Source organism: Hydractinia symbiolongicarpus, chromosome 7, assembly GCF_029227915.1.
Source record: "Hydractinia symbiolongicarpus strain clone_291-10 chromosome 7, HSymV2.1, whole genome shotgun sequence".
NCBI classification, from domain to species: Eukaryota; Metazoa; Cnidaria; class Hydrozoa; order Anthoathecata; family Hydractiniidae; genus Hydractinia; species Hydractinia symbiolongicarpus.
This window is the reverse complement of record NC_079881.1, coordinates 17,621,246-17,746,539: the sequence shown is the minus strand read 5'-3', so window position 1 is coordinate 17,746,539 and position 125,294 is coordinate 17,621,246. Positions and strand designations below refer to the sequence as shown.

The window sequence follows — 125,294 nt, the reverse complement described above, 5'->3', positions numbered from 1 at the left end:
ACTGTACTAAGCGGTTAGCCCAGTGTTAACTACAAACTGTTTTTTGTAAAAGGTTGTTATGCCTATGCGCATGTGCAACACGGTTTACCTGTACTAAAGGGTTAGCCCACTGACAATTAATTTTTAAACTTTCTCGGTAATCATCCCTGTACGCTTGTGCAACACCGTTTAAATGTACTATGTGCTCAGTCCGGTGTCACGATTAATTTTTTAACTTTAAAAAAATCTTATTTCGCAAAATAAAAAAATATATCTTTATTTATTTCGGCTATTGTTGCGGGGAATTTTTTTTTTTTTAAATATGTTACAGTTGCAACACTATAATGGTGTATGCGCACAGTCGCAACAAGTGTATGAGCTTCACTTGATTAACGACATACCGCATACCTGTACTAAAGCGCTTCACCTTATCGTGTGCCACGGTTTACAGTTGTTATTAAGCGCTCCACAGAGTGTTCAACGCCCGTTCACACCTTTAGTTGTGGCTTAACCCGGCAGTTCGACGCCGGGTTTCCCGGCTAGTCTCTATAATAAGCCGCGGAAGCCGCGTCCCATAACAGAATCACGAAATTTTTATATTGCGCACCAATAGCAAATGCGATATATTTTTGGCCACTTTGTTGCGACAGGTGAATTTAAAGGACGGGCTAACGACTAGTCTATATTATAATACCCGTATGCGTCTGTCTGTCACGCAAAATGGTACCGCAAGTAGCAAGATGTAGGCAATGCGATATAAAAAAAACGGGTGAACCCTTTTCATACTTTTAAAGGAAAAGCGAACTGCGCACGACACGACTGCTGAATAATAATTAATGATAACTATGTTGATTTTGAAGACCAGACAGACCGACTGGCCTGGTCTGCTCTATAATAAATCATTTTTCATGTTACAGCCATGGCTACAAAAAAGGTCATTTTCCTTTGATGTTGCCGAAAAATGCATGTCTAATATGTTAAATTTTCTGACGTTACGACGCGATGAAAAAACACTACTTTAACGTCAATATATTAAATTAATGAAACCATTATAGTGCACCTGAAACTTTGTAATATGTTGTTTAAGGAAAAGAGTGGAGCATAATTCCTTTATTTTGGAGGAAAGAGCATATTTTGAAAGCATGTTACAGTTTAAATCTCCCAAGATAAAAACTTCTTTTTCTTTTGGGAGCTTGTTAAAACACTGTTTAAAATGAGTACACAGGTTTTCGGTACTCTGCAAATCACTACCTCCAGGTGGCCTGTAAACTCCACACACGTAAATAGGTTTAGTTTTTTTCAGGCACACTTTCACCCATAGTGATTCAACATTTTCGAAGTAAAGGTGTTTCAAAAGGTGGCTATCCAAGTTTTCATTAACAAAAATTAGAACACCCCCACCTCGTCTATTCCGATCATTCCTATAACAAACATAGCCATCAATTTTAACGTCATTGTCAGTGATGGTGTCATCAATTTTGGTTTCACAGATGGAGAATACATCAAGTTTTGTTTGATGTAGCAGAAGTTTAACATAGTCTAGTTTGGATGACAGACCATTAATGTTGAGATGGGCCATTTTTAAGCCCTTCCCATTTCTGATTGCCTCAAAATCAAAGTTTTCATCAATAGTAATATTGATGTTGTCCGAAATTTTGTCACCAAATGACTCCTCATTAGCAAAGGGCAAATTACGAGAAAGACAGGGACTGCAAACGAAAAACAGTTTATCTTCAGGAGTCTTCATAAATTGTTGATATTTTTTATCAGAAATACGCTCACATTTTTTATGAGCCCATAATCCACACTTGTCACAAGAAAGTGCTTTGTGTGTTTTTGCCACAAATTTTAAGCATGAAGAACAGGGATACTTAACAGGACCTGGGTTGAGGCAGATGTCCCCTGACAAGAGGATTAAAAAATAGAAATACTTGTGCCTGCTTGGCTTAAGTTTTGATAAAGCCATTAATTTTAATTGGAGAGTGAGCTGGCTTTCAGAAACTCTATTCCAGGCATCAAGGGAAGAGATAGAAAAGAAACTCCTATCTAGTCGACTCATTTCGTTGTTGTTGGGTGAGCTACTTTTGAACGAAGGTTTTGTATTGCTCAAAAATACAACGAACACAAAAATCAGTTTTAGCGTAAATGTGGGGTTTCCTACCTGAGTAAAGTTATTTTTAAGTCGTAGAGAGATCATTCCAGGGGCGGATCCAAACCCCGTCAATTGGGTCAAAGGACGAGGTTTAAAAATAACAAGTATAGTTTATCTAATTTTCAAATATTTAGTACTAACCAGTAATATTTGGGGCGTGTAATAATGTATTCATTTGAGCGCTCATCAATATAAAAATTAATAATATTGCCGCCGCTGTTGCTGCCGTGATGGCGGATAGAAAAATATGGACCCCGCCCTGCAGGTTTTTGCCGGAGCAATGAGGTTATTCTTAACTCTTATTGGTCTAGAGTGCCGGGTTTGCAGGAGAAGAACACCGGCAGGATTTGATTGGTCATTACAGAAGTTTTCTTAAGTTGTGATTGGCTAAAAATCAATACCCTGCAAAAGCAAAAATGCTCACGCTAGTCTTCAACTTCATATCTTCCTCAACATCATTGCTCAACATGGCGTTTAGTTCAGTGAGAGAAGATGTTTTGAAATTATTTCAAGACGAAGATTTGCAGAAATTGATTGAAATATTTAGTATTTATTCTGAGAAATGGATAAATTCAAATAAAAATGTGTTTTTAAACACAGAACAGCTTTATGCTGTACTTTCTTGTGGAGAAATTGGTGTGAATGAAGATGCTTTGAATTATCTTCCTGCATCAGTTTCTTCCAAGAATTGTGTTGCATTGAGGTAAGATTTTATTTTCTGTAATTTCCATTTCTGATTTTTGCTGACCATTTGTTACCATAGTAATTAAGTGTACATCACTATGTCATCACCATGAACTACTTATGGCTAGCTAGCTAGCTACATGTATTCGTGGTTTTTGTTTTGATTATTACTCTTGGAGAGCTAGCAACCGTATCTATGGTAGATAGATAGATAGATAGATGTGCATATTTTACATGGCTAGCCTCACAAATATCGAGGGATATACCCTGTATATTATTTCCAGGAGGGGCCATGGCGTAGATGGAGAGTCGAGTATTTAATGCTCATTTTGAGCTACGCAGACCCAATTAGAGCCCGCGCTCTACTAGACAACTCCCGGCAACATCCACCGGCCCACACAGTGTGCCATCTTCCCAATTTCCCTCACATGGCTTGGGTTAACCCGGGGCTATGGTAACATTCACTCGCCCATGTTGAATCACCGTCAAGAGGAATCAAACCCCGGTCTCCCGCACAGAGTACGAGAGCTATAACCACTAATCTACGGCGCCACATAACCACTAATCTATGTTAACATATTTCGTGTTCCATTTCCATTTTTTTAGTCCATAGTTCATTTTCATTTAATTGACAACTGTCAAGAAATAGTAGAACATAGTTGCAGGGACTATGGGGTTACTCAGTTGTCATTTTATCCTGCATTCATTTTTATTCATATCAAACCATTTTATTGCAATATTCATTATCATTTAATTGGCAACTGTCAAGAAATAGTAGAACATAGTTGCAGGGACTATGGGGTTACTCAGTTGTCATTTTATCCTGCATTCATTTTAATTTATATAAAACCATTTCATTCCAATATTCATTATCATTTAATTGAAAACTGTCAAGAAATAGTAGAACATAGTTGCAGTTGTCAAGTTATCCTGTATTTTTTAAATATAAATATGCCACTGACAACTAAATTTTTCTCTATTTTTTCCTCATCATTGTATCTTGTTATCTTAATTCTTTACTTCTTTTTTATTTGGCTTTCCATGTCTGGATGACATTTTTTGTTATCCTAGGCATGCTGATGAGCTCTGATATTGAGCGAAACGGCCTATTAACATCTATAAATTATATGAGATAATCTTGTTTCTTTAGTTCATAGGCTTCATATATAACAATAGAAACTCAGCAAGAAAGAGAAGCAACCAAACAACATTGTTGAAAAGATGACACGGTAACGATTTTCGTTTTATGCTGTATGAATGACAAATAGCCTTTTTATTTTCAAAATAATTTACAATTTAGATACGGGAATGTTGTTTTCAGACAATCTAGGATCCTATAATGTTTAAAAATTTTCTTGCCCCACAGGCCCAACCATGGTGGGCCTTCGCGTGTCACTAATATAAGTACATTTTATGACGGGGTACATCAGAAATCCTAGATCCGCCCCTGCATTCTACGGTTATGTGCTCTTCCAAAACTATGTTTAAAGGATCTGAGGCAAGCCCATTTCCTTACGATGTTACACAGAAGGAGCAGCAGGAACCCACAACACAGCAAAGCTACCATATTAGATGATAGATGGATAAAAAACTGACTGGGATAAAAACAATTTATTAACAAAAACAATAATTTAAAAAACTTACAAAACAACAAATTAAAGAAATGAAAAGATATAAATGAAGTAAAGAAGGCAGTACAGTATATAATAAATCAAAAAGGACTTAGCTGTCAAAGCAGGAGCTCTTCAAGCTTTAGTCTTCTTTTTTCTTTCTTCGACTTAGCGCGCCAAGACCGGAGCGTTTTAGATACGTCCGACCTCAACGAGAGCTAAGCACGGAATGAGAGCTAAGCACGGAATAAGTTATGAGAAATACACCTTTCCCGAGACCATGAGTCATACTTTTTTTAAACTCGTAAAATATGAATACCATATTTGAATTCAGCATAGTTTGTTTAATTTATGTGCAAAAGTTTAACTTGATGCGCTAACAGAAAGTGCTATTTTGAGGAGATATATATCACAGTTAAAGTCTTCTTAATGCTCAAGTTACTATGTCCCGCCTCATTTTCAAAAGGAGGTTGGACATGCCACAAATCTTTAAATTAGAATAGCAGGTTGTTTACTTGCTGCATTGTTTCGAAATTTTCTTTGTTTATCACATTTTTGATAAGGAATTCAAATCTGTTGTCCGTTTTTCATAAAACTCAACAGAAAAAGTTGCGGTACATCAAAAGAATAAGTCTCGGGAAAGGTGTGTTAAAAATAGAATATATCAAAGTAAAATTTAAGAACGGTCCTACTCTGTTTGATCGAATTGTCAGACCGGGACTTACACACCATGTGTGCTCGGGACTTATATCATTGTGCTGCCGGAACACATAGCACACCAGAGAAAATTAAAAATAAAGCATATGCTCATAATTGTAAAAAAAATGTTTTGACTGTCGGGAGGGTAAAAAGTCCATTTTTTACCTGTCTGATGAAAACGTATCAAGTTACATACCATTACTTACGTCGTATGGGTTTAGTAAGAGATATATAGGTCAGAGATAAAGCATATGCTCATAATTGGAAAAAAAATGTTTTGACTGTTAGTGGTGAGGGTAAAAAGTCCATTTTTTACCTGTCTGATGAAAACGTATCAAGTTACATACCATTACTTACGTCGTATGGGTTTAGTAAGAGATCAGGGGTCAGGGAGGGTTAAAGCTTGACGAAGGTTATGATCCGTATGTACCATTTACTGATGACTCGAATAAACAGGGATATTATACACCATTTCGTGGGGCTACTTACGAGGTACTTATCCATCACAACGCTCTTCCTGGTCATGATGTTGCGATATTACATCAAGAGTTAATGAAGAGATGGCTTATTTGTGATCAGGAGGCATCATGACCATAGGCGTATATTTCTATTTTGTTGTATTACAGCTTATTCATCGTTTCTGTGAATATTTCATGTCTGTAGCTCCAGATGATACTCATTTCCTGTCGGGTTTCTATTTCTTTGAACAGACAATCCTCATACGCATCACATGTTAGTCGGTCTTTGACAGTTTTTTTATCCCCATTGCCTTTTTATTTTCATTTTCATCCACCTCAAATGCATATAACTTTGATCTTAAACCTATAAACCTTTTCATGAATTTTCCACCACACTTATTCTTAAACTTTCCTAACACCTTCTTGTTTGTGCTATCATGGTTAGGATGGTCTTTGTCGCAATTGGAGAGGTCGTGAAGATGATTGTATTCCTTGTTATCTTGATATACGTCTTCCGTTTGTATTTTACAGCATAGGGAATCGGTGTCCATGAATAACAGTTTTGCTTTATCGTTGTATTTATTCTTCATCACGTTGTAGTGAAGTTGCTCATTAAGATTGGGATATGTCAAGAATACAGAACGCGACATCTATCGGTTGATTAAAGTTTAATTTGGTTTGGAGTAGGTGGAGGGCAACTAGGTTATCGCTGAATATTGTCCGTTTGATGTAGTTGTGTTTTGAACATAGTTTTAATGTTTTATCGTTGTTGTTTGATATGACTTTTTTTGTCCGGTTTCTGATGTTTTCCATTGTTTTGCTGAATATCGAGTTATTCATTATTTTGTAGTGGAGTATGTAGTTTGTTTTGAATCGTCGGTTCGGTATTAGTTTCTCTACATTATTTACTTTTAGTCCTTGTGAGGCAAATGGATAATCGTTGTGGTCATCGTATAATTCTTGTGAGTATTCTAAATCTACCTCAAGCATATACCCCTTGTTCCTGCGGTTTATGTTTTCTAATTCCTATTCGCTCATCAATATAAATTATTTGCATCTAGGTACATTAGGTGTTTTGAGAGATTCTTGGCGTCGTAGTTTCGAGGTATTTATTGTTTGCTTTTCAGCACCTATCATAGAGACACCACCACGTATTGAATTCTCGAAAAACATCAACGCATCAATATTTGTTAGTAATGATAGTTCAATAGATGTTGATTTTAGAAGGCATTCCATGATAAGCCGGGTACCGTGATCCAGCCTGCCACTACCGTGTAGTGCCAGGCTGGATCTAATTTTTAGTTTTTCATGCATAATTTTCGGAAGTTTTCCTGCTAATAATAATACATCTGATTTTAAAGATAGGTTATGATATTCGCCCATGTTATTGATGTTGAACGTTCTCATAATTTCTTGCATGTTGATAGCTCACTTCGGTTATGTCTTTTTCGTATAATTTACTGTAGAATTCTTTTAACTGTTAGTTTTAACTATTATTTTAGAATACTATCTAGATATATGTGAATTTTCATTTTTTTTTTTTTTTTAATTTATTATACAAGTTCTATTTTAGCATTGCAGGTTAGTTACAATTAATATTTGAGAATAGGATACTTACTGGTTTTGTTATTTCATAATTCTTTGTTTTCAAGGTTTACTTCAAATTTTAGAATCTTCCAGGCAATTGACGAAAATTTTTAAGCCACAGGTCTTCTTGTTGGCTTATATTTTGTTACTTATCCTAATTTTTATTTGACTCTATTTCTCGGATATTTCGCTAAATTATTTTTTATTTTTCACATTAGTGTAACTATGTACAAATAGAATCTCTTTAATAATAGCCGTCGTCTGTCTGTGTGTCTGCAAAAGCCGTGTCCCGTGGCGGAAACACGAATTTTTTTAAAATGCGCACCAATACCAAATGCGATATATTTTTGTCGACTTTGTTTTCACCGCTAGCGCGTAGTATACTGATCACGACGCCTGATTCTTTAAAACAACAATCCACGATTTTCGCGACCAGAAAGAATCCAAGATTTTCGTTTATAAAAAACAATTCAATATATTTTCGCGGCTGAATGAACGAAGGCCATTTTGATTTTGAAAATGGTCATGTGCAATGTGTGGTCAGTTTGTGGGAGGTTTGTAGGCCTGTATGACTTTTTTTATCTTCTAAAATTATCCTACCCAACATTTATTTTTATGTTGATACTGTAGCCATTTGGCTATCTCCTATCTTTGGCTACAAAGTGAAAATATAAAATTCAGTTTGGCTACAACAATATTCTGAAGCAATAATTTTTATGCTAAATGCAGTTAGCTAGGTAGTTTAACCTTTTTTTTATTTTCCTAAGAACTTTTTCTGCAAATAAGATGGCTGAGTAATCGCTTTAGCTGGAGGAGGTTTTCATTTAAACCGAAGTTGCGATAAAGTTTTTTTGGAAAAGGGTATTACGCCTGTTCAACTCTGTTTAACTGTACTAAGCGGTTAGCCCAGTGTTAACTACAAACTGTTTTTTGTAAAAGGTTGTTATGCCTATGCGCATGTGCAACACGGTTTACCTGTACTAAAGGGTTAGCCCACTGACAATTAATTTTTAAACTTTCTCGGTAATCATCCCTGTACGCTTGTGCAACACCGTTTAAATGTACTATGTGCTCAGTCCGGTGTCACGATTAATTTTTTAACTTTAAAAAAATCTTATTTCGCAAAATAAAAAAATATATCTTTATTTATTTCGGCTATTGTTGCGGGGAATTTTTTTTTTTTTAAATATGTTACAGTTGCAACACTATAATGGTGTATGCGCACAGTCGCAACAAGTGTATGAGCTTCACTTGATTAACGACATACCGCATACCTGTACTAAAGCGCTTCACCTTATCGTGTGCCACGGTTTACAGTTGTTATTAAGCGCTCCACAGAGTGTTCAACGCCCGTTCACACCTTTAGTTGTGGCTTAACCCGGCAGTTCGACGCCGGGTTTCCCGGCTAGTCTCTATAATAAGCCGCGGAAGCCGCGTCCCATAACAGAATCACGAAATTTTTATATTGCGCACCAATAGCAAATGCGATATATTTTTGGCCACTTTGTTGCGACAGGTGAATTTAAAGGACGGGCTAACGACTAGTCTATATTATAATACCCGTATGCGTCTGTCTGTCACGCAAAATGGTACCGCAAGTAGCAAGATGTAGGCAATGCGATATAAAAAAAACGGGTGAACCCTTTTCATACTTTTAAAGGAAAAGCGAACTGCGCACGACACGACTGCTGAATAATAATTAATGATAACTATGTTGATTTTGAAGACCAGACAGACCGACTGGCCTGGTCTGCTCTATAATAAATCATTTTTCATGTTACAGCCATGGCTACAAAAAAGGTCATTTTCCTTTGATGTTGCCGAAAAATGCATGTCTAATATGTTAAATTTTCTGACGTTACGACGCGATGAAAAAACACTACTTTAACGTCAATATATTAAATTAATGAAACCATTATAGTGCACCTGAAACTTTGATGTCAAATAACTTGGAAACGAGGTGGTGACGCCAATGATTTTTCACCGCGTGGGTAACTAGGGACCACCTGAGACCAATTTGGGTAAGTTTCCTAAACCTTGGTCCCTAAATCCGTTTTGGGATGGACGGGTTGATGACTTCATCCAAAATTCTTTAAACCTCAATATTTCTGCAACCGTTTGTCAAAGGTACATCATCTTATACATTTTCTTGATCAGTGTTTCAAGATCTATACGATGAAGGCAACAGGCGTACACATTTCTAAAAAAAATTTTTTGTGTTCTGACAGGTCTCTGCTGATGTCAGCAAAATTTAAATGACGGTTGTTTTTCTTTGTTATCCTGCCTAAGGGGATTTTTCCACGGGCCTTATCGACTACTCTATATAATATTATGCCAGTTCTGCCTGTCTGTGACTTTTGCAAATAGGATTGTTATCTTCACTACTTTCTTTCATAAAGTCTGGAAAACATTGCCAATAAAATGGTTCTGCAATTTACCAACCTTTAACAGTAAATAATATTAACATCAAAGGCAAGTATATTAACATAAGCGAAGCCATATTTAGGGTTTTGACGGTTCTTTGCTGACGTCAGCAAAATTATTAATCCCTGATATCTCCTTAGGCGTTCGTCGAGAACATATGATTCTGTACGTTATTTTGACCAGCGTTTCAACCTCCACACATTACAGACAAAGAATAAACAAATTTTGCAATGTTTTTTTATCTGCACTGCACTGCTGACGTCAGCAAAACATCTAAAACAACTTTTTTTTTATTGACCTTTTGCCTAAGTGGATTTATCCACGGGCTTTATACACTAGTTATTTATAATTCAGTATTTTTACACATTTATCCTTATTGTGATGGTCACGGGTATATACGCCCAAAGTAAGGAAGCAAGAAAAGCTTGCAGATCAAACATGTGACATTTTTTTATATACTACTAATTTACTAACCAAAATTAGGAGTATAATGAAATAAAGAAAATAAAGATTCGTAAATAAAGATAAAGCCATAACATTGTGCGTTCGATTTGTTGTGGTGGTCTGTATATTTATTCAAATTTGGCGCCATCTCATCATAACGAACTGAATCGTTTAAAGATCGTAGTATGTTGTGAAAAAAGACTAAAAACATGAAAATAATATTATTGTTAATCATTACAGATATTCCTTCAAGGAAGTTCAAAAAAGTTTAAACGGAGGTTATAAAATGCTGTTACTACAATAGTACGTAAAATATTCTTGGTTATGTTGGCTTAAAAGAACTTTTTTTTATGTTTACAGCCATGGAAATTCTGTAAAATTGTTGTTAGGAAGTTGATTAGGTAGTTGATTATTTGTAATGCGTGTACCCAAAGGGCCATTCAATTTTTCGTTGATAAAACTTGGTTCTTGCACAGAAAATGTCATGTCCTTATCTATTTAACAGTTAAGTTTAACACTTTAGTGTTTCCGATTTTGAATTTCCATTCAGGTGAAATCGAATTTTGGAATTTTGGATTTCTTTCAATTTTTCAATTTTGGATTTTTATTTTAATTTTTCGATTTTGGATTTTTTCAAATTTGAATTTTGGATATTTCAGGAAGTTTCAATTCCTGACTATTATGTTTTTCAATTTTGGGAGTTTTATTTTTTTCAATTTCACACGTTACGCAGGTCACCTGTTTAGATTTCTGACAATTTTTTGTCTAGTCACAACTAAGGAGGGTTGGCGCGGATGTTAGTTCATTCATTTATTTTCACTCTTTCGGACAATTGTCTAGAGAAAAGTTCAGACAAATAAATTTTTCTTGTTTACCCACCACAAAGGAGGGTGTGGCGCATGTTAGTTCATTCGCTAATGCACAGAGAACAGTCCGTAACCTTATTCGCAATTATGTCTTTTTTTACTCGTTCCTCTACTATCGATGGAATATTTATCGCCGCTTTTGAACGATAAAAAAACACACAAAGAAATCAGCGATATTTTTAAGTCCATGTACCCTGGAGTAAGAGGGTTAAGCGAAAGATAAGTGAAGAGATTTTGCAGTAAACATTAAATGACTTCGCGGAAGTGACAAGAAGAGATAAACAGATTGACAGCATCAGCAGTAAGAGAGGTATACAAATGTTTTTATCTTATTTTATTTAAATTTGATAAACATATAAGAGATAAATATGATTTTCAACTTTTCAATGTTGGACCCACGTAAGAACGAAAAATGGAAGGGGCTAAATTACTTTACATGAAGTGGTACCCTAAATCAACGATTGCCAGTGATAGTGTGTTTGGAGTCGATCCACTTCTCAATTCACCAAGCCTTTTATTAGCCTAGTTTGTTGTGTTAGGCCCAGTGTTTGGTTAGAAAAGGTTCAGACAGTGTCTGGTGAAAAAGATAACAATATAACAAAATGAAAATCCAAAAAAATAAAAAATGTCGAATTAAAGAATACAGAAAGTTGAAAAATATATTAAACATTGAAAATAGCCATCCAAAAATTGAAGAAATCCAAAATTAAAAAAACGAAATTAAAAAAATTCGAAATTGAAAAATTGAAAAATCCAAAATTGAAAAATTCCAAAATTTGATTTCAAACGATTGGAAATCCAAAATTGGAAATCTAAAGTGAGTTAAGTGTTGAATAGATGAAGATATTGACATTTTCTGTGCCAAAAACCAAGTTTTACCAACGAAAAATTGAATGGCCCTTTGGGTACACGCATTATTTGTTATTATAGTAGTTATCTTAGATGATTTAGAAATCTGTAATCTCTTGCTTAAAATTTAATTTCTGGCTGCCATATAATAATACCTTGTTCGCCTCTCCTTTTAAACGCACATTACGATCCTAGAAGTCCTTAAAGTTTTTAAAGTTTTTCGTTTGTAGCTATTTCCGAAGTGTTAAAAATTTATGAAAAATATCAAGTTTTGAACATAAAGAAACTATTTCGTTATAAATGCCTACTCAAGGGATAAAACAATGCAAATTAAATATCACTGTAATCGCAATTACTAAAATTAACAGCTGCGGGTGATTTGGAAAAAAAGATTCTTTATTCATTCTTTTTATTACCCTTAATTACGACACATATTTTCATCGTGGTTCAATATAATGACGTTCTCAACGCTTTTTTTTCATTCCTTTCATTCCAGTTTTACAGTCTTCTGTTTTTACGTGTGTAACCCTTATTACGTGAAGTATTCAAACGATGCAAAGCTATCATATGCATAACAACACAGCTGAAGTTCAAATTTATCTAGCTGTAACTGAAAGACTCTTATTCACAGTTTTCTATGGAATTATCTTGGTTGGAGGAAGCGTTACAAACCTGTTACTTGTTAAAATAATCCTCGCGCAAAATAGACTACGAAGTGTTCCCTCAAACCAATGTATAGTAGCTTTATCAATGATACATATAGGTGTTTGCCTTACCAATGCTCCCTATCAGATATTTCAATTCAATGTACCAGGAGATAGTGTGAAACAGAGCGACGTGGTGGTTTGTAAATGTCTTATGCTGTCATCAAGCTCTACTATATTTATGGTCACGTCAAGCTTGTCCGTATTAAGTTTAGATCGTTTTATCGCAATTTCCAGGCCTTTTTTTTACAAACGGTTTGCTACAGCAAAGATTATATCTTACATGAATATGTTTTTGGTCATTGAAGCTATCCTGGCTTCACTATCTACATTGACTCTGAAAAACTCGCTGGTTCATTATCCTAACAGGCCTGGAATATTTTGTGGCATTGAAGGCGAAAATTTGAGTCTCATTTATATCTCATACCTATCTATTTTCCACGCTTTCGTTCCAGCTTGTATTATAAGTTTTTGTAACTTTCAAGTTTTTAAAATAGCACGGGCAGTTTACTGCGCGACAAGAAACATCCCGAGGCATTCATTTTCAAGTCGATCAGTTAAGCCAAATACTAATGTTGGAGTTGTAAAAAATTTACAATGCAGCTCAAATAACTTGTCCTTCACTGGCATTGATGCAACAGGAGATAAAACATTGATCAAAAAAGTTGATGTTCTCGCTAATAAATCTACTTCATTGGATCAGAAAACTTTCAAATCAGAAAAAGTACCAAATGCACAAGACAACTTCAAAGAAATCCATGTTTCCAAAAATAATACAGAAAAAATACCACAATGTAGGATTACCGTGCTCACTAGGCGAAATTCTCTGACAAAGCATTTGTCGCAAGACAAAAACGCAATTAAAATTAAAACAACCTCTACAAAATCTCTTAAAATAGAGCAAAATATAACTGTTTCAACAATATTTACAGTGGCAATAAATGTCTTTCCATGGTTTGGTTTCTGGTTGCCAAGATTAATCAGTCGTGTGGGGGATCATGAAATTATAACTGACAATGTATACATTTACTCTACTTTTCCGTTAGTATTGACGGCACTTTTTAGTCCACTTGTTGTCTTTGCAACTAGGTCGGAATTTCGGAAACACTTCCGGGTGTCATCCACAAGAAAACACCAAGATACAGATGCTTTTACCTAATAAACTGTGAATAAATTCATTAACTTGAACAGAATCAAATATATGAAAAAGTCCTAAAAAAAAGTAGAAATATAAAACGAATGTAATTATTTATTTCCACATTTATCATTAAAAACGAAATGTTAAAGATATCCAACTTTTCATTTTTAATTAAAAATTTTTAGCTGAATAACCTGTGCGGCGTTTCGAGCGTTGCGAAATGGATTTCTTAAAGGTTGAATCATTGGCTAAGATACTTTGAAGAATTTCCAGGTCACGAATATCGCTGAAACATGGCAAAAATGGAAAAATTCTCGGCAAAACAACTCAAAGCTTTCGTTATATATATATAAATAAAACGCAAATTTATTTTTTAACTGCTTAATTCCAACTAGATGTTGGACCAGTAAATTGGCAAGGTCTGGAGAAATATCGCAGCCGATGACAACTAAAACAAACACTCTAGTCCATGTTTTAACTGTTTCTACCTAGCACTTAGCTCACTGTGGTATAACTGCTTGAGCTCTGCAGTTACACTGAACGCTCTGTTAGCTCTTTATTTAAATATTTAGTTCAATAAGTCATTTTTTACAGTGGGACCAATCCAAGCCGTTAGCGCGCTGAAGAAATAGGGACAGTTTCAAAAACTACATTTCATTGACTTTCTAACGTTGTCAGTCCGTTTAAGTTACAACCATTGCGTGACATATTGATGATTCAATGTTATATGTTAAATCCAGTTTCTGAAAAAGGTTTTTATTTTTGTGGCGTTCAGAGGCACATATGATATGCAGAAAGGCAAGGGAATAATGTGAAGGACAGAAAAATATTTAAATATCGGTCGTGACAGCATGCCTTTGATATTTATCGGCTGGCTCATAATTTAATTGAAAATTAATTAATTATCAAAAGTTAAAAAGTCAGTGAGTAAGTAAATAAAGAGTAACTAAAAAAGTTTATAATATAGATGAAAAACTTGTATAATTAGAATCAATGATTAAGTCTTTCTCCATGGATATTTAATAATGTTCAATGTGATAAGGTAAAACTTTAGAAATAAACTATTTGTCTGCCATCTGTCTGTTCGTGCGTCAAAAGCGACTTGTTGACCACGCACAAAATACAAGCCTACCTTGCAAGGACGAGTGACCCGTCGCTGGCTTGCTAGCGCAAGGATTTGCTAAAATAGGACAAATGAGAAGCAGTTTTTTAGGTAAATGGCCAATTAGAAACTAAAGCACTTTACATTCCTTTGCATACGACCCCACTCAGTCTAACATTTTGGCAAGAATATTAAAGAACTCAGTGCTTTTTCAAAAGGACGTAAAATCTGTTTCACATTTTTATTTCATTTTTATTTGTTTATTATTTGAGGGTGTTGAAACTCAAATACGCCATTTTGTTATTCTTTAACCAATCTGGGAAACATAGAATTCTCTGTTAAAATCATTCAGTGTTCTTTATTAGAGTAATGAAGTACTCTTCAATAATATTGTTATTATCTTGTCGATTGTATAAAGCACAATTTGTGCCCACATCCATGTGAATTTGTGAATAGTAACCACAAGGATGTTTCTTTTTAAAATTTATACTATTTACTTGCATACTGTAATCTCTTTTAGTTTTAGGACATTTTATTTCAAGTAGTCCAACCATGATTAGTATTTTCATTCGATTTATCAAATAATAAACAGTCTTGACTACCTGTCAACCAGACAACCAATCTTGTTTCTCCGACATGAATGTTTCCATTTAGTGAAAATAATACTTCATAATGTTGATGTACTGATCTCTAGTAACTGGCTCATAAATTCGGCCATGTCTGACAGCATTTTTAGTATATCCAGGTATCTCTTTTTTAACAAGCGTGTTTGCAAGTGTGTATATCCAGGTATCTCTTTTTCACAGGTAGGATTAAGAAGCGTATTTGCACGTGTGTTTCTTTTTCTAGAAAGCACCTTATAGGCACTCTTTTCTCTGCTATTATACCAAATCGCACATTTATGCTGCTTAACATTACCGATTTTCTAACGTCCTCTGAACTGTGATAGTTAAAGTTTGTCCTTTCATTTTCTGCAACAGCAGCATACCTTTTTTTAAGAAAGTCAAGCAGTAAGTTAAAAAGATTGATATTGTGTTAATTGTGATAGAATATTTAATATCATGTTAGTTGCACACCAAACTGGGTTGAGGTGTAAATACAGAAGAGAACGAATCTGGGACATACCATAAGGAGTATTTGTTCTCTCCCATCATCTTGAACTGGTGCACAAGTAACAAACGGTATCCCTTCATCCCTATTACTAAATCTTGCTGTAAGTGTTGTACATCATTCCAATCTAAATCACTGTGCATAACCTTTAATGGATCATGAAGGGTAGAACTAATTTGCTTAGAATTTGGTTTTTATCGCACTTGTTCCTATTACTGGAGCTATTTGCATAACTTCACCTGGTTTTCTCCACTAGCGTTTGCTTGTGTAAGCAATTTCCTTAAATTTATGTAAAGAATATTCAGCTAATTCAAGCAGCATGGCCATTACATAACTGCAAAAGCCGCCTCATGCCAGCTGGACAAGAACACATCCCATCCTTGACTTTTCCTTTTTGCCTCACAAAGACTAACAAGGACATAATTTTTTTGTTTCTTCACGCTTCCCTTGCATTGAGCTTTTACAGATAACCTTTTGTTGTCCCACTTTGAGTAAATAGATTCTGAAGAGATGTATCTCTCATTATTAAACTTTCTTCCTCTATAAAACGTTTTTTGATAGCTTGGTTTGCCGTCTTACCGCCGGAAAATCTATGTTCTTTGATATTTTTTTGTGGTACACGAGGTAGTTTTTCCAGAGATTTTGGCGCAATACGATGCATCCTTTATAGCTCCTTTTCCCCACCTAAAGATTCTACAAAACGCACGGTTTGAACACGGTTGATGCTATGTTATATTTCGCGATAAAAAACTTTTGCAAACCTCGCGGAAAAAACTTTCGTGAGCGAGTTTAATTTCATTTTCGCGTAAATAAAATTTCGCGGTGAAAAAAGGAGGAAAAAGAACTCAAATTTTGAGACATTTTTAGATTTTTACAAAAAGTCTTAAAACCATTAAGGTGGTTTACCAAGAGAAAATGTTTTTACCTGCTTTCAGACGACAAATTCATCTTAGAATACGGTGGTAAGTAGCGCTAATTATAAATTTCGGTTTATTTTATGCAATCCGGCAGTTTTCGCAATCAAGCACACAAAAAACTTAATAACAACGCCCATAGCGACCTTTTTTATCATTTTCAGGGCGGGGGATTTTCCGCACCTTGTTCCATGTTTAACGCTTAAAAATCGCTAGATGCCACTGCTGAGCCTCTCAAGATAATAAATTAGAGTTTTAAATGTAAAACGTATTGTTACACAAGCAGTCAGAAAGCTGCATTAACAGTGTACCCACCAAAGTGAACTCGTCAGAGTATACTTGTCATCAATTAGACTTAAATATTTGGTGCTTTTCAGGTCGAAATAGTGCCGCCGTACACCTTTTGTCGATCCACAAGTCAAGAATGTCCATAAAATAATCTTTAAACAAGTTCTTTTGTTGTTTAATCTCGGAATCCACGCGAAACAAGAATTCTCAAGCTCAAGCTCGATTTTCAAATCGAAGATTTGTCTTTCAGTTATTTTGTCGAGGTATTGCCAGTTTCGCCCTGGTTTCGATTTTTTTCGTTCTAGAAATACCGCATCAGTTCTCAGGAAGACGAGACAGCCTTACGAAAAGACGTTTCACTCAATCCATACACGTGACCCTTGAGGAACATACGCGGCCAAAAAGGAGCTTGAAATATAGCGCATTTTATTTAGTTATTTGGTTAGGCGTCGAGCAGCAAAATGTTATATTTTGCCTGTATTTTTCCTTGCAACGGGTAAGCAAGGCAACCAATCAAATAAAATTTTGACTTAATTTTGTCATTCTGTCGCGTACTATGATATCCCCATCAAGTAACTGTAGAAAAGACAATCCTCTGCGATATAGTATTTTTCTTGGTAAACCACGTTAAACAAGTCACACATCAGAACATCTTCCAACTCATTGTCATTTTCACCATGATTCAGACTTTCGGAAGAGAAAGGGCGCTTATCAATTTTGTCATGTTACATGTTGCAAGAAATGGTTGGGATTAAAGGAAGTGTTTATTCTACAGATACAAAAAACCTTTAGCGGAACGAGCATTATTTGTGATCTCACCAGGGGAATAACTTTCAGTATGCCGGCTTAGTTCCATTCGGAATATGCAATATATAATATAACTTCGTACAGCGATGCGTTAACTTCGTATAGTGGGGAAAAAAATAAACCTTTTAAACGTATTCTGCCGACTTTATGCAAAACAGGAAAATGGTTAGATAAGATCCAGCGTTTTATTCCTTACTAGCTTAAAAAAATTAGAAATTTAAATATTTTTGAATCGAAAAAGACTTGTTAACTAGGTCAAGTTTTTCTTAAAATTTAAACTCAATAAGATCAGGCAACGGGAAGTCAACACATATCGTCTAGACAGAAGTGTAGAAAATATATCTAACTTACGCAGAGAGAGTTAAAAAGAGTCCCTTGTGTTGTAGTATAATTATAGCATAAGTATAACAAAAAATGCGACTATTAAATTTATGTTTGAATAGCTATAATAATGCAGTTTCATATCTAAAACTTGCTGTAAATCTTTATAAACGACTTTTTATTGCACTCCTATCTAACATTGTTTGTTCTTCAAAGTGGATTTGGAAAATCTTTCGCCTTTTTTTTTTCTCATGTATGAAATTTTTGACACCCATGTACAACACTATCCTTTTCAGGAATAACCACTGGCACGAAGCAAAGTCTTGTGAAAGTCTCTCTGCGTTTTCAGTGTACCATGTTTACGCTTGCAGCATTCTGGTCTTCCTAATAAGGGTAAATAAAAAAATATTTCCCTGCGTCTGTGTCACCGGAAAAAAGTACTCCCCTAAAAAAGTACTCGCCAGTACTTATTTCAGCAAAAAAAGTTCTCCCCACGATATATTTCCTAGGTAAAAAGTACTCCAGGGCGTATCTTTTTTCTAGGAAATAAGGACTCCTTTGGGAGAAAAGTACCCCTGGGAGTATTATTTTCCCGGAAAATAAGTGCTCCTTTGGGAAAAAGACACTCCTTCGATATCCTATTATTTTTGAAAAATATTTGAACTCCTTGGGGTTAGAAGGTGAATCAGGGAAGTATTCTTTATGTATACGATCAAATGATTTTACCTTATAGATCAGAATTTCTTTAACCCCCTTTCAAATATTTTTTAAAAATCATTTAAACAATACCCATCTAACAGTTACGTTACCATCCCATGTTAACATAATGAGCCGAAAACGTATTACAAATAAATTCAAACCTTTTCACTTACAGATTTATTGGATTTTAATAAGAATCGCATTTGGAAATATATCGTCAAATATGATTAATACAAACATTTAAAAATTTTGAAAATTTTTGAAAATGAAGATGAAATTTGAATATTAAAAAATGAGCTTTTTTCCTATTGAATTTGAAAATGTCATTTTCATGTTGATGAAGCTTTGAACAACGCCGAATTCGAGAAAGCAATTTATTTTTTATTTTTTTTCAATTTAACTTTCATCAGATCATCAAAAACTCAACATTAAAATCTATCAAAAACCGCAAAGTAAATCGTATAAAGCTATAAATATAAAGTACACATAAAGCTTTATAAAATTACAAAGTAGGCAAGGTAACAAAAATTACCGGGTAAGCAATAAAACGAAATGAAAAGAAACAAAATAAGAAAGATAAACGATTCGATATACATAGGATTTCGAGATACTACATACTACGTGCTTATATAATAAACTAAATTTTTCCATGTTAAAGTCTAAAAATAATTTTTTTTTCTTTTGGTAAATAAACCATCAACAAACAAATGTTGGTCTATTAGAACACAAGGAAAGACAAAAGTGAGAGTGTAAAATTAACAAATATCAAGATAACAACAACTTTGCTAAATCATATTTCAGACACCTTGGGGAAGGGTCTCAGTTTTTGTTCTTCCAAACACGATATGAGAAGTGCTCGCATTTTGTCCCAGACAGATACGGCATTAGAGGGTAACTTCCCATCTAGAAGTTCAGCTGCGAATGCTATCGCAAAAATTCTACACAATTTTAGCTATCTTTTCCAGAGGTGTTAGAGTATCGTTTAAGCTGTCACAAACTTGAACTTGACCGTTGGAACAAAAACTTAAGATCCACTGATTACGGCCATTATGTTGGAGCTGGACGTGCTCTTCATATACAGCTTCCTATGGTTCTACGTTTTTCTTTTGGGAATTAAGGACCGTTTGAAAGGTTTGAGGTGTTCCAATGTCTTTGCAGATCAGTTTTTGGGCCGCATCCATTAATCTATCGTTCGACCATTCATCCTTTGAAAGTAAAATATCCTTATCTTCTTGCTTCAAGATGTACAAGCGATTGCGAAGCCACTCATCTTGGTTTGGTTCGATTTCGGGCTCCTGCATTGTGTTTGCAGTCAACTTATATTTTGCAGGTTCTTTTGTGGTCGTTGCGGGGCCTTCATCTACAAACTCTTGACTTTGGCATGAAGTAGTTTAATCAGGGAAACATTGTACTTTTTTTTAAAGATTACTCCTTTTGTATAGGTAAGCTCACACAAGCCACGTTTCGAGATTGATTTGAGCGTATATGGACCAAGTCATTTGTTATTAAATTTCCCACTTTTTCTGTCCTGTCGCTTTAAGTTTTGAAGAAGTACCTTTGAACCAATGAGCACAGTCGATTCTGATTTGCTGTGACGTTTGTTGTAGTCTTTCTGCTGTTTTTGTTGGGCCCTCTTGATGTTTTAACTTGCTAAATCGTGCGTTGCTTCATGTAACTTCGAGCTCGAGGCTGTTACTTCTCTAAACCTTTCAAAGTCATAAGGATCATCAGCGTCACCACCTTCGATAGGTTCTTTAATTAGGTCATACTTTACATCAATCAAAGTAGGATGAGGGTTACACATCAAGTAAAAGTGTGAAAACTTGGTAGAAAAGTGAATGATGCGCGGTGTAGGAAGAGAACACCATCAATAACGTCTGGCCATTTCGCTGGATTTCTTTTAAAACTTTAACCAACGAATCTTAACTTGCCCGATTCTGCCGTTCACACAACCCATTCGACTGTGGGTGGTACGCAGAAGTCATCCTTTGATCTGTTCCTGTCAGTTCAATTAAGCGTTTGAAACTTGATTGACGAACTCTCTACCTTGGTCGTTAACCTGTGTCTTAAACCTGTGACGACAAATCATTTCGTACAAGAACCTTGCAACAATTGGCGCACTTTTATCTCTTACTGGTTTGGCTTCGGACCATTTTAAAAGGTAGTCTATTGAACATATCAAGTGTTTGTAACCATTCACCTCAGGCAAATTGCGCAAATCAACTCAAACTTGTTGCATCAGATTTGCTTCGATCGGGATGTTTTGAAGTTCTGGAGATATTTTCTTGATAAGCTTTCCATGCTGTTGGGAATTTTGATATGTTTTAATATAGTTCTTAACATCGTCGACCATACCATGCCAATGAAATCTGTGAGATACTTTTTGGTAGGTCGAGTCACGTCCCCTATGGCCACTCAATACAATTGATTCAACTGCTTCGTTGAGTCCCTCGTAAACATCGTGGATAATGGCTTGTTTTCGGTCGTTTTCAAAGATCATCCTTCGTGTATTTTTGAAGGTCAAATGACCATCGACGATTGTGAAATATTTGCAAGATTTTCTGAAATTACGTTTTCTCCCTTTCTTTTTCGCTTCACTGGGATACTTCCCATTTCTTATATAATTTTCAACATCATTTAAATCGACGTGCTTGTTTCTCGCCATGTTGATCAATATACCACGAGTTCAAGAGGAACTTATAATAATAACAAAATCATTTGAATTTCGTCAAAAAATTCTATTGATGCATGGAGAGTCTTCTTCTGCGGAGTACCTTTTTCCTAGGAAATATGTACTCCCCTAGATAAACTTAGGGAAGTACTTATTTCCCAGAAAGAGTACTTATTTCCCAGGAACTAAATACTCCCCAGTACTTATTTCCTGGGAAATAAGTACTGGAGTATTTACTTCCAGGGGGAAATAAGTACTGGGGGGTACTTATTAACTGCTACACCGGGTCCCGGGCCCCTGGTCCGACCCTCCAGCGTCTCAAAACCCGTGTCCCAGATGGGACGACCTCCTCCACATGCTTCTCGGAAATAGGAAATAGTTCAACATGCCATGGCGGATAAAAAAAAGCGTGCAGGTAACGGTTGTGATTTCACTTTCTACGTAAAGTTTTTGAGTGTTTGTTGAACGCATTCTAGTTTACTTTTGATTGCAAGTCTTATTCTGTCTGTATGTAGCTAAATATACTTTAGTTAGCTACATATATATGTATATGTATATGTATAATATTTGATGCAAGCAACATGCAGTAATAATCACCACTGCTGACTCTAGTCTAGCAGCCAGGGATAACTGCAAATTAGGTTGTGGTAGTCGAAATAGTCTATTGAGTAGATTTATCTTTCCAAATTAGGCTATTGACATGGTTTTTGCTGCTCATTGCTATTTTGCAACGATTTTGTAAGCTTAAATTAACTGTTGCAAGAACAATATTGGCTAACTTTCGTTCAAAGCAATATACACAAAAATTTATGTGAATAAAGATGGCAGGACTAGACATGGTTGTCAAGATAATTGTTAAAGAACATAATTGCCTGAAAATAGTCAATGGAAAATCTCCTAACTAAGTTATATATTATCCTAATATGTGTGATAATCTACGACCTTGAAAATAATATATATATTGGGGTATGGGGTAAAAGCATGATTTGGTAATGCTCTGCAACTTTGACATGGGGTGTAGGCTGAGTAACCAACGTCAAAAATGCACAAGCTGCACTTTCCGAAATGTCTGCATTTTAGCACAAGATACTTTAAGTAACACTTTAAAATTTTGGATCTAACCAAATACCCCATGAGCCTAAATCTGTTTTGATTGACAAGTTTGCAGTGTGTGTTATTAAGACAGCCTTTTTTCCCAATATATTTTGTCCTGGGTTGTAGTTTGCAGTTGTCCCTGACTTATATAATGATTATATGATTTTAATGATTTATTTCAATGATTAATCCAAAACATTTTTCATATTGATTTTTTTCACATGTAATTAAAAGACCATGAGAATACTTCCAGTTCGCACTGTGTCTGAAAAAGACTTTAGCTTAAATTTTAATGTCTAAAGAATAATTTAAAAGCAAGAAAAATTATATATAGTTTTATAACTAAAACTATATATAATATATAAATACATTTCTAATCAGTCCTCTTTTTGACGTTATAGATACATTTCTAATCAGTTCTCTTTTTCACATTATATCATCGTACATTTTTCTTCTTTATAACAAACATAAATTTTTTATACTCGCTCGACAACAAAAACAATTAGATTTTAATTTATATACTATCCCCTTGGGTAAATTAAGAATATTTTTTCATTTAAAATCGATGCATTTCATAGAGTGATAGTTTTATATATAAAGTATTACAATCTTAAAACGTATACTTCCTGTTTTTTTTTATTTTACATTTTACTGAAAAGATTCTTAATTTTTTTTAAATTGAATAAAAGGGGTTACCATATCGTAATAGAATAAATTTTCACAATTTGCCAATTTCATCATTCATAAAATCAGTTTTTCAATTTTCATGATGATTGTTTGAACTTTTGTTTTTACTGTTTTGGTGACCCATGTATATTTTTGGTACTAAATAGACTACAAAAATGTGGATTTTTTTATTTAGATTTAAAATATACATTTTACACAAAATACTCATGCATGTCCCATGTCTGCCAAACAAGAAACCATAAATGAGCTTACTGCTATTTTTCCACAACACAAAAACGCAACCATTAAATACATATGTGACGATGTTATTGAAAATGTAGGAGTAGAGAACTACGTGCTCGTGTTACCATCTTGTATAGAACGACTTTTAGAACTTCCTGATGATTTTGTGCTACCTAATGCTTTCAGGGATCCACAAGATAATCAGTTTTATCCAGGTTTAGCAAGCAATGTACCTAATGGGACTGGGTATGAAAATAAGGTTTTACCAAATAGTAAAGGTGATAAAAGTTTGTTGCAAGATCAAATTGTGAACCTTGACAAGATAATACCTCTCAGGAGGGAATCTTCCCTTCTTGATTCCGAAGATGAAAAAGCACCTGATCCAGATGGTGATACATCCAGTGAAGAGATAGCTAAGGACTTGGAAACATACCGTAACAGGAAAGTACCAACTTATAGAGAACCTATAAAAGATGCATCTGATTCATCAAGTAATTCTCTTGGTGCTGAATTATTTCCAGATGATGATGAATTGTTTACCAGTCAGGAGGTTACCGTATTAGAGGAACAATCAACTAAGGCGGAACTGGTCAAACATCCTGTTTATGACAAGGATGATATTTTATTTATTGGTGCATCTGGCAGTAAAAACACTGGTTGTCTTTCAACACCAATTCTAAATGAAAATAGAAAACGTAAACAAGAATACTCATACAGTGAACCTCCGCCATCCAAAAAGCCTTTAAATAGTAAGCAGAGTTTTTGTGAGGAAAAAAATAACTTAAGTGGTGTGTTTACATTCTTGGATAATGTTGATAAACCAGAGACTAAAATAAAAATACAGGACAAAGAATCAAATTCTGCAGCATCTAATAGAGCTGAAAAATCAAATACTTTATTTAGTAAAAGCCCTAAAGTCAATAATAGCACTGTAGGTCACAGTGAGGAGTGTCTACCAGCAGAAAATAATAAAACGCCACATCCAAATAAAATAAAAACAAGCTCTTCTTCAACTTCTCTACCAAGCTGCAATTCTCAAACACCAACTTCCAGTACTTTTACAGTTGCTAAACCTGAGCAGAAAGATTTTTCCATGCTGACTAGAGATATGCCTGGATATTTTGAAAATGCTAGAAACCAAATAGTAAGTATAATTACTTGTTACGCGCTGTGAATTCCGAATGGTTTAATGATATATATACTCTGTCTGTCTGTGAGCCAGTTTAAAAACTAGGGCTTTGTAATCAAAAATTATAACCACATCCTAATTATAGTATCCACAGGCTAATGATTTTTTTTATTTTTACTACCATACATTTTTTGATCACATGACACCGTAAATTATTTTTAGGCCTATTTTTGGTTACCTTAAATTCTAACATCCATATTCTTTATTTCATAGAAATCAATTATCGAAGATGTTGACATTAAATATTTAGAGAAATTAATAAAAGATCAACCAGGAACACTAAATCTTACTGAACTTGTTAACAGGTTCTCGTCAATAGTTTTTGTATAAATATGTTTTATATCACTTTGGAAATCTAAAACCCTGATTAAAAAGAGTTTTCCTGTTCTCGGTTTAGATTTGTGTAGCGGTAAAAATGTAATGTTACCTCCTTTTTAGTTTGGTGGTTTACCTGTTAGACTTCAAAGATTATACAAAAGCAGAAAAACTAAGACCAAGCCCAGGTCAAAGTGGACAGGTATTGGAGAAATATTTCATCTCTTGCAATGGAAAACTGTTTATTCTGAAATGTTTAAAATGCTCTGGAATTTTATCAAGGAATAATGACAACCCCCTTGTTTTTAATTATGGATATAAAATCTGTCCAAAAAAGAAACCATAGGACTAACTGCCAGTCAAGATTGTTTTGTTCCTATTCCATCATGATGAGCAAACTTATGCTCAAATTTAGAATTTCAATATTTTATAATTATTTGTAACATCAGTTTTATATCTTCTTAGAGTTCATCTTCATATAGTTGGGATTATCGCCACCAAGTTGTTATGGTTCTGCAGAATAACTTCCCACAGGTTTGCATATTTTCCTGCTTTTTACCATTCCATGGTAAAGCGCAATTTCCATCAGAGAAATCTTTCTGCGAGTTCTCCGTGCAGCCATGTTTACCGCTCAGACAGTACCCGCTTAACAAATCTGATCAGTCAAAAATGGCGGCTGTGAAACGGCTTCTACTTTTGAGAGAAAAAATTGTTTTGTTAATGATTTTCAGAAAAAGGACTTTTAAACGTGCACAGAAAAAGAAATGGTGCTGGGTTCGCACAGTTTTTAATAACCGGCAAGAGAAAAGTGTTTTTTATTGCTGATTAAAGATATGTATTTGTTCGACAGTAAATATTTTTTAAAAAACTTTCGCATGTAGTGTCAAAAATTTGAGCTGTTGCTCTCTTGGGTTGGTCTGTTTATTTCAAAGTCATAAAAGTTTTGCCCAACCACAACTGCTGCCGTTATCTTGTTACTGGGGATTCTTAATTCACTATAGCATCAAGTTATCGTGTTAGTCCAACAACAGTGTGCAGGATAATTAAGGAAACAACAAACGTTATCTGTAATGTTCTGTGTGATAAAGGCTACATGAGTGCACCTAGTTCACCAAATGAATTGTTGCAAATTCAAACAAATTTATGGAACTATGAAACTTTCCCCACTGCCTTGGAGCCATAGATAACAAGCATGTGGTCCATCCAAGCTCCAAATGCAAGTGGATCCTTGTTTTTTTAACTGTAAAAAGTCGTTCAGTATTGTTTTACTAGCTATGTGTAATGCCAAATATGAATTTATTCTTGTGGATATTGGAGAAGCTGGGCGCAAAAGTGACAGTGGCATTTATAACAACAATCCACTTGGGCAAGCAATAGATTTTCAGAGGAGGGTCTTATTCCTGGCTACAATAGTGACATCAATTTTCTTTTTTGAAAAATTATTTAGACTAATTTTTCTTTATTTCCTACATATATATAATTTATATGTGAATGAAAACTATATAGCAATCTTTATTTTGTGTCTCGTACATAAAAGTCTTTTATATAAAAGCCGTTATAGAACATTATTAACCAATAGCTATTTTCAGCTGGTTTATACAGGAAATCCGCTGCGCTGATTGGCTAAAAAGCCTTCACTATGGGCTTTATAAAACATGGTAACTAAAAACGTAAACACACAACTTCGGCAGAGAATTGGTGACATAGCTAGCAACATACAAGCTCAAAAATCAACTTAAATCCAAAATCTCGCATCACTTCGCCAGAAAAACAGCAAGGAATGTTGATAAATTTAAATCCACTGCATTTTTAATATCAGCATTCATCGCAGCATTAAGCTACAATGAAAATGGCATCGAATTTGTGTGTTAGACTCTTCTTGTGACAAAAAATAAACTTTGGTTCAGAATACTTTGAAAAAATTATATATATGGATATCCGAATGTTCCTTTTTTGTACATTTTTTTTGAAAAATTGATACAATGAAATTCAAATTAAACGTTTTTTTTCTTTAACAAAACCTGTTTTTTACAACCATTTTTACAAGTAAATATTTTGAAAATAATGCTGGTTTCTAAAAACCCAAACAAAGCAACTACCAGTTAATAAATGAAATATAAAGTGTTTGGTCTATCTCTTGGTATAGATAGACAGAACATTCTTGTGAAATATAATTCTTAAATATGTGAACTTTAGAAACAAGATTTCATAAAAATTAAATTGTGTCTAAAAAATCTCTTGCGAAAATTAGTTCTGTCAAAAATTTATTCTCCTAACGTAGATTTTAAATCTCAAACATACATTATTTTTAATTCTACCAACCCAATTATCAATCAAATTATCGTAGTTCACACAACAAGGAACAGTATTATAAGGTGTAGCCAGAGTTAAGTACATTGACATTAACACGTGTGCAGTAAATAAAATAGGGGAGAAGATATGCAGCGCCCAAAACTTAATTTGAGAAAAACCGAATTATAAAAGTTATATGTCACATTTCAGAAGGTCTTTTAAGTAATAGTCACGTTTAACACTGACAATGACTTTAATGATATCTCTTCTTATCTTTTAGGTGTCAACAAAGGTAATTCGAAATATGTTGGCAAACAACAAAAATTGTTATAAAGCATCTTTCTGCAAGTTAGACAGTGCTTTAAAAAAAATCCAATCTGGAGAAGCAAGTATGTGTTTGTTTTTCACGATATAGAAATTACATCCATTTAGAATTCAAAAGTTTTTTACAATTTTTTTTGTTTTGCATCTAGCCTTAAAGCTTACCTTCCACTTAAAAAAAGTAATTGAAAATCAACTCAAAGTATTTACTTGTCCCAAAAGTAATATTAATAATAATATTACTTGATTTGTTTGCAAGATTTTTAAAGATGCAAAATATTAGCTAGAGAAGAAGCTTCTTGTCAGTCGCATTGTTTTGTGTTGATTGTGTTGATTGTATAAAAGTCCCTTGGCATTACAAGCCTGGGGTGTGGCTTGTAATGTCCACTACTGGATGATGATTTCACTGACTTTAGCCACAGTATAATACAGAGCAGTTTTCCATATTTATTATTATATTTATTATGTTTTGTTTGGTACTAAAGATGAGTTTGAATCAGGTATTGGAAATGAGTTATAACTTGTTTTGCTTCTTCCTTCATAAGACGGTTTCAACAAAATGAATTTCTTATTAGTAAACCGTGTTATTGCTCTTTCCCAACTTTGTTTCCAGGGTCTTTTTTGCTATTTTAATGTCCTAGAAAGTAGAGTGGCCCTTTCCGACTTCTGTTATAAGTGTAAAAACCGCACAGGAAAGCCTGTAGAAACCTGTTGCACATAGAGTTTCTGTTGTTAGATTCTGTAAGCGTCTTTGATTTAGACTGTCTTAAACGCTTACAGACTTTGATCATTGTAACAACCACGGGGAACTAAGACATCTACTGGTCAAACTTATAGCATGGGGTTTGGGTGCAACCTAGCACCTTGACTTGCAAATAAAAATTCATGCAACCAGGATCTAAGAGTCAATAGTGTTCTTTAAAATGAGGATGAAACACGTAAATGCCGATATGAAAATAAAAAAGTAAAACATGTTTCATCCATCTTGTCCCTAGAGCTTCTTTTTTCCTTTCTAATACCAGAAATAAAAAGAAAAAATAGAGCCCTGGTGAATAGATGGGGGGAGGGGGCTTTTTTTGCCATCCAGTAGACGACGTCAAACTTAGTTTATTCCTAAAAAAAATTTACTACAAAATGATAGTTGTAAACAAAAGAAAATTTGACTTTATAATTTGCTTTATTATTTTGAGTTTTATTCCGTAAATCCAGGACAAGTATCAAAATTTAAGATAAACACGATAAGAGGAACTCTTTTAAAGTAGGAGGTAAGCTGTAAGGCTAAATGTAAGCACAAGTTAGTAAAGAGATGCAAATTTTAAGAAATACAACCCCACTATTTGTTGAAAGTAAAAGAATCATATACAGAAAGTGAAGTATTTGCTGCATCTTGTGCAATAAGTTTGTGTTGTATTTTTCTAGAAGTAGGGCAAACTGTTATTGGTTCATTTATGAAAGGACGAAGGAAAAGTATTGTTTTACCATCCGAGCTTGATACGCAGCTACAGCAAGATATTGAGAGCTTGAAAAAAGAGAAACACTCTGAAGTTGAAGTGAGTCCCCCTCTTCTATTTTTTTTACCCGAAATTTTCTGTTGTGATGTATGATATTTATTTGCTCGCCTGCTTTTTTAACACATGGATATTTGTGTCAGTACAATTGTCAAAAATTGTTTAAACTAAAACATTTTATGAAGGTTTTTAGGAAAAAATTGATTACATAAATTATAGGTAGTTTCCAAATATTTAATTTTTTTTCAATTGTTTAAAGTTTTTTTCATTCTTCTTCTTATTATTATTATTAGGATTGTTGACCCAGGATAGCCTCTTCAGTTCCTATTTTTACTGTTATTAAAGGAGGTCCTAGTGTATTTAAAGCTCCCAGCTACGAAAGCCGTGCAAGAGGAGCCATCGTTGAAGTAGAAAACTTCCTAAGATAATAGTTGTATGCTCATGCTGAACGCTAAGCAGAATGGATAGATTTACACTTTTTTTACTCCCTGGCAAGATTCGGCTAAGGTTTGAACTCAAGACCTCTTGCATTTGAAAAGAAAGCTCTACCAAGGTTATTTATCTGTGAAATGTAAGACAGTTTTGAAACTGCCTTTGTGTGAAGTTAAATACCCCCTAAAATATCTAAACTTTGTGGTTAAAGCTAGCCAAGAAACTCCAGTCCTGCTTGCTGTGTTTTGATTTGCTATTAACAAAAAAATGTTTCTTTCATCATAGAAAGATAATTACAAAGCAGCTGTTGCTTTAAATATGGAACAATATGAAGAGGTAAAAAACCTTGGGTTAAATGTAACTATTCTTATTGCATTTTGCACTTTCAATTGTTTCGCCCGTCAAAATATCTTTCTTTGATATACTTATCCTGTATTACAATTATTGCTTATTATTGCTTTTCTGAACAAACGATTTGTAGCATTCTGCACAGTAAAAATCAATTAAACGGAAAAAAATATATTAATAACACGTATTTGACAGATGTAGCCTTTCAGGAAGATCCATAAAAATTGAGCCACAGACAGAAAGTTGGATCTCATAATGTAGATAAATAAATCAGTGTTGGTTGCAACAGGCAAAACTGATTTTTCATGTGATCTTACACAATGTGTTGCAGTAACATATTTTCTTTTTTGTTAAAGGAGGGTCAGGCTATTGAATGTGGATGTTGCTATGGTGATGCAGCATTCGAAGACATGATTCAATGTCTTGAGGTTTGTTTATACTTTCCTCTCTGTTACAAGTTTGCAGTGGTCTCTGTATTTTGTTTTATCATGGTTAAATATATTATATTTTTTTGCCAAATGACTTCTATGACGTCTGAGATTATTAGGAAAACACAGCAAAGCAGATATGCTTGGTAAAACAAAATTGATGTTTTTGTAGGGTCATCTCTTCTGTGTGGATTGCTTACAGCGCTATTCCAAGGAAGCAACATTTGGTGAAGGGAATATTCATCTGTCTTGTATGACGGATGGATGTGACAGTACCTTTCCTTTTAGTAAGTGTGAAAATTTGTTTTAGTAAGTGTAAACAATGCCTTTTTGATTTAGTGTCTGAAATTTTTTGTTTTTTTGAATTGGGTGCGTATGACAAATTCTTTCTTTTAAGTGAACGTAGCTAATATATTTCATTACTACAAAATTTGCCCAGTAATAATATGGAATGATAAAAAACACAGCGCATGGTTTAGTAGCGTATATGGCAGTTATGGTATTTGTATCATAATCTAGGTATTTTGCACCTTATCAGCTAAGATGTTTTGACTTTCCATTACAGTACAGAACAAAGCCACTAATTAACATCATTTTCACTATATATCACAAATACGTTACATCTCAACGTAACTTTTTATACTGAGATTAAAGTACGCTGTAGAGAACAGAAGTATTTTTAAATATAAGCATGTTATCTGGACCAAGAAAGTTGTTCCTTCCCCCATTGATACTCATGCTGTTAAACATGATATATATAATAATAATATAAAAAGAAGATGTGTTATCGAATTTTAAGTTGGTAACACACAACTTAGAAGAAAGTTTCTCAACATTTTGCCTGTATTAAGATGTGGAATAAGCCGAAAATGAATTTTGAATCCAGGTTTTTATCTTTCTACATGGACAATGTAACCTTTTCACTACAGGTCAAATGAAGAAAGCATTACCTGAAAGTATCATGCAGAGATATTACGAGCGAGTAAAAGATGAAGATTTGAAGCTAGCAAACATTGACAATCTAGTTAGGTAAGATTTTTGTTCAGGTTTGGTTTTCATTATTTTGTGGTGGCAGAGAAGCTCTGCAGTGAATTAAAATTCTTTAAAATGCAAAATGGAAGTTCAAAACAAACAGGTTAACTTCAAATCTCTTTGATTTAAAATAAAGGAATTCATAGGAAGTGTTACAATTGCTCCCAAAGCCTATCGAACTCTCCTAATGTAGAGATATTTGCCATCTGACAGATATAAATGCTATATGATGACTCCCCCCATCCTGCTTGTGTAAAATCCCTCTTTGACTTTCAAATAAACGGCCTCGCTGCCTCTGAAATAAACGTCATCTCTGCCTCTTCAATAAAAGCCCTGCCTTTTGATTGAATGCCCTCTCCACGTTCGGAGCCTTCCAGCCTCCCCCTTTTTTAAACACAAGTTCCCTCTGGCTTTCGAAATGAATGCATTCCTCAATTTTAATTGTTAAAATTAAATCTGCTATAGGTGTTGTGAGTGGTGCCGATGTTAAAAAATCTTCTTTCTTTTTTAAGATGTCCTGGATGTGAATTTGCAGCAGAAATGGCAGATGGTGATAAAGTGTTTCGTTGTCAAAATCCATCCTGTTTGAAGGTAATAGATTTGGTTTATGGATATTCCTCTTGCTAATTTTTTATTGCTCTGTGTTTTGTTGAAAACGTTCATGCACACAGTTTTTAAGCATTTAAAGTCTGATAAACTTGCGGCATCGCTGGAAATTATTTGCCTGGAAACCACCTTTATTTTGGGGTTGATGCTTCTGTAAATGAACAACAGTTGAATGCAGTGAAAGATTTAGAGCAAAAATGTTTGGACTTCATTTACACGTTGGTATTGGTGTCATCAATTAATTAGTGCCGTGGGAATTTAAAAGGCTGAAGTTAATTCTTTTAATACCAATACAATTATCAAATTCTGCAAAGGTGTGTATAGTAATGGCAGTATTTTTAACATTCATAGGAGACATGTCGATATTGCCAAGAAGAATGGAATGAACATTTTGGACTGCCTTGTAAAGAAGTGGAGAAGAAAACTGTGAAAAACCTTCGTACAACATAGTAAGGGATGCTTGGTGATAAACAAGTCTGTTTTATGCTCCTATCGTGTGGTTTTCGTACCGATTAATTTCTTTAAATTTACATTTTGTGAAGAGTACCTTTTGAGTGTTAAAAATTGACATGCTATTCGAAATGTGTTGACTTCATTAAAAGAGAGATAAGTATGATACATACTATCAGTTGTGACAGTTGAATACGAGGTGTTTAGCATCCGGAAAATCCTGTGAAATTTGAAAAAATACACTCTATACAATCTCAAAAAATAAGCCTTTAAGAGGGATTCCTGCACTAACAGATCTTGTAAATATAAATGCTGGTAAAAAGACCTTTAAAAAGTTATTTGTTCTTTCTCATGTTGTTCTGTGCATAGTGTTTTTTTCGTTTCTTTAGTGAAGAGAAGATGACGGAAGCAAAAGTGCGTGCATGTTGGCAGTGCAAAACAATATTCTTGAAATCAAGTGGATGTAACAAGGTGGTTATTTTATTATTAGCTTTGGTTGCTTCAAGAGAATTTGAGGTGATAGATATTGTTGAAATTATGTGGTAGAGCTCAAAAAACTGGTTGCTTCAAGAGAATTTGAGGTGATAGATATTGTTGAAATTATGTGGTAGAGCTCAAAAAACTGGTTGCTTCATGTAAAGGTTACTGAAACATTGAAACATAACAAAAAATACCAAAAAAAAATTAAAAATGGTGCTAATTTGCCTGTACAAGTCCATTTTAATTTTGTTGAATGCACAGAATTTGGGAGTTGCGTGTTGGTCTGTATAATATTTTGTAAGTATAATCTTAAAACCTTTTGAAACTTGTTTTCTATAACGAACAAGCAGATCCGAAGTTTCAAAGATGTCTAAAAAAATTTAAAGGTGCCTGGTACCCATACCAGGCACCTTTAAATTTTTTTAGACATCTTTAACTAAAAGCAGTTAGAACTTTTTAGTGTTTTCTGTTCTCTTCATTGACCCTTGTTGTCAAGGTTTTACCTATATCATTTGACAGGGCAAAAGTTATGACATAATTTTAGGGAGAATAATTTAATCAAAATAATTTAACATGAATTTCTTGAAAACGACTTGTAAAACAAGTTTTTCAGCTGTACAACATTATTTATCGACATTTATGTATCACCTCATATTTCTTCTAATTTAGTTTTAATCGAAAGATTAACTACTTTTTTTCAGTTTTTCCACAAAATTGTTCGTCTGTGATAAAACTGGTAGGCTTATTCTTTCTAGATGACATGTCGATGCGGAGCAAAAATGTGTTACATCTGCCGACAAGCAAAAGTATGGTTTTCGTTTTTTTACAAACATTTTGATGCAATTTTCCCTGATGTTCGTTGACGAAGTTAGATGTCATCTTTCATGCAAACGCAAACATGCTCACTAAACACAGACAAATTTTGTTTTCTCGAACTAAGCGATTTCAAAACAAAGTAATCTAGTTTTTGACATAAGTATATAGTTTTCGCTTTGTCTGCGTATTTGATTCTTTCTTGGTTTTTTTAGATTGACTCTTGATTTTATTTTAGATTGACTATGGACATTTTTGTCAACATTTTCGTGAACCAGGACATGGGTGTGAGTATGATAGATCTTGTCAACATGTCTCTAGTCCGTTGAAAGTGTCTGACACAATTCGGTGAATTCGCAATCTACGTGTCAAAAAAATTATATTTTTTAGGTACAAAATGTACAAAATGTAGTCTATGGACAGATCCAACGGTGAGTTTGTGTTTGGTTTTTATAATTTTCATCACTTTAACCATGTTACAAACATTGCTTGTTCGACGTTTCTTTTTATCTTCATAAACATTGCAAACTCTGTTGCTGTAGCATATCGTTTGAGAAGTGTTTTTGTTTCCATTACTTTATTGTAATTGCATAGTTATCTTGTATTCTTTTGCTATATTCTTCAAAGCCTGTCTTTTCAATGTAACCACAGATGTTTCTTTTTTGACGGTATCAAATATTGTATGTATTGAATTTCAAAGCACGTTTTTTCTGCGTATAATGATAGGAGGATGATGATCGAGCTGTGGCTGAAATACAAAAAGAAGCAGAAGAAGAAAGGAAGAGGTTGGGTAAGTTTTTTGTTTTTATCGCGGCGCAAGATACACATCAAGTTTACCAGATGCCTATTGGTTACCCGGCGCGGACATTTAAATTTGTATGTCAAATCGCTATTCTGATTGGCTCAGAATTATTTGTTTTCGCTAAGCGAATCTTTTTTCCGAGCAGACAATTTTAGCAGATTGTGAATCACATTTAAAAATTCCCAGTAAAAATCCAATTACTTGTATATGTTCCTAGCAAGGATGGAAATGCTGTATAAAGCGAAATTATTACGTATATTCTTGAACTGTACGTAAAATGCGTGTATCGCGTATTAATTCAAGGTTGTAGAAAAATCTACTTTTTTATTGAGGATGTCCTGAGAATTAGCAAGAGATTTTGATACGGTTCTACAAAAAAATAGTGTATGTTTGCCCTGAGCCAGTATTGTCCTATAAAATTGCTGATACAAAACCAGGGTATCCACTAGCAGAATTGTCACGAGTTGTCGAGATTATTTTTTTTATTTTTTTTTTACAATCTGCTCTATCAATAAACTTTGAAAGATAATTTCCATTTAAGGACAATATAAGGTTCTAATAACTATAAGGTTGGCCTAACACAGCTGGAAAATTAATGTAAGGAATTTTAGTCAAAATTTGTAAGATCAAGTTTGTGCAAAACCTAAAGTATGCCTTCTGAAATCACCCTAAAGTTTTCTTTTTCTTATTCTAACGAAAAATTTGTCGTGGGATTTTAATTTGAATCCAGTGGGTCTTGACTGTTTTTTCTTGTTCAGATGTTGATGTTAGCGGTTTATCAGCACCAATTGGTCCAAAAATCGAGGCAAAGGAAAAGAAGCAAAATAAAGACAATAAACCACCTGGTGAAGCAGAAAACGGTGTAGAAAATAGACGTCTTCAGGAGGAGCAAGAACGTGTGTTGCAGTTGCATGAACAGCAAAGAAGGCATGCATACCAGTTAGTCCAACTCAATATTCAACGACAACGACAGGCGCGGCGTATTAACTGGGAACGTGAAAGGGCGGAAAGACGACGGCAACAACAACAACAGGAGAGGGCGGAACGCCTACCCCAAATAAATGAAAGGGTCAGACAGCCACGCGAGAGGATGCATAACCAACCACAATATCCGGAATTGCAGCATGATCAGCCACAAAATCCGGACCGGATGGAAAGACGCCAGCCTCAATGGGCGCAACTTCTGCAACAAGAACTTGAAGGAATGGCGCAGCAACAACGTGAATGGGCGGAACATCGAGCTGGTTTTCCGTAGCAGCAACAACAACAACACACACAGGATGGTACACTTGGAGTTATCTCAAATGTAGGCCAATTTCTTTCATCAAAATCGTAGTTAACAAAGCATGTTGAATGCGCTGACCTTACCAAATTATGTAGTGCTCTGAAGTAATGGAACTAATACATTTCTAAAAATTGAATACTGAAACATAATCATTAGGACAGTAGTATGTAGTAGTTGCGTGGTCGCAATAAGAGTCTGTGACGTCATCTTCATTTTCTCTCTTAAAGAGCAAACAAGGGAAGTTGATCTTCAGGCAAATCCAACGCAATAACAAAACGGAACGGATTGGACAATTGTGTTGGTCGCCGCTCTTTTGATGTGTTCACCGTAACCTTGGCATCTGCCGTAGTTATCGCTCTTTTACTGTGTTTACCGTAGCTGCTCTTTCGCCGCGTTCGTCGTGCCGTTAATTTTTGCGGTTGTCGTTTTTGCTACATCTGTTCGACTTATATCATGTTTAAGATCAATTTCCCTTGTTAGAGATGAGGGTGATGATGACAGTGATGATGACAGTGATGATGACAGCAACGATGATTCGTCTGAGGAAACTGACGGCGAAGATTATAATTACTGGGAACGAAGAAGGTGGCCTGGTGTTTACTGTTTACACAGTGGCTTATCTTCCGATTCTTCTTCCTCGGATGATGATTGTGAGTGAAAGTAAATGTACTCCGCAGTAGTAACGAAAACTCGGACATTTTTTAATATTCAGCCTTGTTGTTATTAATGAAAGAGGACTGGTGAGGATGTTGTTTGAGTTTTTTAAAAAAAACAACAGCTGTGCAATTCTTGTTAGTCGTTGACATTAGGCACCAGTAAGTACATGTTTAAAACCCGCATCGTGTCCAGATGGTTTTGTGCTAAAAAAAACTCATACCGGTACAAATCTCGTACCAGTATGAGACACAGTTCGTGTTTACATGATTTCGGCCGGAATAAAACTTGTACTGGTATGAGAACGTCATGAAAAAACTATTTACCTAATATAAAATTATTCTGCATGTATGAAAAGCTATTCACATGTATAAAACGCTGCCGCGCATGTGTACAAAGTCCTGACGCATGTAAACCCGACAAACATTGCGTCATTGCGGTACGAAATGAAATGCCGGTATAAGTTTGTTTCGGATATCATGTAAACTCCACCCAAAAACCAGGAAAATGCTTTTATTTTATACGAATGCTCAGTCTAAAACTGTTTGCTTTAACAAATTTTAAGTTAGTTTACAATACATCACAAATCTACCTCTGTTTTTACAAAAATAATATATTAATAGAATGCATTTGGAATTACGTTAAATTTGATGGGCTGCGTGTTGGAAGTGGACAACATTGAATAATTTCTATAAAAAGATTAAGAAAATATTCGGAAATTTCTGCGTTTCAAGAAGAAAGAAAATATAATTTAAAAACATATTAGCCATTTAGTATTGTTTTTAGCCAATTTTCAGCCTTATTGTTCTCATAAAACATTCCGTCCTTTTCTTAAACTATTTTATTCTTCCTAAGATGTAACTTTCTGTCCTTATCTAATTTCAATCTTTATATTTTATTAGGACGAATCAAACCCGCTGTGAGACCTCGATGAATACTTTATACCAAGCAAACGTGGAATATGAAGCAACGAAACTTTATTTTTGTTACTGTTTTCATGCCAAAAACAATCACAGGTTTGCTTGTTGTTGTTACGTGAGAGTGGTTCTTGATGAAGTCATCCTGTTGTGTTGTTTAAAGCCTGCTTTACACTTGCCATTTACAATAGTTGTATATCTATAACATTTTTTTAAATGTTCAATTATATTAAATGAAACGCCAGATGCCATGAAGTTATTTATTTTGGGGGTTTCTGTAATGTTTTGTATCGTAAAAACCAGTCTTTATATTTTTTTGAACATTGTTGATAATAGAACTGTATATTTTGTAAACTGTTGGAAAAGAAAATTATCGCTTTATCTCGTCTTTATTAGTGTACTTAGGGGATTAAATTTTGTAAATTTTGCGTTGTCTTTTTCGCGTAAGTTAGTTACCGCGAAGACTATGGAGTTGCATTCTAATCACGGAATTACCGTAAAATGATTCTCGCGAAATTTGTTACTTTCTTCTTTTTTTAAAAACGGCTATCATTCGATTTACCTTTAACTATAAATATGTAAAAAATCAACTTTAGCGGTCTTCATTTATATGTTCTCTATAAACCCCTGTAAATTGAAAGAAATTTAATTTCGCAAAATATCAGGATATGCCAGGATATCTTTCTTCAAAAGATTTTTTACTACAATTAGTTCTCGCGTAGATTAATTCATGTAGGTATTGAACAGGTTATAAAACCGTCACATAATTTCTACTTGATTTTATGTACATAAATTTACGGCTTGCTGGTCTTTCAATACTCTTGCTATCAATCAGATCACTAAAATTTAACCCCACCTGACTCGCACTTTAAAGGTACTGTCCGGTAAAAAATTAAAACTTGATATTAGTTACATCTCGGCACCAAAGTAAAGAAAAAAGTATTTAAATACAACCAAAATTGTTTTTCATAAGTTTAAACTGAATTTGTTTACTTGAGCATGCCATTCTCAATCGCCATCTTTACTGAACTTCGAACGCGGAAAAGGACTGGGTAAAAACATTAAGATGCGCAATTTATATGCAATGACGTATTCTTTGGGTTACCCCCGTGTATAGACTGGCGCGTTAAGAAAGACAAATAAAGAAAAGTTAATGATATTCCCAACAGAATTTTTTTACGTTTATCAATCATGTTCACAAGCAGAAATATAAACATAATTGGATTTCAGTTTGAGCCAGAATGGCCCAATAACAAACAACAAATTCCCTCTTATAATGACGATGAACCTGACGCACCAGAATCTCCCGCTACTTCTCGCACACAGATAGATATCAGTGAGTGGTGCTTATGTGAAAAGTGCGAGAGGATGCCTTCAGCTGTTGAGTGTTTGTGCTGTAACGAGGTGGACACTATAAAATACTTGCAGCTACGGTACCTATATAATTTGACCTCGCATTTTTCTACTGGCTGTATTATAAATGAGCGCCTGGGTACAAGGTTTCTATTGTGTTTTAGATAAGAAATGTATAACAGAGCATACTAAACAGAGCGCGAAGAATTCAATACGGTTGTGATTTTAAAGAACGTTAGTCGCTTTCCACGATCAGGAAAGCCGAAGACTTAAAAAAAGGACGAAGTTTCTAACAAGTAAGTCGCTAGCACCCTTGAAATTTCTGTTGTCATAGTATTTCCAATCTTATTTGAGGATGATATTTTTTAGATCTTATCGATATGCGGCATACCGCCAATTCTGTTGGTTTATTCATAACCACTTGGGAAAAGGCGTTCGTCGAGTTATACCGTCTTGTGTCGTGTCTAAGATACGTAGAGAATATCCAAGTACGAATGGGGTGCATACTGGCTTCAAAGAAGGTAAAGAAATACCTGAAATTGATTTTTCTCGGACAAATGAAGTTGACGACGAGAATATTTGATTGTAAATTAAAAACAACAAACTTTTTCAGGAGAAGCGTACGATCGCACGCGCACGCCGTGGCATACGCGTAAATCGTTTCGGGCGTGCAAATAATCGCACGCCTAAAAAGTAAGTATTGAGTTTTAAAAATCAACCTATAAAATCCTATTTTATAGCGTGCGATGACAGCCCTCTGTTATTTTCTATGTTTAGTACTGTGGTTCGTGATTCTGTGTTTTATACTGTGTGTCACGTGTTTGTATATAAACCTGTATTTTTGTATCTAGAGTTAGTTTATATCGAGCATATAATACGAAAGACATTACTTGTATTCTCTGTGTGAAGCTCCATAATAAGTGGCGACGAAGGATTGGCGACGAAGGATAAAGATATGGTAAAAGCTCTTAGCAATATTCCTTGTGTGGAACCCTTTATAATTGAAGAAACTTCAGTGAATTTGGATAAGAAATGGATTGTATGGAAGGATGATCTGGAATTATTATTAACTGCCAGTGGTATTACTCAAGAAGCACTGTCTGTAGTTTTGTGTATTGAAAAAATATCATCATTATTTATATGGTATGAAATTAAAATTAACAGTTGATCACAAACCACTTCAGTTTATATTTAAACCGCAAGCAAAGTTAAGCTCACGAATATCGCGTTGGCAGCTAAAGTTAGAGGCATACGATTTTGATATCAACTATGTTCGGGGAGAGTAAAACATTGCCGATTTTCTGTCACGACAACGAAATGTCTAACCATTGGACGAAGTTTGCGCAAGCCAGTATATCAACTTTATTACGAAACTCAGCACACCAATGTCAATTAGTCAAAATGAAATCAGAAATGAAACATCTAAGGATTGTGAACTTCAGTTAATCTCACATGCAATTAAAACTGGAAATTGGGACAACCTTAAAGAATACAAAATTATACAACAAAAATTTTGTGAAGTCGATGGAATTATTCTTCGTGAAAATAGAATTGTATTACCAAAATCACTTCGACAAACAGCTATCAACATTGCGCACCAAGGACACTTAGGTGTTCAAAAAGCCAAGAATTTACTTCGCAGCAAACTTTATTGGAAAAGCATGGACAGTCATATAACAGAAGCATTATCGAAATGTAGGGCCTGTCACTCTGTAGGACCTAACCATGCACCAACACCACTAATACATTCACCATTACCAAACCATCCATGGGAGGAACTAGCTATCGATTTATTTGGTCCATTACTATCTGGAGACAAACTGTTAGTAGTAATCGACCTGTATTCAAGATATCCTATCGTGGAAGTTGTGAGAAACACTACTACTTCAAATATCATGAACAAATTAGAGAATATATTTTCGTTATTTGGATATCCAGAGAAAGTTCGTATGGATAATGGACCCCCTTTTAGTGGAAATGATTTCAAAAAGTATTTGAAATTATACAATATCAAAGCCAAACATATTGCACCCATTATCCACAAGAAAATGGTGTAGTAGAAAGATTCATCAAGAAAACCATCCGAACAGCATCTTACGACAACAAAAACTGGGTAAAAGAATTAAACAGAATGTTATTAAATTACAGAACAGCAACACACATGGTAACTGGTCAAACGCCTTCCAGTTTACTGTTCAACAGATCCATACAGATCCATAAATAATAATCTACCATTCATCGATCAGCCAAAACATCCATGAGATTCAGAAGTGAGAAATCGTCAAGAAGCTATCAATCGAAAAACGAAAAAATGGTTCAATCAGAAAAAGAAAGCAACCGAATGTGACGTAGCTATCGACGATTACGTTATCCTGAGGAGAGAGAAAAATACTGATAAAACAAAGCCGAAGTATTACAAAACGATTTTTAAAGTTATTGACATCAATCATAACATGGTCACAGTGATAAGTGAAAGAGGAAATAAATATACAAGAAATTTTACGTATGTGAAAAAAGTACAATCACCTGAAACAAAAAAACCAGTCGAATTACCGCTCACAAATGGCAAACTTGAAAGAATCTTCTTTCTTTCAAGTTTGCCATTACGGAACAGACAGAAAATTTATGGACACAACTGAAAATGAGATAACAGTTAAACATTTTTACATGATTTCGTGTGGACATTATATTACTGGACGAGTCGATTTATGTTTTAATGTAGCACTCGGGAGATGTTATGTTCTATGTTTAGTACTGTGGTTCGTGAGTCTGTGTTTTATACTGTGTGTCACGTGTTTGTATATAAACCTGTATTTTTGTATCTAGAGTTAGTTTATGTCGAGAATATAATACGAAAGACATTACTTGTATTCTCTGTGTGAAGCTCCATAATACCCTCGAAATAATTTTTGGAGTCTCGTCAGATAAAATGCCTGCCACATTTCCAGTTTTTTCGGACATATCCTTAGCTCGTTTAGAACTTTCGTCGGACAAAACGTTGATAGATTTCCGTCTTGGTCGGACACTTTTAGATCTCAGAATTATCGAAAAGTGCTGATCCTTTTCATCCACGAGCAAGCCAATTCATAGCCAACCTGACCATCCTAGCTAATTCACCGACTCCTGACTTAGTTAAAAGAACTACGTAGACATGAATCTCTTTTGCCTGGCCCCTTCGTCGTTGGTAACCAGGTCTTACACAAGAAATCCAGCTATGCGCTTCTTAACTTATGCAGAGGTGAACTCCGACGGAGCACGGATGAGTCAAGTCTGCAAAACTGCACTTACAGACGGAACAGACATTTTATCATGGATTTAATTGTATATAATTTCTTCATTTGACAAAACAATTGGAAACCATAGCAGGTCCAAATTTACTGGGGTTTTTTCTTCATGCCCCAAGTGTTATTTAAACAATTTTAATGCACGTGCAGTATAATCTTTTTCTGGGGGAATTTATTGGGCATTTATTCGAAGCATTACGGTACAATAGTATAAATATGAATAACCTCGAATCAAGTATTTCTTTTTGTTCGCTAATTGAGGAAGCTTTGGTAATAGAATAGGGGTACTGGGAACGAGGTTTATAATTGCCGAGGAAGTATAAAGGTACAAAAAACACAATTTATTTAACGCGTTTGTATTTTCTATAATTTCTTCTTTCGCTGGTCGGTTTACTGGAGTACGATATATGTACGATATGACAACAACAGTTGATAGTTTGGTATATTACAAATAATGATTCAGATTCGTCAAGGAATTTAACTTGTAATGCCGCGTCAGATTTTTTCATTTCATCATCGCAAGATGCTGTCTGCCTTTGAGCATTGGCCACTCCAACGGATGTCTGCGTAGATATACTTTTCCGTAAATAATCTTACCTGCGTCTGGTCTCAGTATCGGCACAAATAATAAAGCAGCTTTAAAATAATCTACTTTAATTTGTGTAGAGACAGACATTCTGTTTGTGTGGACAAGGAAATAAGTTCTATCTTAGAAAGTAATTTGCATGCTTTGAAATTAAATATTGTTCAGAGTAAAACAATCATTTTCTACTTACAATGTTTTGATTCGCCGAGAACCCAACGCTTACGTCACAACAAAAATATTATTTTAGCCTCCCTTTCATGTAGAATGGCTTCAGTATAAATTTGCTTTCGAGAACGTGCGATATGAAAAATTTATAAACATAAAGGAAATATTATTCGAGTTGTAAAACTTTAGAAATATAATTACTTATATTTTCGCAAAAAAAAAATAGAAAAATGCAATTCAGTTCAGGCTACTTTTTTTATTATATTTTACTGGACAGTACCCTTTAAAAAGCAAAAAAATAAACATTGCATAATGAAAAAACTTCGCATTATGAACTTAAATTTCTTGAACACTTGCAAAAACGTCTCATTCTATGAATTCTTTGCAGTAGGTAAAACAATTGCTAAAACGGGAACTTGTAAACTTCCCCTCCTTCCCCCATTACGCTTTTACTTGTGAGTTAATACGCCTCTTCCGAATTAGCCTTCTTCGATGTATCACTGCTATTTCTTTTTAAAAAAACCATTGAATTCTAAACCGAAGCTTGATAAATTGTAAACAACCCAATCAAACACCAAAAACTAGGTACCTGCATTAAACAGTCGCGCAAATAAATTCAATAGTCACGCAGGTAAATTTACCCGTCACGCAGGTGGATTTAACAGTCACGCAGGTGAATCCAATAGTCACCCAAGAAAATTTAACAACTTCAACAGTCTCGCAGGTGTGTTCCATAGTCACCCAGAAATCCCTAACACACGCCTCACAGTTTAAAACCCTTCCGAAAAATCCAAAGACTTGTTAATTTATCTCCCTGAGGAAAAAATATTTCTGATTACAAATTATAACCATTCCAAAATATATATATATATAGATATATTTACAATTATTATATACATGACGTCAGTAATATAAACATGACGCCATATGTCATCAAAAATTGTAAAATAGCTAATTTCAACGAAGTGTACAAAATAGTGATCAAGTGTCACTGAATGACTAAGGTTGTTCATATAAAAAATTGTGTCAGGTTTAGGAGCGTATCAAGTCTATGCTTACACGGTGATAAATATTTCTTTTCGTTAAGTGCCTCATTACTGGCTGAAAGTTACGGTCAAACCCTTCATATTGCCGAGCTTCCTAAGAATAGCCTCGTTTTTAAAATAATTATTTTCTTCAAATCTAAATGAAATCCAACCAGAATATTATATTGCTATATTAAAATTGTCATGATAATTTAATATTCTATCTGGATATTCTTATTAGAAGAGCAAAGAACCATTCTTAAATTTTAGATGACATCATAATTATTATAATTTATAAAATTCAGGAAAGGTGCATTGCTTAAGTTTCGACCCAAATCTCAACCTTAGCACTGTTAAAAAACTATTTACACAGAGTATCACAGAAAAAAACAAATATTTGTATATGATATATTGAGATTATACATTGGAAAGATGGTTACTTATTATTGAATTTTGGTTATATTTTCGCGAAAACTTAATCACAAAAAAATGACCTCTAGTAGTTTTTAAAGGTATATTTTTATTTGAAAAAAGGGTGCATTTCATACTGAAAATGTTGGACGGGGGTAGCACTAGCACTTGATATCATACAACACGACACGAAAACAGAATTTAATCCCAGGACTTATCTCCGCATAAACTTGGCAGCCAGACTCGATTTTAACTTGGTGTATAAAACCCGGATTGGTTTTTCGTTAATCCGAATAACTCTAATTCTCGATTCCTCTTTGCGATAATCATCAATGCCCGAATAACATTCCGGTTTTGACTTACAATTTTTTCCACCGTATTCAGAGCATATACCCAGCGTACCATGTGAGGATCATATATTAGGCGTTGCACCATGTTCCAATTATTTTTCAAACGTACCATGTTTAAATCATATACCAAGTTCATGTAGTCGTAACGCGATTGGTTTTTGTGAAGCATACATAGATAGAAAACTATCGGTACTGCCCGCTGCTAGATACGGCTGAATAGAAACATTAAATACTTATACACTTGCACCTTTAAATTTATTTGATGATCAATACATTGTTTCAAACTCGATTAAAGTTTAAACCCTAAATATAGGATGGTATTTCCAAGTTAAAATCGCAGTTAAAATACGTAGTTTAACGAGAAGTTTTAACGTTCATGGAGATTCCATCATAACGGTTGTCTCTTCCTCCCCTCCGACTGTAACTATGTTACATTACCGCCAGAGATACGTATAGAATTGCCCTAACTTGCTTGCCTGCCACACAAACAGGTTAGCGGTCAGTAAATGGCACCAAATGGGCAGACAACACTGCATTTAAATTGCGCCGGAGAGGGGACTCGAACCTTAAACCTTATCACCAAGTCGAATGCGCTACCACTAAACCATCTCCGCTTACAATGGAAACACAATGCTTCTAATTGTATACCAAAATATACAATGTTTGTCCAGACTTTCTTTGACGATGAATTCATGTCTGTTGGACGCACCCAGTACTCACCACTTATCTGGTACGGATGGAACGCAATTTTATATAGATGCACGAGATGCGCTTTTATATGGAAGAAATATATCCAAAAATAATCCAGACTTTCTCGGACAATGGATTCATGTCTGTTGAAAGCACTCGATAGAACACTTACCCAGAAAGGATGGAACGCAAGACAACTCAATGGTCCGATTCTTTGCCCGATAAACCCGTCGTGGTATCGGATGTTGCTAAGCACTTCTCCCTCCAGATTTAATACCTTTATGTTCTGATTGGCTGATCCACTAAATAATACACAGACTTAAACTATGCACATTATACATTTTTGAAGACATAGATTATCTGCACAATCTTTCTAATTCAGATGTGCTAAAGTCGATACTTTTCGGCGACGTGATTCTTATTTACATGGTTGCTTTTTGAACGCGTCGGCTTTCGCGCTGGAAATTTCCGATTGCCGACGTGAATTAGAAAAACTAAGAAAGAACTTAGGCGGAGTTTCCAACCATAAATACATACGAGGAAGTACCTAATGTAACCGTGTTAAAGCACAAAAATTAGTGTTTACCATGCTATTAAATCTGCTTGCTGGTGGACATCAAGTGACGTGAGACTAGAAACTGTATTGTTGATAGTTTTCACTGACGATGTTGTTCTTGGTTCCCAGAACTTAATGTCGCCACCCACGCTACGAAATAAAACGAGTGAAGGCTTAAAAACAAAGACAACAACAACAACAAACAAACAATAAAGACTGATGATAGTCAGACCAGATCAGATTTTTAATCCAATGTAGCAAAGACAGCAGCAAATTATTTGCAGAAAGGATTCTTGCAAAGGTATTTTTGCGGATTTTATTTCGTGGAGTTGGTCCAAAATTGGTCATTCGCAAAACCTTCCATTTCTGTATCTGATAAAATTTCTGCCGAAAAATTATCTAATTTACTTGTTAACCACAGCAGGGTGTAATCAAGCGTTGTCAGTAGCCGTTAAACAACTATTTTCTTAAACGAAGTTTATTAGAGAAGCTAATTATATCCACTACAAAATATGGGACTTATAGCCCATTTTACGTAAGTTGTGAAGAAATAACATTTCAATAATATCTAAGACCACCAAAATGAAATTCCTATTTGGGATTTAGCGGCCCATATTTAACATTTTTAATACTCCCTGGCCAGGTAAACTATAATGGGAAGTCAGTGAGGTTAATCCCTTTTGTTGGATACCTTATACTTTATTTACAACGCAATTAAATTTCTTTAAACTAACAGCAGATGCTCAACTAGACAGAACACAAAGAAAGACAGTCATTTCTAAACTCAAAATACAACCCAGCCAATATTGATAGTGTCAAGTGCTCACCTTCCACTGATGATGTTTCCATCGTTCTTGTTGCTTAGCAACACATTTACCACCCAGCCTTCATGTTCACGCAGCGTCATCACGCGGCTAAGAGCAAAACAGAAACATAATCCAAAAACTGTTTTGTGAAACACAAACTTTTATTTGTTACTTAGTACGGGTACTTTCTACTCAGAACTAGGAAACACGTCAATCAGACCTTTCCCCAAGAAGCACGACAAGAGAAACTCATACCAATCACTGGGAGGCAATCTTCGATCGTATATTCTAACAGAACCATCACCCAAACCGGCGACGAGTAATGATTGATTGACAGTATCACACGTCATACTGGTCACGCAACTGTCGGCTCCCGTTGGAATATCCTACGTAACATAAGAATAGATTGATGTTCTGTAAACCTTCTAATTCCACGTTCCGCAATTGTTATCGAGAAGGAAGTACTTTGGTTAAAACAAGCGAGTTATTTTATATTTAATTGAGAAGTGAAAAACGAACTGTCACTACACCCGTATAGCGTGTCTATGCATTGTGAAACACAGAAATATTTGAGCAGAAAAAAGTTGCCAAAAAGTCTATGCTTATAGAGGAGCATCTGGCGAGTTCCAAAGACTCATCAAAATTCATGAGAATTAGGGATTTTGGAGGAGCTATGGCAACCCTTTTTATCGTGCATTTTTACACAAATAAAAAAAGAAACCCTGTGTTACGCGCGATTTTCATGGACGGTTGTAAGATAAATCACAAAGAAACAAATTATTTCAACCTGCACTTTCATTTCCCTATGCGCATCCCAAACTCGAATAATCCGGACGTCACCAGACGCTAGCAGCATTCCTGATTGTTGCTCCCAGTCCGTAACGAGGCCCGACCCAGTCCCTAAAAGTAAAATATAACAGGTTAGTCACCGACGAATAAATTTAACCGACGAATTAGTATTTTTTTTGGCAGTATTTTCTATTTATAGTTTAAAGACACCTTCGCATCTTAAGCATCTTTAGCATTAAGTCAACTGCAGCAAAATAAGAATATAAAACGTAAATTTATTTTTCACCGATAAGGTATAAGCCATTTTCAAGATTCTTAGGGAATTTCCAGGACCAGCGCACTCCTGTGTTATTGGAAATCAACAATTCTTACCGAAATAATTCACCTGACTAAAATTTTTTTACAAATATAGCACGTACTCTCGAGACTCCAATAGTGCCCCATTCTCACATCACTCTGGCTGAGATATTAAAATAAGGCAAAGCTATCTAAATCTTTTGGGCGGCAACTTCTCACCGAACCAAAACCAAAAATATATGTTTCATCTCCAAACACAAGAGTTGTCTACCACAATTAAAGAAGTACAGGCAAATGTTTCATCTAGCAGAACCACTCACCTCTGTACAAAGGAATCATGCTTGATAGCGCGGACCATGCAGTCACAAGACTTATCCGTCCATCATCGTCATCACAATAATTTCTCCACACACGAACAGCACCGTCATCTGCAGAAGAAAAAACAATAAAAGTTCAGATCTAACATATCTCATTTTACGCGTACATACATAAAAAACAAAGGAGCGTAAAACCAACAGGCAGCCTAGCGAGTCAGAAAAAAACCATCAAAAATTGAGGTAAACGGTGATTAAAAAAATACCAATTGGCTTTCCAAGGCTTTTCTTGTTCTAAAATGTAACTTGTGTTTCGTAAGACAAACTGAATCTATCCTAGTCTAGCAAACAGTTAAATTTAGCTACTCAAAGTAGATAGTTAACAAGCAAAACATAAGCAAAAGATCCTGTAAATTACAGAATTCAGCAAATTGATCCTGTTTGTGAATAAAACGTGTAGTCAAACAAACACATTTTCCTCTTAAACTTTTGACTGCAGACGAATGTTAAACAGCTGCTGCTTGCTGAATTTTTTGTTCCTCCCCCTTTTTTGCGCGTTCAACCAGATCTTTGAGTGAACATTGATAACAGAATTTAAGTTGCTTACCAGAACCTGTCAGGAGGAGCGACAAATCGTGGGAATTTAGTAAATCCATCGAGGTGATGCGCGATGTCTTAGGGTTACCATTATTAAAATGGTTGACTTTAGAGCCAAGCTCATAATTCCATATGGACACACCGGTTTTATCAGAAACGGCTAAATGCGGGAGATATGGGTGGAATTTAATGACCCCTGGTGGATTGGCGTTTTTATTAATGAATATCTCGTCGTCTAATCGAGTGGGTGCTAAAAAAATGAATACAAAAATTATTGATTTTAACATCACGTTATTTTGAGGGGGGGGGGGGGGGGGGGGGGATGACGCTATTTTGAGGAAAGCGCGAAAATGACGGCATTTAAAAAGGGCGTAAATATGAGGACGGTGTATAAAAGAAAAAATAATTTTTGCCATTTAAAAAACGAAAATAAAAAATAAGAAAATGAGTATACGTGTTTGTTGGAGTTGCTTCAATGATAATTGCCGGACTTTGCAATTTCGCAAGAAGCGCCATTCTCTCTCAATCCTCTGTGGACTGTTCGGGTCCAGATCATCAGAAGGTTTCATAAGAGACTGTGCGAAGTACCCGCAACACCAATAGTAGAAAGCAGTTTTGACTAAAATTGGTTTCATAATGGGACTGTCGTCATCAGAATCGCTACCATCATCCTCGTCGTGCGACGGAAGCACATCTGGTCCTGAAAATTGACAAATACACGTCAGAAAAGATGTACATTTGTTCTACGGAACATGCACGTGAAACAATTTCTCCTTGCAAGAACATCAGCTACTAACATTAACATAGCTAGGGAACCACAACATAGAAAAAATAACTGTTTAGGTAAGGCAGTGCCTTTGTGAAATTAATGTTCTACGTGATATTATTGTTATATTTATTTATTTTAAGTTATTTGAGCTTCACCTAATGATATTTTCTGCCGCGACGGCAAATGAAGTGTTTAAAGGCGTGCCACTCTTTTTTAAAAGTCTCGTTCAAGGAGATTTCAGGATTTGATTAGAATTTTCTGACTTTTTTTCTGCCAGTGAGATTTGAGAACATTTTTATTCCCAAAAAAATTGAGAATATTTGAGGAGTTTTAAAATGTATGTTCATGAGTGAAGAACAAATTATTTTTGTACTCATGTAACATTTCTATGCACTTGGAAGATAAAAATACGTTTAGAAGAAAGTTATTAAAAAGTCAACTTTTGGAGAAGTTTTAAGTAGACATTTCAAAATTGATGAGGATTTACGAATTTTGAGGCGTGGCAGTGCTAGATTAGATTATTAATTTGAATAAGAAAGGCAAGATATTACCATGGCAAGATAAATCAACAAAATCAGTAACCTTTATCAAATATTTTTCTCTTGGTGGAAAATTCGATAGAGTGAGGTTTATACATGGCAGCGTTACTAACACTCAACCGGGCGAGCCGACTTGCATCCGGAGTGGTTGGTACAGATCTCACCGGGCGAAGAGAAACAGTAGAACTAAAAAAATATATTAAAAAAACAGAGCTTTAAAAAAATTCTCAAAAACATAGTTAATCGCGTCTATCGCGCGATACTAATATTCACGCGAGAATTTGCGAAATTTGGTGCCTTCAAGGAAAAAGTTCGTTATTGCACGGAATTTAATACCTAAATTAGGTGCATGTTCTAGTTTAAATGCGGGATGTTTAAACTTGTGTAAGTTAATACTCGCTAAATATGTTCAAATTGATTTCGCGGGAACAACACGCGCAAAAATTACATGTTACTTGCTTTTTTTTGTCACACGGACTGATTTAATGTTAAGAAATCACGAAATACTTTTGGATAAATTAGCAAATGCGATATACTTTTAATGATTTCCATGGATTTCTCAAAGGCTAACGACTAGTGAGTTATATTAATATGGCATATATTTTCCGAATCTGATCTTCTAGTCCTTGTTTTTCAAATCATTTCAAGCCCTAGAGCGGAGAAAGTGAAAACAAAAAAATCAGATAAAGAAAAGAGTAGCCAAAATTTATGAGTTGATGGGGGTGGTGTCGCTATTGACGTGAAAATCAAAATTTTCAAATGTTTTCTAATAGAATATTTTTCTTGATTGAAGGTGTGTAGCTAACCCAACCGATATACCTTTTCATGGTCAATGGACTTTCATCTGAAGTGTTGGGTGAAGCAGGTAGGGATGAAGCTGAACTCAATCGTGGTTGCACTGAAATTGCTGCCTATAAATAAAACGTTGCTGACAGGTAATAACAGGTGCTGACAGGTACTTGTAAATAAATACTTGGACTTAGAAGTTGCCTAATGTACAAAAATAAATTTAAAATGCTCAAACAAAAAAAATAATAACAATAAAACTGGGTTTAACATGTGAAGAAAATAAGAACACTGCAATCTGAAGTCAAATTACCTTGTTTCATGGGAAAAGATTGTATGTGATTATAATGGTAACCTTGTAGTTTTTTCACTACAATCAAATCTTATGTTTTAGTTCACTTTTATTTCACAGTTTACAAAATATTTTTTGACTAGATTTTCGTGTTGGATTAGCTTAAAATAAATCGCCTACTTTCACAGTAATGGTGTTGACAACTTTCTTCGCCATGTCGGCTACTTCATTGTAAGGATCTATTGATAAATTCAACATGGCCTAAAAAAAGAAGTCGACAGTTAAATAACACAAATGAGCACAGAACACACATGCTAAAAGAATACAATTTTACGTCTGCACGCATCCACGTTTTGAAGCTTCACCACCACAAAGACATCGTTAAAGTCGATATTTCAAGCCAAGTTTAGGCTCTTTCAGATTAAAAGAGCCCAAGAAATTGTATTGTAATTAAATTAAACTCATAGACACATAGAACTATTTTATGCATATTGCCCGGCAGCGAGCGAGATTCAAACAACGGTACCCAGAACTGTGAACTACAGACGAACCAACCACACTACGTGTTTACACTACCTGTGTGCTCCCGCTATTTACAAATAAAACACACTTTCAGTGATGTTTTATGCGTGGTAATTATTCTTACTGATTTGTTTACTTTTAACGATCACGAAAAAAATATATCAGCAAAACAACAATTACTGAATAAACGAATACCTTCCAGACTCTTGTATAGACTGTTTCCCTGAGAGACGATGTCGTGGATGACAATGAGACCGACCGTTGTTGACTACGCATCCACATACTGTCCGTACTGTCAATTGAACTAGCACTATCGCTACGTTTGAAGGATTGCTTGGCTATAATAAACAGAAAGTAATGTCACAGGTGTAAAAAGATTACTAGATGTAAATCACATGAAAGATTTGAAAGTATGGAAGAATTGAAAGTCCAATCATTATTCTTTAATATAAAGTGATGGTATATATAAGAAAAGAATACGTGTCTTCACAGGGAAATAAAAGCGTCATGCCACATCTTGGGTACTGTAAAACAATAAATTAAGATAAAATTCAACCCAGTCTTACAAGATTGACTAAGTTGAGAGATTTGCGCATGAGATGCATGTCGTTTTAATGTGCTACTATCTGTGCTCGTCATAAATGCTGCTTCATTTCCTTGTGCAACTAAAATCCATCCTTTCCTTGTTTCAGGATCCCGAGGACTGGAACCAAACACTTCTCGTTGACGGTCTTCTTCCAAAAATTGAACAGCCACTGCACTGAACGCATGCTCAAATTGGACAATTAAACCATAAAAAGCAATAACCAATTCCTATATGAAAAGAGGTTTAATTTCATACAAAATATATCTGTTACGTCATTAGTCTGGTAGCTACAGGTGGTCAACTTGGACTGTCAGGGTATAATTTTTCCCCTCCACACCAGCATCGCATGGTTTAACAACATTGGACTTTTCTAACTAGAAAGTTATTGTAGTTGAGTGTTGTACAGCTTAAAAAATAATAAATAATAATAAAAAAGTAATTGTGTTACTGAAGCAGAATTGAGGGTTTCGAAAGAGCTTTTTACATGTCAAATTTACCTAGTGTTTCTAATGTTATAAACGACCTAAATTTGCCATTCATTATTTTTTCTAGAATTTTTAAAAACAAATGCAATCACTTACAAGGTTTGCTATTCTCGTTGTTTTTTGAAAACCTTTAAAAAACTGCTGATTGAAACCTTAGAAGTTTTTCCCAGGTTGTGATTTACTGTGTCTCAGAACAATTATGTTAATTCTATCACGCTTAAATACAAATCAAACAGAGCTAAAATGAGTATGTTTTAAACTTAACGATTCTGAATTTCAGCCAAATAATCGTAATGTGTTGACATAGCATCATCATTATCATCATTTTCGGCTTAACGTCCGTTTTCCATGCTAGCATGGGTTGGACGGGGTATATTAATGACCCTCTTCCAATCTGATCTAGACTGTGTTAGATCTAAAATGTGTTGACATAGCAAATCGGATTAAATAAAGTAGACAAAATAGCAATAGTTTTTTGAAATGAGAAAGTTAACTATTTTACGATTTGTGGTTAAGACCTGTAGGGCAGTTTAATTAAACAACCTTGATGACAAAACAGCATTGCTACCTTCCTAACAAGTGGACTACCATCATTTCCCACAGTGGAAGCTAATGTGGTGGCAACACCGTGGTCAATCATATTCGCATGGTCTGATCGGTCCCCAGTGTTTGCAATTAATTTGCCTAATGCAAATACAGCAGCTGCACGAACCTGATAAAAATTAAAATTTTGTTTATAGTCTTTGGAGAAACTCTGAAGTTCAAAATAGAAGCCTTCTTTTCTTATGTTTTTGGACATAAGAGAAAAATTTTGGCTGAAGCTACGATCTAAATTTTAATGCAAAGAATCAAAAAACATTTGACAATAGTAAGAAGATAACAGAACAGTTAATGTTCTAAAAAACGTGATCTTAAAAAGCTGGCTGTTCATTTTATTAGATCCTAACTTCAACAGAAAGTAAAAACATGCCTCAGGTAGAGGGTCAGTCAATAATTTAGATAATTTATCAGGAGCACTGTCACGGATACCACACCATCGTGCAGAATCACAGTTTGTCCAAATCAAACCAAGACAGAGAGCTAGCCATTGTCTTAAAAGTGGATGTGGATCCGCTAACTGTTCCAGACAGATGGAGATCATGTTCCCTTTTAAACATGCTTCCTAAAACAGAGATTGTTTGTTCTGAATAAGTATTTTTGTTGATATAACAGAGAATAGAAGCAGTTTAAATTTACAAACGCATAGTGAAATAAAAAGATCGAAACAATACTTCAAACTTTTCTGACAGACAAAAATCTAGAATTCTGACGAGCATAAAGCTAGAATTGCTATTTTATCACAACTTTAATGATCCATAAAGAAGAATAAAAACCTTTCCAGCAGGATAATCATGAATAATTCGAGCAAGCACAAAACTACCAGTTGTTCGATGCTCAGCCTAAAAAACATTATGCAAAAATTAAAATCAATATAATGGCCAGAAAAATATAAAGTTTCCAGAAGTTATAAATTATAAGTTTTATTTTTAAAATACTTACAGGCATATAAGGATCAGCCAAGACTGACAAAAAGTATTTATGACCATTATCTTTCACAAGATCAGTTTGACAGCTCTACAAAAACAACAGAAAACATATAGCAGTCTTGTTCTTCACCGCAACGTATCAGGGCAGCACTATAACTATTACGCAGTCCAACATTAGAAAAACTTACACTGTCGACGGCTAATATTTTAGCCCAGATAAAAACCATAAGAGGACGTAGTTCTCTTGCCGTACTTTGTAGTAATCTTAGAACATATGGAAATATTCCAACAGATAAAGCCTAGAAGGTGTAATAAAAATCGTATCATTAGTATCTTATATGACTGCTGTCTTGGCGCAATAATAAACAGTAAGATATTTACTAAATTGACAGCCCATGGTCCCAGATCTAAAAATCTGCCAAGCAAATCTAAAGCTCGTAGTCTGTGTACTTGACTTAACAACACCTAGAAAATAATAAGAGCACAGGACATAACTATGTAAAGATAACAGTTTAAGCAGCTAGACAAGTTGATCTGCTACCTGCAATACAATTGGAAGTTGCTCTGGCGGATTTCGTTCAGCAGTACCCATCGCTAACCAAACTTGAAATGAAGTTAGTTGCTCTGAGAAGAAAGAACTGTTTTTGTATTTCGATTCATCTTTGATAATGACGGGAAGTTGTGAAAGACATTGATCAACAGCTAAATCCCATGCCTGCCTAAAAAATTCAAAATGTTATAACAACTTAATTATGATGTAGAAATGATGCCTATTAAAAAAGGAAAAATTACATGAGTTAACATGTTCAGTTAAACATTGTTCAAATACATATTTTCTTGGTTATAAAGCTCTGATGAGAATTAAAAAAGAAAGTAAGCTGTAAAATTATTTTTTTGTGTGAAAATTTTTAATAGACTATTGACAACTCCTTCAAGGCTACTGCCAATAAAATACTTTTCATGAGGTAAGATTAATTATTTCTTCAGGAAAAAAGAAATATTATTAAAAGCCTTATAAAATCACACTATGCTTTTTTAATAAAGAAAATAAACAAACAACTTGAACTATTAAGGTGTATCTATAGGTTTTTATACCTGCAATAAAAATACATATAAAAATTAATAAAAAATTTTGACTAGCATTCACTACTAAATTTTAGTAGTGAATATTAAACAACAACAAAAAACTCAGGACTGGACACATACCACATTGGATTATGATAGGTTGATGGCAACTTAGGGCAAGTCACAGGTGTGCAGTTGTACGAACGCATAACTCTTTCAGCAAGCAAAATATTTCGAAATAAACTAGCAACCAGCAAATCTTGTCGAAACAACTTTTGAAACAAGTCTAAATAAAAAAAACCTATTGTTTTAATGTTTTCTATTTTTTGTAGGTCAAAAAGTTTGCATACATATCTTAGAGCATACCTTAAAATCAAAACAAATGATTTAGGGCATGTTTAAAATCATGAAATCTCCATCGTGCAACCCACAAAATCAAAATCATGTTGGCCAAAGTTTAGCAGAAAATAAAAATTGTTAAAAATCACTGACATCAATATCGCCAGAGTTTACTACAGAAGCTTGATTCTTGTTGATTTCAATGAGCCAGTCAGAATATTTTACATTGACAATGAAAAATACACGTGCCCACATCTTCAATCATCAGTAATCTAAGCAATCCGAAATCGCCTAATAGAATAGCCTTTTTAGAGAACGTTTTTATTTTTAAAAATTTTGGCATGATTAAAATGTTGCATACCTCTGGGTAATGTGTTCCATGCTATTGTGTCAGTTACAGCAGTAAAAATCCAATTTAATTCTCCAAGAGGAGTTCTTCTATCATTTAATTGGCCTGGAATTCTAAAAAAAAGGTGGTAAAATACAGCAACTTTTATAGCAACCAAAAGAATTACATTTAGCTTTTAATCTTAATTTTAAGCAAACTTCAAAAAGATCACAACAAATAAGTGAATCGAGAACAAGTTTAAACCATGGAAGTTTTTTCTCAGGATAATATTTGTGTACATAGTGCATAATATACTTTAGGGAAAAAAGGTGCATATTCAAGCGCGGCTCTTTGATATTTTTGAATTTTGTATTTTGTATTATACTTTTTCAATAAGGCAGTTTAAGAACTGTGAAAAGTTCATGTGCAGATTAGGCATTCAAGTTAGGCAAAAATTTGTCATTTAACTTCTTAATGATAATAAAGTTCTTCTGCACGCTGTTCTTAAAAAAATTATTTTATTTAAAAGTGAAAATTTACCATTTACTATGATTCAGCATTTAAGCCGTTTTATACAGATTATAATGTTAAAATTTGCCATTTTTTTGTGATAACCTCTTATGCCTACCATTTTATATAATGTGCAGTTATGTCCTTAAGCCTTTTGCAGTCTTTCAACCAGAAAAATAATAAATGTGTAATGACCTTTGAATTAAAGAAAAAAGGAAAAAGCTTACTTTTCAATAAGATCTAATGAAATACCAGGCACAAGATTACCATGGCGTTGACTAACAAACCTAAACGAAGAAAAATTCAAACATCAAAAATTAAAATTAAAATCATAATTTTCTTACAGTAATCTCACTAATTCAAAAAGTACTATCTTAATTTATGATTTGCTTTAAAAGCTCAAGGAATAAAAGTAGATGGTTGTTACCAAAAATATACCACACTTACCATCTCAGAGCTACTTTCATCGGTGTCGTCAAACATGCTGTGAACAAGTCTGCAGGCAAATCCGGCAACATCGGCAGTAATTCATTAGCACCACAAGCCGCTAGTTGGATGCAGTTACGTACAGGTGGAATGGCAGGCATTGGTGAACCTTGAGCTAATGCTCTCTAAAAATATATATATAAGAGTTCATGTAGAAATTATTCGTTATTTTTCAAAAATTTGCGGAGAGCACAGGAGTAGAACAGAAAGTTCTCTATATAGTGTTGTTAGCGTGTTATAATTTATTTATTGAAATACATCTATATAAACACATATATACTAGCCAAGAGCCCGGAGTCAAAACACATACCTCATAATCCTGTTCCCTCTGCTGTGAGAACTGTTTAAAACAATCTAATATTAACCCTGAAATAAATAATTACATAATAAAAATACAGAATAAAAAAGTTGTCTTAACACTAACTAAACTATAAAGGATTTGTAATTACTTCTTAATGACAAAAAAGAAAGTCCTTTTAAAACAAACCTGCATTGGAACAGTCATAAACATATATTGAAGGGCTTCCCATCCACGTTTGCAAGTCATATATCGACAAAGGAATATATTGAGTGTATTGCTAAATAAACATTAACAATGCTTTACATTACACCTCAATTCTCAAATTGAAACGGTACTCAACCAAATTAACTACCCTCATTTTTTTTTTATTTAGCAATACTACTTAATTATCATTTTGTTAAATCAACAGTCACAATAATTGTAAAGTAATTTTTACTGCAAAAAAGACAAAACCCTTAAAGGCTTCAATCATGAATATAAATTTTACAAAAGAACTTTGCTTATTTTTGTGTAAGAGTTTCAGGGGGAGGGGTTAATTTTTTATAGGCTTGTCCAAATTAAATCAAACTTGGCACACTTATAGAACATCATGAAAGGAACAAAATGGTAGCCATAAACTGCTGTGACGTCATTAGAAACTTAAAATTTGTCAAAATTCCACTACCTGCTGAAAACTCAATTATTCTGGAGAAACTTTTCACATTCTGTTTAAAGTTCTTGAGAGCGAATTAAAATTTATTTAACATAAAAATTGCTAAAAATCTAAAAAAATTAAGCCAGTTAATAAAATAAGGTTAATAAAATAAAAAAATAATCTGTATCATTCGGTTAGATAGTCTTAACAACAGGTTTGTTAAGCATGATATAGCTTTTAACTTTATAGTAACTAAACAGGGTTAATAGCAGTTATCCAAATAAAAATTTCCTGCCTTTTCCCCGAACAATTAGCATGAACATTAATACTGAAGCTTCATAAACAATAAGACCCAAGAAAATCGTTCCAAAATATTTGTTAGTATACAACCATTAAACAAAATTTTAAAAATAGCTATCTGCTAAAACATGCAATATAAATATTTTTGTTACTATTAATTCTGATAAAATGTTATTCTTGGTATATGTATTATTTCTATACTTTTGACAACAGCTAATATTTATTTGGAGACTGGCAAAAAAATTTTGTATTGTAATATTATAACGTACCTTGTTAAAGACCCAAATTTCACCATTTAAAGTTGGTCTAGGTACACCGTGACCATTGTAATGAAATAAAACTCGCTCTTCCTAAACAACACAAATAGTCGTACAAGGAGGATGAAATCTATAAAGATTTGTCCCTTGAAAGGTAGAATAAGGTGAGAAAAAACAAACCTTTGCATTTCTCCGCAAAGATGTGCAAAGCTTTTTTACATCATCCACAGTAGGATCAAGACTGTGTCTGTATCGAGCCTAAAAAGAAAATCATGGATCATGAAAATAGCAGCTTACGAGAAACAAGGGATTTCTTTGAGAGTTATCCTAACTGTACATCATTGTTAAAAAACTAAAAATATACCCTGGGTTGCCACCTTTCATATTGTTGCTGGAGATTATTTCCAATTTGATCTAAAGCCTTCTGTGGATTAAGTGATAGAGGATCTACATGTATTAAAAAAATAGCTTAAAAGAAAACATTTCAATTTGCTAGTAATTTTTATGTGGTAGTGACCTTGAAAAAACAAAATGTGTCAATCAACAATCATACCTATCAATAAGGGGAGAGCAATTGCTCTTGCTCATGCAAAGGCTCGCCTAATTCTGAGAAATGAGAAACTAGCTGAGCCATTAATTCCTCCCCCAATTCCAAAAAAAGTTTTTCTTGCTGAGTAATATCAATTCATCTCACACAGAGATCAATTTTCTCTTTCTTATTATTAACAGTAAAAAAGACCAAAATATATAAAAAAGATAAAATAAAATAAATAAAATATACTTTGTGATAAAATATGCGTTTATAATCTTATTCTATTTATTCAGATTGATCGGCCAGTTTAAATTATTGTAACCTTGGCTGAGCGAATTATTGCTCTGATGTTATTTTCTTAAGGTCTGAACAGTATTCTAACAGACCTGAAAAAATTAAGTGCACGATCGGCTTTGGGCACCAATTGTATACGCGTCATCAAAGATGGGGCTGGAAAAGTCGTGCACGTTAAATTTGTAAGAATCATTAAATTTGTATGTCTGAAATTTTCACTTATAGAGAAAAATTCTTTTTTTAACCTTTTTCTTGCATGTCATAACCTTTTAACAATTTTAAATTGATTAAACATTGAAACTTAGCAAAAACATTATTTTTCACATGTTGACTAGATTGCTGAATAATACTTTTTACTCACATGATGTAGATTTTCAAAATTGAATTGATCACGTCAAACTTGAATAAATATTTTTGAAAATAGAGTATTATAGTGAAATATTTTTTGATAGGTAAAAGGATTGTCACTTTTCTGTCAGTTTATGCTCCACAGTGTGGACTCAGTGAGGAAGATAAAGATAAGATTTGTGATGAGTTAATAGCAGTCACATCAAAGTTTGGAGACACTGAACTTGTCATGGTGGGCGGCGACTTTAATGGTCATGTTGGGAAGTCATCTGAAGGTTATAGAGGTGTGCATGGAGGCTATGGATTTGGGAGCAGAAATAAGGAAAGGGATAGATTGCTTGAGTTTGGAATAGCAACGGACATGGTGGTTTGCAACACACCATTCAGTAAGAGACAGAACATATCAGTCAGGTGGCTGTAAGACACAGATAGATAACTTCCTGGTTAGAAGGTCAGACAAGAAAGTGGTGAAGGACGTGAAAGTTATATTGGGGGAATGTTTTCCAGCATAGGTTGCTGGTTTGTAATATTATCTGAAGAGTGTTAAAGAAGCCAAGGGAAAGTACAGGCCCCGTCGTAAAGTCTGGAAGCTGAAGGAAGATTTTGTAGCAAGACGATTTAGAGCAAAAGTTAAGCAGTTAGCACACAATGGTCAATGTGACAGTGACAATGTTGAGAGTACTTGGACTACTTTGAAGAATTGTTTTCTAGAAGCTTCTGATGATACCTGTGGGTTGACGAAAGGACCAGCTAGACATAGACAAATCTGGTGGTGGAATAATGAGGTTGACCAGTGTATAAAGGAAAAGAGGAAACTTTGGAAAGAGTGGAAGTCAGGTGGTAGTGAAAATATTTACTTAGAAGCTAAGTGTCGCGCTCGTACAGCAGTGTATAAGGCAAAATCAGAAGCAGAGAGAAGCAGATTTGCAAATGTGTTAAGAAGGGAAGACCAGCGCAATGAGGTATTCAAGATAGCAAAGCAAATGAAGAAGACTAATCAAGATGTTGTAGAAGGGCCAGCTAATACAGCATGGGTAGTGGAGGCTATTAGGAAATTGAAGATTGGCAAGGCTGCAGGAGTATCAGGTTGCAGAGATGGTAAAAGCATCTGGATATATTGGAGTTGAGCTTATTACAAAAATTGCTAATCAGATTATAAAGGATGGTGCTATTCCAAGTGAGTGGCAGTCGAGCGTAATAATGAATTGTTTCAAGGGCAAAGGTGATGCATTAGAAAGAGGTAACTATAGAGATTTGAAGTTGGTTGATCAAGTAATGAAGTTATTGAAAGAGTGATTGATAAGTTACTTAGAGAAAGAATTGATATAGATAAGATGCAATTTAATTTTGTTCCAGGACGTGGCACTACAGATGTAACATTTTTACTCAGACTGCTTCAGGAAAAGTATTTAGGAAAAAGAAAGAATTTCTATTTTGCCTTTGTAGATTTAGAGAAAGCTTTTAATAGAGTGCCACATAAAGTTATTTGGTGGGCTATGAGAAAATTAGGTGTGGATGAGTGGCTAGTTATGATGGTACAGTCTATGTACAGCAATGCTAGAAGTCGTGTCAGGATTAACGATTCACTTAATGATGAATTTAGTGTAAATGTTGGTGTACATCAGGGTTCTGTACTTAGTCCTTTGTTGTTTGTTCTAGTCTTAGACGCACTGTCGATGGAGTTCAGAACAGGTTGTCCATATGAGTTATTGTATGCAGATGATTTGGTTCTCATAGCAGAGTCGATGGAAGAATTAGTTGAAAAGTTTGAGAAGTGGAAGAAAAGTATTGGTGGAAGGTTAAGACCTGACATTCAGTTTGTATGCAAGCGTTGCAAAAGTGAGATTATAAAGAATGAAATATTTCCAGCTTTAATGACGTACAACAGTGGCTCGTTAGAGATAGCTGAGAACTTCTGTTACTTATGTGAAATGTTGGGCAGTGAAGGGGGTGTTGGAAAAAGTGTTACTTGCAGGATATGTTCTGCTTGGAAAAAGTTCAGAGAGTTACTTCCTTTGTTGACTAGCAGAGTCTTGTCAATTGAGGTAAAAGGTAGGTTGTATGAGGCCTGTGTAAGAAGTGTTATGTTGTATGGGCAGTGAAGCAGGAAGATCTTGACCGTTTAGAAAGGAATGATATGAGAATGGTTAGGTGGGTGTGTAACGCCAGTTTGAGAGACAGAAAAAGTTCAGATGAGCTAAGAAGCAGGCGAAGTATCCGTAGAATTAAAGATGTTATCATGATAAGAAGATTGAATTGGCTGGGGCATTTGGAAAGAATGGAGGGGATAATTGGGTAAGAAAGTGTGGAGACTTTATAGTTCCTGGGGCAAAGCCCAGAGGAGGACCAAGAAAGACTTGAACACCATCATGGTTATACGAACAAATCTAGCTCTTTTGCGAAAGATCTTGAATAATTGTGACAGTCGTATCATAGCGGATAGCATTGTTAAATACTACGAACAAAAAAAATGGGGATGAAGATTACAACCAGACAAGGAAAGATGATGTGGATGTTCATTACAACATGCTCTTCACCAAGAAGCCAACTCGTGATGATCTGAGTATTGACGAAGAGAGCAGTTTTAGTGATGTAGAATACTCAGTTCGTAGAAAGAAAAAAAAAATTCTTCTTGTTTAAAGTTAGTTGAAAGTATTTGATATTGTTTTGAGGTTCTGTTTGCGATTGTCATTCCACCCAAGCACATAAAGTTTGACTAACGTTTCCGATACCTACATGCTTTCTTGATCCTTTGTCAAGTTCTTTGGTCTCTGTTATCTTTACGACACAATGGAATGAAAAACGCTTTTTATTAGACCAAGATGGTATGATTGTTATCATATGTTATTTAAGTTGACAGAACAAGCAAAAAAGTCTGCTGTTGTTTTTCTTTTGTTATTACCCTAATTGCACTCGCTGAGACAGAGTATGAAGTAATTAGAATAAGGTTTTTCAAGTACATTGGTTCATTATCATTATTTGAAAATCACAAAAATAACTTTGTTAATAAAAATAAGCCCACTTGAAATGTTATTTTTTCGAACCAAACCCACATACTTAAACTGTGTGATTATCACATCCTTCGATAAAAATAACAATAAAAAGTACTACTTATACTTGTACTATATCAATTTTTAAAGCAAAAAAATATTAATTTTTCTCAGGCAACGCGTCAATTCAAGTACTGTTCTGACTGACTCTGATATCAAGTTTCCTAGGCCCTGTACTACAACTTAGTTCCCAGCACCAACAAGGTCAATGTCCACACAGAATAAATTTCTATTCTGTTGCAACATAACAAATCACTTGGTCTTCGAGATGTTGATAATTCACAGAATTGCAATGCTCCAGAACGATAGAAAAAATGTTTTGTGCATATAATACATAAAAATAGGTCTTCGTGAACAAGTTTATACGTACACAATCATGGCACCCGATTTCACACATTTTCTTGTTGGTGTATCCGATTCAGATCTTACACCCGATTTATCGTGTACAATAAAAACAAATCATTTGAGGCCTGTCTAACAATATTAAGTCTGCTTTTTGCTATATACAATTTTACTAATTCAATGAAGACTTAGGCTAATTAGGTTTCATGTGACAGGGGTGGATTCACACATTTATTCTCTGTGTTGCCTGTGATTGCAGAAGAAAAGCAGTTTGGCAGAAAAACTGGCTTTGACTTTACAAAAATAATAGCATTAACTTGATGCCTATGCTTTCAGGTACATCTGTTTACTATTAATTCTATTGCTCTTTAAGATACACAATTGCTTTCTATTGCTGTGCTAGCAAGTGTGAACATGAAACTGTTTCACTTTCCACAAATTTGAAAAAGCCTTGAGTCAAATTCAAAAGAGCTTTATGTTGTGTTGGGTTTCTTTTTTATTTAAGACATATTTTAACATCACAATAAATCGAATAGCTAGTCAGTTGGTTACTTTTTGTAGCTGGTAAAGGTGAAACGTATATAACAATTTGTTATAACAATTATGTTATGACATAATTAGCACTTATTACAACCCTATCCAGGTGGACACAAAAAAGTGTAACAATGTAGTTAACAATATCTGTTCTTGAATGATTTTGTTTTGTTAAAAATTTCAAGTATTTATAGTAATTATCGCATAACAGCTAAAAGGTATCTTAAAGTTATTAATATTAAGTTATATTTATGTTATTAAATGTTTTGAATAGATTAAATATGAAAAGTTTTTATTAGTACTATATACTGTTTTGCATCACTGAATTATAAGACTTTTTTACTCAATCTAGTTTCCAAATATTTATAGGCTCAAAAGATATTATATTCACCCAGAACTTGCAAAAAAATTTTCTGGATGTGGATGAAAGAAGAAGTTTTGCTGGCTAGCTAATTTTAGCCTTAATTCTTCTGAAAACATTATTTGGCTTTCATTTAAGAATTTTTTTATTGTTTTTTTCAAATAACATGTAAGAAATAGACTTGTAAGGTCCTGTCTGCTACATTTTGGAGTGCCGAAGTAGGTAAATAAGCTAAAGCTTCTGGAACTTTGCCCCAGACCCAAATTCGGGGGCTTACAGCACCCCCAAAGACTCCCATGTGATTCCCATGTGCTTCGCAAATCCGCCTAAGGAGAAAAAAATCCTGTATCTGCCCCTGTGTGATTCATATAATTTTTGCAAGTAATTGGCATGCAGCTTACAAAGAACAAGCTACAAAAAACCCAGGTCTGATATCAATAAAGTTCAATGTAAACCGTTAATAAAAAGCCGATTACAAAATTTATTGACACTCTTACCTATCCAACATTCCATCCGCGCACATGGATTTGTTTTGATTACATCAGGTGGATCCACACCAACGTTCAAACACAGCACTAATGCTACACTTACTGTTTTCATCTAAGAATAAAAAAGAAATGATATAGAACTATGCATTTAATACTGGCTTGTGTCTTTTGTCTAAGGTCCTTGGATCTCTGTAAATTATTTCCTAAACCTACATGGCTCAGAAGTTTTACTAACTTGTGAACACACATTAAAAATTATGTCTTGTTCTGTTAAATTTCATCTGAAATCCAGGCCTATCAATAAGAAATAACACCCAAGTAATAAATCGCTCCCCCAACGTTACAATAATTTAAACTGTGCGAGAAATCTGAATAAATAGAATAAGTTTATAAACACATATTTTATTAGGGATCGTCTCAAAATGTTCGTATGTTTTTTTCGTATAATTATACGAACGCTACGAAGTACTTCGTTTTGTTAAACGAATGTCATATGAAGTGCTTTGTTTAAAATAAAAAATGTAAACGAAGATTATACGAACTTTTTTAATATATGATACGAACTTAAACGATGCTTTTTTATCATACAAAATGAAATGATACAAACTTTGAACGAAATAAATTGCTATACGATCTTGAAACGAACTTCAAAAGTGCCGGCATAATTGCGCATAATTATTTCAATACGAAACCAGAAACAAGAAGCCCTGGGGGCTCTAAGAATTTCCGCGCGCTACCAAAATATTTGATGAAAACCTGCTAATTCCTTGTGTTATTGTGCCAAACATTCGAAGGGGTTTGGTGCATGAACCTCTGAAGATAAAGCACACCAGTGACATTATATCTTACAACAAACGCAAACAAAACGAAACGTGTCATAATAAACTCACATTTTAAAAGAAATTGCTAACAAAAAATACAGCCTATCATTCATGGTTGAAAGTCTTGCGATTGAAACGTTTATGGTCTTAAACGGCATTAGTTGACAAAAAATCAAAATTTTGATGTGACCATCATTTTCAGCATACTTTTTTTATTAACTGTGTCAATTTTTGTTGAAAATAAAGCAGTTTTAATTTTTGGATAAATTTTGGCTTGAAATGACATTTAGGCAAGAAGAAATCAAAATTTTCATGTCACCATCATGTTCAGCATACTTTAATTGTTTACTGTGCCAAATTTTGTTAAAAATAAAGTAGTTTTAATTTTTGGACCAATTTTGGCCTAAAATGATATTTAGGTGACAAAAATCAAAATTATTATGTCACCATTATGTTCAGCATACTTTTTTGTTAACTGTGCCAAATTTTGTCGAAAACAAATACAAATTTTGGCCTGAAGCGTCAATACTAGACTTCCCAGTAGTTAAGGAGCTTGGGTACGAAGTTTACATCTGTAACGGACCAACGTGAAATCCCAGGGTCGATTTTTTCTCAAAAAATGCTCCGAAATAAAAAAACGACGGTTTTAAAGAATTTCCTACGCCTTCGGGCGCGGAAATTCAACAAAAGAATTAAACGAATTTTTTTTAAAATACGAAAAGAAATGATACAAACTTTACAAAAAACCAGAAATAAAAATCTAACCGCAATCTTTTCATTTTCTACAATCCCGTTTTTATAATTTTTAAACGATCTACAGCTATCTTTTCGTTTTCTACGATCCCGTTTTATGATTTCTAAACGATATACCGCGATCTTTTTTTTTTCTACGGTCCTGTTTTCATGATTTTTAAACGATGTACAGCGATCTTTTCGTTTTCTACGATCCTGTTTTCATGATTTTTAAACGATCTACGGCGATCTCTTAGCTTCTATGATGCCGTTTTTATGATTTTTAAAGGATATACAGTGATCTTTTCGTTTTCTACGATCCCGTTTTAATGATTTTTAAACGATCTACGGCAATCTTTTGTTTTCTACGATGCCGTTTTTATGATTTCGAAACGATATACGATGATCTTTTCGTTTTCCATGATCCTGTTTTCATGATTTTTAAACGATGTACGGTGATCTTTTCGTTTTCTACGATCCCCCTTTCATGATTTTTAAACGATCTACGGCAATCTTTTCGTTTTCTACGATGCCGTTTTTATGATTTTTAAACAATCTACGGCGATCTTTTCCTTTTCTACGATCCTGTTTTCATGATTTTTAAACGATCTACGGTGATCTTTTCGCTTTCTACGATGCTGTGGAGACTATCCCTAAAGATCTTAGATAATAAATCCAATTAAAATAAACGAAGTTCATATAATGAAACGAACTTTATAATTGTTGAAAAAAATTCAATATAAAGACTATAGATAATAGTCCAATTATAATAAACGAGCTTCGTATTAGCAAATTATTATACGAACTTCTTTAAAAATGATACGAACTACACACAAAGTTTATTTTAAATAATACGAACTTTATACGAACTTGTAATTTTGATGATACGGAAAAGTTCGTATTAAAAATAAAATGATACGAAAGATTTAATAAATTGAGACAGTCCCTTACAAAGTCTTTTTTATCTATTTTATTTTTATATATTTTGGTTCTTTTTTACTGTAAATAATAAGAAAGAGAACATAGATTTCTATTTGAGATGAATGATATTGCGTAGCCAGAAAAACCATTTTTGGAAGTGGAAGAGCAATTAATGGCTCAGCTACTTTCTTATTTCTCAGAATTGAGCAATTGCTCTCCCCTTATTGATAGGCCTAAAATCTACATAATGCAGTTTTCTAAAAGAGCTTCTTAAACAATTACTTTTTTAGACAAACAATAAATCATTTTTCAACTTAGGATTCATTTAACTTTGCTGACATGGGTTACAAAACTGCAGCTGGGATCTACAACAGCCAAAGGAAGTTGAATGTATATCAACCTTTACCATCAATGTCTATTTGGAGAACACATGGAGAGTAAGATAGAACATAAGCAGAGTCCAACTTACACTGGCAACTGACACTATATTTTGCAAATACCATCTTCTTAAACTATGGATTTTAACTTATCCACTTTTTGTGACTACTTTGTTACTTGACCTCTCAGTTACGAATACTAATGCTTTGGCTTGTTTGGTACAGCAATACGAAAACAACTTTACTTCTTAAAAAAATATTTTACTTTTACTTGGTGGCAGCTGTAATCCGCGGTTAACAACTACAAAAAGGCCATGTTGATGACATCTTACCCTATACGTAATTCTTTATCTGGGTAAGGAGTGAGTGGATTAGCTAGGATGTTAATAGACTTTCATTTCTTCACAATAGAACCAAAATGATTATTTCTGGGGTGCTTGAACACTGGTTGGCAAGAATTTGATAGTAGCAACCTTAAAATCATCATGCTTAAAAATGGTACTTTAAGCGCTGGTATTGTAGTCTTTTGGAGAAAAATAAAACAAGTGAAAGATCAAAAAATCTTTCATAATAATGATATATTATTTAAAGCAATGATTTTCATGATCCATCAATACCAGGCCTCACTAGGAATGGTGTGCATAGCTAGTGGTTCCAAAAAAAATTTAATTCATTGTTAACAAATAAAACTAGACTGAACCTATCATTAATCCAAAATATTTTCCAACACATTGGTCACATCTACAATATTGATTTCTTTTACTAATCTCTAGACTGTGCAATGCGTAAAAAATGTATAATTTTCTAATGAAAAGAAATCTTTTAAAATTACTCTTGTGGGTGGTAAAATAAAATTAAAAAAAGTATGCAGAAAGTTTAATTTTTTTATCAACAGAATTCATACAGAAGTAAGTTTTACATTATGATTTTTGTTCTTGAATGTATTTTTTTAAAAATTTAGTGAACGAAACTGCCTTTTAATTTACATATTTTTAAACACAAACAGTTAGCTTGTGTTTACGAAGATTATTTAAAATAAAATCAATATAAAAGTTATTTTCATTTGAACATCATTTTGGTCATCACGGACAAAGAAATTAAGACTAGCACAGAGACTCGGTTTAAAATTGTCTCCAGTGTGAGACAAGTTTAAACCGAGCTTGTCTTCAGTATGAAAAAAACAATGACACAGAAGTAGCAAAAAATGCAACTGCGTGCCACTGCAGGCCATAACATTTCTTGATGTGTGAACAACCCCCCTGGAACATTCAATAGCCCACAGTGTGTCATCTCTCCAATTTTCTTTACATGGACGGGGTTAACCCGGGGCTACAGTACCACTCAAATGTAACTTTAAATGTATGCAAATTTTACAACCTCTATATACATACATAAAGAACCTTCACATTTTTAGGCTTTGTACACTGTGTTTTCTTTTTACATACAACTGCGTGTGAAACAGGAAAAACTTGTTATATACACATTTAATTCTATTTTCTTTTATTGATCCCACAACAATATAATAATTAAATAAAACAACAAGTCTTAAGCCAATTAAGTTTGTGTGTGTGAGACATGAACTCTATTATTTTCGACATGCAAAGAAAGCTCATGTATTTAACAAAATGTTAACAATGGCAAGGAAAGTTCTGAAATTAAGGTGATTATTATTGTGTGCATGTAAAGTTACATGTAAGCAGTACTGCATAGTACGAGAGTTAGAACCACTAAGCTGCGACCTCATAAGTGTAAGTTTTAAAATATTTTGCTTTAAAAAATTTAAGCGATGTAGTTGACACCTAAATAGGGATCGTCTTTGAGATTGTTTCAAAAAAAATCATTTCATATCGTTTTATTTTTATATTAGAATAGCATGTGGTACGAATTTGAAACGATTAAAAAGTTGATAAATGCTGGTAAAATCAGTAAAAAATTAGGTTAGAATAACATTCAACACAAAAAGAAAAATTGAGCTCCAGAATCGTGTTTTAGGGGCTGGCTCTACAAACTGGCTCACTTGCCGGGCTGGCTTTTAGCTTGTGTTTATATGAAAAAAAAAAACTACTTCAGTTAGGCGGGCTGTGAACAATGAAAACATTAAATAATGTAGAACTAAAGAAATACTTTTCATAAAAGATTTTAAATAGTTGAACATAATAAATCATCTCGCAGAGCCCGTTTTGTTATTGTTTATATTAGAAAATGTTCATCCCGCCTACCGGGAATTTGCCTCTGAAAAACGAGATCTTGCCTACCGAGCCACCCCCTTTTGACCATATAAACAGATGAGCAAAAATATGAGGAAAATGAGGAACAAGCGAGATCTCAGTATATGAGTCAGCCCACCAACTGGGCTCAAAAACAGCCCCTTAGAGGGAGTAAGGAAATTGTTATTGAGAGGAAAAAAAATAAAGCACCTAAGTGAAGTAAGGTCATAAGTATCAAGTTTTTTATATTAAATGTGTGTTATGTATTTTGGTAAAAAAATGTGGCGAATATCTATATGTTCCGTTCAGTAGCGTTTTTGTGAATTTATAATTTAAACTATTCTTTCGGAGAAATAACTAAAAAAAATAATCAAAAAAAATTAAAACAATATAAGTTGAAGAAAATTCAAGCATTTAAATTCGCCCAAAAAAACCCGCATAAGCCCAAACAATGCACAAAAAAAAAAGACACACTAATATGATTCAGAAAAACTATGAAAATTAAAATAAACTTACTATGTGGTAGCAAAGTTCTTAAAAGAACTGTTTTGATGGTTTTTGATAAAGTTTACTTTATAAAAAACTTATATATAAACTTTATTAACTCCATTCTCTTCAAGCGCCTCCTTCCCAACTATCGTTTGCATGGTTTGTTACAAGGAATTGCATTTTGGTAATGTTCCAAGCTAGTTCGGGCGGTTTCGGGGGTCAACCGCCAATTTTATTTGAAAAGTTGTCCAAACTCGCCCGTATATATGCAGGCTTTTGCGACTTATCAGCACCCTCTTACTGTGACATCATATTTAAAAGTTTTCCCTGAATGAAAAAGCACCTCCTAGGTGCAACATTGTGCTAAGTGCAAAGAGATGTGTCACAATACAGAAAGAGAAATGCTAAAATTCAGAAGAGAACTGATACAACTGTTCTGCCCAATCTTAGGACGCTGCTCAATCTTTGGACATAAAATTGCCCAGTCTTAAGACTGGCCGGCCAGTCTTAAGACTGGGCAGGGCGTCAAAAGATTGGGCAAAAGACCATGTTAGGCCCATCTTTGGCGCCGTTTAGGTTTTAAGGAAGGGATGCACCACATGAGCTCTGTTTTTTGCGACTCCCAACAAACATTCTTAGGCACAACATCATATTTTGGCTACTGTTGAATTGACCCGGCCTGTTTTTGGACACATCAGAGTGAAAATCGTAGCTAGCTAGCTAGGTAGCTGGTAGAGCATGTGTTATACATTTAGCATTTATATACAGCTTGTAGTAATGGCTAAATTTTAAAAATAAAATGTTTATATTTATGAAGTATCAGAAAAATCGTATTCAACCATATTATTAGTTAGCTAGATGTAATATCATAGTCTATAGAAGAAAAACTTTATAGACTATGCTAAAATGGTTGAGTAGTTTCAATTTTTTATACATAAAATACATGGTATATATAAATTTTTGGCTTTTGATTTTCCAAGAAAAGTTTCAATTTAAAGTTCCTATTAAGAGGTAAATTCTAAAAATTTTATTGTTCTGTTTGTCTTCCACAATTGTTCTAAGATTGGGCATGTACGTCCATAGATTGGGCAGTCCAGTCTTAAGACTGGCCACCCATTTGTCACTGTTGGAAGATTGGCCTGGCCAGTCTTAAGACGGGGCGCGTTCCAAGATTGGGCAGAACAGAACCATAGATAGAAAAGAAGTGGTTTTAAATTAGAAGAGAAGTTGAGCCATAGGAGGGGCCATCATAGTAACCAGAGTTAGAGAAGTATACATTATAACTAATAATAAAAAATAGCTTACTCTTTCCTTCATTCTCCATGCTTGTGGCAGAGAATTTGATCCATCAATTTTTTCTTTGTGTCGTTTTTTCATGAAACATAAGGGCAATTGCCAATCAAGCAGTTCATCTTCTTCTTCTGTCCCATCATCGTTGCCATCAAACGCTTCTTCGTCAGACATTTTGGCGATTCTTAACTATAAACTAAAAATTAGAGGTTTATCTTTACTGTATGTTTATAAAATGAAACATTGTTGTTGTTATTTTCACATTCCGATCATTGATCACATCGCTACCATTTTTATTTTCCATGCTCTTGTACTTTTTCCGTATTGTGAAGGACTATCACGTGAGTCCTGAGCAATGGTTGTGACAGCATTATCTCCGATTGAAATCGTAACTTGCCTGTGTAATATTTTGCAGACGATGTGATTTTGCGGACGATGTATAAAATTGTGTGAAAGAGTACAAAATACAATATGTAATGGGTGGTTCTTTAAATTGATTTTCATATTAATAAATAAAAAAAGTTTAAACACTCAATTTGCTGTTATTTTGAAAATTTGCACGGTTTGCATGTTATTTTAGAAATCACCAGGCTAAAAAACCTTCGACACCAATCCCCTTAAAAAATCGTAAACAAATATGGTAGCTCAAGTGCACAGCACAGACCTCTCTCTCTTTCCTGCTCTTAATTTTCCTTCACCGAAGAGTGCTAAGCAAAGTTGGCTATTTGTGTTGCTATCCTATTTTAGCCTTTTTGTTAACTAAGGAATTTGAGCTAAACTTTGGAATACTATGGCAAAATGTGAATTAGCTAGCTAGCTAGGTTATGAATAGAGTGACTTTATTTAGAATACCCACTTCCATGCAATATGTAAGACATCCTAAATAGATATGCATATTTTGCATGGGTAGCCTCAAAAATATCGAGGGATAGACCCTGTCTATTATCTCCAGGAGGGGCCTTGGCTTTGATGGGGAGTCATGGAGTATTTAATGCTCTCCTGAGCTACGCAAACTCAATTCGGCGATTCGGTTCAGCTTTGTTGCTGTAGTGATGATTGACATTTGGCTTAATTGACGAATCAAATTTGTGCTACATCAGCCATTTTTAAATTTTCTCTGGGTGAAAACAAACCTAGTTCGTAGGGAGAAGAATGGTAAAAAATGTTAAAATGGAAGAACAATTAGCTAACGAAAGGTAATCACAATAAAAATCTGTCTGCAAATGATGCTTAGCTATCTTGATTCTGTTTTAAAAAATTATATTTGCTCAAACTTTCTAACATTGTTCTTAAAACTTCAAAATCTGCCTAGCTCTGCACTCTCTTCTCCTAAAATACGGAAACTTTTCACCTCCAAAGAAATTGTTATGACGTTAAACTGAATCGCCGAATTAGTGTCAGCGCTCTGCCAGACAACTCCCTGCAACATCAAACGGCCCACACAGTACGCTACCTCCCCAATTTCCCTCACATGGCTTGGGTTAACCCAAGGCTATGGTAATATTCAATTGCCCATATTGAATCACCGCCAAGTGGGGAAATAGAAACCCTGGTCTCCTGCACAAAGTATGAGAGTGATAACCACTAAACTATGGTGCACTAAACTAGGGCTTTCTATAAAGGTAACCCACGTGACCAGCATATGCTATGTATTATAACGATGGAATTCCTACAAAAGTAACCCACGTGACCAACACATTCTATTTGTATCAGGACAATGAAATTCCTACAGAGAGGTAACCTCAAGCTAACCCTAACAGTTAGCTTAAGGTTACCTCTCAACAATGCGTTGTTTTTATGTGTGAACCTACGTATTGGTCATGTATGTTAATTTGATTGTAAAATTAAAATGAGGGGGTATTCTAAAGTCATGCCAATATAATAAGAGCCAAAAAGTGACCACTGATTTCATATTATAATACAGCATAATGGCTACCCTGGAAAATATGGACCTGTAATTTGCCAATTGGGGGAACCCTTGATCCAAACACAAGATCTCCTGAACCTTTTTTGTGCTGACACGTGCATTTCTTAATCAGAGTTAGTTTGCTGTGTATATAGTTCAGATCAGCTAGAGTATCTTCATAGTTTTAATTGTTTCAAATCAGATGTTTTACAGTAAGATTGGAGACTGTCCTCCACTTTGGTCAACATGTATTTGAGACAAATATTATAACACCCTGAATTCATTTGTTATACGCAGATTATTTATTGTAACCAATGCTATCTGTGTATTCTGAATACGAAAACTAGAACACATGACAGTCAAGCCCAGTTTGAACTGGTATATTAAATACAAACTGCCTATACCTATGGTAACATGCAATAGCCCTTATTGCTACCAAGGGGAAACACCCCAGTCTACTGCACAAAGTAAAAAAAGATTAGCCAACTAAACTACACTACCATGCCATAACCACTAAAACACTGTCAATAAAATACAGTGAAAGATCATCCCTGCACGAATATGTTGGTGTGCCACATATCTGCTTTAAAAGGTGTGGATGTATTTAAGCAAATTTAATGTTTTTAAAAAAAATCAAGTGTTCCCAAAAGATTAAAATACATCTTTTTTAGTTATCGAGCAACACCATTATTGTATTTTGGAATCCTAAGTCATTATTTTGTAGAAACAAAACTTGGTTAAAAAATGTGCAGCACAGCCATTTTTAAATCAATGAACACATTGCCGGTTTTCAGCTAAGAACTATTCACAACTAGATTGGTTTCATGTATTACTTTGTACACAAGGTCAATGTCGTGGAAACCTTGAATCTCATCTTGCACAAAAAAAAACATAATTTTTCACAAAATCACCTAAGATGATTACTCCATCATCATATGTCAATTTATAAAAAAAATAATAATTAAAATGTATATATATATATAATTTATGTAAAAGGGAAACAAACTTCGAAATATTTTTTTTGAATATGGTAAAAAAATAGCTAGTATCAATGTTAGTCTTTAAAAGCCCAAATTTAGTCCCAAAATACATATTTTTTCAACCTATTCTTTTGCTGCAGTTTGCATGTGAGTACCATAAATTTTATGTTATAGTGTGATGTCATTTTGTGAAAACGATAATGGGTAGATATAAACTGTGTACGCAAGGACCACTGATCTCTGATTATATTATAGTAACTTTCTTGCAGTTATGGAAATTTAAGTAAATTATAGTATTCGAATGTAATACTAAACTGATATGCAAGAAAACTTTGGCCCTGAAGCTTATGTTGAAAAAATACAAGGTTAAGGCTTTTTACCATCACATTTTGATGATTTTAGAACAAAGTATGATGTTGTTTATTTGTTTCATACCATTGCGTTGTAATTTGGTGTGCAAAAAAATATAGCTGCTATTATTTTTTAATGAAAATGTGTGATGTGATATATTTTTAAGATATTAATTTTAGAATTTTATGTTTAGTAGGTAATATTTAATATGCGAAAAAGAAGAAGTGATTGTATGAATGTAAAAATTATAGTCACAAAATTGGAAGTTTTCATTAAAAATAGTGGTGATTTTTTCACTTTTTAAATGCAAATAGTAAACACCATAGAGAGGAAAGTAACAAGATATTAGAAATTTTAATGGATTTTAATCAATTTTAGAGATAAGTTATTACTACAGTCTTGAATCAAAATCTTAAAATCAAAATTAATGTTGGCCCCCTTTGCATTTTTGATGCTGTTTTGGATTCTTTTTCACCCTGAAATAGTATAATATATTTATACCAAATTTCATTTTAATTTAAATAAATATTTCATTAAAGAATAATTCAGCTCATAGAAATGTCACAGCGCCGAACAATTAATTCATAGAAGGTACTGGTGTCTCCCTTACTATGGGCTGTTATTAGCTAAAAATTTGTGCACATGATTGTACCATAAAATCTAGTTTCTGTATTAGATTTTATAAAATTTGGAGATGGTGTTTGTTGAAACCCAATATCCTAAGGTGATTTCATATAAAATGCTTAAACAAGAAGATAGGTATATAGTGCATAAATTAGAATAAAATTAGGCTCTTTTTGTAAAGATGTTAGACTGGAACTCTGAACGTCTGTTTTTTATTATCTGCAAGGATAGTATTGGTTTCCTACTCCTAACTAACTATGTCATCAATAAGCTTTTTTACGCATTTTTTTTCTAAAAAAACTGCCCTTTGGTGGATTCAAACCCATGACCTCTGGGTTCAACAATGACAACGAATTAACGCAAAATGATTCATTGATGTGAAGTGCCAAAGTTTTTTTAGATATTTTTTTGCGAAATGATTCTTCTCAACGAAATGGAATTGTTATGTGACTTTTCAAGTTCTAAGAATAATCCTAGTGATTTCCCCATTATAAGGATTTCATAAGAATTTTTAAGCGATATTTTCGAAAAATAAACACCTCAGAGGTGTGGGACCTAAACATTTCATATGCAGGTGTCTAATAGAAAAACTCAGTAAGTCTCATAGCCATGCATCATATCCCTCACGCCAGGAACAGCTGTAAATCAAATTTTTTGGTTTTATGAAAATGACTCTGTTAATAAATTAAAAATATATATTGTTGCAATGATGTGTAATTGACATTGACATGCAAGAAGGTTTATGCAGCCCCTGCATCTTGTTTCTCTTTGAAACTCCTTTTGTTTTCTATTTAATAAATAACCAGTTGATTGGTTAATTATATAATATTAATTATTAGATGACTACTATTGTTGCACGATCTGTTCTTCAACAGTGTATGTCAGCAAAATTGATGGTTCAGCCAAAAAATGAACAAAGCGATGCTGAATATGTACAGGTATACATAAAGATTAATTTACTCTCAGTTTTATGTTACACAAAAGTTTGTTAAAAAAAACCCTATTGTTCTATAGCTTAAAGATCGACCCTTTTTAAATTGACTCGGCTTGGTTCCAGATTCTTTTCTCTATTCTTTACTGAATTGCATAGCTATATGCATGTATTTAAGATTCTTATGCAACTTTAACTTTGATTAATGTAATACAAAAATGTAAGAATGTCTAAAGTAAATGGATTTTAAGCAGAGGTAGATTTTGGACAAATACATATCAGTTGCTTATATGACATCACAAAAACTACTGATACCAGCAAAAAAAATGTTTTAAAATTCAAAAATCTTTAAAGATATGATGGGAGTGACTGTGAGGTTGGGCAGAGTCAGCCAAAACCCAAACTGCAATCATTTTCTTCATGAAAAATATTACTCTCCACAATCTTTGTCTAGATTACCAGAGGGGTGGTTATCTTTATATGTTTTATGAAAGGAGCCAGCTTGCAAGCCATCCCTAAGATTGGTAAGCCAAAAATAAAGAATTAAACGAAATTGTTTTTGAGAATTAAATATGTTTTGAGGAATGAGCAGTCCTTGCTTGTTAACTTAGTAGTAAAGGTATGCATAACCTTTTTTTTAGTGAAAGCCTTACTTGAAGTTAAATTGAGTTTTTGTGAAGAGCGGAAAAAAAGATTTTCAATTTTAGAACTGCCAGGTGATGTTTTAATTGTACCACAGGTATGTGTGCATCTGTACTTTTTGATGATATAACCTTATAACTATTTGTGTTCAATTCAAAAATTTCAGTATAAATGATGGACATCCACGTAATCGTTGGAAACTTTAACCCAGATTATGCTTAAAAAGTTAGCTTAAAAAGGCAACTTACACGTCACATCAAAGAAAGAGCACTGCTGATATTGTTGTTTTTAATTATTATGCGTAATTAAAACGAAATTAGGAAGTTACGATCTACAGAAATAACAAAGCTAATAAATCACAAACTTATATTTTAATGAGTGACCGTGAAAATTTATACAAAAAATTTAATAGTATTAATAAATAACTTGCTATTTGAGTTCATGAAGAAGTTGTAGCAATTAATTTGTTTGCTAGTTACTCCAAAGGAGCAGCTACGGAGATTTAATAGCTTTAACACAATTATTCTTGATTTATAAAAAAAACTTATATATTTCAAGCTGAAGAATGACAACACAATTGAGTGTGGTGCATGCAAACCACAATGACATCTTAGTCTCCAGGATTACCAAAAATTTCAACGTTGCATCGTGGCCTTTAATCATCTACACGAAGGATCATCTGTCCCACAATTATTTTCACCAGCTCTGCGATTTCTTGTTTTTGTACAGCAATTTTAATTGATTCTTTTTTAAAAAAATTTAATTTAAAGATTAATCAAACATTTTGAAGGTTTGTAATTCAACAACTTTTTGCCGACGCTCGATTTAGGAAGGGTTAGAAGTCTAGCTAGCTAAATGACAGAAAAAATTTATAAGTGATGCTTTGTTAAAAAGAATTGTAAAAAATATAATCCACTTTGCAAACGTCACACACTTAAACCTATACATGGTGTATTTGTATATCAGAAGAAATTAAAGACAATTAATTTGCCTATATATACCAACGAAATCTCTGTATAGGTTACAGGAAATAGCAAAACCTGTTTTCTTTGTTTCATTTGTGGGATTAAATAAAACAAAGGGATCATTCGTACACATTTTTTACAATTTATGTACAAGGTACTTTGTTTTAACTTGTGCAAATAGTGTACTCATAAAATTTGGTACTTGTACAAAATTACCACCAATGAATGTTTACAAATAAGGGATAACTCCAACGTTGTTTGATGTTGTTCTTAAACAGGCAGCTGACCTACCCATAGCTACATTTGGATTAAGCCAACATTTATTAGTACTAAGTAAAATGAGGTATATAAGTTGGAATGTTAAACATTTTTGCTATAGCCAGCCAGAGGAACTATGAAAGGGCAAGGCTGGATTTAACTTGCTTAAAAGTAGTCAGAACTTAAAAGGGAAATTAAATCCCAGCTCCTTGTCTTATAGCTACATTTGCCAATGCCATTTTTTGCATTTTCTTCCATTTCAAATCGCGATTTCTAAGCTTTCAACCACAAGTTAAGTTGTGTTGCTTTCACAAGTGTCAGCGCTTGTCAATTCTATGGAAAACGCTGCAGACCCCAGGGTAATTTTTAAAAATGTGGTTCACCTTAAGGTTTTTAGATTTTTGCTGCTGATATCAGCATATCTGAGACACTGCTTTAAGTTTATGCAATGATCTTTGATCAAGTTATATTATTCTTTCTAGGCAACACTAGGTGGAAAAATGAAAGGAAAAGTGATACAGTAAGTTAGGTACTTAAACATATACCTCGCATTGTAACTTTATTTTAATTCTTTTGTTTTGTACACTTAGATACCATGGAAATATTGATAAAGACGTTGGACAAGAACTATATCGTTCATTTGTACAGCAAGTTAGGGTACGCAACAATTGAGACTTTTATATATAGTCAGCAGTAATCTTTTTATTTCTGTGTCATTAGATCCGCAACCAACCTAAAAATACTGTTGCAGTATCTTGTGAAAGGTTTGGAGTTAAGATACCTGCATTATTTTTGGGGTCTTAAAAAAAACGCATGAATCTTATTGGAAAACAGGATGTTTAATGTTTCTGTGCATTTTATCCTGGCAGATTTTTATTTTCATTTAATAAAAAAGGGAAAAACAGTCAAAAATGCTGTATCAGAAGTGGGGTTATTTTATATGTTTTGAGTCTGCTGAAAGGAAACTTTCTGTTTTTAGATTTATAGTTGTAGCTTTTGTTACTTTAGGAAGTCTTTGAAGCTAACAAATCTGTGGTACCCAGTGAATGTATCGTTCAAAGTGGTACGTCTAGGAATACTCAATTCTTTTACTGTGTTTTTAAACATTTGTACATGTCAATAAGGAATTCAACTGTGATTGTAATAATATACTTAAAAAAGACTTATTTTCTAAAAATCAATAAATCAAAATACAAAGTCCAATTTTTTAAGACTAGATACAGTAAAAAAAATTACCTTGCACAGGAAATTCCATTTACTTATGTAAAAGTAAATTTATCATAACCTATTACACCAGGCTCCTTATGATAATATCCATATTTCAGCTTTGCGCTTATCATTTGTCCTGTTGCCGTTTCCATATACCGTACTGGGTTGTTTCTGGTTCCAACCTGATTCATTGGATTTATTTTTGTTTGAAGCAAAAAGATTAAGTTTGTTAAAAATTATCATTCTTTTGCACAAACTGATAATTTTTGTTTAATTTTTGTAATGAAAATAGTTACAATTCCTAATCCCAGTTGACTGTTATTTTAAGGTACCTATGGCAACTTGCAAGTACTAAGTGTGGAAACAAATGGTCCATATACACATGTTATAGAATTTTAATGTGCATGTAATGTGAAATTCAAATGTTTCCGACAACTAGAAGTTGGGAAGAGGCAATATTATGATACAGTGCTTTGAGAAGCATCCAATCCCTAGCTATCGATTGGTGCAATCCGATGCCTAATAGACAAATATGAACCAACAGAAAATGCAATAGCAATGATAGCAATGTTGCAGCACATATTTTGGCAACATAATGCAAATTTGTCTAATGTTTTTTTTTTTGTTATTGTAATTTTGCTTTTACATATTGCAAAGTTGTGAAAAAAGGACTGAAGAAAATCTTTTTAAATAATTAATTATTATTATTATTATTTTTAACTTTCAAAGCATTTTTTACATTAAATAGAACTCTTTATCATATTTCACTGTCTTATCCAAACAACAAATCTTAGAAAAGTGATTTATTTTCGTTGATAGTAATGTATGATCATATTTTGATTTTCAGATGTAAATAAAATAAAATAAATAATAATTAAAAAACTATGAAGAGTCTGGATATTTTTAAAATTTCTTTGCGAGAAGTACTACTTTATACATCTGGAACCTATCAAGCATTATTTGAAGTAAGATGCAAACAAAGGAGGATTCCATTTAATGTGAAACCTGAAGAACAATTTCAAAAAACAACAAACGAAAGTTACATGTTACAAGCTTGGCATCAAGACGGTGAACAAACAGAAGCAGCGCAATTGAGAGGAAGGGAATTAGACATCGCTATAGATAGAAGTAATTTTTATTTAATCATGCTGATATGAGCTAGGTGTTTTTTTCAACATGCAGATACTTGTATTAAACATTTCAGCTTGGGCAGTGACAGATTTTTCTTTAATAATCTTTTTTACTATGCTGCATGGCTATGATACATTCTGGGTTTTTATATTTATCTAATAGGCACCCACATCCCAATTTTTCAGGACTAATACCTCCCACTTAACACATAAATTTTTTAATGTAAATGTGTCAATGTGATATACCAATATACCTTAAGGTAGAAATTTTTGCAGGTTATTTAATTTCAATCTTGATTTTCTATTTCACCATTGTAAAAATTGATACTTAATTTCGAATTGACTAGGAAATGGTAAAAAATATGAATTATTGAGATTTCAGGTTTTTGATAAATTGGTCAGGAGTGAAAAAATCGGTCACAAGATATTGTTGTCAGGGGATAAAGAGACAAAAGAAATAACTTGATTAGACATAAAAATAAAAATTGTTGTGTCTTTAAATGCTTTTGTACAAAAATTCCCTATTATTAAAGTATAAAATTGAATTTTACTCTAATAAGATGAAAATTCTAGTTATTGGTAGTAATGTTTTCAACTGACAAAGTTATGTGATTAACATAAATTTGACTAACTAAGATATTAAAGCTTCTAAAATTCAACGTTTTAATAGCATTTTTGCCTGAAAAAGTGTAAAATGTTACCAAGAATATCAAGAACTTATAGTTCTTGAAAGTCTGTGCTGTTGATTTGGTGATTAAAAAATTTTATTATTAATTCAATCTTTCAGCTACCTCTACGGGTAAACATTTATTATTTCTTTGTTTTTTAGTTGTTTACTTTGCATATTGTTAAGGTTAAAATGAAAAGCTGATGACATTAGAGTGTAGGGGCTTTGAAATTGTGGAATTTTGCAAGTTCAGGATTTGCAGAATGTATAATATTTTGGGTCAACAAGTTTTGAAAAAGGCCAAACTTATAAAAATTGAGTGGATGTTAAAAAATTTAGTCCTTTCTTTTTATTTTAAATTATATTTTATATGCACTTGTCATACAGATGAATTGACCTCGCAATTTCATTGGTTAATCTACACGAAATATATGCTATATTATTGTTCTCAAATATTGTCAATTTTTTTTCCTTTTTTAGTTCTCATTAATTTTACTCGCCTAAAGGGTGAAAAAATATTTCCGATATTTTTCACGGTACTGCGATTACTATCAATTTAAAAAAATTTCTGTTATTAACAGGCGTGTTCATTGATCCTGTGTACCTTCATGTCACCGTTTTAAAACACGATCCAGACAAAGCATCAACATCATATGCGGATGCGTTTTTCAAATATGCAACTGGAAAATTACTGGTACGTTAATGACTAAAAATTTATTTTCAGATATTGATTTAAATTACTGTCAAAACCTGGATTCACATCACCAATAGAATAACACGGTAAACTCTGTCAGGAATGTCAGCAAAGTTGAACTATTATTTTTTTTTAAAGTATTAGCAAGGACTAAATTTCAGAACTGTTCTGGAAAATTGCATTAACGTTTTGTTGCCCTTCTATTAGTATTTCAAGGTTTCAATAAGTGCGAAGTTTTAGCTGAAAAAAATTGGGCAGTTGGGAAATGTCCAGAAGTTAAGTCAAAGATGTCAATGTTTTATTGAGAAACAAATTTATTAGCTGTTTCGTGTTACATCTTTTTTTTAAATATCAGGTACATGAGGAATCTCTGGTAAGGCTCAATTAATTACATTAAATGACAACCCACCGTCTGATTCTGTTGTAGTTAAAACCAAAGAAGATTTTATTCCCTCTTACTCCTTTGGATGAAGATATCCACAAAGGTAGCATTAAGCTGTTCACGCTATTGGACAATGAGCAAATTTGTGTAGCAACTGGATTTATGAAATTTCTGATGGAGAATGAAAAAATTGAAGATTTAGAAGCTCGTGGAGATTCTCAAGAAGAAACAATTGGTTTGTATGTTTTCTCGAAATTAAAACAGTTGTCTGGTTACCTAGGCCATAAACTAGTGCCGACAAAAATGTTGTGACATAGCTATTACCATTAGATTAGTTCAGTTGTTATCAAACGGTCCCACTAAGTGCAATTAAGTTCTGCTGATTACATTTGATTACATTTTTTTCTGTGATTTTTTTGGAAGCTTGAAATTTGCTTAAAATACCAATATTTATCAGAATTTTGATATTCTGGTTATTTTTTAGTAAAATAAGGTAACTCTAACCACAGTATACGTTTTAATCTTCATCAATTGTCACCTTGTTTTACTAAAAAAATTGTTCTTTATTTCATTTTACTATTTCTCTGCTACCAATTCCAAGTTTATTCTGTTTCTTGTATATTTTGAAATTTATTGTGTACTACTACTAATCAATACCAACATTTTCTCTTAGTTGCTGAAGTTCCATCAGTGAGCAGTGATTTATCATCTAGTATTAACAGTTTTGTATTGGATAGTAAAATGAATAACATCGTTGATAAATCGTCTAGAGAAAATATGAATAGTTTTGTTAGTGTTCCGAGTAAAGAGAGTGTGAACGTGGACTGTATGGAAAATATACGTTATAAATTCAGGGAAGAAAGTGAGAACAGGGAATTTAGGAGAAATTTAGAGACGTTATCAGAAGTTGAAGAAGATATGCGAGAACAGGATAAAAGACAGGAGAAAAAAGGACATTTCTTGTTTAACTCAGTTAACACTGAACCTGGATATGAAAGTAACTCAGCGAGTCATGTTGGGAAACGAGAACAGCACGGATTCAAAGTGTATGAGCAATCTAAAATCCATCTATCAAAAGAACGCATATTTCAACGCAGTATGAAATTACCCAGAACTCCTCCTGGTGTTCAATCCCCCTCTGACAGTGACATAGTAGATTTGTGTATTGTCAATAGTGAGGAATCGCCTGTTTTTACAAAACGTAAACTTCATAAGCCGTCTCCCAAGAAAGGTGATTAGAACTGTATGATTTGTGTTATTTAGAAATTATCTGAATAAAATGAGATGTGTTATCAGAAATGTTATCAGATTTTCTTATTTCTTTAATATATAGTCGTATGTTTTTTTAGATGTTAATGCAGCTACTGATGCTACAACAGCTCTAGTGAGAATTTAATAAAATATATTGTTCACTCCTCTTTTTTAAAAATATTGTTAAAAGCCTGGTGTATTCAGGTATTTCAGTGAAGTATTTTCTTGCTTAATGTGAAGTTTTCGTTCTCAAAAAGTTGGTAAACTGGCCATAACAAAAATTCACGTTCTTAAACCTTATAACCGATAACACATTTTGTTGTCTTTGTTCATTCGATTCTATCATGTCTGGATATAAAAATATGTATATGCGAAGTGATAGAATATTTGGATATATTTCATTACCTTTACCGTTAAAAATTATATATTTCAAAGATCTAGAGTTTGCTTTCTGTTCTGCAAAATTATGGGTTACGCAGAAAAATGTTTTGTGTTAATAAATTACTTGTAGTGTAGAAATAATCACAAATTTCGCGAATTTTTTTCTGAATTCACAAAAGTTTATGTCACAAAATCCTTTAAAAGCACTGATTTGCAGAAAATTTTAAAAAAGGTGAAAGAAAAATTAAGAGTAGGTTATGTTGAGTAAATATATGTTGACATTTTCAATGGAACACTGTATTATATACTAGTATTGAAACAGAATTGTGTATGTTAGGCATTTTATGGTATCTGGCTTTATTTAAATCCTGATCTCCTCTGCAGAAAGTATCAAAAGCAAAAATGGGTATTCCTAAAACTAGATTTGTTAAAAAAGTTTTTTTCCTTTTCTAAAGAAAAAGATTTATACGCAGATAGTTATAGTCATTTCAACATTTTTTGAAGTAGCAATTACATTTTCACCACAGTCGTTGGAATGCGTACAAAATGTGAAAGGAAAATATTTCAGGAAGATGTAAACACATCCGTAAGTGAATTGTGAAACCCCACCAGCCCCGCCCCCCCCCCCATTATTAGTATTGTGTTGTTTATAACACGGATGTTGCTTCTGCAGGTTGACGATCTAAAAAAGGCGACTGCAGATACTTCTACTCTACAAGTAGTTGGTGGATCAGATGACATTAGTGTTAAAGATGTTGATGTTTTGATGCAAACAAGAATTTCCTCTACTTCGTCTGATGCAAAAAGTGTATGTTGATGATAGTGTTATTTTCTGTAAAACATCTCGCAATAGATAGTGTTATAAAATAAAATTAGGTAACATTTAAAATCTTGAATGACATTATCATTTTGTAGGAAAAGCCCACATAAGTGTTTAGCCATAGTTTTTTTAGCAATTTTTTATTCGTATGACTTTGCATAGTGATTGTCTAAAAACCTAGAAATGTGGCACAAAATGAAAAAGAAAGCTTAAAAACCTAAAAATGTGTAAAAACAACAACAATAATATGGTAGACAACCAGTTGTCATTTTATTTTATAATTTCATTTCATCAATACTTGTCAAGTATATCTTTTTCAGTCATTAAAGGTTTTGTGCAGTTGTCATCCATTCTATTCTATTTCTAAACTGCCAGTATTTATTAATAAACAACTTTCTACTTATATCTATCTGGGCTTTTAGCCCCTTTTTTAGGAGCACAATTCCAAACTTCATGCGTTCTTGCTTACCTTTAGTTCACCATAGATTTCCCTGCTGTAGATGCCATCAAGTTGATACTACCAAAATTTCACGCTCTGACAGAGGAGACATCAACTGAAACACCTGTTAAAGCACATGTACCGATACACGAACCACAAAAAGCAATGTCATCTCAAGTTGCAACTAGAGACAGTCTACTTCCTGTGGAGTTGTCGGTAGCCGTACGTTTTGTCATAATGTTTAATTATTGTGATGTCATGAGATTATTGCTCTCAAGAAAAAAAAATACTTAGCTGATAGTCTCTACAATAAAGCCATCTTTTCTTTTTTTAAACCGGCTTATTTTGTGCACAAAATAGAAATGCCTACACTATTTACGACAGGCAAAAATCTGATGTTCATAGTATGGAAGACTGACAAACACGTGGGTTTTTCCACGAGCTGTTGACTCTATTTAGAAAAAGCATAAAAAATACAATAGTTTGTCACACTTCATGAAAAAGCAAACCAGTGTATATAAGCTCTCTTGTGTACTATTTGAAACGGTATGAGGGGTATTAACGCAACTTATTCCGTGATATTTTGAATATTTTGTAGGTATATTTCTTTTTTATGTCACTATGTAGAAAAATTAAGTAAAATTGTGACAAAAAACACACCCGAAATTTTGCCATCTGACTTTGATTATTTCTGATTTCTGTGTAAAACTGACAGTTTTTTATTATCATAGGAGAGAGGAAATCTTGACTCACATGTTATAGCTGTTCTGGACTATCAAACAAAGGTAAACTCCTTAGTTTTGATCACGGATGTATAAAGGTCTTGTAGAATTCCCCTTCCATAATTTAATATCTGATGACCTTACGCAGTTAGGATGAAAAAATCCGGCAAAAATAAGGCCCCCCCCCCTTCTCCGCATGTTTTATCCATCTCTAAAGTGCGTGAACTCGATAGATTATTTTTTTTAAATTTATACGTTTATAACATAAACATGCCAATAAAAAATATAGACCTCTTTTATCCAAACTGTTTTTCAACTAATTAAGTCGAACAAGCTATAGCTACTTTGTTGTAGTTCAATCAACACTGACCTTTTACGTGAGCTATAAAACAAACGTCAACTTTATACGTCACACCCATCAAGATTGCAGATGGATTTTTTGATTTTTTTTTTGTTCATAGGAGTTAGATCGGTACCGAAATGTGATACAGACAATGGGACAAGATGTTATAGAGTTAAGACGAAAAATTTTAAAACTTCAGGTTTGATATTTATTTGGTATCAAATCATCGTTCGTCCACCCGCCAACCCGCCCGTTTGTTCGTTCGTTCGTTCGTTTGTTCTTTCGTTCGTTTGTTCCTTTTCCCGTTTGTTTGTTCGTCCGTTTGTTCTTTTGTAGACACACATCGTAAATGCTCGATTTAAATAAGTCCAATAAAGGGATAGAACTTTAAAAATAGTACAGTTGCAAGTGTATTTGACCTTGAGAAGTTGTGATGATATTGAGGAGGGAAATAGGTTCAAATAGATGAGACTTTCGTGCCAGTCTGATATATCACTGTGCAAATAAAATTAAGCATCCATCACAATAATGTTTCCTTTTGGTTTCTAAACGTATAGCATGAGAAAAGCCAGTTGGCAACTAAACTATATTATGCTGGCGATGGAGTAGTAAGTGAGAATGGAGACGACCTTGAAGTCATTGGTAAGTTTTCCAACTTAATGTTTGAATAATAGGAAGAAAAAGGGTATAAAAACTCGTCTTTTTATGGTCTTGTAGGTCTTCGTGTTTGAAACTATAATTAACATTGCAATCCAAGTGTAGTGACAAAAAGCTCGTTTTTATTTGTTCAGTGCGGCTACACCTACAATCTCCTAAATGACCTTAAATGTGAACCCAAAATATTTGTTTACTCTGAAATAGTGAAAATTGTGTGTGTTGATATCTTTTTTTCGAACAGTAATTTCTTGTTATTACGTTTCATGTGACAAAAGGTCAAGCATGTGTTTATCATAGTTGCTGTAATTCAACATGAACAGTCCTTCTTGATTACTAGTAAACCTTTATTTTCTCCTGAAAATCTTCTAAAATACGAATAGTTCTATACACTTTTCAGTGTTTTCTTCTAAAATGTGACCCCTAAATCTCCAAAATCCTGCTATAATCTTCTCAGATTAGAACAGTTTTAAATCTACAGCCAACCTGTTGTTTCGTTCATCTTGACACTCTTTAATTTGAGAACTTTTAAGTCTCAAATTTCTTTATACGGATTTTATACACGATCGAAAATAAATACAATGTAGACAGAAGAATGCTTTTTAATCATTGACAGGTACTTCAGTCTTCTTTCTCCAAAAGCTATACCTTTTTAAAAAGAGTTCCTTAAATCTAGCTGAGCCCCAATGTTCCTAAATACTTCTAATTGTCAGCATTGTGATACTCTTAAGGTGAATCCCTTTATAAGTCGCGAAGCGGGGACAACTGAAGGAGATAGAAGTTTAAGTTAGACCTCGTTAATAAAATTTATACTATATTTCGTGTACTTAAATGTTAATCATTATCTTCAGTTCCTTTAAAACGACGCCTCGCTGCTGAAAACGAAGAGAAAAACACTTTACAAGAAAGAGTGTATAAACTACAAAATGAAATTATTAAGGTAGATTTACTTTTTTGTTTGTTTCTTTGTTTGTGTGTTTGTTTGTTTTGTTTGTTTGTTTGTTTGTTTGTTTTTTTGTGTATTTGTTTGTATATGTGTTATATGGATACTTTCCCGACATCAAATGTCCATCAGCACTATGGTACTGTTTTTAAAACACGTGGAAATATTCATGCTACATCCCAACGCTTGCTTTTGAACTCAGTTACCCAATAAGCGTGGGCAAAACAGTGTTGGTGTTGTAACCTTCTGACTATATTTTCTTATTCAATATTCAAGAATAACAGTCGTCAGTACGTTGAAAGGGATACAAACAGAAATGTGAAAGTTTTTTTATTTTTGTCTTCTCTGGTTAGACGTGTTCGTGTTTTGTAGAAAAATGATATCGAAGCCTCCTATTTGCAACTTCAAGAAGCGCACGAGATCCAGCAAGAAAGAATGCAACAACTCCAGGTATATAATTATAGCACGCGTATTGTCTTTAGAAGAAGTGTTGTTCAGAGGAGTTTTCGGCAGTGGTGATCAAGAAACACAAATTTTAACTATGTTACACAACTTCTCTTGTATTTTGACTAGCAGTATTTTTTATTTTCCACGTGAATAATTTGCGTCACCCTTAAAAAAATTTCTTAGTCAGTTAACTGTTTTCTTGCGCAAGAGACATGACAAATCTAAAATCAAAGACAATACATAAATATGTCAGAATAAACCTTTTACAATTGTTAAAAATCTTTATTTATACCTTAATCGGGTCTGTAAAGATCTTCAATTTTAAATAAATTTGCAAGGTCGTATAAAGTCGAGAGGACTGTGCATTCTTTGGTTTCAACGAAATGCAATGTTTAACTTTCATAATTTTCTTCAAAAATACGTTGTTGTCAAAATTAAGTCTCAATTCTTAATCGCGTTTGCTTTTTCTTCTTGTAGTCGAAACTTTCAAAATACAAGCTTCTTCAATCTACATGTCAATCTCAAGAAAAGGTAGGTAGGCTGCTGTTGTTCTCTATGCCTACTTGAGACTAAAGTTTGAAAATAGTTAAGAAAATGGACACAAACAAGTTTAACACAAAAAGTAGAGTGAAGAAACATTGTAGTATTAGGATTCAATATGTTAAGTATTAACGCTACTACAATATGTGTCCTTCACAATATTTTGTCATTCTCCCTTTTTCTTTTTATTATAAAAGAATATCAAGAATATCATTTTCAAAATGCAATTCATCTTGTGTGAATATTGAAGTCGCAGCAACAAATTATTTCTCTTTCCTTTTTTATTGATTATTTATTTACCATTCTGTTTTCTTCTGTCTCGTGGAGTAATGTTTTTTTTTTTTTTTTTACTTACAAGGTGATTGAAGAATTAGAGAAAAGACTTGGTAGGAATGCACTTTATTCGTTTGTTTTCAAATCCTCTCCCCTATGTGTTTTTTTTTCAAAATAAATGTCCTCCACACACCACAACCAACAATGTCATTTTGTAGGGAGTGATTTTCATCGATTTTGGTTGATCTAAGAATTGCAATTTAAAAATCACCACCTTCACCGGAGCAACCATGCCAATCCCTGGAGTAGACAATTTAACCTCGCCCCGGCCCCTCAATCTTCATATAATATGCCTTTAACAAAATTGGTCTCCATTACATATAGTGTTGTTCTTAATGTATTTATTTTTGGCTATATTTCTTTTAAAGCATCAACAGCTGATAATAAAAGCTTACCTTCAAAAAGCAAAGGAACACGAAAATCAAATTTGAAATCTGTGGCATACGAAAAAGAAAATGTAAGTATTTGAAGTTTCAAGTTAACACGTGTTTCTTAAGTTCCTACTCCCTTTACTATCAAGGGAGTAGGAATTTAAGAAACGAAGGGAGATTTCTACGAAGAAAATTGGACGGCGAATTTGCAAAAGATTATGGTACACATAGCGATACCCTGTTTGAAGGGGCTTAAATTAAATATTCTTTAAACAAATTTCCACTGCGTTTGCATATTGCACAGATCTACCACTCGTATAATCAAGTAAACGTAAGTTCAAGTGCTGAGTAGAAGAGATTGAATGAAATCGTTATAGTTAGGTCGGTTGATGTATAAGTCATTATATATACTTTTTTTATGTCAATACGTTGGTGTTTTTGTTTTACTTTTTGGGAACAAATTCTTTGCGTTTAAGCTGGACCGCAAAAATCTTTGCGGTAGCTTTCGCGATTCTATAAAGTTAGAATTTTTTCACGAGAAAATTTTTTTTTCCAGTTCTACAACTTTTCATAGCAGCGACAGGGGCGGATACAAGTTTAAAAAGTCCTTAGTCAAAATTTTTCGTGAAGCCAAAAAATTTTTGTCGCAAATGCCCGAATTATCATTTTTTTAATGTATACTTACCAGACATTTCATAAGAATAAATTGAAAGAAAAAACAACATAAATCTAGCTACTTTTTCAAAGCAGCTGGTATTCCAAAATAATGTTTTTTGAAAACTTGAAGGGTTACATTAATAACCCATAAAAATCTTCTTTCTTCTTTCTTCTTTCTTGCACATCACGTAATGTAGAAAACCATGGACAAATTGAATCTAACATGAAATGGGTCAAATTGAGCAAATTGTCAAAACCAGCCAATGGAATAATGAATGAATTATCAAATCTGACATCTAAACATCAATATACCGGGTTGACATGATAACAAAGAATTATATAAAAACAAATTTAAAAAATGAATGTGCAAGAACTATTTCAGTAAAATATATAAAAAAACAAAGGATATGGCATATAAAAAACAAGGCTCAAAAAGTAAATTTATAAACTGAAAGGACTCTTGCTAAAAAGCAGCATTAACATATAAATCAGGGGTTGTGCTCAAAGCATTTTAATAAATGTATGTTATAAAATAGGAGTTAGGACTTCAGAAAATCCAAAGTTGAGAAACTTTTAGGGTGAACCTAAGATGTTAAGTGTATAATTACCAACTTAAAAGTAAGACTTAGCAAAAGATGAGTAAGTAGAGGTAAGTATGGGTAAGTAAGGATAAAGTAAATTGTTTAAATATGTATTAAGTTTTAAGTGAATTTAAATTAACTGTAATCTTCTAGGATCTCGGGCAAAAATATTAAGTACATCATCTACCTTTGGAATAATTTCTTGATGAATGTACATTAAGGAAAGCCATTAAGACGATCTTCTGTCATAGTACTATGGCAATAATCTTTTAATCGTCTTAATGATGAAAAACTTCTTTCACATTCACATGAAGTAATAGGGATAGTAGCAAGAATGCGAATAGCAACATTTATATTAGTAAATAGAGACAGGTTTATTGACTTTAAAGTTTGAGCAATGGTTTCAGGTCTTGTACCCTGATAATCCAAAGCAAACTTTTCCCACAGCTCTAACTCAGACTCTAGAGCAAGAGGATTTGGCATGTCAGATTTGTAAAAATCTACAAACCTTTTAAATTTGCTCTTCCAATCTTTGTTGGAGTAAACCATTGAAACTACTTTGGCTGGTACAATGCACAATCCATTATACACTACAAAGTTTTCAAAATCAAACCTCGAGTTAAGTTCACTGTTTAAATGGTCCAAGATTGGTATGGTTAAGGCTTTTTTATAATAATCCTTTGGACTGATAGCAGGTTGGTTGTCCCTTAATGTTTGCCTTCTGATAACCGTTTCATTTTCTCCTCAACTCCTACACTTTCCACAACATCTAATGCATCCTTGTACCATGAGTTGTGAAAAAAATCTACATTGTTCCTGCAACTCATAGTTGTATTTTTCAAATTAGTAATGTATTGAACATTATCTGTAATATCAATACTTCTATCTTGAAGCAAAGTTGTAACACCATGTGTTAGTGCCAAAACATTTCTGGTCACAACAACAGATACAATGAACTCAAAGGTAGAAATTTCATTAAAAAAAGAGTGTGCTTTGGTGGCAGTTTCATTATTGACAATTTTATTTAAATTAACTATCATATCATCAAGGGTCACATAATTTGCAACATAAAGTTCTTGAAAAACTTCCATGCCATCAATACGCTCAATCCACCGTGTTCGGCAGACATCTTTAAGTTTAGACTTATCAGAATTAGGACAATATTGAATGACATTTTTTTCAAGGAGCTGTTGCCTTTTTTGTGAAAAGTTAAAGAAGTAGGAAATTTCTTTAATTTTGTTCATAGCATTTCTTACCAGCGTGATGGAACAAGATTTAGCAACGCAAAGGTTTAACAGTGGCTATGACAATGAACATAAATAGCTTTTTTGTTAACTGACAGAAGACAAGCTGATAAACCATTTAAATGTCCAGCAACATTACCAGCCCCATCATAACCCTGGCCCCTGCAATTACTGGAATCTTGTGGCGCCGTAGATTAGTGGTTATAGCTCTCGTACTCTGTGCGGGAGACCGGGGTTCGATTCCTCTTGACGGCGATTCAACATGGGCGAGTGAATGTTACCATAGCCCCGGGTTAACCCAAGCCATGTGAGGGAAATTGGGAAGATGGCACACTGTGTGGGCCGTTGGATGTTGCCGGGAGTTGTCTAGTAGAGCGCGGGCTCTAATTGGGTCTGCGTAGCTCAAAATGGGTCTGCGTAACTCAAAATGAGCATTAAATACTCTAGGACTCTCCATCTACGCCATGGCCCCTCCTGGAAATAATAGACAGGGTATATCCCTCGATATTTGTGAGGCTAGCCATGTAAAATATGCACATCTATCTATCTATCTATCTAGATTTAAATTTTGCAGAGCAGACAACATAAGATGGGCTAAATCTGCACCAGTTAAACCCTCTTTACAATGAAGAAATTTAAGAAAATCTTCCTTGATATTTCTACTTGAATCAACATAACGGATTACTAAAGAAAGTTGTTCCTTATTAGAACAATCTAAAAGTTCATCAGCCAGGACAGAGAAAAATCTATTCTTCCTAATTTCAGAAACAATTTTATTAGTTATTACCTCACCACAACAATTTATTTACTTTAGGTAATACAAGCTTATCGCTGCATTTATCGGTCCAAAATGATAACTTTGCTTGTACTTTGTCACTAGCAAAACCCACAGTTTTAATTTTTTTTACAAGTTTTTTTTCATTGGAAAAGGATTTACGCTTACTATTATGATTTAACAAACGTATACAGGGAACAAAATGGTTTGGTTTATAATTTTCACCTGGTCTGGATACATAACCATGCATAACATAACAAAGCTCTATGTCAGAAGCTATGTTTTCATTGGGGAGTCGAGGTTGAACTTTCTCCGCAAACAATAACTTATAACATGTTTCGCTGCATTCGGGGTATGCTACATTTATATTGTGATTAATGACAGTAGAAAGGGCAAGTATGTCAAGAAGACCTGCCCATCTGCCGTTTTTGCAATTATACAGAGCTTCAAATTGCACTAATTCTGTAAGTGAAGAACCATGGGGGTAATCTTTATCAGATATATCAAATACTTGCTTGAAATTCTTAAAAAGTTGGTTATTATTTAGTTGTCCTTGTTCAAATAGTTCAAATAGAGTATAGAAGGGGATGCGTAGAATAAGATTCAGCATGAATAAACAACTCTAAAGAAGTAACCTTAAATCATGGCACAATGAATTGTCACCTGACAACATTAATGATACCCAGCTGTATAAGCAGTTTCCACTTGCTTCAGAGCTAAAACAAGAAAAACAAAGCCAATCTGAGTCTTGTGCCTAGCTATTAATACATTCACAAGCATAACAACACAACTCAGCTACCATTTATATATTTGTTTATGACACGTTTTGAAAAATAAAATTATTCTGAGAATAAAACAAAAGAATATTTAATAAAAACAATTAAGGTCAGCCATATTAAATCTTTGGCTTTAGTTTCAGTTTATGACTGAATTATTGCATTGTTATAGCTGAACAAAAACTAAATTGTAAACTTCACAGTCTATTAACAAAAACAAAGCTTTAGGGATCAGAAAATAGTTTAAACAAACCTACCTCAAAGCAATGAGTGTTTCCGAGTTGTTTTGAACAAACTTTGTAGGAAAGTCCAAAGGAACTAACCTATATTTTAATACACTTCCATTCTCAAGCAGCTGCGAAAAATTTATTGTAGGTAATTTTGACAAATCACCAATGCGGGAGTTAAAAATTTCTTTCATTACATCGACATTCTACTTAAAAAAGCACTAGTCACCTTGTCAGACATGGTTTTTAAAGCCATGTTTAACAAAAAAGAACCTTTTTTCACAGGGGTAATCGTATCCAGCGGACTGCTAGGTCACTAGACTGGTAATTCGAGTTATATCGTTAAGGGCGGCTACCTTTTTTTTCACTCAAAAATCGTGCCGCACAGACTATATATGTCACTAGTCTATGTTACAGGTTTGCTCAACTCTGTAGATTTGTATGACTTTTACCGCCGTAAGAAACACTACCGCTTAACGGACCATAGACTATATTCGTCAAAACAATCACGCACCATGCAAATTAAAACAGATACAACGCACAGACGTGGCTCTGCGGCACCCTGAGCCGTTGGTCCCCTATTTTATATCAACTCCCGCTCGTCGGCGCACGTTGTTTACATAAAAAGAACTTTACGCCATACTATGCCCCTCTCGATTGACATCGTCCGTTATACAGGTAGACAATTTACCTTCGTCACTTGACGTCTTTGACGTGGTATGTATCCGCCCCTGAGCGAAATACTCAAAAGCTGTTTATAATTGAAGCATTTTTTGGGAAAGCTGTTGCGGTTCACAATTGAGTTTACTTTATGCGGGAATGGCCCTTTACAAATTTTCAAGAGACTACAAAAGTTCTAAAAACACTTTCTTGTTTGTTTTGTTTTTATTTTTTAGAATGCGTTGAGAGTATTTCAGATTGATGAGAAGCTGCGTTTGATTGAAAAACTTGAGCAGGCCGAGGGTACAATAACGGCGTTAGAAGAACAGGTACATGTGTGATGTTGAAAGCGCCATGCTGGATTTAAAATTCCTGACAAAATCATATATCACATGATATTTCTACAAAAAAATTACTTAGCCATTTGACATAATGGCATCCAACCTAACCTCCACCAGACCACGTGACCAAGATTTTTTATCATCTAACATGTCTAGCTATAGTCAAATGAGAGAATATTGAAGGAGTAATGTAAATTTATTTCAAGATCTGTTTGCGTAAATATAATGTTCTTTCCTTGTAGCTGCATATCAATGCTAAACATTGGGCAAGAGACCGCGCGTTAGCCCAGGTAGGTAACAGGTTGATGTACAAATTTGCCCCTCTTCTTACAAAAATCTTTCATGTAAAAATAACATAAAAATTTTGTTAAGGTGTGGCTGTAACATTACTTCACTTGACAGTTTGTGGAACAAGTTGAACAAAGCTTTGTTGTCGTAACAACCAACACATTTAGTTTTTGTTATCGTAACAAACAAAACAGCTTTGTTGTCGTAACAAACGAAACCTAGCTTTGTTGTCGTAACAACGAAACAGCTTTGCTGTCGTAACAAGCAAAACATAATTTTGTTTTCATAGCAAACAAAACATAGCTTTGTTGTCGTAACAAAGGTAAATTAGCTTTGTTGTCGTAGCAAACGAAACATGGCTTTTTTGTCTCAACAAACGAAACTAAGCGTTGTTGGAGTAACAAACGAAACTTAGCTTTGTTGTCGTTACAAATCTTATTGTGAATTATTTTTACTACTAATGTACTAATTTGTTTAGGAAAGTTCTGCAATTCAGCGAAGACTTGTACCAATGCCATCGGGTTATGTGAGTGCAATTCAATATACCCTTCCAAAATTCAGTTACGAGATCATCTATTGTAATGGTTTTATCACTGTATTCGTAGATAAAGACAGAAGTTACGAAATTTTTGTGAAAAAGTTGACATTTATTTTTATTTTTATTTTTTCAGATGGCAGCCACATATAATCGTCGACATGCCGAAAATGATCGCCCGTACTTACCAAGATATACTCACAATCGCTTTCAAAACAATCCTTTCGGCAGGTGAGAGAAATGTGTTGAAATAAATCTAGCAGCTGAGATACGAAGTGCATTATAAATGTTACAGTAGGTATGCTATACGAAGTGTCTTTAAATTGCTGGGAAACGATATTCAGTCAAAAAGTTATTTGAAATTGAAAAGTTTAGCTACAACGCAGGAAATAATACTTATAAGCAGACAGCATCGCAAATGCACTTTTCACACGGTCTGCATTATGGAACAATCCAGGCATTTTGACGTCAATGAAAAAAAGCACCCTTATAGAGTTTTAAACCTTACCACATAACCTAAGATTCTAACGCCGCTGTATGCATTACCAAGTAGACTTTTATGTTTGCATTGCGGTTAATTAGAAGCTTTCGTAATTGCTTGTGGTTGCCATCTTCAAATTTTTCCGCCTTTTTTTCTCCAATATATTTTGCCCCGGATTGTGGGTAATTATGTATATATATGTGTATATATATATTATATGTATATATAGTCAGAATTTATTTTATAGTTCAGAAGATATAATATATTAATGTGTATATACCTGTAAAAGAAAATAGATTGCAAAACAATTATAGTCTAAATTGAAACACCCCAATTTATTGGACTTAACATTGCTGCTCAGTTTCCACCTCATCTCACCCCTGTTACTTAGCTTTAAGTGTGCAGAAAACTTTGTGGAGGTAACATGCTGTTGACATATGCTATTTTTCCAGTGAAGTGCAATTAAAAAAAAACTTTTTTCTGAAAAATGTGTAAAATATTTTTACAAATATGATGGGATTATAAAGTAAAACTTGTTCCGAGAATTATGATAAATTCAGGAATAATGCAAATACACCTTTCCCGAATTTATTTGCCACTCTTTCTCAACTTTTTTAAAGAAAATGAATGTAATTTTCGAAATCCTCACATAAAAATTAATAAGTCGTGAAATTTTCATATTCATACATCAAACAAACAACCTGCCACAACAGATTTTTTAATTTTATACTAATTAACCTTTGCTCGAATATGAGGCTTATTAGTACAAGTCGAAAATTCAGAAGGCTTTGACCGTAACAATGATGCAACCAAAACAGCACTTTCAAATGTCGGATAAACTTGAAAATTTATGCATTAACCAATTCACTGATGCTGAAAATGATGTTAAGGTCAAAACATCAAAATTCCAAAACTTTAAAAAACATGTAATTCAGGAAACGCGTATTAATCAGTTATTATGTATGATGTTAATAGCCCTAACCATTATACATAATACCCGGGAGAATACGCAGAATCCCCAATTGATCATACTCCCCTTAATATACTTCTTAAAGTAATTAAACATTTTCACTTGTACTTATTTTTAAAGAGTTTTTTAAAACTTTCCACTTTTTGTACTTTCTTTTGTAGTTTCCACTTCATATCTTGGCTGTTTCCTCCAATGAAATCTGAGAAAAAATATTCTTGCAATATATGCGTTTTAGCGCACAACATTGTTTTGTGCAGGAAACTTTCCTTGAAAGCAAAATTTTAAAGGACGTGTCCCTGAAGTTGAACGTTTTGTCTGCCCGCATTATTGACTGTTGACACTTTGTTATAATAACGTAACTCAAAGTCCTTGATCAATTCTTGAAGTTTTGTGTAGAGTGCATTTGTTTAGAAAACAAATCCGTTTGTTTAGCTTTAGAGGTTTACCGAAAATAAAACGATATTAGGTTTCCTATCATATTTCGGACAATTGTGAAAACCAGTTAAGTCTGTGGCACAATACTGTCTGGGCGGACTATCGCTACATACATACCATATCATTTGCAAAAAGCATAAGATACACGCCAGTGAAAGCGGGATCTATCACTATTTAGAATTTTTTTTTTTGTAGATTATTTTTTCTAGTTCTTCATTTTTTAAGATTTCGGACATCAAATTCCTCTCTTTTTACATATCTAGAGTCATTCGGAATTAATCAATATTTAATTACATACAAAAACCAATTATGAGTGGTTAAAGAAAGAAAAATGTTTTTGACAAACGTTCCACGGGTCACGTGCAGTTATACTGTATCTATGAAGTTACGAAACAAAAGTGTTTTTCGTAACAATATCTATTTTAAAGATTCATAAAATATCAAAATCAAGTACCTCGTGTACTCTACTCGTTATCTTTCTCAACTATACTCTCTAGAAAAATTGTACAACAAAAAAAGAAGAATGCGGGGAAACCCCGAAAAAATAATAATGGCGTCATTATTTACATACTCCCCCCGTTGACATGTCCGATGTCAACACGGTATGACTAAACATAAAGAAATCCTAAATATATATATATGTCAAAAAAAAAACTATAAATACTCTTCGCGGAGTTTACGCATCAACTGTCCTTCAACCGCAGCCTTTCTCGTCGGCCTTCGTTGTTGCTCATCTTCATTGAGAGTGTCTTCAGCGGGTTTTTCAAGTTCACTTTTTTCAACTTTTTCAACTTCGTTTTCAGTCTCATTTGCTATTTCAAGTGGAATCAGTTTTTGAATAGGACGCGTTATCGTAGAAACAAGTCCTTTCTTGGTGTTAACCCGAATCTTCGCACCACGAATAAATCCGTCCTTTCCATAGATCAGTTCCGTAACTTTACCCAATGGCCATCTACTTCTTGGCAGTTGGTTATCATCTTTCACCACCACGACGTCGTTCAACTTTAAATCAGGTGTTTCTCTGCCATCCTTTCTGTAGAAGTGATGTTGCCGTAATTCGTTCAAATACGTTCGATAAAATCGTCGCCACTGATCGTCAAGCACTCGTTGTACATAAAGTAATCGTTTCGAGCACTGGTCGGTATCATTCATTGGGACACATTCAGCACCAACAATGTTCGAGCCGTAAATCAAATGCAAAGGTGTGATAGTCTGTCCAAGATCGTCCTCACTCTGATATGTAAGTGGTCTTGAGTTAATCGATGCTTCAACTTGGGACAGAACTGTCTCGAGCTCTACGAAAGTCAATAGTGCCTTCCCAATGGTCTTACGCAAGGCGGTTTTCATTGATCTGACGATCCTTTCATAAAATCCTCCCCACCAAGGACTCTTGGGGAGAATCGGGTTAGTTTCAATAGACTCATGTCTCATAAATCTTTTTACATGGTTAGATTTAAACGTTTTAAAGTTATCATGCACAACCGTAGCAGGCGTTCCTCTTCTGGATTGAAATCTTTTGAAAGCTCTAATGAACGCTGGCGTCTTTAAATCGGGTGAAAGCTCAAAGTGCACAGCTCTAGTAGTAGCACATGTAAGTATTAATACGTATACCTTTGTCGTGTTTCGGTTCTCGGTACGAATGTAGAGTGGACCAGCATGATCGAACCCAACGTGTTCAAAAGCTCTCGAAGCGCAATACCTGTATTCTGGTAGATCTGGAGTCGGTGGTGATTTAATAGGTTTGCCTTGGTATCGTCGACAAACAATGCACTGTCGTAAAATGGATTTGACTGTGCGTCTACCTTTCGGAATCCAAAACTTCATTCGTAACATGTTGAGTGTCGCTTCTACGCCTTGATGAAATGTTTTTTCGTGGGCATCTTCAACCAGAAGTTTTGTAAAATGTGAATCACTCGAAAGAATCAACGGATACCTTTCGTCATATGAAAGCTTTTTATTCTCACCAAAACGTCCTTTAACACGTAAATCTCCTTTCTCATCTTCAAACAACTTCAGGGCGGACGAAAGTTTGTTGAAGTAGTTTTGGTTGTTTCGAAGTTTTCGTTGATTGTTTGTAATCAAAATATCAAATGCACTTTTGTATTCTTGAGTCGACAGTTCACGATCGTTGCATACTGATAAGTCTCTTTTTCGAATTCGATTTAACAATTTATTCGCAAATCTGTAAACATATCCAATGGTAGTTATAAGCTTTTTCAGTGAGCTAAACTTAGTCTCGTCTATAATATCATGTAACTGCGAATGACAATGATGAGTGGAATGACTAATGTTAGTAGTGACATGACTTTTCTTCTCTTCTGACAAAACATCGAATGAATGTTTGTTGACATGAAACTCAGGTGGAACAAAGCTGGAATCAGACAGAAATTCAGGACCGTTTAACCACAAATTTGAATTGAAGTCACCAATTTTGTCTGGTCTGGTAGGTATATCACTAGGGTTATGAATGGTGGAAACGTGAAACCATGATTCCGATGGAATGACTGATCGAACATAAACAACTCTGTTTTCTACCCATGGCTTCCACTGCTTCAATTTGCCTTTTAGCCAACAAAGGGCAACTTCCGAATCTGACCAACCGAAAAAACGATCAACTTTCAATCTACCATTGATCGCATTAAGCACATGGCTCATCAACTTTGCTAAGAGAGCACATCCTAGCAATTCTAAACGTGGAACAGAATGCGGCTTTAGGGGCGCAACTTTCGTTTTAGCAGTCACTAGCGAAACACTTACGCCGAGGTTAGTTCGTATTTTTGCATAAATCACAGCAGCGTAGGCAATCGTCGAGCTATCACAAAATCCATGCAGTTCAATTGATTGAATTTCATGACGCGGTTCACAGAATAAATAACGTGGTATCTCAAAAGTTTGTAAATTCGCAAAATCGTTCAATATATCTCTCCATTGTTTAAGCAGTTCCCCTTGCAGTGGATCATCCCAGTTGGACTTGTGTTGACAACATTTCTGGAAAAGAACCTTTACTTTGGTGGTGATTGGTGCGATCAGGCCCAACGGGTCATAAAATGAAGCAGATATACGTAAAATGTTTCTTTTTGTTGGAAACAGTTCTTTCGCTCGTTTCAATAACTCGTCAAATCGGTACACTAGAATATCTCTGTCGATGTCCCACTCGATCCCTAATACTTTGGGGTTAACAGTTTTGTCGCTATTCGGTTCAGAATTCACGTTCTCAATTTTATCGATAAAAGTTTGTAATTCATTGTTATTAGTAGCCCATTTTCGCAAATTGAACCCTCCTTCTTTCATGATTTGTTTACTAATTTCGTAAAGTTTCTTGCCTTCAGTTACGGTATCGGTACCGGTTGGTAGGTCATCGACGTACAAGTCATCCTTCAAAGCATCAGTAATTTCGGGGCAGATAATTTCGTAAGTCTCCAAGTGGTGTTGGATTGTCCCATTGAGTAAAAACGGACTGCACGTTAACCCAAACACGACACGCAGAAATCGATAGATAATGAGCTTTGAATCGTTCTCGGTAGGGTTTTCTTTCCACAAAAAACGAAGATAATTACGGTCTTTCTCAGCGATTTCAATATTCAAGAAGGCTTGTTGAATATCAGCAACTAAAGCGACGTAGTTCGTACGGAATCTCAGCAGAATGTCAAACACCTTAGCAAGTAAATTAGGACCAGAGTACAAAATGTCATTGAGGGATGGTTTGTGAACGGCACAAGATCCATCAAAAACAGGACGAACTTTCGTTGTACTTTTATCTTGGCGTACAACCGGATGATGCGGAAGGTAGTGAGCATTTTCGTAAGCTATCTCACTTTCTGGAACTTTTTCTATAATCTGTTTCGATTCGTAGTCTGCAAAAACGTCGTTGTATTGCACAGCTAAATCAGGTTCATTTCGTAATCGTTTGTTAACAAGAGAATCTAAGCGTTGTTTCGAAACTGCAAAATTATCGGAAAGTTTATCATGATCAGGACGAAATGGTAATTCGGTCACGTAGCGTTCGCCGTTGAATTCAAGAGTTTGTTTAAAAGAAGATAATACGTTTTCGTTTTCTCCGTCACCGATCGACTCAATTTGCCAAAACTTGTTCAACTCGTCACGAAGAATTGAGTTTTCGGTATCAACACGGCAGGCGTGGACTTCCATGCAGCTTGATTCGTTCGCTTTCGACTGTTCACCTCCGGACAAAATCCAGCCAAGTTTGGAATTGATAGCGATAGGACCGCCTCTCGGATCTCGAACAACTTCGCCGGTAATGAATGAATAATAATGGTCTAAACCAATCAGAACGTGAACATTCAGTCTCGTTTCACCATTTGAAAAATCTGCTAATTTCAACCGCTTCAAGTGTTCGTAATTATCAGCGTAATATTTCGCATTCTGATTTGAGAGAGGAGCGCAAATGTTTGGTACGGCAATGGCTTCGATGGGTACGGTAGATGAGCGGTCAGCGGTTTTTACATACAACTTAACAACGGGTAGCTCTCTCGATTGGCTGTTGCTATGGCCAAAAGTGTTAATAATTAATTTCTCCTTTCGAATTGTTTCTAAATTCAGTTTTTCTTTCAGTTCATTTGTGACATATGTTCTCTGGCTACCTGAATCAAACATGAATCTCGTTTGTATGTTCCTGCTCTCCCTTTCTTTCGAAACAAAAGCTTTAGCCGTCTGCAAAAGAATTCCTTTGTTTTCTTGGCTGATGTGATTCGCGTTGGTTTCGTTAGAAGGGTTTTCCTCCGAGCCATTGTTGTCTTTATCTTTTCTTTCGGCACGTTTTTCTTTCATACACAAAGAGATGTGGTGACGTCTTCCACATCTATTGCATATGTAATTTGAACAACAGTTCTTTGAAATGTGTCCATGCTGCAAGCATAAAAAGCAACGCCCTTCCTTTTTCATAATTTGTGAACGTGTTTGTACGTTGGTAACTTTTGAACACCTCGACGGAGAGTGAGAATCGTGACAGAAAACACATTTTTTTCTGTCCAAAGTCAATAAGCAGTCTGCGGTAGAAATTCCTCCTCTCTTGTAATTTTCACTGGGAGTTTGTCCCTTGCCTTTCGCGGTTACAGTGCACCTCTCTCGAGCTTGCAGTTCGTTATTGATAAGAAACAGCATCTTTTCAACGGACCACTTCTCCTCTCCAAAGTTTCTAGAAATAATCATTCGTAATTCGTTGGGAATTCTTTCGTTCAGAACCGGAATCAATAAACTCAGCATTTCGCTATTATACTTCAAATTTTTCAAATTTCGAATACAGTTCTCAACATCATTATAAAGTTTTCTCAATTGTTGGGTGTTATCCATTGATCGTACTGACTCAATCTTCAACAGGCCTCCATGTGCGCGTTAATGAGCACCTGTTCGTTGCCAAAACGGTTTCTAAGCAACTCTATAGCATTTTCGTAGTTACTGTTCGTCAATTCTAACCCAGAAATAGTTGATAAAGCGGTTCCTTCGACGTATCTCTTCAAATAATTAAATTTATCAATTGCATTCAAACTGTCATTGTCATTAATGGCTGAATTAAACTGGTCCCAAAACGAGGGCCAATTCAAAGGGTTCCCATTAAATTTTCTCAGTTCTATTTTGGGTAGTCTCATCGATTTCTTTTCAACAGACCGTGTCGATTCTGTGGCTGAAACATGTGGTCCGGTAGCGGTAGTAATAGTCGCGAGACTCATGTTCACTAATAGATAAAATTCTGTAGCCTCCATAACGTCGGTTTCGATCTCTTCAGCCGATAAAACACCGTATAGCTCTTCATCTAACTCCTTTAACTGTTTAACAGTGTCAATTAAAGTGGTCTGTAAAGAAATAATTTCTGCTCGTTTCTCCTCCGAAAAGTCCTTAACTATGACATCAATTCGCTCGCGCAAAGTGCTCGCAATAGACCGCAACCCCTTTCGCCTTGCACTCTTCCTCGTAGTCGCAGTAGACATAATGAAATTTAATGTAATGCAAAAAATGAAACCAATGAAACTGGAAGCATGAAAAATGAAAGTTTTTGAAATTTGACGTGCAGTACACAATAAGACGATTTCAGAATAACAAACACTGTCTAAGCTAAGTTAAAGTTCATAACATAAATCCACCAATTCGAGCAAATAATATCCACACAACATCACAAGTCCACCAATTCAAGTAAATATCCAAAAATAATATCAAAAGTCCATCAATCGAGCGCCATTTAAAGATTCATAAAATATCAAAATCAAGTACCTCGTGTACTCTACTCGTTATCTTTCTCAACTATACTCTCTAGAAAAATTGTACAACAAAAAAAGAAGAATGCGGGGAAACCCCGAAAAAATAATAATGGCGTCATTATTTACATCTATTCAGCAAAATCTACGTCTAAAGCTATATCTAAAACTTTAACTTTTGTAATCTAATGACCTATTTTTTCGAATGTTTTTAACATTAAAAAAATAGTTTACATACACATATAAGCAAAAGATGATATAAATTGACTTCCGCTGAGCGGGACCGATATTATTTTGGTCTATCAACTAAAATGCTTCAACGCAATTACTTCATATAAGGGACAAAAAAGCATAAAAAATATATCATTAAACAACACACGCTTTATTTGTGCCACGTAACAAGTTTTGTTACAAGAAACACAAAATGCAGTGGTTAAGTTGCTATGTTTGACCACTTACTGTTTATTAACTTTAGCCACATGATATATGAACAGATATATGCACAGGATATATGCACAGGATATATGCACAGGATTTATGCACAGGATATATGCACAGGATATATGCACATAGTATATTCACATGATATATGCACATGATATATGCAGATGTTATATATACATGATATATGCACAGGCTATATGCACAGCATATATACACAGGATATATGCACAGGATATATACACAGGATATATACACAAGATACATGCACAGGATATATACACAGGATATATACACAAGATATATTCACATGATATATGCACATGATATATGCACAGGTTATATGCACGGCATATATACACAGGATATATGCACAGCATATATACACAGGATATATGCACAGGACATATGCACAGGATATATTCACATGATATATGCACATGATATATGCACATGGTATATATACATGATATATGCACAGGCTATATGCACAGCATATATACACAGGATAAATGCACAGGATATATACACAGGATATATGCACATAGTATATTCACATGATATATGCACATGTTATATATACATGATATATGCACATAGTATATTCACATGATATATGCACATGTTATATATACATGATATATGCACAGGCTATGTGCACAGCATATATACACAGGATAAATGCACAGGATATATTCAAATGATATATGCACATGTTATATATACATGATATATGCACATAGTATATTCACATGATATATGCACAGAATATATACACAGGATATATGCACAGAAAAGATGCACAAAATATATGCACATGATATATGCATGGGATATATGTACAGAATATATGCACAGGATATATGCACGGGATAACCTTTTAATGTCTCGTTGAAGAGCTTGTTGCAGAAAATGTTTGTGTAAAAAGTTTATTGGAACATGTAACGTCTCACGAAATGTCACGAGCTTACAGGAAGTTTTTTCATGGAGTTGACGTAAAACGGTTTTTATTGCACCAAAAAGTATTAAAATAAACATTGTGGTTCTTATGAATGCAACTCCATGAACTCGAGCATGTGAGACTTTAAATGGTTAAAATTACTGTGTAATTTTTAACTGATTAATTCAGTGCAAACGACTAGTTACAATGTTTCTAATTCGTAAAAGCGTCCAACATAATTGCAAGAAAATGGTATAAAAAGACGGAATTGTTCTCGGAGAATTCATATTTGACTTGAAGTAAAAGGAGTTACATACGAAAAGATATTACGAAATATTTCGAAATGATAAGGTTTTTCATTTTGACTGGCGTGTTGCTAATGGTTCTCTGTGGTGCAACATGTTTTTCATGCTATCATGGTCCATCCGGACGATTTTGTACTTCGGATTTAACCGGTTTTCATGATTGTGAGTATGGTAGCAAACAAGATATCGTTTCGTGCCCGGTGAACACTCGATGTAGTTGTTTTTTCAACAATAGATGCACTGTTCCTAAAAACAAGATTTGTACGCCCTATACAAAACTAACTGGATTGCTTAAAAATTTTCGATTCCGGTATCATGGAAAAATCTCAACATACAACCCTGGGGGAGGTCATACCACTCCAACGCAGGGACATATAATGCAAAATTATGCTACAAAACACCTTTCAAAAACAGAATGGATAGGAGGTAAAAGACATTTTGAAGTTGTCCATCCTCTCAAAAATGGTAAATTTATTAAGGTGAGTTCACTGTTTAATAATTTTGAGATTTTTACTAGCGGAAGCACATTGTTAACAAAGCGAGCTAGCTAAATAAGAATATATTTATTCCCATCCCAAGTAACATCACCATGTCTATTTTTTTAAGGTTTCGACACTAATGTTGGTTTAGAGAATGTCTTGCTTATTAACGGCCACTTACTATTCTGTGAGAATATTCTGCGATACTATTCTGCGATATATAATAATCATAAAATTGCCCATTCAGAACCAGTGGTGTATCAAACTAAGTGGAAGGTTGATTCATATCCCGCCTGTTCAAACTCTAATAATCTCTAACAAACATTCGTAGTTTCTCTATTAATCCATGTTGCAAAAATGCTGGTCAACTCTAACTTGACTAATATTTTTCCAAGCATGAAATCTGAGATATTCTTTCATTTAGCAGAAATAATATAACCAATTGTAATAATAAAAATCTGATAGAAGATTATTTAAAGACGACAAAACGGAATCGAGTTTCGCATTAGTGTTTCGCGGTCTATATCATGTTGTTGGTTAACTTATATGATCAATTATTTTTCATTTTGTAGTATTCCGGAAGTTATCCAAATGTTTGCCACAAAACTATCTTGACTAGCTTTCCAGAGTTTGGACCTGATCTAACACAATTTACTTTGATCTCCAGTCACAAACGTAAATATTTTTATGAAGAGACATGGAAATTTTTGATTGGTCGACGTCATCTGGGAGAAAGTACTGTTCAAAAAAAGTGGAAAATGGCAAAAAATCGATGGACAAAGAGAAGACGACCACTCAGTTATGTTTACGAATACGTCGGAAGTGCAAACGCAAAATTCTCTAAGAGAATCGAATATACTGTTGGATTGTATTACAGTTATAGTTTAGGAAGCAAATGGTTCAGAAAACCAAATTTTTGTTAACATCTCCAATAAAACGTATGCTTAAAAAAACGCTGTAATGAACTTTTTCATGACCTTTTTGATTATTTGAAATTATTCCAAATTCTCTTTAGTTTTGGAACACAATGTAAAATTTTTGTATAATATGGAAATTCATTAAAACGCTTCCATCAAACGAAGACTCCTAAAAAAAAGGAAAGAATTATTATAAAGTCCTACATAGAAACTAGATAATTGTGAAGAAAAAACCAATTACTATCTCCAGAAAATAAATGTTTGAAAATTAGAAAGCAAGAAAAATTTTAATTTTTTGGAAAATGGTTCAAATATTTGGCGAAAATTTGGCGAAAATTTCAGTCCTTCAGAATTCAATATTTGTAGAAAAATAATAATATGCGATTATCACATAATAAATCGCTATCAGATCCTAAAGATAATACCATAGATAACAAAACTCTTAGAATCAGTTATTCCACTGGAATCTCCTTTTGTTAGCATTCTAACAATTTACAACTCGATTTTAAATCTGATTGAAGTTGTAAGAAACTATAATTCATTATATCTGGAGGTTATAACGCTAAGAAAGAACAGAATTTTATAAAACCTTCGTAATAATAAAAAGTCAATAATAAGAAGTCCAAAAATTAACACAATCTATGAACTTATCATTCACCGACACGTTTTTTTTTTTGTTAATTTTTTCTGTAAATACATTATACTTCAGATATACCTGTTTGGGTGATTAAAATAAATACAACAATAAAAAAAAAATTCAGAATATTTTTTACTTTGGTTCATTTTTTCTGGGAGACAAAAACAGAGCTGTTGCAAGCATCATACAATGCAAAAAATTGCGTAGATAAGAAATTACTGTAGAAAATAGTAAAAGGGATTGAGTTTGCCAAACCGCATAACTTTGTTTCCAACATGTAAAAACGGACTTTGAATTAAAAGCCATAAGTTGAAAACCATAAGCGGAGTACGTGCGAACAAGCGGGTATTAAGCAACCCCCCTCCCACATGCTCACAATGCCCAAATAAGCCCTATACCAAATTTTGAAACTTATTAAAAGCGACATAAAAGCAAAGACAACAGCTAATCACAGTGGCTCACTATGTTGTTTGTAGCGTCGCTAATAACGCTGTAATATCGACCGCGGCCGATATTCCATGACACAATCTCTTTAATATGTTCTGTCATTCATGGCTGTTGTCAGGTCTCCTCTTTCAATGTAGTGTCTTCTATCAGCTTATATATTTATATATCTTTGGTCCTCTGTTCATTAGGGCATGTTACAACTGATGAAAAACTAATGATAAAAACTGACGGAACGCCAACTCATACTTTGGGTTATACTTTCATAATGTTTTATCCACGATTAGTTCAAGGACTGTATAAAATACGAGGAGATTCAGACTAAAGTTAATGATGACAACTTCGTTTAACAAGAATTAAATCGCGTTGTTTTCTTAAAAAAAAAGTGGGAAAAAGTGACCAGATTTTTGCTAAGTGACTAATAGTATATGCTGCTCAATAAATTCTGCCAATTATTTTTTATCCGAATATACCTTTTTATAAATCACCATTTTTTGTCGATTTTTTTCTTTTTTTCTTTTTAGGCATTTCTGATTTTGCAATATTTTTCGGTATTATATCTATGAAACGATTAAACGTTAACACAGAGAACACGAAAAACAGACTTGTCTCTACGCTCATCCTCTTTCTACTTCTTACAAAATGTGAATAAAATCAATGAAATTTTGCCAAAAAACAACATTAGAACAAGCTTAACTTGTAAACGAAGAAGAAGTTTAAGACTGAAACAGAAAAAATGTTTAAATAAAAAAAAATATTCACTGAAATTGAGTGATAGTTTTCATTTCCTATTTAGTTGTTGTTTTTATTAAAAGAAAATAACATTGACAATTCAACTTTTAGTGGTAAATTTCGATTTGGAGACTAGTCAGCGAAATGTGACTAAATTCGAAAATTTAGCTGGCGGAAAACTAACTAAATTATGTCAAAGTAACTAAATTTTTTGCCGATTCTTTCTCAACAATAAGGTTATGTACAAAAGTAAGTAACACGTAAGTCACGTGGTCCTTTCAACATTTCCCTGTTGACGGAAGGTTAATATTTAATTTACTGTTATTTTAGGATCAGATTACAGCTTAATTTAGTTCATTAGGACTAATGGGATTGACCCTCTTCCCCCAGTTCTGCGGTGCCATTTTTGAAGCTGCTCAGTGGTGTCAATCTAGTGTTTATATGCGGTAACAACGCTACAACATGGTGGCACAGATCACATACACCAACAGGACATAGAGAATAAACCTTTTTAGGAAAACCTTTGTTAAATAAAGTTGTAGCTAGTCTTTTTTCATAACCATAAGATTTTTTTATTATAGCTTTAACAAAAATATTGTCACCTCGTTCTAGTGATTTAACAAATAGTCTGGATCTTCTGAAAGCTTTTTTTGCTGACCAGTACTTTTTAAAAATGTCTGTGTCCACTTAAGACGAATATGAAGTGCTACCATATTGAAAAACAAATCCCTACAACAACATTTGACCACGCGTATGGAAGAGAGCACAGACGTATTGGAACGTATTGGAACACCAGTGGGAAGTCACTTTGGCACTTTTAATTGTACCCTTACAATGGATAATGTTAAAATACGTTACTTAAATACGTTATTAACTAGGAAAATTACGCTGGATTTCAAACGCTTTTTCTGCAGTCAGAATACTGACCGCGCTTTTTGATTGGTTAATTCTATTGTTCTCTGCTCACGTGGTCAATATCAAAAAATCCTTTGTTTTGAGCGCTATGGCCACAACCACCGAACAAATATAATTACTTCTTAAATTATTTAAAAGGGTACGATGTGACCACGCCAACTTTGTGCTGATTGGTTGATTGTAATTCGGGGTTTGCTATAAATTTGAATTTTAGGGATTTGCTCTGACATTTGTTCGCGTAGAAGCTTTCGTTTGAAAGAAACTGAATTTGATATCCTCGAAGAAAGCTTAGTTAACTTGGCTTGCAATTACGTATATAATTAGTAACTAGCTGGATACTTAAAGTTTGTTTATCATAAATACATCCCATATGCAAAGCTACAGTACATCTTTGTCTCTAGATTACATTGATAATGCAATACTCTTAGCTAAATCAAACTTTATGACGATTTTATTCGTGCTTCCCTACCTTGTTAATTGTTTACATCATGCTGTCATTTTGAAACTTTTAAATCTCGCCATAAGATCACGTGACTATCAGCATTGTTTTTATTAATAACAACATTTACCCAGGATAGCCTCTTTAGTTCCTAATAGAATTGTTATCAATAATGGTCCTGCGAAGAGGGTGCTGTTGCATTTAAAGCGTCCATTTGAGCTACGGAAGGCATGCAAGCACAACAGCCGCTCAACTAGACAACCGCCCAAGATAACTGATTTTGGTTTTGAGGTCGGAAAATGATTTTGGTTTTGAGGTCGGACGTGTTTGAGGTCGGACGTGTTTTTTTACAAGAGCTGGATTTACTTGTGTTCTTTGATACGATATTACTTATTTAATCACTCACGAACTTGCAGCTATTAATATTGATTTAGTTGGTATTTGATATTATTATTCAGTGGGTTTATGATCGTTGGTTGTCTACAGAATTACAGTTTTTGACTCATGGAAAGTAAAATAACGTAAACGAAAAAGTTTGTCATAATTTTCTTCACGCAACAAATCATCTACGATGGAGTTCAAGTGTTTTCAGATTATTTTAGTTCTATTGATATTTAATTATCGCGATGGGTCAGATTTTGCTATCACTGATCAACAGCATACTATATCGCAAACCCCTAATGGCGGAAAAGTGAAAAGATGTAAATCTCGTGTATTGTATTATGCTAACCATTGTGCCACGCAACAACTTGTAATGAGTGGCGATGTTGAAAGCAATCCTGGTCCCGCACTCCAACACGGATTGAAAGTTCCATCTTGTTCAATCTGTGAGAAATATGTTAAATGCAATCAAAGACGATTCATTTGTGATACATGCTGGGAAACCACTCACGCTGCTTGTTTGAACCAATCAAATTTAGTACTCAATGGTAGAATTCCGAAATATTGGACCTGTTCAGATTGCCATTTTACTGTGCTTCCCTTTTCGAATGTACGTGATGTTTGCGCATTGTACTCATCTATTCTGAGTGATGGTGGTGAATACGAGGAATTAATAACCATACCAAGCAATCCAAAACATACGAAAATTTGCCATCTAAATACGCAATCCTTACCGAGCACATTTGACGAGTTCTCATACATGCTCGAATGTCATAAATTTGACATAATCACGTTGTCCGAGACATGGTTAAAAAATAATCAGGTATTGATTGATTATGTAAACATTCCAGGATACCAATTTGAATATAAAAACAGAACTGATAAACGAGGAGGTGGTGTTGGAATGTACATCAAGGACGAACTTATTTACAAAACTAGAGACGACATAACCAAACTCGACAATTCTATCGAACATGTCTGGATCGAAGTGAAAGGTAGAAATAAAAATTACTCATATCTAGTTGGAACATTTTATCAGCCATCTTCTATAGAAAGAGAAAAAAAAGATTGGCTAGAACGATTTGATATTCTTTTGCGTCACATCACCGCAAAATGGGACGGTATTATCATAATTACAGGTGACTTCAATATCGACTTATTACAAGGTGATAAATCCACAATCGAATTATATCAAGATACACTTATGACTTATGACCTAAAACAACATATTACAAAACCAACCCGAAAATCGACATCCCTTATTGATCATGTTATTAGTAATATACCGGAAAAGGTAGTTAGTGAGAACGTTTTATTGTGCGATGAAATTTCTGACCATGATGCCCCGCATATCGTTATGAATATCAAAAAGGATAAATTCGAAAAACGATACAAATTTATACGTGACGAGAAGCAGTTGAACATCGATGAATATATTAGTGATATCGAGAAGATTCCTTTTTCCTTGATAGATACTTTTGATGATCCGGAAGATCAACTGTATGTTATGAATGAACTCATACTGTCCTGCATTAATAGCCATGCTCCTTTGAAAAGGTGTAAATTTACACGACCACCAGCTCCCTGGATGAAGGACCCATCCATTGTATCGTCGAAACTGAAACTTGATGAACTTCGTAGTGAATTAAAATCTTGTGATGACAGAGAGGCTAAACATGAGTATGTTGAAACGAGAAATAAATTGAAGAAGGCTATCAAACACTCTAGAAGAACCTTCTATCAAAAGGCTTTATCAAGTAACCGTTCAAAGGAAGTATGGAAAACCATAAGAACTATTATTAAACCACAGTTCAAACAAATCAGGCAGAATCCCGATACCATCAATGATTATTTCAATTCCATTGCAATAAAGTTAAGCAATACAAATGAGTTAAACATTTCTCCCACCATGAATGATGAGGCTGTACCGGCAATGGATTTATTTGACCTTCGTCACGCTACCCAAGAGGATGTTCTCAAACATTTGAATTCATTGAGAAGTGATTGCTCTACTGGTGGTGATAACATACCAGCGAAATTCATAAAACCAGTCGCAGCCCAATTGTCGCCAGTCCTAACAAAGATTTTGAATAACTGCATCGATGCAAACGTATTTCCAACATGCTGGAAGAAATCACGTATCTGTCCGGTACCTAAAGTTCCAGGTGCTTCACAACTAGAAGATTTTCGTCCAATATCAATACTTCCTGTACTGTCGAAAGTATATGAGAAAGTCATTTTATCACAGCTTTGTGACTTCATTGATAGATATAACATTTACGCTTCAACTCAATCTGGTTTTCGCAAAGGTCACTCGTGCATCACGATACTCTTAAAATTAAAGGACGACATTTTGAAGGCTATGCAAAGAGGTGAAGTAACTTTATCAGTGTCAGCAGATTACTCCAAAGCATTTGATACTGTGAAATATGACGTTCTGATTAATAAGTTGAAGAAACTCCAAATGTCTCCTGCATTCATCAATTTGATCTCTAACTATTTGTCAAATCGCCAGCAGTTTGTGCAAATTGATGACAAAAAATCGGACACCTTGCTGATCAAATACGGTGTTCCCCAGGCATCTATTCTTGGTCTGATCTTGTTCAACATCTATGTCTCTGACCTATCGTTGAATTCGTCGTGTAATTCTATCCAGTACGCAGATGACACAAATCTTTACATACACTTCAAACTAAAAGAAATGGATATCGCAACAGCAAAGCTTCAAAGTGACATTAACCAAATAACAACATGGTCAAAGATAAACAATCTGATGTTTAATTCCATAAAGACAAAATCAATTATGTACTCGACAAGCCAGTTAAGCTGTATAAACAATTTAAACTTCAGTAACTTATTCAAATTCCATAGTAATGGTGCTGAGATTGAGCGGGTATCCTCTCTCAAAATACTGGGCATAACATTCGATGAACATATGACGTGGTCTACACATGTGAATAACATCATTAGATCATCATACGCTACGATTTCGACATTAAAGCGATTGAAACGTTTGGCACCTTTTCACGTGAGAAAGAATCTCGCTGAAGCACTGATATTATCAAAGATAGACTACGGAAATCTTGTCTATAATAATATTCCACAATATCAAATGAAAAGGTTACAAAGAGTTCTAAATGTCGCTGCCAGCTTTGTTCTTCAGAGATATGCTTCCACTAACGATGTGTTAGTAATACTGAAATGGCTGCCAGTGCAAGAGCGTGTAAATTTATCGATACTAAAACTGGCACACAAGGTGTTGTATGACGAATGCTCACCTGAATACCTTACACTGAAATGGTACAAAAATGGTCGAAGCCTGCGATCTGATGCAGAAAACAAAAATAAACTACAAAGCGACACATTCCGAAAAACGTTTATGGATTGCTCATCAGCGTTGTTTAATGATCTTCCTGGCAATATTCGTTCCGTTGTCAACCATAAAGAATTTATCAAAAAAGTCAAATTATTTTTACACGATAGTGCTTTGTGCAAACTTTTATCCAAATAATGTGAATAACTCTATGCATGTAGGCTACCTATTTCCCCCCATCTTTTCATTATAGTTCTACCTTTTTTGTGTGTCCTTACATCGGTGCCATCATTTATTTATTTTTAATTAGTCTCTTCTTTTTTTTTTTTTTTTCTTGTTCAATGTGTCTATTTACTCTACCGGCACCATTTCGTACTCTGTGAGCCCATTTATTTCATTATGCACTTAGATTCAATATATTTTTTTACTGATCTTATAGATTTTATAGATTTTTATAGTTTTTATTTTTTTGTAGGCAGAAGAACCATTTGTAAATTATGGATGCCAAATATATGTTTAATAATAATAATAATAATAATAATAACATACTAAATCCTAAGCAGAAAGAATCGATTCACACTTTAATAGTTTCTTGCGTGACTAGATTCGAGTTTGAACCCAAGACCTTACGCACTGGAGGCGAACGCTCAGCCACAAGGCCACTAAAACCTTCATCGCTATATATATATATATATATATATATATATATATATATATATATATATATATATATATATATATATATATATATATATATATATATATATATATATATATATATATATATATATATATATATATATATATATATATATATATATATATATATATATATATATATATATATATATATATATATATATATATATATATATATATATATATATATATATATATATATATATATATATATATATATATATATATATATATATATATATATATATATATATATATATATATATATATATATATATATATATATATATATATATATATATATATATATATATATATATATATATATATATATATATATATATATATTTGTATTATCTTTAAAGTAGCAGACAAGGCAGTAAATATATAGATAAAAGATTTCAACTAGCTTAGGGGGAAAAATAAGAAAATTTCCTGCAGACCCTTTTCACGTTTGAATAAAATAGCAACATTAACAACTTCTTTTTACAGTATGAGAAGTGGTTGTCATATCATTGGATTTCTTTCACCAACAAATTATCGTATCAATTTTTAGAGCATTTCCTAGAATCGTAAAATTTAAACTTTTTAAACTTTGACAGCGAACAAAAGTCATCTGCGTCGAGACAGAGCGACAAACTTGCATGTGGTATACTGTCCGCAACTCGTGACCACTTTAAACCTTGAGATATCGATATGCACGCCCATATGGAAGAATAGTATATAGTATATTCACATGATATATGCATAGGATGTATGCCCAGGATATATCCACAAGATATATTCGCATGATATATTCGCATGATATATACACATGATTTATGCATAGGATATATTCACATGATATATGTATGCATATGATATATGCACAGGATATATTCGCATGATATATGCACAGGATATATGCACCTTGAGATATCGATATACACGCTCATATGAAGGAAAGTTAAATTTTCTTTACGGAAGCTTCAGGCAACTGGAAATCGGTCTTTATAGCTCTGATCATCACTCCTTCGTTGGAATGTCGAATTTACAAAAACCTTAAATGTATGTTCATATAAAAAGGGCTTCATGTTTTGTACCGTCATGAACGATCAAAACAAAGTTGGTAAAAAAGTGTTTCATTTCTTATTTGTAACTATAAGATTTTGCTGGTTAGCAGACAGAATATTATTATAAAGAAAATTAAATCATTTAAATTTAAAATCTTTGTTACATCGGGTAAATAAAACCGCTTTCCTTGTGGTATAAAACCAGTTTTTTTTACATTTTCTATACAGTTGCTGTTTTTAAGTGTAAATTCAAATCTTTAAAATTTCTCATCGAGGTTTTTTGCATTTAAAGAAGCACCCGCTTTTTTTAATTAGATCAATGCAAAAGATCCAAAAATGTATTAAGCAGCCATGCTTATTCGAGTATCTTATGTTACATTATATGTTTTAGTGTTCTAGGGGTAAATACCCTGATTTGACTCTGAGATATGGATAACAACATTTTCTTTAGACTTCTTGTAGATGTTTAACAAAAACTCGGTTTTTTAAACCATTCGTTTTCCAATCCAATTCTTCTGTAAAACAAACCAACCGTAAATTTTATTTTCTTGTTGGTTCTTGAGAACCTCCCTCCCTCTAATTCATAACTGTAACTTAGGGGCCGCATTTTATGCGTCCACCGGCTGTATGCCATTTTCCACGTTTCCTGGATGAGATCAGGCTCGTAGGGAGTATGACGACCAACTAAAAGCTTCCATGTCTCTTCATAGAAATATTTACGTTTGTGACTGGAGGTTAAGGTAAATCGTGTAAGATCAGGTCCAAACTCTGGAAAACTTTGTAAGATGGTTGTGTGACAGACATTTGGGTAATTTCCAGTATACTATAAAATAAAAGGTTTTATCATACAAGCTTATAGCATTTGGTCTGTGATCGCAGAGAATGCACAGATACCTCTTAAAGCAAATAAACATTTTTTTCCTATGCTTATTCTTATTGTAAAGGATTTCTTTTTAGAATATTTCCGATGTATAAATCTTAATCAATTGTTTTGAATGTAGGCGTTAAAACACATAACAATTTTTGTGTGCAGTAAACTTACCCTGACAAATTTACCATTTTTGAGAGGATGGACAACTTCAAAATGTCTTTTACTTCCTATCCATTCTGTTTTCGAGAGACGCTTTGTAGCGAAATTTTGAAGGACGTGTCCCTGAAGTTGAAAGTTGTGTCTGCCCGCAATATTGACCGTTGACACTTTGCCATGGTAACGTAATTCAAAGTCCTTAATCAACTGATGAGGCTTTGTGTAGGGCGCACAAACCTTGTCTTTATCAACAGTGCATTTATTCCTTAGAAAACAACTACATCGAGTGTTCACCGGACAAGGAATGATAGTAGGTTTGACACCATAATTCGGGCAGTTGTGATAACCCGTTAAATCTTTGGTACAATATTGTCCAGGAGGTCCACTGCTGCATTGAAAACATCCAGCAGTCGAAAAAAGCATCAGCAATACGCCAGCGAAAACAAAACATTTCGCCATTTTGATTTCTTTGTTTTTAAGTATCTTTTCTAGCTCTTCGTTCAATATGATATTTGGAAAGCAATTTCCTCTTTTATACATGTATTGGGTCATTATGTTTTGCGTTTTTATGACATAATAAATCCTACTTCTTAATTAATCACTTCTAAATTACATCTGGAAACTAATTATGTATGTTTCAGGACAAAGCAATTTTTAGCGAACGTTCTGCAGGGCAGAACTTTCACGTGCTGTTCCACTGTGTTTTTGCAGTTATGAAACAAAACATTTTTTGTAATAATCTCGATTTCATAATATCTAAAATTAAACATTTAAAATTCTAGACAGAACTTTTTTGCTTTTTCGTTATTAGAAAGCTTAAGTGGGATTTCAATGCAGTCTCTTCGGAGAAAGAAGACAAAAAAGTTAAATAACAAACAAAAATACGTCATTAAATAATATAAACACATTTTTTAACAAATTGTGGAGCTTTCCACTGTGCGTTTGTATATGGCATGATCACAAGACGTTTTAAAGATGTCGCCAGACCCTAAGCAAAAAATAATTTGAAATACTTTTGAGAATATTTTTATCTTTGTTGTCAACATCTCACCTACAAGGAAATTTGGTGGATTAAAACATTTGCTAAAATGGTCCAACTTTTTCATTCAGGTTAAAGGTATCCTTATTCCAATGTAGCGAGGATGTTCAATTACCTTGAGCGTTAAAAACTTAAAGCCTTTTTTTCGCGAGTATAAATTGTATTTCAAATTGAGAAACATTTTGTTACATCATTCCTCAGTGCAAATTTATTTTTAGTTTTTATGTAATATATTAAACCGCCTGATCATGATGCGATAAAGTTCGTTACAAAAGATGCATAAGAAGAATAAATATTATTTAGGTCTTTTATAACGTTCGTCGTACGTCTGTCTGTCCGTCGTCTGTCTGCGCACCGAATGTACTGCATTCTAATAGGCCGTACACAAACGTGTTGATTTAAAACTGTTGTTGAAAGTAGCGACACATAAAGAAAATATTACTAAACCAAACAATATTTGTTACCAGTAACAAGATTCAAAATCAATTCGATTTGAGTACTCAGGATTTAAAATCAGGAAAAAAGGGCTGACTCATAAATAAGTATAAACCACGCTCTTTTTTTAGAAAGGATAAGCTTGATATCTGGATTGGATTTCAGTTTGGAAACATATATAGGATATGTAGCACAGATAAAAGATCAATATTGTCAAAATTAAAGAAGGCCAGACACTGCAGTCCAGACATATATGTAGCCTGTGTCCAATATTGTTTATAGTAAATCTTGAAGTCGTAGAAGTTATATTATGAAACAAATACGCGTAATGCAAGAGATATATGCACCGGATATATGAATATGATATATACATATATAGTATGTTTACATGCATATATGCACATGATATATGCACATGATATATACACAGGATATATGCACAGGATAAATGCACATAATATATGCACATGATATATACACAGGCTATATGTACAGCATATATGCACAGGATATATACACAGGCTATATGCAAAGCATATATACACAGAATACATGTATATGATATATACACAGTATATAGTATATTTACATGATATATTTACAGGATATATGCACAGGATATATACACAGAATATATTCACATGATATATGCACATCATATATGCACAGGATATATATACGGGCTATACGCACAGCATATATACACAGATACATGTATATGATATATACACAGTATATAGTATATTTACTTGATATATTTACAGGATATATTCACAGGATATATACACAAAATTTATACACAGGATATATACACAGAATATATGCACATGATATATACACAGAATATATGCACAGAATATGTGCACAAGATTTGTGCACGAGATTTAGTCAATGTATAGGAATAAATTATAGTTGAAACTTCAATTTTAAACAATTTGTTAAACAACAAACAACCACCACTCGGTAAAAACTAAATGGATGTGTCACATGTGAAAATTTGCACTTGTATATAGTAACATTGAAGAACGTTTTCAATACGCAGTCAATATGTTTCTTATGAACTGACATATACGATTACTAATTGCGCAATACTTACCATGCAAAACGAAACAAGCGCATTCGTCCCCAGGCCTGCTCGTTAGGCTTCTTATAATTAACCAGAACTTGATACTCCGTCCAAAAATAAACATAAAAGAACTGTAGAGTCATGGAGACGAGGTTTAACGCCAAATTGACACCAACAGACAAAAGATATGACATTGAGGAGGAGCATGTTTCCGTCGTGTTGGATTATATAAAAGCTGAAAGTGACGCTTTCACACTGCGAGCGAAAGTGCTGAGCTATGTTGCAGTGCGTCATTACAGATCAAGAAAAAATTTAAAGAAAACAACCTGGGAAACAGAATTAAGCAACTAAGCAACTTAAAGAATGGACATCATTTTCTATACGTAAACATATCACTAAATAAGTTTCTTAAACGTTGTAATGTCTCATTAAAAAGTTTTTTAAAACAACATATTTGTATTGAAAGTTTGTTGAAACATGTAGCAGTTCACGAAATTTCATGTCTGTAGAGGAAGTTTTTTATGCAGTAGACGCAATATTATTAAAGTAAATATTGTGGTTTTGTACATCTATGAATTCAAGCATGTGATAAATTGGATGGTTCAATTATTGCGCAATTTCTAAGTGATTAATTCAGAGAAAACGACTATTTATTGTTTTCCCAATTCATAAAAGTGTCAAACATGATGACTTAATGCTTGTATAAAAGGACGAGTTTGTTTCTATTGGATTCACTTTTGAGTTGAAGTACAAAGAGTTAAAGATCATAAAGATACTACAAAAAATTTCGAGATGACAAAGTTATTCACTTTGGCCGGCTTGTTATTTATGGTATTCTCGACTGCTACATGTTTCTCGTGCAACCACGGTCCACCCGGACGATTTTGTACTTCGGATTTAACCGGTTTTCATGACTGTCCGTATGATGGTAGCAAACCAACTATCGTTTCGTGTCCGGTGAACACTCGATGTAGTTGTTATTTAAACAATGCATGCACTGTTTCTAAAAACAAGATATGTACGCGGTACACAAAACCAACTGGGTTGCTTAAAAACTTCGAGTTCCGGTATCATGGCAAAATTTCAACATATTCGCCGCGGGGAGGTCATACAACTCCAACGCAGGGTCATATTCTGCAGAATTTCGCTACAAAGCGTCTTTTGAAAACAGAGTGGATAGGAAGTAAGAGACATTTCGAAATTGTTCATCCTCTTAGAAATGGTAAATTTATCAAGGTGAGTTCACTGTTCAAATCACATTTGTAAATCACAATGCTGTGTAATACAACGAGTAAATTTTTTTTTGTATTATGGTCTCTTGATAGATCAGGGTCCACATGAAAAAAAAGGTTGATGACTCTTTTATTAACGTTTTTTCAAAACCTTATGTTTGAAATATTCATCATCATTTAGCAAAGATTATATAAGCAATTGTTTTTTGTCGTAATAAAAAATCTGATAGGAGATTATTTAAAAACATCACAACAGAATTAAGTGTTGTAAGTGTTTCGCGATCTGTATTATATTGTTGGTTATCTCATATGATCACTTAATTTTAGTATTCCGGAAGTTATCCAAATGTTTGCAAGAAAACTATCTTGACTAGTTTTCCACAGTTTGGACCTGATCTAACACGATTTACTTTGACCTCCAGTCACAAACGTAAATATTCATATGAGGAAACATGGGAATTCTTCATTGGTTCACGTCATATGGGACAAGGTACTGTTCAAGAAACATGGAAAATGGCAAAAAATCGATGGACAAAGAGAAGACGACCACTCAGTTATGTTTACGAGTCGAGAGGAGGTGCTATGTCAAGAACAAACAAAAAAGTCGAATATACTGTTGGATTGTATTACAGTTACAATTTAGGAAGCAAATGGTTCAGAAAACCAAATTTTTGTTAACATCTCCAAGGAAACGTCAACAAACATGGCAATGACTTCTTCATGACATTTTTGATTATTAAAAAATATTTTACCTTCAGTAAACTTGCAAACAGAATGTAAAATTTGTATGAAATTTATATAGAAAAATATTGGTTACGTTTCACAAATCACGCGGCATTTCGTTACTTAAAGTAATACGTCTTGTTGGGACGATCTTCAGACCAATAATCATTTACAAATACTCCCTTAAGTTAAAATAGGTTTTTGAGAAGTGATAATATGGCATTTCTTAGGGATACATAAATCACACCTGTTTGGGCCATTCAAAAAAGCACACGCATGATCTAAGATTAACCAATTGCTGACAAACTCTTAGCTGTTGTGTCACCGTTTCAATTCCCAATAAAATTGCTTTGATGCCTAAAAGTATTAGTGTTAGTGAATACGAGTTTTAAAAGAATTCGCGGTAATCCAACGTGATTAGCCTCTTCAGGGGAGTCGCTATTCTGATGTTGCAGTTGTACATGACACGAGTTTAGATATATAATGGATAATCGAAATGAGGCTTTCACTTTACAATTGCACATAGGAGACGAATCATTACATAAAAAATATTTTTGTTGTGAGAAAATATAATACTAATGTTTTGTTGAGAAATACTTGTCAACCAGTTGCAGGAATTTTTCTCGCAATTCTCGTTTGGACTTTGTTGATGTAAGGACGGTTGAAACAAGTTGAGTTTCTAGTGCTATTTCTCAGGATAAGTCTCCTCTCCTGTATGTTATTTTCTTTTCATAACCACTATTCGATAAAGCATCGTTGCAGTAATGTCCTGCTTTGTTAAACATATCTTCGTTCGACGATAAACCGCTAATGCGTTTCAAAATATTACCCAGTAACGCTCTTCTGATGTTACGCGGTTGGTTTGAGTTTACCTTAATGTATACAGGACGATCGTTCGGGTTTTTTTAAGGTTGGTACAATCAAATTTAACGTGTAGAAAACTAGATTCAAATTAACTGCGATCGGAATTTTCAAACCAAACTTTGCTTTAAACTTTGACATTAAATTTTTCTTCATTCTATCTGGCGCTGGTTCACTGAGGTCTTCAAAATATGTTAAACCATCGTCTCGGTAAAGTCTGAACTTCATATGCTAAACTCTGTATTGAAGACGTGGAATCGCTACTTCAAAGTCATCGTCTCCATTACGTTTTAACCAAAGACTATCGTCAATAAATAAGATAGATTTTCTGGCGTGCAAAGTAACATCAATATCGCTTTCTTTAACTCAATACTAATGTATAGTTTCTAATTTTTCCATATTTACCAATAGCTGGAGTTATCAACGTAGATTCTGGTTTGGCCTTATAATCATCCTTATGATCTTAAATGCTTCACTTTTAGCCTAAAAGCGATGGAAGTAGTGAAGAAGCTAGATATTATGGACAGTCTGTTGATGGCATCCCTTTTATTAGTCAATGCTATATGGGTAAAAACCAACTACTACAAGTATAAAGCCAATTCTGTGAGAGAATCTGATGTTACAGACAGGAAACATTTTTCCTAAAAGCATCAAAGTTCATTAATTAATATTAAAAACGATCGACTTAAGCAAGATAACTTTCAGAATTTCGTTACAAAATAGGCCAGTGGAAATGTTAAGGAAGATTTTTAGTAAGATTGAAATTGGTCAGAGAAAGCTAGTGGAGAATTAAGTTGAAACTTTTAGCCGGGGATCACTGACTCTCAGAATACTCACTTTTATCTGTTCTTCTTTCGGCTCTTATTATTTTCCATGGCAATATACATCGTACAACTGTATAAATCTTTCTGCTAATATTTTATAAAACATGTGCAGGCGTCAATTGGAGCATCACAATAAAGAAGAAAGGTAAGTGGAAAGAACCTCTGGTACAAAGCAATGACATAAATCGGACAGTTAGGATAGGCTAACACTCGCTCACACATCGTCACTGTTGTATGCGCGAAAAAAACTACCCATCTTAAACGTGAACCCCTGTCCTTTGCCGTTGCTTTCAATCTAATTTTCCCTCTCTATCCATTTTTCTTCCAAACTATCTCTATCTCGAGCAAATCACTTGCGGATCAGGTTATTTTCGAATTATAGTGTAAGCGAGCCCACTATTTGATTTTAATAGTAACTCTCACATTTAGGAAATTATTGGTCAAAGGAAATACATACGAAGAAAAAATCAATCATTTTCTAGCATTATATAGATTCGAGAGATAATGTATATACAGTAAATATAATGAAAAGAACAGTAACATTTTCACCGCTGGATAATGTAAGATTATGAATATTACCACAATGTTACTGTTACAGATTTTTCCCCAACGTTCAACAAAAGTGCGGTTTTTTAAACCATTCGTTTTCCAATCCAATTCTTCTGTAAAACAAACCAACTGTATATTCTATTTTCTTATCAGTTTTCGAGTTTTCACTTCCTTTTAACTCGTAAACGTAACTGAGTGGTCGTCTTTCCTTTGTCCATCGATTTTTTGCCATTTTCCATGTTTCTTGAACAGTACCTTGTCCCAGATGACGCCGACCAATTAAAAACTTCCATGTCTCTTCAAAGTAATATTCACGCCTTTGACTGGAAGTTAAGGTAAATAGTGCAAGATCAGGTCCAAACTCTGGAAAACTTTCTAAGATGGTTGTGTGACAGACATTTGGGTAATTTCCAGTATACTATAAAGTAAAAAGATTTCGTTATGAAACAGATCAAAATGCATGTAGCTATGTGAGTTAATTTCAGTCTTCTTCCTGGCTACCTTATTTTAGATCTGAATTATTCACTTGTGGCAATTGCATCGTTACATGCTGGAGGAATTAAAAGGGTACAAAAAATCAAAATTTTATAGGCAGGCTGTAGATATGTGTTTGCGTGTTAAGACATATAATGGAAAATTGGTAGCTAATACAAAATAAGCAAACATCTTTAAATATTATGCCATCGTAATGATGACATAACTATTATATTGTTACTAAAGTAACTGATATTGTAAATTGCGGTAATCACTTAATAAACACAAGGAAATTATATTCTTAATATGGGCGCTGTTACGTTTATTAGAATTTCCGTAGAACACTTTAACTAGACAGCTAATTTTAAAGATCGCCGCCACAAATAATTACAAAGGATATTTTAATTTTAGACATTGTGAACTTGTAATTGTTAATTTATCAGTGTTAAGAGCGAACTGTGAGCAAGATTAAACTTAATTGGTTATTTCCATCTCCATGAAATATGCTAATTGTTGCCAAAGTCTGTTCAATCTTTTTTTCCTGAATTTCGCTCCTATTTAAAAACCGTCCACGCGAGTCACGACGATCCAATTGTGGGGCTGTTTTGTGCTCTATTTTCATTTATTTTATTTCATTTTGGCTACACTACCAGACTAAGGTCATTGGTATTGAACTTAAGACACTAAGATTCTGCCACGTTATCAAATAATAAAGATCTCTTTGTAGTCATGCATACCTTACGAGAAATATTAAAATATATGCTACTCTGTTAGTTTCGTTTACTTCATTTCCAGTCTGAGAAATAAGACAAAATTATCCAAAATTTTAATAAACTAACCTTGATAAATTTATTATTCTTGAGAGGTTGAACAATTTCAAAATGTCGCTTACTTCCTATCCACTCTATTTTGGCGAAACGTTTTGTAGCGAAATTTTGAAGAACGTGCCCCTGGATTGGAAGGGTATGAGTGCCACTTGGATTTCGTGTTGAAGATTTGCCATGATAGCGTAATTCAAAATCTTTAATCAATCCTTCAGGTTTTGTGTAGGATCCACAAATTTTGTCTTCATCAACAATACATTTATTGTTTAAGAAACAACTACATCGAGTGTTCACCGGACACGAAACGATAGTTGGTTTGCTACCATCATACGGACAGTCATGAAAACCGGTTAAATCCGAAGTACAATATCGTCCAGGTGGGCCTTCATTGCAAGAAAAACATGCAGCAGTTGTGATAATCATCAGGAACAAGCCAGTCGAAACGATAAACTGCGTCATCTTGAAATCTTTGTGTCTTGTCTTTAACTCTTTGTATTTTTAACTGTAGAAATAATAAATTTACGACTGTATCCCTCTTTTTATACAAGACGGAGATCATCACGTTTGACATTTTTATGATGCCTGTCTCAATTAATCACTTATAAATTACACAATAATGTAACCTTTAATTAGAAAATATTGCCACTAACAAGTTTCTAATTTACGTGAGAATTATCGCGCTTATATTATAGGAGGTTTCAAGACGAAAGGAATGACGAGGCTGTATTAACTTTAATAGTATTTCGTTGGAAGCAGTTAGCAACTGTTCCCACAGATATGTTTTGTTTGACTGTATCCATGAAAAAACACAACAGTTTATAAGTCTTGGTTTAAATATAAACATGTTTCATATTTACGCTGATGCAGTTATCTTTTTTGACTCACAGACAGAAAGTCGGGGAATATGAGTTAATAACCCGTGCAAAAATCAACACGTACATTCGTCAGTTAAATAATTACTCCGCGGGGAATAAATGCACAGAATACAGCTTTAATATAAGAAGGTTCTCGGAAAACTTTTTCTCGCTGGTCTCGAGGATTTAAGTGTTACGTAAGAAATTTAGAACTGTTATATAAATATATTAAAAGTTTGAACTAAAGGATTTGGAAATGGCGGGAAAGACTTTTGTTTATTAAAATTTACCATGCATGTTTAATTGTGTCCGAAATATAATGAAACGCCTGCAAAAATATTAACATTTCCGTCAAATATTGCATTAGAATTCTCTCTTTGCCCATGACAAAGTTGAATTTAACGACCGCAAATG

General features: G+C 34.0%; 11 protein-coding genes across 17 annotated transcripts; 7 read left to right on the top strand and 4 right to left on the bottom strand.

Moving 5' to 3' along the window:
- The first annotated feature begins 12,022 nt into the window (after window positions 1-12,022).
- On the top strand, window positions 12,023-13,767 carry LOC130649306 (uncharacterized). Its single transcript, XM_057455565.1, has one exon. The coding sequence runs from the start codon at window positions 12,305-12,307 to the stop codon at window positions 13,613-13,615; it is 1,311 nt and encodes a 436-aa protein (XP_057311548.1). The 5' UTR covers window positions 12,023-12,304; the 3' UTR covers window positions 13,616-13,767.
- An 8,112-nt stretch (window positions 13,768-21,879) lies between these two features.
- On the top strand, window positions 21,880-37,763 carry LOC130648798 (uncharacterized). 4 transcript variants are annotated; one of them, XM_057454898.1, is made up of 21 exons: window positions 21,880-21,921; window positions 23,464-24,654; window positions 24,913-25,004; window positions 25,138-25,216; window positions 25,480-25,548; window positions 27,587-27,695; window positions 29,047-29,177; window positions 29,853-29,903; window positions 30,272-30,343; window positions 30,516-30,630; window positions 31,273-31,372; window positions 31,888-31,966; window positions 32,333-32,430; window positions 32,821-32,902; window positions 33,667-33,717; window positions 33,963-34,011; window positions 34,115-34,155; window positions 34,451-34,514; window positions 35,285-35,832; window positions 36,292-36,461; window positions 37,368-37,763. In XM_057454898.1, the coding sequence occupies exons 2-19, from the start codon at window positions 23,506-23,508 to the stop codon at window positions 35,779-35,781; spliced, it is 2,928 nt and encodes a 975-aa protein (XP_057310881.1). In that variant the 5' UTR covers window positions 21,880-21,921; window positions 23,464-23,505; the 3' UTR covers window positions 35,782-35,832; window positions 36,292-36,461; window positions 37,368-37,763. The 4 variants fall into 4 exon arrangements, with proteins under 4 accessions (XP_057310881.1, XP_057310880.1, XP_057310879.1 ...); XM_057454897.1 differs by having other exon boundaries at window positions 36,039-36,461; XM_057454896.1 differs by lacking the exon at window positions 36,292-36,461.
- A 2,357-nt stretch (window positions 37,764-40,120) lies between these two features.
- LOC130648566 (uncharacterized protein K02A2.6-like) lies at window positions 40,121-40,792 on the top strand. Its single transcript, XM_057454617.1, has one exon. The coding sequence runs from the start codon at window positions 40,121-40,123 to the stop codon at window positions 40,790-40,792; it is 672 nt and encodes a 223-aa protein (XP_057310600.1).
- Window positions 40,793-43,567: 2,775 nt separating this feature from the next.
- On the bottom strand, window positions 43,568-71,684 carry LOC130649293 (regulatory-associated protein of mTOR-like). Its single transcript, XM_057455548.1, has 32 exons — window positions 71,132-71,684; window positions 64,289-64,391; window positions 58,695-58,777; window positions 58,511-58,588; window positions 58,343-58,423; window positions 57,326-57,416; window positions 57,149-57,204; window positions 56,800-56,963; window positions 56,580-56,639; window positions 55,876-55,976; window positions 55,317-55,461; window positions 54,652-54,829; window positions 54,492-54,575; window positions 54,299-54,409; window positions 54,124-54,198; window positions 53,958-54,023; window positions 53,555-53,746; window positions 53,153-53,296; window positions 52,080-52,326; window positions 51,709-51,851; window positions 51,172-51,252; window positions 50,733-50,824; window positions 49,957-50,099; window positions 49,060-49,305; window positions 48,616-48,855; window positions 48,015-48,122; window positions 47,396-47,508; window positions 46,864-46,994; window positions 46,630-46,716; window positions 45,833-45,952; window positions 45,419-45,548; window positions 43,568-44,768 (listed from the first exon to the last, which is right to left on the bottom strand). The coding sequence occupies exons 1-32, from the start codon at window positions 71,288-71,290 to the stop codon at window positions 44,676-44,678; spliced, it is 3,945 nt and encodes a 1,314-aa protein (XP_057311531.1). The 5' UTR covers window positions 71,291-71,684; the 3' UTR covers window positions 43,568-44,675.
- On the top strand, window positions 70,614-79,655 carry LOC130649295 (D-aminoacyl-tRNA deacylase 2-like). 2 transcript variants are annotated; one of them, XM_057455553.1, is made up of 8 exons: window positions 70,614-71,096; window positions 75,817-75,915; window positions 76,363-76,432; window positions 76,550-76,647; window positions 78,256-78,293; window positions 78,364-78,430; window positions 78,782-78,836; window positions 79,311-79,655. In XM_057455553.1, the coding sequence occupies exons 2-8, from the start codon at window positions 75,817-75,819 to the stop codon at window positions 79,379-79,381; spliced, it is 498 nt and encodes a 165-aa protein (XP_057311536.1). In that variant the 5' UTR covers window positions 70,614-71,096; the 3' UTR covers window positions 79,382-79,655. The 2 variants fall into 2 exon arrangements, with proteins under 2 accessions (XP_057311536.1, XP_057311535.1); XM_057455552.1 differs by lacking the exon at window positions 79,311-79,655 and adding an exon at window positions 79,099-79,290.
- A 70-nt stretch (window positions 79,656-79,725) lies between these two features.
- Window positions 79,726-96,771, top strand: LOC130649294 (uncharacterized). 3 transcript variants are annotated; one of them, XM_057455550.1, is made up of 18 exons: window positions 79,726-80,110; window positions 81,361-81,473; window positions 81,901-82,090; window positions 83,205-83,239; window positions 84,161-84,295; window positions 84,783-84,962; window positions 85,478-85,531; window positions 85,930-86,010; window positions 86,369-86,453; window positions 87,317-87,405; window positions 87,781-87,858; window positions 88,333-88,386; window positions 88,754-88,781; window positions 89,097-89,185; window positions 94,256-94,348; window positions 94,603-94,650; window positions 95,127-95,174; window positions 95,320-96,771. In XM_057455550.1, exons 1-18 carry the CDS (start codon window positions 79,867-79,869, stop codon window positions 95,416-95,418), a joined length of 1,743 nt encoding a protein of 580 aa, XP_057311533.1. In that variant the 5' UTR covers window positions 79,726-79,866; the 3' UTR covers window positions 95,419-96,771. The 3 variants fall into 3 exon arrangements, with proteins under 3 accessions (XP_057311533.1, XP_057311532.1, XP_057311534.1); XM_057455549.1 differs by having other exon boundaries at window positions 84,783-84,968; XM_057455551.1 differs by lacking the exons at window positions 79,726-80,110; window positions 81,361-81,473; window positions 81,901-82,090 and adding an exon at window positions 82,177-83,086 and having other exon boundaries at window positions 84,783-84,968.
- Window positions 96,772-97,723: 952 nt separating this feature from the next.
- Window positions 97,724-102,379, bottom strand: LOC130648565 (uncharacterized). Its single transcript, XM_057454616.1, has one exon. It carries the CDS (start codon window positions 102,377-102,379, stop codon window positions 97,724-97,726), a length of 4,656 nt encoding a protein of 1,551 aa, XP_057310599.1.
- Window positions 102,380-102,399: 20 nt separating this feature from the next.
- LOC130648564 (uncharacterized) lies at window positions 102,400-103,014 on the bottom strand. Its single transcript, XM_057454615.1, has one exon. The coding sequence runs from the start codon at window positions 103,012-103,014 to the stop codon at window positions 102,400-102,402; it is 615 nt and encodes a 204-aa protein (XP_057310598.1).
- Window positions 103,015-110,098: 7,084 nt separating this feature from the next.
- On the top strand, window positions 110,099-113,419 carry LOC130648561 (uncharacterized). Its single transcript, XM_057454614.1, has one exon. It carries the CDS (start codon window positions 110,099-110,101, stop codon window positions 113,417-113,419), a length of 3,321 nt encoding a protein of 1,106 aa, XP_057310597.1.
- A 941-nt stretch (window positions 113,420-114,360) lies between these two features.
- Window positions 114,361-116,741, bottom strand: LOC130649350 (uncharacterized). The gene is made up of 2 exons (XM_057455613.1): window positions 116,015-116,741; window positions 114,361-115,795 (listed from the first exon to the last, which is right to left on the bottom strand). The coding sequence occupies exons 1-2, from the start codon at window positions 116,549-116,551 to the stop codon at window positions 115,439-115,441; spliced, it is 894 nt and encodes a 297-aa protein (XP_057311596.1). The 5' UTR covers window positions 116,552-116,741; the 3' UTR covers window positions 114,361-115,438.
- Window positions 116,742-119,256: 2,515 nt separating this feature from the next.
- On the top strand, window positions 119,257-120,598 carry LOC130648856 (uncharacterized). Its single transcript, XM_057454963.1, has 2 exons — window positions 119,257-119,775; window positions 120,099-120,598. The coding sequence occupies exons 1-2, from the start codon at window positions 119,332-119,334 to the stop codon at window positions 120,447-120,449; spliced, it is 795 nt and encodes a 264-aa protein (XP_057310946.1). The 5' UTR covers window positions 119,257-119,331; the 3' UTR covers window positions 120,450-120,598.
- The last annotated feature ends 4,696 nt before the right edge of the window (window positions 120,599-125,294 follow it).

Bases quoted from the DNA above. Each gene is read 5' to 3' on its own strand.
- LOC130648798 (XM_057454896.1), top strand. From the start codon at position 23,506: ATGTCTGCCAAACAAGAAACCATAAATGAGCTTACTGCTATTTTTCCA. The intron at 31,967-32,332 runs GTAATAGATTTG...TAACATTCATAG, and splicing joins AAAATCCATCCTGTTTGAAG to GAGACATGTCGATATTGCCA. The intron at 32,903-33,666 runs GTGGTTATTTTA...TATTCTTTCTAG, and splicing joins AATCAAGTGGATGTAACAAG to ATGACATGTCGATGCGGAGC.
- LOC130649294 (XM_057455549.1), top strand. From the start codon at position 79,867: ATGAAGAGTCTGGATATTTTTAAAATTTCTTTGCGAGAAGTACTACTT. The intron at 84,296-84,782 runs GTATGTTGATGA...GCTTACCTTTAG, and splicing joins CTTCGTCTGATGCAAAAAGT to TTCACCATAGATTTCCCTGC. The intron at 88,387-88,753 runs GTAGGTAGGCTG...TTTACTTACAAG, and splicing joins CATGTCAATCTCAAGAAAAG to GTGATTGAAGAATTAGAGAA.
- LOC130649306 (XM_057455565.1), top strand. From the start codon at position 12,305: ATGCAAAGCTATCATATGCATAACAACACAGCTGAAGTTCAAATTTAT.
- LOC130649295 (XM_057455552.1), top strand. From the start codon at position 75,817: ATGACTACTATTGTTGCACGATCTGTTCTTCAACAGTGTATGTCAGCA. The intron at 75,916-76,362 runs GTATACATAAAG...ATCTTTGTCTAG, and splicing joins GCGATGCTGAATATGTACAG to ATTACCAGAGGGGTGGTTAT. The intron at 78,431-78,781 runs GTACGCAACAAT...TTGTTACTTTAG, and splicing joins CATTTGTACAGCAAGTTAGG to GAAGTCTTTGAAGCTAACAA.
- LOC130648566 (XM_057454617.1), top strand. From the start codon at position 40,121: ATGTCAATTAGTCAAAATGAAATCAGAAATGAAACATCTAAGGATTGT.
- LOC130648564 (XM_057454615.1), bottom strand. From the start codon at position 103,014: ATGTCTACTGCGACTACGAGGAAGAGTGCAAGGCGAAAGGGGTTGCGG.
- LOC130648565 (XM_057454616.1), bottom strand. From the start codon at position 102,379: ATGGATAACACCCAACAATTGAGAAAACTTTATAATGATGTTGAGAAC.
- LOC130649293 (XM_057455548.1), bottom strand. From the start codon at position 71,290: ATGTCTGACGAAGAAGCGTTTGATGGCAACGATGATGGGACAGAAGAA. The intron at 57,417-58,342 runs GTACGTTATAAT...ATGTTTATTTAG, and splicing joins AAATTTGGGTCTTTAACAAG to CAATACACTCAATATATTCC. The intron at 55,977-56,579 runs GTAAGCTTTTTC...CCTTTTTTTTAG, and splicing joins TCATTAGATCTTATTGAAAA to AATTCCAGGCCAATTAAATG.
- LOC130649350 (XM_057455613.1), bottom strand. From the start codon at position 116,551: ATGACCCAATACATGTATAAAAGAGGAAATTGCTTTCCAAATATCATA. The intron at 115,796-116,014 runs GTAAGTTTACTG...TTTATTTTATAG, and splicing joins AAAATGGTAAATTTGTCAGG to TATACTGGAAATTACCCAAA.
- LOC130648856 (XM_057454963.1), top strand. From the start codon at position 119,332: ATGACAAAGTTATTCACTTTGGCCGGCTTGTTATTTATGGTATTCTCG. The intron at 119,776-120,098 runs GTGAGTTCACTG...ACTTAATTTTAG, and splicing joins GAAATGGTAAATTTATCAAG to TATTCCGGAAGTTATCCAAA.
- LOC130648561 (XM_057454614.1), top strand. From the start codon at position 110,099: ATGGAGTTCAAGTGTTTTCAGATTATTTTAGTTCTATTGATATTTAAT.